Source organism: Perissodus microlepis, chromosome 15, assembly GCF_051167445.1.
Source record: "Perissodus microlepis isolate ML-2025 ecotype Zambia chromosome 15, ASM5116744v1, whole genome shotgun sequence".
NCBI classification, from domain to species: domain Eukaryota; kingdom Metazoa; phylum Chordata; class Actinopteri; order Cichliformes; family Cichlidae; genus Perissodus; species Perissodus microlepis.
Genome location: NC_140475.1, coordinates 34,728,961 through 34,873,139, shown reverse-complemented (window position 1 = coordinate 34,873,139; position 144,179 = coordinate 34,728,961). Strand labels below are relative to the sequence as shown.

Sequence of the window (144,179 nt, the reverse complement as noted above, 5' to 3'; positions counted from 1 at the left end):
TGATGCATGCTGGACAAATAAAGGGTTCAGGACACTTTGACATGCAGAGTAGATTAAAAGTTCGGATGAACAATGTTTAACGGTGAATTGAACTTCAAACCTTTTCCCTCGGCTTCTCCTTTTCTTCATTCTCAGCACCGCCTGTCACTTTTCTCACTATGCTGTGCTCGTACGCCGCTTCCCACTCTGTTCGCCTTACCTCACATCACACAGGCTTTACTCTTCTGCTGCACCTTTCCCGATATGCCAAAAAGCCAGAGATGTAGCAGTGAAAGCGGGGAGGGAGCGTTAGGCTCGGTGCCACCGCTGGGAAACACGTCCTGTCACGGTCTGTGTCAGTTCAGCTCAATTGAATTACTATCAGTGCTATCTGTTTACACTGGATTGCAATTGCTTTCCCAGTGTGGAAAAGGAACAAGGAGGGGGGTATTTATTTTTTGTGTGGTCTGCAACGTCTGTGTTCCAGATCTTTTTTTTTTTTTAAGTATTAAAACAGAACGAGATTTTAGGAAAGGGAGAGCAAAAGTAAAGAAAATAACAGGAGATCACCCAAAAATTATAAGAAACACAGGGAAGAATTTCACTTTTTGAGAAGTGATAAGAAAGATTTAATGAACCGGCAAGTTCTTGCTCTGTTTTTCAAGTCTTATTAAAAACATACCCCTGGATAATCTCCCATATCCCGTCTATTAAAAAAGCCGTGCTGGAGCAGCCACCAGAGAAAGTAGGGCCAATTGTTTCCAGTGTAAAGTCATTAGAACTCGTAATAAGTCTCAGGCAGATAATTCTGATTAATAATAATTTCCTTCTTAAGTCGTCCTTCCTGGTCAACACTGATGAAAGAATGAAACACTGAAATGATTGCTCTGGTTCTGATTCAGAATGATTATTTAAAACAAAAAAACAACAAAAATCCCCATATCCTTCTGGATATGATGTTTAAGAATAGAAACTGACCACCTTGGAAGAATGACAATAATATTGACTTCATTCTTTTTTTTTTTGACCTAGGTTGACTTTGAACAAATTCCTACACTTGATTGCATTTCTCTGTGGCATTGATCATGACTCACATGAAGCATGCTGCGGACGGGTTTCTGCTTCTAATTCCAGCCCAAAGCACCAGCAGCTGATGTTGGTGTAGTTTTGTTGCCCTGCATTTCTTTTTCCTTTTTTTAAACTGGCACCACAGACCATCGGCATGAGAATATGTTGGTCCCGGTAGGAAAAAGAAATGATTCAAGCATCTGACACGTGCAGTCAATTTGTTCAGAAAGCGGTTTAATAAAGATTTTGTTACAGAAAGAACAGTTGTGCTCAATGTGGATCATATGCTCCATTACAGAGCATTTACTCTTTGCTTCTACTTACTCTCCAGCTCGTGATCGAGCAACCCAGAGGTTGCAAATGTCCCCAATTAATTGAGTCAGTATGAAATGTAAGAGAATGCTGCCTGTTCACAAGGACCAGTAAAGAAATAAAACCCATTAGATTGAGTGTAATTGCCTTGGTTAGACACACCAAGAACCATATGAAAGGTTTCATTTCCCCTCATCCCCCTTCCTCCTCTTCAAGCCAATAAAGCCACTCAGCTGTTCTGTGAGAAGACATTATGTACCATTCTATAGACTAGTTACATTTAAGTACCTGTATTTCTGTGTCAGGATAATGGACCTTGGCATTGTGATGTATGAGATGTGTCTCATGCAGTGGCCGGGGTGGGAGAGAGAGATGGATGTGTGGGATGAAGTGGGTCCAGGCTTGGCTGACGATAGTATAGCAGAGATAAAAATAAACAGTCCCCTTCACAAGTGCAATAACAAGCATAACCCCAATCAAAGTTAATGATGTTTTATTAAATGGCATTTATTGAGAGGAGACAACAGCTGTGCTATCTCGCGTTTAGACGAGAGATGGTAAACAAGATGAGGAAATCGGTGGCATTTATAGGCTTACGTGCAGATTATGTCGCGAGTAGATGCGACTTTGAAGGGTCACTAAGAATTCGAGAGATGCTGAGCAGAAACAAAAAGTTCTTTTTTTGCCTGATAATGTTTTTTTTCACACTGCCACGGGGCTGCCAGTTGAGGTATCAGTTTCCTGCTGGGCATCAATCGTCAAGGGCAATTGAATTAAAAGCATCATTCATATTCAGTCTGAACAGTTATGTCTCATGAAAAATGAAAATGAACAACCCACTAACACCTTTTCGGGGCATATCTCTATGTGCATGTGCAGATAGATGCTCTAGCCACATGCTCTAGTATGTGACCAATTTCAGTGAGATTATGCAGGAAAATTGCAAATGAACCCATTCAGAGCAGGGAATTCAAACCAGAGTGCTTTGTTTGTATTATTACATTTTTCAGACTAAGTATGACTAAATGCCTCGTAGTCATTTGGCGCCAGTATGCTATAAATGTGCACCAGTTGTGTGTTCGGATCTCTTTTTCCCTATGTCTGCACATCTCCAAAGCAACTGGGGTGGTGTGATGGACCGAGCAGTGAAGGAAACTTAGGCACAGGTTAAAGTCCAAAAAAATGATTTTTTATTTAACCCAAAAAACATAATTGGTTAACTCATGCAAAAATAATCAAAATCTTGGGCCCATAAAAGAGGTCAAAATAACAAAACTCTACTCAAAGTTGACAACACAACTGATAACTCAAACAAACTGACCTAACTTAACGAGACAAAGGGGAAACTTAAATAGTGGCTGATCAGCCCACAAAAACAGGAGAAGGGGTAAAACACACAAAACCTAACTAAACCAAACATAATGAACTCCAATTCCCCCCATGGTCCTGAGTTATGGCATGAACCAATTTGTAGTCTTCCTTTAAAGCTCGCTCCGCCCCTTTTCCACCTCTTGGCTCCTTAATCAAGGGACTGGAACAGCTGCAACTAAGGTAACTCAGAAAACAAAAAATTAATCATACATAACAGTGTAAACTAAAATGTGCGCACTTATTTTAGAATGCAGTGTTATGTGGATATGTGAATTAACTCTAAACCAAAACCAGTTATTTATTGTCCTGTAAATTAATTCCTATATTTAAAGAAAGAAATGTGAATGCAATGTTACTTATAAGCCTCTACACTAACATGGTGGGTATTACCACTGTGTGGCTGTAAGTGCAGCCATCACACACTCCCCCTCTTCAGATCTCTCCCTGGGACAGCGAGAGAGACAGTCTGCAGTGCAGTTATCTTTGCCGGGGATGTGGTTGATGGTGAACCGGAATGGCTGGATTGCAAGTTACCATCGCGTGATCCTTCCATTTGTGTCCTTCATTCTCTCTATCCATTGAAGAGCCTTGTGGTCTGTTTCCAATATGAACTCCCGTCCGAGAAGATAATACCTAAAGGAGTCCAGGGCCCATTTGATGGCAAGTCCCTCCTTCTCGATGGTTGAGTATCGCACTTCCCTCGGAAACAGCTTGCGGCTGATGAAGGCCACTGGATGACGCTCTCCAGGCGGTCCCTGTAACAGAACAGCTCCCAATCCTCTCTCTGAGGCATCAGTCTGAAGAATGAAATTTCTCTCAAAATCAGGGTTGTGCAAGACTGGGCTCTTACTCAGAGATTGTCGTAGGTCCTGAAAAGCCATCTTAGCCTCCTATGTCCAGGTGATCTTGTTAGGACTTCGGGCACCAGTCAGATCCGTCAGAAGAGCTGCCCTGGTGGAGAAATGAGGGATAAACCGATGATAGAATCCTGCCATACCTAAAAATGATCTCAGCTGTTTTCTGGTCTCTGGCAAGGGACAGGATTCTATGGCGGTGACCTTATTGACTTGAGGTTTTATTACTCCATTTCCAATCACAAACCCAAGGTACTCAGTTTCAGCCTTGGCAATGGCACACTTAGCTGGATTAACAGTCAACCCTGCAGACTGAAGACGCCCCAATACCTTCTCCAGGTATTGCAGGTGTTCTTCCCAGGTAGAACTGAAAATCACTATATCATCAAGGTAGGCTGCAGCAAAATCAGACATGTCAGACAGTATCTGGTCCATCAGTCTCTGGAATGTTGCCGGGGCACCATGCAGTCCAAAGGGCATGACTTTAAACTGGAACAAGCCCCACGGGGTCCGGAAAGCAGTCAGCTCTTTTGAGCGCTTAGTCAGTGGTACCTGCCAATAACCCTTGCAGAGGTCTATTGTTGTCAGGTATCTGGCCTTCCCAAGGCGCTCAACCATGTCATCAATGCGGGGAGTTGGATATGAATCAAACTGTGATATTGCATTCAGGTACCTGAAGTCTATGCAGAAACGGATACTGCCATCCTTCTTTGGCACCAGGACCACCGGGTGGCACCACTCGCTCTTCGAGGCTTCAATGATTCCTAGTGACAACATCAGGTCGATCTCCTCTTTCAACGGGATCAGTAGACGCTCAGGTATCCTGTAACTCATTCTCCTTACAGAAGCTCCATCTTTCAACACAATGTCATGTTCCACAATGTCCGTTCTACCAGGATTTTCACTGAACACATCTAATTTACACAGGTTTCTCACCTGAGCCTGTTTTTCCTCAGGAAGATGGTTGAGATCCAGGTCCTGAGGAGTGGGTTTTGGCAGATACTGATCATCCACTTCCTCCTCCTCCGAAACCTCCCGGATCAGAAAGACATCTGCTTTTGGTCTCTCCACCCATTCCTTAAGCAGGTTAATGTGCAGTACTCTGCTGGAGCGGGGCTGATCTGGAATAGCGACCTTATAGGTTGTTTGTCCAAGTTTCTTTTGGATCTCATATGGCCCTTGCCACTTTGCTAACAGCTTACTGTCATCACTTGGAAGAAGCACCAGCACCTTCTCACCAGGACTGAAGGATCTTTGCCGAGCTGACTGGTCGTACCAGGCCTTCTGGTGCTGCTGTGCTTCTGCTTTGTGGGCTTGGGCCAGCTCCATCATCTTCTCCAACCGTTCCCGCATCTGGACAACATAAGAGACAACATTGACAGCCTGTGATCTTTCTTGGTCACCCTCCCAAGTCTCCCTTAGAAGAGACAAGGGGCCTCGTACCTCATGGCCATACAATAGTTCGAAAGGTGAAAAACCTGTGGAAGCCTGGGGTACTTCTCTATATGCAAAGAGGAGGTAGGGCAGCCACTGATCCCAGTCTGTACCAGTTTCATTGACAAATTTGCGTAACATTTGTTTCAGGGTCTGATTGAAGCGCTCTGTTAGGCCATCTGTCTGAGGGTGGTATGGCGTTGTCCTCAGGCTCTTAATCCCAAGGAGCTGGTACACCTGCTTCAACAAAGTGGACATAAAGTTAGTGCCACGGTCAGTAAGAATCTCACGAGGAAAACCAACCCTTGAGAAGAACTGTATGAGACAGAGGGCGACTGTGTTGGCTTTTATTGATCTCAAAGGAAAGACCTCTGGATATTTTGTAGCGTAATCTGTCACAACCAGCATGTAACGGTTGCCTGCCTTGCTTCTTTCTAGAGGACCAACAATGTCCATTCCTAGCCGTTCAAATGGAGTGCTGATAATTGGTAGAGACTGGAGAGGAGCTCTGGAGGGGATTTTAAGAGAAGACTTCTGGCACTGAGGGCAGCTTTTACAGAACAGTGTCACATCCGAGCGCACTCCAGGCCAATGAAAATATTTTCCTAATGCGGGCCATGGTTTTGTGCTTTCCCAAGTGGCCAGCCCATGGAATGGAGTGTCCCAAGGAGAGCACCACCTTCTGGACTGCTCTAGGAACCACCAACTGCAATGCTGAACCCTGCTGACGATACAGAATGCCATCTTTCAGCAGAAACTCCCCCCTGCTGTTCAAATCTTGCTTAGTTCCTTGGTTCCTCTCTGCAGCTTTCTGGAACAGAGATGTTAGAGATGGATCGTCATGTTGCATTTCAATAATATTAACAGGGATTTTAAAACCCAAAGGTAACTCAGGCTCTGTGCTAGGAGCTGCTCGAACAGCAGTATGTAGAAACTTCTCTTGCCTTCTCTGTCCACGTGACTTACGAGACTTCCCGGGTGCAGTCTCTATGTCCGCATCATAGAAGGGCAAGGCACGGAGTGGGTGTAGGGACTCCTCTTTCTTCTTAGCTTGAGCTCTTGTTACTGCAACATTGCATGTATGACTAGGATTCAGCAAGTCAAACAACACAGGCAGATCTCGACCCAGCACTACTGGAAATGGCAGATTCTCTGCAACACCAATATTTAGAATATACGTTTGTCCTTGTACCTTGATGTACAGATCTGCTGTTGGATATGACCTCTCATCTCCATGAATGCAGCGAACAGGGATTGTCTCCACATTATTAACTTTATTTGCAGGAACAAAGTCTCGGTGCACAAGAGTCTGAGTACTTCCTGAGTCAACAAGGGCCTTTAATGGTTTCCCATCAACCTCAACTAAGGTCATTTTGAAACCATTCTCAAACTCCACTTTAGGCTCCACACTTTGTCGGGGCACAAAACACATCTGAGTTATTTTTGTAGAATTCTTTGGGCACATAGGTTTTGTGTGGCCCTCCATCCCACACAAATAACAAATCACAGTCTTGGGTGGAGGTCTTGACGGCATATTGACAGACTGGCTCTTTGGAGGTTTACTCACCCCTGCTTTCTGGTAGTGAGGGACAGCTTTTGAACCATCTCTCATTTTCCATGCTGTGTGGCTCCATGGCTGTCCTTTTTTCCGTGCCGCCACAAACACATCAGCCAGCTCTGCAGCTGCCGCTGCAGAGTTTGGATTGCGTTCTTTAATCCATATCTGTAACTCAGGAGACAGCATTCTCAAGTATTGTTCTAAAATTAATATTTCACTAACCTCATGCACCGTTTTTCCTTTTGGCTTTACCCACTTCTCATATAACTCTTTCAGTCTTGCATATAGTTCTTTTGGATTCTCATCAGGTTTTACCTCCAGTGAACGGAATCTCAGTCTATATGTCTCAGGATTAATGTCATATTTTTGAAGAATAGCTGCTTTAACTTTGTCATAGTCTAGAGAGTCATCCATATCCATATGAACATACGCACCTCTTGCTTTGCCAGTGAGTAAAGGGATCAGATGAAAAACCCAGTCCATTTTTTGCCACCGGCAAACTACAGCCATGCGTTCAAATGTTGTTAAAAAATGTTCAATATCATCCTCTTCTGTCAATTTTTCCAGCCTGGGTTCATAAAAGCGAGACTGACCTGATTGAGGATGTATTTGCTCATTACTGGAGCCAGCACAGGGAGGATCCTCCTCTTCAAAGGACTCTACCTCTGGTTGTTTAGGTTCCTCCATTTGAGGCTCAGAGACCTCCATTTGAGGCTCAGGGACCGGGGAGGTACGAGCTTGCACTTCTACCTGCAACAGCTGAAACTGATGTTGCAGTGCTCTAAAGCGCTGTTCCTGGCGGATAAACTCCTCCCTTCTTCTTGCTTCCTGGGCCTCCTGCTGACCCATATGAGAATGAAGGATGGAAATCAGTTCTGACATTGTCGGCTCCTTACCTTGGCTCTCAGTAATATCCACCCCTCCAGAGGCTCCATTTTCCTCTCCTCCTTCTACTTGCTCTACCACTCCAACTGGCTGGTTTTGACAATCTCCTTTTGCTCCTCTGCCACTCCTTCCCATTCTGTGCATGGCTTGATAAGTGAAGAGGGGAAAAAAAAAAAAAAAAAAAAAAAGAGTAAAAAAATCCTGTGCCTTCAACTGCTGATCCCACTCCTGACACCACTTGTGATGGACCGAGCAGTGAAGGAAACTTAGGCACAGGTTAAAGTCCAAAAAAATGATTTTTTATTTAACCCAAAAAACATAATTGGTTAACTCATGCAAAAATAATCAAAATCTTGGGCCCATAAAAGAGGTCAAAATAACAAAACTCTACTCAAAGTTGACAACACAACTGATAACTCAAACAAACTGACCTAACTTAACGAGACAAAGGGGAAACTTAAATAGTGGCTGATCAGCCCACAAAAACAGGAGAAGGGGTAAAACACACAAAACCTAACTAAACCAAACATAATGAACTCCAATTCCCCCCATGGTCCTGAGTTATGGCATGAACCAATTTGTAGTCTTCCTTTAAAGCTCGCTCCGCCCCTTTTCCACCTCTTGGCTCCTTAATCAAGGGACTGGAACAGCTGCAACTAAGGTAACTCAGAAAACAAAAAATTAATCATACATAACAGTGTAAACTAAAATGTGCGCACTTATTTTAGAATGCAGTGTTATGTGGATATGTGAATTAACTCTAAACCAAAACCAGTTATTTATTGTCCTGTAAATTAATTCCTATATTTAAAGAAAGAAATGTGAATGCAATGTTACTTATAAGCCTCTACACTAACATGGTGGGTATTACCACTGTGTGGCTGTAAGTGCAGCCATCACAGGTGGCCTCTTGGCGGGGCACCCTGGTATGTGCAAGACGCTGGAGCCTGATGGGGACAAGGTAAAGAGCCGAGGATGACGAGGAGCAGTGGAAATAATTTCGGAGAGGAACTGGACCATTTTGTTTCTTGTGACATGTGGAGATAAATCCCCAGACCACTGTCACAGGCCCACGTGCTGTAAAACAAGCAGGTGGTGCTGGGTATTTTCTCATTGGTCAGAAGTAAGGATTTATTAAGGTGACTCAGCCACTCATAAACAGCTATTAGTGAGGGATTTTCTACAGCTCAGATTTGGCTCTGGGCTTAGCAAGCTGGAGGACCAAATGATGATGTGGCAAGAGGACAACTTTCCACCTATTACATCAGTGTCAAGACACTCTGTGATGACCTCTTTAGCAGGATGGTCTAAAATAACAAGGTCAAAAATAAACTCGACTCCTCTCAAACTTGTATCTTCCCTCGTTGGTGAGTCCCCATGATTGTGCCTCGAGGTCCTTGCCACGGACAGCCGCAAAAAATCTCAGACTTGGGAAGAATCCAACAATTTGATGTCAGCAGTTCACATCTTATCCTCTTACTCCTCAACCCCAAAGTGAGAGAAAAACAGTGTGAATTTTGCTACATCTACACTCTTGGCAACATCATGTTGAATAGCTTTCAATTCTGAAATACTCTACCTCTTCCATATCCCTTTACCTGTCAGTTTCTATTTTGCTTTTTAGACGTGAAGGCATATTATTTTCCACTTTAATGGCATGATCTTTCAGCAGTGACTGTCAACAGCTCAGAACATGATTTTCACTTCTAGAGTTGTTGTCCTTGCTTCAGTGGACAGAACAGTAACAAGCTCCATTGAAAATATGACGACAAAATAGGAGTAAAAGTGGGTTTTAAAGCTGTAAAAGAAAGTGAGAAAAAAGGAAAAGAGGAGAGAGTATTTAGGTTTCTCTTTGTGTAGTAGCACCGATTTTCCATTTTTGTTGACATGTATGAACAAAATTGATTGACATTTTTAACAAAGTCCCTTTGTCTTTAAATTTATTAACATGGTTTAGTCTCAAAATCACCATTTAATACTACTACTTTAAAGTTACGGTGTGTAACAGCAAGATGTCAGTAGATTTCAGTTCTGCTTTCATCCCCCTCCCAATTCAACTAACTATGGAGAGCGCTGTAGGACAAACATGTTTTAGTCGGCCAAGAGACATTACATTTAAAGTGTATCCCACAATGGCTGCGGCCTGCTGGCATATGTCTACTACTATTTGGAGTGGACCCAGATTGGCCCAAGAGTGTTTCCCTACCTGTGGAAGGCTGTCAGATCCAGCTGTTAATGCTGAATGAGAAGTGTCCACCTTTATTTACACTAGAAGAGGCTGAAAACTTTGTGAAAGGAGTCTCACTGAGTCAGAGAAGCTCACTCCTGACCAATGACAGCGATACTAACACTGAACTTTTCTGTTGGTGAGACAGAAAAGTTTTGCTGTTGTTAGTTAGCACTTTGACTACGCCGGAAAATATACCACCAGGGCCATTTTTTACAGGTATATAAACTGACCCAAAGTTACAATTAATGTTTTACCAGATCAATTATACGACAGCCTCATCCTGTATGCATTTTATGACTGTTTAACAAACTAGTCTAATGGGGAAGCTTAAGCTTATCCCAAGTACCAAAGCAGGAGACAGGGTACTTCCTATACAGGCTGAAAATCCATCCTATGGCTAACATAGAGGGATGGACACATTCACATCCTTATCTATGAGACATTTAGAATCAATAGTTAAGCTAAAATGCTGTGTTTGGACTGTGGAAGGAAACCTGAAAACATAGGCAGAAACCATGCTGCCCAGAACCTTCAGTGCATCATTGTGCTGCTAGTCCAATCAGCATATTAACAATAAAATAATTAGTATAAGAATAACTTTAGTAGGTTTGAACTACAGCAAATACAGCAGAAATATTGCTTATATTTAAATTACTAACTGTGGTAATTTTTTGTTTTGCAGCCTGTTGTTGTTAAGCCTTTATTCATTCACTTATTCCTGGATATCAAAACTGCAGCGCATGTCGGACAGTAAATATTCACATTGGACACGGAAAGCCAGTGCAGCAACTGTGGTTGACTGCTTCACACACAGATATGATGACATGATTTGTTGAGGAAAGGGAGTGCACTGCTTTGCATTGGGAAAATCTCCCAGACCACAGGAGCAAGATTCCATTCATTCTTGTTGAATGCTATTTATTTTTGTCACAAAGCTAAGATATATGGATTACAGTCATGAACTATTTCCTTTTCTGCAGTGGACCAGACCTTCTGTGTCTACATTGTCTACACATATTGCTAGTGTTGATGCTTCAGTGCAGAGATGTGAATTTTAGTGCTGTGCTTCCAAGTGTTTTTTGTGAGATTGAAGAACTGTGTTAGTTATGTGTTTGCTGACTTCGGAAAGAGTGCTCCTTCATTATAAGTACTCCAAGCAGAACACGCCAGAGGGAGAGGATTTCTGTTCTGGTGAACTGATCCAACTTCCAGTTACCCAACTAACAATGCTAATTAAGTGCAAGAAAGCTGTGATCCCAGCTCCAGCGCTAGTGCTTCTCCCCTCTACCACAGGGCCCCCAGGCTCTCTGACCATCAGGGGTGCACCTAAGAACTATGTGGGGCAATGGAGCATGTTGACTATGTGACATAGTCAACACGTAATGGGTCAATGTTTTTACCCAGCTCCACTTTGCCCCTTTATCAGCCTGCATCATCAAGGTCTGCTGGTCACACAAATTAAGAGGCAATTAAAGCATTGAAACATCAGAGAGATCAAAGCAAGGTACTGGAGCAAAAGCCACTCTGGAGGGCTAAGCAGTTTGATAAAGCAGCTATAGTCTGGCTTAATAGGAATCAGAACAATGAAAATGCATTGGTTCATGCATTTTGTTCTCCGTAATTTCTTCGTAATTTCCAAGTGAAACAAAAAGAGCATTGTTTTTAAAATGGGCTAGATGCTGTCTAAGCATGAAAGCAAAGTTGTCGGGATGTAGACAAACTTCTACAACAAATGGAAATTCACAAGTTGGTCTTTCAACTTGTTACAGATGAGATGTTAGAAAGAGAAAAAAAAGGTTGAACGGAATCCAGTCGACAGAATTTTACAGCTCAGAGCCACCACTGAGATTCCTGTATCGCAGCTAATTTCCACCAACATGACAGAGGAAAAACAAAAACAAACAACTGCTTTCATCATCTCTCACTTTTGTTTTTCCACTGCGGTAACTCGTGCCAAACTCGAACCAGTCAGACAGTTTCTTCTGTGAAATGCATTTCATGGATTAAAATGTAATTTGTTACAGTTAATGAAAATACGTTCAGCATGAACACAGGAATGCTTATTGAGTTGGGGTTTGGGAGGCTGGAACTGGCTACAAACAATGACATCCTACGGGTCCTTTGTAGAGAGTTTGTCTGATGTTTCAGACGGGCTCTGCCACTCATGGGAGAAAGACGATAGCATTGGCTAATTTAATTTCGATATGCGTGTCACAATATCTGCTTGAGTGCACGTGTCCTTGTTTACCATGGGTGCAAAGATGCATTTTAAAGACTCCACTTTGTGTATGCATGTGTGTTTGTGTGTACAGTGGTCCCTTGTTTGTCGCGGGAGTTATGTTCTAAAAATAACCTGCGATAAGTGAAACCCGCGAAGTACACAGCTTTATTTTTTACAATTAATATAGATGTTTTAAGGCTGTAAAACCCCTCACTACACACTACAGGCATGAACATTTTCACACTTTTTTCTCTTGTTTAAACACTCTCAAAGTTCAAACCTTCATAGAAAAATAAGTCAAGTATTATAGAATGAAACCAAAGATCAAACCCTGTTTTCAGGTCCAGAACAAGGGAATAGAGCAGCTGCGAGAGAATTCAACATTAATGAATCAATGGTACGGAAATGGAGGAAGCAAGAAGAATGAGTTGAGTAAAGTTTGGCTTATCTGACTGTTTTGTTTCACTTAATGTGCCTTATAATCCGGTGCGCCTTATGGTCCAAAAAATACGGTAACTCCTACCTTCCTTTAGCATGTCCAGAAGTCCAACTTTTTGTGCGATGGTTAGCATCTTCATCTGCCTTTTGGGTGCTACCACAGGTGCCTTTGATGGTTCAAAACATTTTGTCGACATTGTTGTGTTTGTTGGGGAGAAAACTCACAAACATGCAGTACAGCACTTCAGAGTCACACTGCTAGCGATCGAAGATTTACGTAAATTTGACAAGCTGAGCACATTCTGTACTATACAGGAGACACGGCACGAGATTGATTGACAATGATCTACAGCCAATCAGGACGCAGAATACAATGCACTGTAAAAAAAAGAAAAAAGAAAAAAAAGACTGAGGTCGCAAAACACTGAGACCGCAAAAGGTGAACCACGTTATTGCGAGGGACCACTGTACACAGCAAGGTTATTATCGTTAACGAAAACTAACGAAATAACGAAAACTAGAATTGAAAAAACATTTTCGTTAATGGAAATAAAAATAAAAACAAAAAAAGGAAAACTAACTAAAACTGTAATGAGTGTTCACAAAACTAACTAAAATTAACTGAATTTATAGCAAAAATGTGTTTAGTTTTCATTGATGTGTGCGTGTCATACAATAGTCAAGGGTGAAAATGAAGTTTAGTTTCCAGATTTTTTTCTTGCTGTGTCTCATTATGCCAGCAGGTGGCAGTACGTTAGTCGAGTCGTCTGTGTTGCTGCTCCGTCCACGCGCAGAATCATGTCAGGAAAAGTCAGGAGAAAGCGCCAGAGTCCAATTTGGGATTACTTTGAATATGACTGTGTTTTGGATAAAGCAAGTGTCTTGTAGTGGAAAGAGACAAATTATGAGGGACATTTCTAAAGGGAAAAAAATCCCACAAACCTTAAAGTGCACTTGAAAAGCTCACACAAGAAGGCTAACCTAGCTTACCTTGAGAAGGTAAGGGAGCACACTCAACCCTCATCCCCAGAAAACAGAAGCTAACCCCAGGCAAGGCAGCGTGATGCATCCCGAGATAACAGGACTGGGATATCTACATAACTGTGTGAGTCAATTGCCTTCAAAAAGTTTATCAATTCACTTGAACCAAAATTACGAACACCCGGTGCTGCAAGAGTTAATAGTCTCATTGGGGCCAAGATATACATTTTATAGTTGCCTGGTATCAATGGTTGTTCATCTGCCTTTATTTATTTATGTATTTATTTATTTATTTAAAGAACCCATAGGTGGAAATGTGAGTTGTCTGTCTCTGCGTGTTAGCCCTGCGACAGACAGGCGACCTGTCCAGGGTGCAGGGTATAGTAGATGGAATAGCAACATACCCAAGGATAAGCAGAAGAGCATGACTGATATGATGAAACTGGGATTTTGTTACACTTAATTATTGCAAACACAACTAAAACTATAACTGAAACTAATCAAAACTAAACTGAAACTAAGGATTTTCAAAAAAATAAAAACTAAACTAAACTAGCAAACAATTGGTAAAAACTAATTAAAACTGATATAAAATTGAAAATCTGAAGTCAAAACTAAATAAAAATAAAAACTAATGAAAATTGCAAAACTATTAAAACCCTGGTACACAGAATTGCACTTTTTTTTTTTCTTTAAGTTTTGGTCAAAAATCTGTTTTGCTAGTTTTGCTAACATCCTCCTATCCGCCCTCGTGTCTTGAGAAACTGACACAAACTGAACACAGTAAATTAGGAGATAATTGTAAGCCCTTACTTTGAATCTAAGCTCTGATATTCCACCCCACTGTGAGAAAGAAAACATCTGTGGAACAGCCACGCCTGTTGTGTTAGGAGCCTACGTGACCACATTTCTCAGCGTGCCATGTTACTTAGAAATATGTCAGAATGATCATGTGAATAGTGTCTCTGATATTTGTATATCTCTCTCAGCAAAATCACCCCAGGAGAAAACTTATCCCATGGGAATTAGTGCATCTATAGGAATGTGCTGTGAGTGGGTATATTTGTCTGTCCATGGGCACATTTGTTTGCATTAGTGCGTGTCTTCTTGCTGTTGGAAATGATTTGGGTGAATGGGCGAGCATTCGTGTAGATTCCCAAGCGTAACAATGCTTCCCACAAACCCCAGCAACATTAATATGTACATGGTATACAGTGTGTATACACACTCATTAGTCCTGCGCTGCCATCTGAGGAGCAATGTAAAAGGATAGGGGTTAGGTTATATCCACTGAGAGGGTGTGTGAGTGTGGCTGTCTGTGCGTTGGAGTTGGCTGAAAATGTTCTTGGCTCAGCTTGTGCAAATCTATCTGTCTGAGAGCATTTGTCTGTCTGAGTATCTCCTTGCATGTGTGGAAACATGCGTGAGTGAAGAAGCAACTTGTGGGATGTCTCGCCTTCCTGGCGAAGGGAGGGTTTTGCCTTAGTGCAGCGAGGAATGCACCCTAAACTCATCGGAATAATTTGTTTTATGGAAGAAAAAAAAGATTAACAGGCAATTTTTCCATACCGAGTGTCAAAGACCACAGCACAGACTCAGTATCCATTCATGTCAACTGACATACTACAAGGAATAATAGAATAAATACAAATCATGCTGCTTAACCCCTTAACACCTACTGTATCATATTTGATACATGTGTTTTTTTAGACTTCTATATCATCACTGTGATCCCCCCACCCTCCCCGAAAAACCCAAAGAAAAAATTGCACAATAAATTTTAAAGTAATAAATTGCACAAAAATACTGGATGTAGAAACATGGATATTCATATTTATTGTTTTTTTAAATAGCCATAAAGTAAAGTAAACACTCCATTTGTCGTGGTTCAGGGTTAAACCATTGTGGCAAACATTTCAGGCTACTTCTCCACATTTGCAGAATAAATAAATAAATAAGTAACACATCAGGTTAATCTGAAATTCAAATTGCAAATACTTGAAGCAGTTGAGGGAACTGTGGAAAAAAGAGCGTCTCAGTTGGTTATGGATAAGGAAATTGATTCCAGGGCCAGGTCAGCTCCCCAACCTCCTGGTGATACTTCATTGATTGGAATTTGACCGCGACTCTGGGGCTTGAACATAAATTAACACCTGCTGACGTGCAAACCTGTGCTCTGCATTAGGAGGGACTTGGCACATCCTAAGTAATGACAGGTCCTCAGCAGCCATCTTGCGATTCATAACACCAGACGGCAATGTATTAAATTTTCAAGTGGCAGCAGTGGGATGAAAGGTTTTTAAGTGTTACCGCTTTGGTCTTCAAATTGACTTATTGCCTGCTTAATGCTCAAATCTATGCCTGGTGTTTGACAACGTTAGTGTGAAGGGAAAATCTGATAAGCTGGCCACTCAGAACAAGAAATGCAATCTCTTCTCTACATTTGACCACTATAAAAATTTGAGCTGGGGGATCGATAAAGAAAACAGATGTTGATTAAGTTATAAATGGCACGGGTGAACTGACAGTCATGCTGTCATAAAATCCAGATTTCTTTTGATCTGCACGCACTGCCTGTCTATTTAGGAACAGGCGGGGAGATTCACGACTCGCGGTGACTTTTGTAAATGCACAGGGATGCTGACACAAACAACCCTGTCTGGTCGCAGGGCTTAAAATAAAGCTGTTAATAAAGACATCAGAGGTGATAGATCACCAAGGTTGAGTTGAAAGTGAGCAGTCGACGCAGGAGTCCTGTCTCCAGACTCGATTTTGCAGGGCAAGCTACGCACGAGGTGCTTGTTATGGCAAAGCAAGGCATCAAAAAGTGCAAAAGGATCCACCCTGACGTTACATTAGCATCCCAAACCTATCCATCTCCCTGACAGGTCACCGGCATCAAGTGCCAGGTAGTGTGACAATACCGACACTAGAGTGTGCCCACACACGCACATTGCCGGAGCCTGAAGATGCCCGCGTGTCTCACATCTGGAGGGAGGGCAACTTGATCTGTGTCCACAGCTTGGGGGGTCACAGCAGGAAGAACGAGTAATGGCCTTTTCACTTAAGCTGATCCCTCCTACGTGCCCCTGTGGCACTTGCATATGATGTCAAGATCATAAAACTTTAGAATGTACAGTTGGAGGGGTTGCAGGGCCCCCAGGTCGAGGCCCCCCGGTGGAGACGAGAACTGTTTGTATCCAATGCCGTGTCAACATATTTGTGTGCATGTTTGCGTCACATGTTTCTGGTACAAGTATTGCTGCATAAGCTTTAGCAGCCCAGATAATGGCAAATTTAGAAAAATAGTTATATATAGAGAGAGATGTGTGTGGGTATGTGTGTTTGTGTATGTGTGGCGGTGGAGACAGGAGGTCAGAAGCTGAGACTTTGCCCAGCGTCAGCTGACCATGTCCCCCCATTCATCCTTGTCATGCGGATGGCGTTGCAGGCATGTGTGACTATTTGACTTTCCTATGTAATGAAAATTCCACATGTAGCACATAAGACATGCTTGATGTTATCTGTCTTCACTGCTCACTGCTCATCCTGGTCTGACAGGCGCCTCGGATTGCACATTCACCAGTACAGACATACACAAATCCCCTGGAGGAAAAACACAACAAATGGATGGATATAGTGATATAGTGACAGGACGAACTCGTTTAAGCCGGTGGTTTCAAACCACTTTAAGACAACGGTAGTTTTTCATGGTACAACTCACTTTCAAAAACTAATAGTCACCAAAAAATGGTTTATATTGCTATCATGTGCTCATTCTGAAATAAAAGTGTTTTGCATCCTAAGGCTTTGCATTCACAAACACTGGCATCTTTGATATTTGTGAGATGCAGTCTTTTCAGAAATGATTTCAGAGATGTCAAATGCTTTTGTCAATATTTTTTCATTAATAGGTAATCAATCCAGTGGCAAGGAGATCGCTTCACTGCAAAGCGCCTTCCATTGAGCTGCAAATCAAACAAAGCAAACAACCAACAAGTGCATGAAAACCTAAAATTTAAAAAGTCTTGCTTTGTGCTTTGGCATTCAAACCCTCATACTTTTCCTCTATGCTTTCTTTCCTTTCTTGTCTTCACACTGTGTCAGCAGCGGACGGTGATGATGGGATGGGATGGATCTGTAATAGGTTGTCTCTGGCAGCACAATGGAAGGAGGGATCGTTGTTAACATTATAACACATTGATCGCTTCGACTCCATTTCCCAAGGCCCTGTCACACAGGAGCCATTACTCACAGCAGTCATCTCCGCCACCACAGCGCGTTCACACATAACCTCTTCCCATAGCTGACTTTGACAGCATGTCAACATGATTTTACGATGTTCATTTCTTATGACCCTTTTAAACCTTCCTGCTAATCAACAGTTTAGTCCTAAATTTCCTGATTCCATAATTCCTGCTTGAAGGGATGTAATATACAAACCAAGGCCTAAAGATGCGCTTTTTAGAAACGTCCTAACCGTGATTCATATTTGTGCACTAACTCGCATAACTGGCATGCCATTGGGTCAAAGCTTGAGAATTAATCAGTTAAGTCAGGTTATTAAGGAATCCAGCTGTACAAAACAACCATCCTCGTATTCACAACAATTTCCAATACCCTTGCAGTAATCAGCAAAATTGCTTGCCCACATGAATGTGCAGACCGATGTGACCAAAAAATCAAATCCAAATCATTAAAATGTCTCGAAAAGCCGAGCACAGCGTTGCCCCTGGTAATTGTGGGAACTGAAGAGCTGACTTTGCCAGCAGCCACAGTCTTCCAGCGTTAAGCCAATCTGCCGACCACCTGAACTGCCGCCTCACTCTGATCTCAAATAGCAGCGAATGCAACACAGCCCAGCGTGTGCAGGTGAACACACACACACACACAGACCCTGGCAAAGTCAGAGTAAGTGGAATATTCTTTCATTTGATGGAGAATTTTGTTATCTGGATTTTTAATTTTTACTTGCACTTATGTACCCCTTTCTTCTTCTTTTTTTTAAACAATGCTGTCTTTTTCTTGTTAGTTTTATTTTTACATTTGAAATATGAAGAATCTGCTATAAAAAATACCTTTAAAAAACTGTAAAAGAGCTTTGGTGGCGTCTTGGTTAGGGTATGCTTAATAAATGATTTAATATTTAAGTAAACTTCTTGTGTGAACTGCCTCCTTGTCACCTACTTTGAGCCAGTTTGTGACAGGTGGACATGGATTGAATCGCAGTTTCCAAATGGGCGACAGTTGTTGGCAGGCTGAAGGAAGTTAAATGATGTGTCCTCTATAAGATTCACCAGCTGGCTATGTAGAAGGTTATCAGCTGATCTTTTTTGGGTGGTTCAGTAGCTGTGTCCTTTGTAATGCAGCCGGCACATGTGCAAAATGCACGCCATAAGCTGGGGTCATGATAAGTCATCATAACTTGAAGAACTGTATTTTTAGGCAGCTCTGCACTCAAATATATGCAGCGGTAACCAGTTACTACAAACGTTATGGAGCTATATTGCCTCAAAATATGGAAGAAGTAAGTTAATAAGGCTAGATTATTTAATGTTGCACTTAAGTACCTTAGTGCCACTTTGCTTCCATTACTAAATGTTAATAGACAGTGATGGCACTGAAGTGTGTGCAATGTGCAATGAGTAAAACTGCCTCTTTCTTGGTAATGTTTAACTAATGATCTCTTTTTCACCTATTGCAAGCCTACTCATTACTGCCATTGTTATTGGTTTGCACCACAACATAAAAAATCTTAACATTATATCAAATGCTTTGAAAGTTCAGTCACAATTCTGCCTTTTGTGGTGCACCAGTCAGTGGGGAAAGCCTCTGCATAATTGCCAGTGTAAGTGCCTATAACAGGAGCTTTAACTGCTTGGTCTTTAATCGTAGCACTGTGAGGAGTGGAAATATTGGAATAGTGAAAGTAGAAAAGACAGATTTTCTGGGCTGCAGATGTCCCTCTGCTACGGGCTGTATGAGATAGAACTGACAGGCTTGAAATGTCCAAAGACAGTCTGCTTCAGAGGGACTGTCCAGCCCAATATCAAGGGCGGTGGATCTTCCCGGATGTTAATGAGTTACGATTGTTACCTAGCTACAGTCATGACCTTGTTTAAAGGCTAAACTGTGTGAGTGTGTGCACACTCACACAATTTGGCCTCTTTGAGAGTATGCATGTGTTTGTTATATAATGTAAAACAGAAACACATTTATTTCTTTTTTTTTTACTAAAGCCACATAGCCACATACCTCTGCTTCCATAACTACTGAAACCAAACATGTTCTCTATCCCACTGTTCCCATCACCTTCCAGAAAAAACGCCTATCTAGCCACCAGGATTGGATCCATCACAACTAGTGAATCCAATTGTCTTGCTCTTCACTGTCCTTGTCTATTTGATGACCTGCAGATGATTGGTGAGCAGAGCACCACAAGGTCATTTGAGATGCCTTCTTTACCACTCCACCATGACAGTGAAAACTTGTGTTTTGATCTTAAGACAAAAATCTGTCTTGCTTTTACTCCGGATCCCACGTGTTGATCGGTGGTACAGGAATGCCATCGCATACCATGCAATGTGAGGTCTGATACTTAAATATCAATTTCCCATGCATCAGCTGCAGGTTATCTGTCTCACTGTGTTATTCCACTGTGAAATTTTGCTTTGAATTTCTTTGTAGGTCACACTGCTGCCTCTTCTAGTTTATCTATTAAAAAACGTCACTATATAAGCACTAACATGCTCTTATGTGACTCAAAACGCACACTTTTAAGCATGATGACAAGACACAAGACATGAGTCTTCTGAAAATGTTTAGATAAGCCCACACTATTGTGCAAAAGTCTTGAGCCACACCCTTTTATTGTCCTTTTCAGTTGAGTTTTTGTAACTGACCATTTTCTTTCAAGCATAAAAAGGCACCTACCTGAAGAGATGAAGCCATGTTATGTCTACACATAACAGAAAACTTGATGGTCTCTGCCCTAGTAAAAGCAAAGACCTGACACAGGACCTAAAGCTCTCTCTGGCCCTTCATCAGAAATTGTTGGAAGGGTGGCTATCAAGAAGCCATTCTTATGAAAGAGAAACAGAGAAAACTCTAAGTTGTTCCAAATTGCACAAGATCTGGAGTAACAGTCAGCAGCAACAGGGTCTTTCTCATCATCAACATGTGCAAATTAGGTCAGGAGACACGTACGACAGTGAGGGTCTACAGCCTTCTGTAAAATACCGTAGAGGCTCTGTCATGGTTCAGGCGGCTTTTCAGTCAGTGGTGTTGGGGATCTTGTCAAAATCGATGGCCTCATGAACGCAGGAAAGTACTGTCAGATTTTGATCCATCATCGAATACTATCTGCAAAGTGTCTTGATTGCTGCTTCATTTTTCATCATGAATATGATCCCAAACATACCACCAACGCAGTAAAAGGACAGCACAGGTGGAAAAACACAAAATTGACCTCAAAATTACTGAAGCAGTGTTGGATCATCCGGACAGAGTACAGAACAAAAGGCAGCCAACATCCACAGAAGAGCTTTGAATATCCTTCAAGAAGCCTGCAGACCTGTTCCTGACGACAACGTGAAGAAATTACAACACAGTTTAAGAGAGTTCAGCTTGTGATGAAGAATAGAGGGAAGTCGCACCAAATACTGACTTTCAAGCTCGTTAGAATTGTACAAACTCTTTCTTTGTCTTATGTACTGTATTTCCATGTATGTTTATACATGTGTCAATAAATTCCTATATCTACTTCAAATTTTCCAAGCAGAATATAAAGAAATGAGACTCTTGCTTAGTACTGTGAATTTGTCTTGTTTTTAAGTGATTTTTTTCCTCCACCATGTAGTGTAAGTGTAAAAAGTACAGTAATTTCCCTTGTACACATAAAAACCTTTGATGTTTTTTGGAACTGGAATTCAAGCACTAGTTTACGCAGACATACCATAACTGAAGGCAAAAAGAAAGGAAATGCTTTCCCCACTGCTGAAAAAATCCGCTCTTCAAGGACATTCTTAGGACACGTTCCTGTTGATCAGGGTCCACAAAAGATGTGCATAAAAGGCTGAATGAGTAACCTCGAAGCAGTATTTTAACAGTAACCACAGAATGTCCTACTGAACAAATCACTGAATACATAAAAGAGTGAAAATATTGAGTGAAAAACCAAAAAAATCATATTAAGGGAATCATGGCCGTGGATGGCACGTGACTCATGGACTGAGAAGCGTATTTGGCATTTGAAAAAGTAGCATAAACTTATTATATGTATGTTTAACACAATGAATTGATTGTAAACAACAAACTGCTTACAAGACAGCCGGAAAACATTAGCATTCCTGGCTTGGAAAAGTTTTCATAACTACAGAAAATTAAGCATGCAGTGGGCTAAAATCTGATTACAATCTAAATGTTAAACTTCAGTTCACTACCATCCTGAAAGCTACGGAGCACCATGTAAATGTCTGTTCTGTCACTGGTTGAATAATTTAGTTCCCTGCTGCATTGTAATTCAACAGAGCATCTAATTTTCACCTGTTCCAAGGTGATTCATCACACTTCCCCACATTCACTCATTTGATTATGCCAACAATGTGCCCTGTCTGCTTTTCAGGTTTTTTGGCAAGCAGAGGCACAGACTCAGGATCTCTCAACAGTTATACATTAACTCTTCTTTTGCATTTTTCCAGTCCTCTTTGTTTTTATAATCTAACTTTTCCTCGCTTGTTTACACTGCTTGGATGCAAAATGATAGACTGAGGTCACAAACTTGGAGAGTTTATGAGACAAAAGGCGTCTTACATGCGGCCACGCTTTGTGGATGAGATTGGAGGTTTCGCTCTGAGATTCAGCACTCAAACTAAGAAAATTAAGGTCTCTTGTCATCTTCCACATTTCGTCCCTGTTTTCATTACCTCCTTTTGTTCCTGATTTTCTGTAAGGCCACCCTCTTGCTTTATGCCATCTCCATTCTCTCCACTTTTTTAAAGTCCCAGGTCTTCAGATGGAGGCCACTGCTGTCCTTGAGCAGGAGAAGGGTCAAGAAACTAATTTGTTGTATGATTTAGAAGCTACCCAGCCCAGTCTGTGGCTCCGACCCTATGCGATTCTTGGTGAATTTTAATCACAGGTGAAGGTATAGTTGGTTATTAGTGCCCGTTTGCACCTTACCTGAAGAGTAATCTGCGATAGCCTCGCTGCCTGCGCTGCCAGTCCTGGCTGCAACAAATAATCATGCTTGGGTGTGGTGAGTTAGATTCTAATGCATCTGTTAGTAGCTTCAGCTGAGAGTCACATGGCACGATGCGCAATATGGTGCAAACTGACATTAATGATAGACTGTCCGTGTCACTTCATGTACTGATTAATAGATATTAGTGTGTGATAGCCCATGTTTGCAGAACCATGGATATTTCCTAAGCAGCGTTTGGGAATCAATGTGCGTTTCTCGAAGTTGGGAGTCGGAAATCTGAAAAAAGAACTTGGCTCAGTTAAATGTTCTTATCACACTGTGCTCATCCCACTTATTAGGCTGTTTTGTCCATTTAGTATTTAACTTCTACAACAGTACTGAAATCATTATAGATGTTATTTAATGAAAATATAAAAATCAATCCTGCAGAATAACACATGGTCTTTCTTATGTCCCTCTCTGTTAGAGTCTGCTGTCAGCCTCACTAACAGTCTAACTCACCTGTTGATGAATTTGTGTTTATCAGTATTGTGTTACACTGAATTTGAAAAGTGTTTTATAGCAGAAAAAAAAAGCTAATGTCATATTCTGATTTTAAGTGCACTTTTTCCAAAACACCCTAACTCCTACTGAGACTAACCCATGAAGCTCATTTTTGAACTGTCATATTTCAGGCCTGCTTATCGAACAAATAGGCGGGGTGTGCATCAGAATTTAGCTGCCTATGCAGCTACCTTTGGAAAAAAGCTGAAACTGTGGTGGACCACTAGAGGGCTCCACTCACACCCAGTGTATAGGAAGTGTGTTCCTGTGTTTTGTGGCGCGATATGCGCAGTTGATGTTGGAGACGAATAAAGAAGGAGTGAGAACTGAGAGCTCTGTGTCGTTGATGCTTACCTCCACAAAACTATACTAATGGTCATAAAACCACGTCTTTATTTAATGAATACAGGGGTGTTGAAACTGGTCATTAAGGGTACTGGGGAAGCTCGTCAAATTTAATCTTTAAAGTTAGATCTTTGGATAGATAGTGTTGTTTTGTTAACTGAGGAAAACCTGATTCTGATGCCTGTAAGTATATAATCTTCCAAACAGCATTTGTCTGCTTGTAAATTGTTTAATTTGGTCTGGATACCTCTTCAGGGTGTACCCTAGTCTGAGTTTTGGGGGGTTTATTGGGGTTTTTATTGGGGTTTCATAATGAAATGCAAAATTAGCAATAGTTTTAGTGCCTCCTTCCACTGTATGACAGATGGCTGCTGATCCATCAAATGATCCTATATATTGTGCTCCTGAGGTCCGACAAACTTATCCGCTCTTCTCCCCATCCATCCATCCGGCCCTCCCTCCTTGCCTGAAATGCTCAGCATTGGGGTTGTGCTTGAGTGAAGCATTATAATAGCTCAAGGAAATGGCCCTTCTTGAGAAACTTTCAGAGAGCTGTCAAGGGAGAAGATTAATGCCTGGCCAGGCTCTCCAGGGGACTGGGACCCCCCCCTCACATTTCTCTCTTCCTTACCGATTTTTTCTTCCACCTCCTTCCTCCTCCCTTCTCATCACCCTCTCTCAGCCAACAATGGCATGTCCCTTGCAAACCAAAGATTTAACAGCAGAATCGCTCTAAATGTCATACAGATAATTATTTTGTTTAGTTGCTAAATTGTCGGTATTTTGCTATTTTCAGGGGGATCGCTTTGAAGACGAATGCAGAAGCCACTATCGATGTGCTCATTATTCCCTCCTAGATGACTTCGTATCGCTCAGGTTGACATGTTGGAGAACATAAACATGCAGCTGGCTGTCATTTTAAAGTCACAATTAGGTTGGAATTTGTCTTGCAGGCACCCAGATATTTCTGCAGGGAAAATCAATCTAATGCTCACCCTCCGAGTTAAAAGCATAGAAACTTTGCAATAAGCTACGGGGGAGTGAAATCCATCTACACACATGCGTTTGTCCGGCACTAGCCGCTCCTGTCATCAAAACTTCTCTGCCCCCAGTTGACGCTGATTACTTGAAGGCTTGTCTCTCTCTCTGGGTCTTTTTTTTCTTTTCTCTTTGTACCCCATCACTATCTCTGCCTCTCTTCCTTCTGCCTGTGCTCTGTACTTGACACAGTGGTCTGCTCTCCCCTCCCCTGTATCTGTCTGCCTTCGGTCCTCCTGTCTGTCTCTCATCATCCTTTCACCTATTTAAACTGATGCAATTGACATGCGTGTCTGGTCTGTTTGCAATGTGGCATTTTCAGTCTGACCTTAGCAATGATCACAGAAGACTGAGGTGGACTCTCCACTAAACTCCGTCCTCTGCTATTTTTGTTACCTTCAATAGTTCCATGTGTTCCCCCCTCCCTAATATAGATTAGAGTGCCCGGTTTGTTAGTATGTGTGCCACTCTGTGACTGAAAAATGAAAACAAAACCCCAGTACAAGACTCAACTTAGCTTTCAAGTTCTGTGATGTGTTGTCACTCCACATTCTTCGCAACCATATTCTCCATGTGTTTGACACTCGGAGCTTGTAAACTCCGGCCCATCCTGCTGCACAGCTGCTGAGAAGATGGCCAGCTTCTCAAACTGTTTCTCCTTCTCTAGTCCCCCTCCCCACCCATTCCGACCTCATCTTTCCCAGTTTTTCGAAAAAGTGAGTATCAGCGGGGTGCTCACATTCTCTGCTCTGCAGTAGAACCAGCCGTCCTCCTCGGGGACTTCTTGTTTGAACTTTTAGAATCAGAATTTGTAACGATATGAAGCAGAGAAGATGCAGCCATAACAGAGCAGCGCACATCAGACCGAGGCGACGAGGGGCCAGATCAAACGCGCACCTCGGGGAGCGACGCTGAATCTCAGAGCGAAACCTCAAATCTCATCCACAAAGCGTGGCCGCATGTAAGACGCCTTTTGTCTCATAAACTCTCCAAGTTTGTGACCTCAGTCTATCATTTGCATCCAAGCAGTGTAAACAAGCATGTTATTTGTGCAGCATTCCCTGGGCCACCCACCCATCTCTTCCACTGACAGCAAAGGAAGAATTAAACCCTTGGGGCAATCCACAGTTTTCTGCAGCAAACACTTTGAACAAAGACAGCAGACTGGAAACCCCTCCTAGCAGAATTTTATGAGCCAAGATATTTCATTTTTTTAACCCGATTCCAAATTGCTTTTGTACATTTGTGTTGGCACTGCTGCAGTGGCTGTGCAATAGAGATGACAAGGCTAATTACATAGCTCAGAAAACGTACACTGAGAAACTAAAGCAGTCTTGTTTTTTTGAACGTTGGACTGAAGCACACAGCCAGTGGCACTGACCCCAATATCACACCGTATTTATTCTTCTGACAGAAACCAGCACTACGGCGCTGATTTTATGCCACTAGAGTTTGTATGTATCACACTGCTGTTTTTAAGTTTTGCCAAGCCAAACTAATGACCTGAAACAAACAGTTCTGTATTCTTTAAAGAATGGACTGTCCCTATGATTAGACACAGGTGAAACTAGGCCAGCTCAGCTCTAAAGACAAAAACGGCCATATAAAGTGGTTAAAGTCCCGGCCTGCACATAAGCTGGATGGAAGTGAACTTGCCCAGGAAGAAAACGCCACGAAGACCCTTTAACATCGGGTCTATCGGAGATTATGGGGAATAAGAAAGGATTTTCTGTAAGTGCTCTGTGAAATCCCTTTTTGCTGTAGCTAGTAACTGTGCCAATATGTAACTATTTGTACAGAGCAGCACATTGTGCTAGAGTGTATCAGTTTTAGCATGTGTGTGTGTGTGTGTGGGAGTGGGGAGATGTCTGTGGGGAAAAAAAAGGAATAGCCCTCTAACAGCTTAAATCTTTGAAATGAGGTCAAGAGTAGGTTACGGAGGGTTGGCTTATAGTTCACCATTTTTTCTTTTTAAATTTCGCTTTGATTCAATAAATGCCAAGTTTACTTCTTAAAACACTTCATGCTTGGGATTTATTTAGGTTTGCAGATCAGTGCAGAGTTAAAAAATTCTCTGACCTGAAAAGCATTAATATGAATCTGAAAAAGTGCATTGAAGAAAAAAATGCTCACACTCTCAAACATGTGGTTTATAATTACAGCCAACACCATGTTAGACCTTTTTTTCTTGGAAATCGCCAGAGTGAGGCACTGTCATCTCAGCTCACGCTACAAAGACATACTGTATACAGTATATAGCAGTTTGACTGAGAGATCAAAGATAAGATCAGAGTCATCACTGTTTCAACAAACAGGTTTGTGCTTTGTTTTCAAATACCTTGAACATTTCAAATATATTGGACGATGTCATGGTTATTACCCACTGTAATCGCATTACATTTTTTTGGTAACACAGTAATGTTACGCGCTCCATCATTTTTACCAATTCAGGGTCACGGGGGCGCTGGAGACTTTCCCAGCTGCCATGAGGTGACAGACACAGTTCACCCTGGACAGTGAGCTTAGTTTGTCACAAGGCTAACACAGAGAGACAGACTACCATTCACACTCACATTCAAATATAAAAACCAGTTAATCTAACCCCAGTATTACTCTCTCTGGGTACTCTGACTGCAGAGGAAGTACCTGGAGGGAGTCTTCGCACAGAAAGTATGTCACATTTTACTGCAATTATATTGTTACTTGCAATACAATGGGTCTTCAGTTATCTGTTATGAATAGAAAGAAAACAAATCAAACTGTGTTCAGTAGAGAAACAACTGCATTATACTGCTACAGTACTGTTACCCTTGGCTAGCTAAGAACCCAGAACGATGGTAAAGCAGAGTGTATGCTGACCCCAGTTCAGCAGCCAGAGCCTGATCTTCAACAGGTGAAAAAAGCAGTGATGAGCAGTCAGGCATCCTCCGTTTCTACCTGTTTATGTTATAAACTATCGCCATGGCGACCACTTTGAAGTTTCTTTGCTTCGTGTTGTTGGTTTTGTGTTCATACGTAAATATGAAGAAAAAAAACTATGTGTGGCCTTATTAGGATAGGAATTTGTGTTGGTTTGTGTGACTGTAGTCTAAAGCCAAACACCCCCCTCTGCATTTCCAGTGAATTCTGAGTCTGCATGAGATGACACACTGGGACCCAACATAGCTCGGATAGTTTTCACTGTATCTTATCCCTCGTACACATCGAGCTTTACCTACAGCAGACGTCAACATTGACAGTCTCTCCACATTGGAAGTGATTAAGTGGCTTCAGCCAGCAGCTCCTCATCTTAAAGGTGAGTAAAGTGTTATTAGCAGTTGCTCCTCCTGACCTCCTTAACACAGCTGGGTCCCCCTTAACCAGTGAGGTCATGATGGGTCAAAGCATAGCTAACCATGTGACCGGGAAAGGTCTTGGAGAGGGGTCAAAAGGTCAAGTCCACTTCCAGAGAGGGCAGAGGATGGGGCGAGGAGGTGCCGGTTATAGTCAAGCTTTTGTGTTGCTTCACAAACAGGGAGCACAAGTTTGTTCAGTGCTACTTTTAAAAGTAGACTCTTAAATAAAATGTGTCTCCTTTCTTTTACCCCAGCATTGGAGTCATGGTTCATTATGAATATGGTTAGGCCCGTGCACGTGTGTGTCCTGCTTAATAAAGCATAGCCTCTGAAATTCAAGTCTCTTTTCCTCTGACTTCAAAGACAATTACTGGCAAGCATGCACATGAACTCACACAAGAACCTTTGTAAGTGTGTCAATAGGCACACATGAATTTTTCTGTCTCTTTTCTTCTTTGATCAACTTCTCAGTCCTCTGGTTTTTTCCATATCACTTTTTCCTCCACCTATTTCGCAGACACAACAAACCCAGACACACAATCAGTCTCACTTCCTCTCGTCACTCGCACAACATGCCACGTGGCTGTATTTCCTGATGTCTGCTATTTAATTAGTTATACATTTCCTGCTCACTCATCCTGAATTTCATAGATACTTTGGAGACTAAAAACTACGAAGTGAGCTGATGGATTTAAAGTTTGAGAGCACACTTTACTTTGATGCGATTAAAGTATTACAGTCATTGCAGTTGCAACATCCCTGACAGCAGGCATTCAGATTTTTTTCCATCAGAACTGAAAGGGTATGGTTTTACTTTGAAGCTACCTTTTTTTGTGCCACTTAACAAAAGCTAGAGTGCAAATATTTGTGTATCAGTTTGAATTCTTTTCAAATAAGGATTTGGCTGTCTCTAGCCATTTTGTCTCTGCCCTTAAAACAACAATAACAGCCAAAGCAAGATTGCATGTCTGTTTACTTACATAAGAATAAACTGTATCCCCTCAAATGGACCACCATCTTCATTTTCGGTTACAAGGATAACCCTGCATGCTCTGTAATGGTTGGGTTAGAGGTTTAGCTGGAAAACATCTAAAGTGTGTAGAATGCAGGTAACAGGTCATGATTAATGTCTTCATTTTACACATTAACTGTTTAACTCATAATAACTAAAACCAATGAATGCATTTCCCCCCAGACTTTTTGTTGTTGCTTATTCTGTGAAAACCAGGGAAACTTTCAGGGGCTGCAAGGAGACTGATTTCTCCCAAAACAATTGTTCCACTTTGTTGTTTCTTCACAGTGAAATCGGTCACAAAGTTTTGCAGATATGGTGAAACAGGTAAATGGTGTAATTTACAACACATAGACCTCCACGACCTCTTGGATGTGTTAACAATGGGTTTCCTTTTAAGCATCATCATGATAATACGTATACTGTTGGAATATAGTGAAAATCACTGCATTCTCATAAGATGATGGAACCACTTACTTTGCCAGAAGTGCAGTGCTGGTACGAACAAACATTACTCAGTGTTGTTATGTTACACTTTACCATTTGTGGGAAATGAATTGATGATAAGAAATTAAAACTTGGCTATGCACAACAGAGTTGAATGCATATTCTAAGCAAGACTTATTTAAAAATGCAGCCACACATACATGTTCACACATTCTTTTCTCACCTCCTGACTTCCAGCAGTCTCTGATGTTTTACTTTAGTCCCCCTGTCCACCCACTTAACACCCACTCACTAATCTCTTTGGCTTATTGATGCCAATCACTTAGTGTGGCTTCTGGCAGATAAAGCACCATGTAGCACATCTCCATTTACCTTCCCCTCTTATTTAACTGCTATCAGAAGACTTTTTTAAGGTCTGCTATGGCTAAAGCTATCGGATTATACGTCATCATTTTGACAGAGCAGTCCTTTCCTGGTAAACTTATCAGAAGGAAAGTGTTTTGTGTGCACCAATTTCCTGGGGTGGTTGTGTCGAGCATGAGAGTTAAGGAGGAATTCTGGGATCCATATTATCACTGGTCAAGCTGATGGTGCCATTGCTCCTCACGGGCTGTCCGGCTGGTGTGTTGTAAACGTTTAACTAGGGTATTACAATGAGGGGAGACCACACCTTTGAAATGCAAAGTGAACATAAACGGGACTTGAGAACCGTGATGTTTCCCTCTTTTTTTACCAGGAGAATGTTGGTCAGAATTTTATCAAGGATTAAATTCATGCTCGCTCTGTGTCATTTCAATTTTGGAGACTGTTTGCTCACAGTCTCGATAGCCCTGAGGTCTGGTGTGACTTTGAAGTGGTTTTGTTCCAGTCTTTTCTCTTTTTTTCTGCCCCAAGAAATTATGAAACGGCCATAGTTGGAGAATGAAATTACTGGGCTGTTGCATTCCCATTCATCATATTAAAGGAATTTAGTCATCCAGAAAAAAAGAACGAATAAAGAACACAGGGGGATCGAGTGGAATAATCCTTCAGCCCACTTAAGCTTGAATCATTTTTTTTCTTTAATTACATGTGAACCAGGTCACTTTTGACAGCCTGGTTAAAGCAAAAATGGCAATTGCCATGGTACAAAAGACCTTATTTCTGACCATACAAAATGTGTCTGGCATCTTTGGTTTTGGGGACACTACTAGGAACAAATGGTGAGGGGTTAGTGGTTTTATAATACCAGACAGCTTTGTGCTTTGAACCAGACTGTCTTAATAGACTAACAGCCACCCTAAAACACAATTTGACACATTCAGCAGGAAGTTTGAGCCACTTGGCCACCAGGATGTCCTGTGTGACTTGTTTTCAAAGGTGGTGACTAAGCTTCTTTAGACTTGGTGAGGGTGTGTCCATTGAAAAGACACCAAAACTGCTCAATTTCAGTAAGCTGAGGCAAAAACCACTGAAAGCCCCTATATCAAAACAACACCAACCCAATCAAGCCTATGAACATATATAAACACGAATAATGAATGCCTGCTTGCTGATTAAATGCATTTCCAATCCTCACATTTTGACTAAAAAGTAGCAGGTTTATGTGTTGAAAATCAAAATATGTAAATTTTTCATCCCTCAGTATACAAGACTGCAAGCGAAATGGTTTGCATTTCAATGACAAAATCCACACTGAACCTCCACTCAGACATTTAAATCCAAAGTTGGAATTTCAATTAGAAAATTTTCATTTCAGGTTCCTTAATCTCCCCCATCTTGCTGGCATCTTACTCTCTGATTGACACCCAGTCTTAGTGTCTGTGTTCCATTTAGTGGGATAAATGTGGATTTCCCTGACAACCACATAATTGAAGTGAAAGCTGTTTATTTTCATCATGGCATTGTAGCAAAAGAAGCCATTAGAAAGAGACGCAGACCAGTGTAAAACGCTGCTGCTGAGAAAAGAGCATGACTGAATCTAAGACCAGGGCCAAATGATGGTTACAATAAAGATATGTTTAGAGACAACATCACTGTTGTAATGTTTAACTTTAACTGATGCATAAAGAAAATATAGAGAAAACCTATATTGTATGATACACTGCTTTTTCCCATAAGACTTCATCAATATGTTGGGACAGGAGGCTCAGTAAAACACAGTGTAACGAGCCAGGTCCACGCTTCCAATAACAGGTCACTGCCAACTTCTTTTTCTTGACTCCAGAGAGCACTTCTTTACATAATGAAATGAACCTAAATTCTTTGCCAGGAAGTTACTTTTTGCATTTACATCAGTGCATTTACAATGGAAATTGTAATTTAATCAGCCATGCATTATTTATCTGCATTTTTCTAGGGCAACATATTGTAGAGTCGCTGATGTAGACAGAGAATGTGAGATAGGAAGATGCAGTCAGGTTAATAAGAACAGTCTCAGAAGAGGAAAAGAATTCCTGAAATAGTTTATTTTTCTAAAATTTTGGGCAGTGACAATCTGTCCATGTTCATATGATATATCTATCTATCTTTATAACTGTAAAAAGTTATAGATATAGGCCATCAATGTTAAATACTCATATAAATTGTCACTTAAGGTACACTGTGTCTAACTAAAATTATTTTAATAATGCCAAAGACTAAGAAAAAATACATACCTGTCTTAAGTATTATATTACTGTTTATTAGAAGGTCTGAGCTCATAGAAGTCCAAGAAAAGAGCACAACCGCTCAACACTGCACGACAAATTCATGATGCAAAGTGTGTTAAAATTGACTTCCAACCAGCAGACTTGAGTTTATTATGTTTTTTTTAACTGTAGGACCCCCCCCCAGTTCTGATTGACTGGTTGAAAAAGAAGTTTACATGAAGTGGTGACATTCAGTCTCATTATTGGGAATCTGGGCTCCTAGACTAAAGATAACCAAAGAAAATGATTTGTAACCTCTGCCATTTTTCTGACTCATTATTCTGAAACATGTCTTATCATTTTTACCAAGCAGTTAATTAATGTTAGACATTTACCATTAACACATTAGATAGACAGTTTCCTGGTTGCCAGGACATATTTTAATTTGTATTTGTCAAAATGCACTATCCAATGAAAGGATTAGTCGCAGTTAGCAGTTAGTCCAAACCAAATTTGTACCCATTATTTTTGTATAAGTGTCCTCAGGGTATCAGGGTGATCATTACAAAAATAAGAAACAAAACATTCTTAAAATATAAAGAACAACTGACCTATTACCCAGTGAAATTACAGGCCTCTTACTCGTCTCTCTAACAAGGGGAAAACATTCTGATTCATGCTAACAAATGGTGAAACTGTTCAGACTGGTTTCAGTTGGATAAACTGCATTTACTGAATCAAATTTCCAGGGATGAAAAATAGATATTTTAAATATAGACTGTTGATTTGCTCCCCGGGCGCTTCACTGAGTGAATGGGTTAAATGCAGAGAGGAATTTCCCCACAGGGATCAATAAAGTATACATTATATTATTATTATTATTATTATTATTATTATTATTATTATTAATAATAATAATAATAATAATAATAATAATAATAATAATAATAATAATACATTGTTATAGATAATTGTCAGTATAGTTGTTTTGCAGCTTCAATGGTGCTGTTCAACCATCTACAAAGAGATTTGAATATCAGATCCTCTCTCGAGTTCTCAAGATTACTTATATGAGAAAATAGGCCTGTAGAGTTAATAGTAGTGCTAGCTAGCTTGGTCAGCAATTTGCAAAGAAATAACTAAATAAAATCTATGCTAACACAAAATTACTTGTTTCTCAGTCTGTACATGTTTAAACTATAATTTTAACCTTGTTACAAATTACATTAAATTGAATAAACACAGACACACAAAGAAGGCATTTGCTATAGAAACCCAATGCTTTGAAGTAGAGAGCTGTAAACATACATGTTCAGTCTTTACCTTGCAAACTATTTGAGGATCTGCAGTTTTTTGTGTCTTCATTGTTGGCTTTGAGGTTTGTTTGTGACAACACAAACTCACTCAGCTGCTTTTTATAAGTCAAACCAAATATGATATTTCATTAGCAAGACCAGGCAAAAACAACATTGTTATTTCAATAAAATGTCAGCGACCAAAGTGGGCATAAAGTCACCTTTGCAAAATTATGGACACACTTCCCCTTCACAGCCCTCTCTCCTTTGTAAAATTGTATCCAGGCTCATGCACCAAGCACAAATTCAATCAAGAAACCAAGTGTGAAGTGAAAGGGGGGGGGACTATTCTTAGGCTACAAAAATTTAATTTGTTTTTGCTATTCCAGGGATGGGATCCCAAGCCCCTCTCCCGTACACACACCCCTCCCCAAGAGCACCTTTCAATTTGCCAGATTAGCACCACTGTTGTACCTCTGGCATGTCCCAGAGACAAGCAACGGCACAGCCCTTGAAAAACACCAGTGCTACCCCCACTTCTCACCTCCGTTGCTCCGACCAACCCCCCGTCTCCCCAATCTTATTAAACTAATTAACTCTTTCCCCCTCCACCAATATTATTCCATCTCATTTAGTTTCTTCTGCCACCCCCGACCCCATCTTTAATCACGTTTAAGGTAAATTTAATGCACCTCTACCAGGCTTGCTTGCTCTCAGGCATCATGTGAGTGACAGAGAAGAGCTTGCTATTAAGAATGTGTTTGTTCAAACTGTATCTCCTGAAAAGGAGACCAAAAATATTCAGTTTCCATGGCAATATGGACTTAGTCAAGCTTCAAGTAGCATACCATATGAGTGTCTTAGGCTGGACTTTTCCTCAAGCAAGGAAACTAGCAGCAGATACTACAGGCTGAACATTTTTTTATACAAAATCCATTTATTTTATTTTTTTCCCTCAAATTTCTATTTCTCAACCGTTAACTTGTACTTGGCTGATCATGTTAATATGTGTGAATATTTCAGTTGTAATGATGCATTGTTTTAGTGCAAAAAATAAAACATGGGCCAACAAAATTACTTCTAGATTTAACAGAAGCACCCAACAACAAGTACTTTTTAAACAATATATTTGTGACCCATACAAATGGTAACAAAATTATTTGTTGCTTAAATTTGATTTAGTTATTTTTTCACATAAGTGGTTTTAAATATTTCCTGTGATAACTGGTTTAATTCGTACAGGTATGCCAGTTCAGAACTGAAATAATGCACTCTTCCCAGTCAGATGCTGTATCAATAAAATCTACAAACTACACATGTAGATCTTAGAGAAGAATATTCATCTTGAAATGTGCTGCTCTCTGTGTATTTTATCCAAGCCAAATTATTACTACCCTTCTGCTTGGCTGTTTGAAGCGTTATCATATTTCCACCATAAATAAATCATAAACATCTTGAATTAGGCTTACTTTGACAAGTCTATCAATCACAACACATACCGTGGGCTCCGAAGTGAAATTTATAATAAACATATGTGGTCCAACTTTAATCTTCTCAGTCGTGATGTTTACACCAACACATAAACAGAGACCGGCAACCAAAATTCCCCTTCCTCGAAGCACACACCTCTCTGTAGGAAAGGATGCGACCTTTTGCTTTCAGGAAGGAACACTTTAGTGTGATGAGAGACATTTTATGACAGTGCTAGTCAAGGGAACCCAGAGCACCTTCTTTCAGAATAACATATCTTTTTGTTGTTGTTGTTTTCACATTGCCAGCCTTCAGTCAAGAAAGCCAGCAATTTGTAAAGAAATAAACTTCTAGCTAATGGTGCTCCTTACAAATGATCGGCTTTAACATGGCTGAAATTTTTCATGCTGTCTGGATTTCACCGCAGGTGGTAATGGGCAACCTACGTTCACTGAGCGTGCTGGTATTTGTACTGAAAATCATATTTTATCAGCCTTTGAAAACCTGTCCATACCAGAGCAACATTTCACACTAATTTCTTTAATAATACTGTGCTCAGGTAGGGCCCGGCCACACTGCAAACAAGATATCATATAAACAACCACAAGGAGAACATAATGGAGTTAATGCAAAGTGAAAAGGTTGAGATTAGCAAGTCGACTTAATGCTAGTCAAATCTATTTTGCTATCCGACCCCAGCAAATCGGCTTTCCCTCTGCCATTTTTCTTGCATTATTTTATGTTTCTGTTTTTATGTTTTAACCTAAGTGGATCTGACTGAATGGTTCAACATTATGAACAGTCTGACCTCTCTTTACCTCTCTTGCTAAATAAGAAAATTCTGCTGGTTCCTTCTGAGGTGCTTCTAGGAGATCAAAACATCTTGACGAGAATAAAGACAAAGCTTCACGCCTCCACATGACTGCAAGCCGTGAGTGGGTTGTGGCAGTTTAACTAAGATGAATTAGAAAGTGGGTGCTAGGCTGGTCACACATCCCTCTTTCTTTAACACCGACTCTGAACAAACTTCCTCCAGCACAGCGCCTTAAAAGCAATGCCGCACCCTGGAGCCACACATCTCTCACCAGGCATCAATCTGTGATTACAAAGTCCAGATCCTGTCTTTTCTTTATACACCCTAGAAAGCAGAACTCAAAGGGTTAGGAAAGGCAGGAAGTGACAGAGAAGGAAACAAGGAAGAGATGGAAGGATGAGCCCCTGTTGATGAGTGCTGGAGCGGCAGCTGAGAGAAGCCACATCGTCAATAGGGTGTGAAATTCCTGCTTAGATGGGACCTCCGTCTGGTACATAGCTGTGGGGACAAAGAGGGGAGGAAACGCGTCAGCCTGTCTGCCCACACTGTTCCCCTGATCCTTCCCATCATGCCCACAGAGAGAGGACGGTTTATCTGTGGTCACTGATGCCCAACCTATCTCCCCACTGACCTCTGTTGGCAGCCGGCGGGGAAACTGCCATAAAGGCCAATAAAGCTCTAGCTGAGGAGGTCCTGCTGTAAAGGTGTGTGGTCTTACAGAAACAGTAATATCGCCGCCTGGGACCAAAGGGCAACAAATGAAGAAAAAAAATGCATTGTGTGAATGAGCATTACAGCGCAAAGAATTCCAGGAGTGTTTTTGCCTCTGCACATCAGTGTTATTTCAGAGATGATGTAATGTGAAGAAATATGTCTTTTGATGAAAAAAAAAAATAGAAAAAAAGTTGGGCATAATAGACTCGGCTGTCAACACAAATCCACAGCTGTCACCACAATATGGCTTCAAAGCAGCCTGAATACATTGCATATTGTCACCATATTACAAAGATGTGACAATCTGGGCCTTTTAACAAGAGAGACCAAGGAATCAGGGTTTTTTTTTTTTTGCTCTGTGAGACGTGTATATAACAGGCTGATACAAAACTTATCGCGGAACACCTTGAAACTTTCATTAGCAGAAGAAATGACACGGTTACATCCTATTATCAGGGACCTCGACCTTTATTGGACTGGGGTCACACCACTCTACATCGTCTCACCTCAGACTCAGTGACACAATTCTCCAATAACAGCCCATTAATTAGTTGAGCACATTACACTGTTCAGAGGTGGGACAGTTCTTTGCCTGGAGCTGGCCACCTCGTCTCAGGCGGATAGACACATGCAAATCTGTTTGTTTCATCAAGTGTGAATTCAATTTGCAACGTTCTTTTTAATCTAGAGCACCTTTGCCCCCAGCGCATAGGAGACCACAAAGCTCCCGTTTGGTAAAGTTTTGATGAAAGGAAGAAGAAGGGCAAAAGGAGAAATACAGGAAGTCAAAAAGTGACAATGAAAGGCAAAGGTGGGCCTCTGTTAAGGAGGGAGGAAGACTCAAGGTCCTGTAACCTTGGAGAGAGTCTACAAGAAATGTTGACAGGATTTTTCTTTCCCCGTCACCACCCATGGGAAACATTTGAACATTCAAATAGAACAGCAGATAATGCCCAAGACAAAATGACAAATAATGACAGATAGTAGAAGACTGAGACGGGAGGGGGGAACAGAAAAGACTGACGTTATCAGCATTTCTGTATCGGCGCACAGTGTTTGTAGTCTGTTTTGTCAGGGTGTTTCTCATGCTTGTCTGTAGAATGTGTTCTGTTTCCCCGGTGGACGCAGCCAGCTGAGAAAACAGGGATTTGCTACAAAGACAGAGCATCACTTTTTTGCTGGAGTGGGTAAAAGAGGGTATCACGGTCCCATGTGAAAAGTTTTTTTTCCTGAAAGCATGAGAGGAGATGTGTGCTTGATTTGTTCACTGGCACATTTAAGAATGCTCACATATATACTTTAAAGCATGCTTTTATTATTACACTCCTCCCACAAACCACTTTTTTTCCTCTAATTTATCCAGTCATGTAATCCCATACTGTACTACTGTCACCCTATTTGTGTATACACATGATCAATATGCACAACTCATGCTCCAGACTGTTGTTTTGGTGATTTAGTGCGTTGGAATGTGTTTGGGAAGTGGAAAAAGAGGCAGATGAGGTTGTATCCTTGATGCTTCATTCTGGTCTGAGTAGGTGTAGGCCTGGATGTGTCATTGTGCGCCAGACAGTGTTGGCTATCAACACTGACTGCTGTCAAAGATGAGGCATGCAGCAGCACGATATAGTCTGTTATCACATGAATGTGAATCAGCCCCAAAAGCAACAGACTACAGATCAACAAGGCAACATTTTTCATTTTAGGAGGAGGGCAACGGGATGAGTAAAAGGCCCCCAGGGCCAAATGGAGATTTTGTCTGTATATCTATTTTTTTGTGACAGGCTGAAGGTTTGTCATGAGAGCGACTGTAGTTTATGCAAAATGATATCACGGCTTTTCATTATTCTTTTTTTTTAACAGTGTTTTAAGCTATTATCACGGGACTCTTCTTCTTCAGTTGGTTTTGGCAAAAAGACCACAACAACGTATTTTGAAACATGCTCTTTATTTCAAATTTAAATCCAGCTTGGCAAGTGCCACTACACAGACGACTACACTCTCCTTTGTGTTGCTGGGAACAAAGTACACCCAAAAAAACCTAAAAATAAAAAAGAAGCAACTTCTCTTTTTTTTCTTCTCTCCACTCCTTTTGACGAGGGAAGAAAGCAGGAGGAGTGGGAGGGGTGTAAGCTTGTTAGCAATATTTAGGGAAAAAAAATCAAACTTTTATTGGAAATGTCCAAAAACTGAAGCATCATAATCATGGATGAAGAAATGCTTATTCTGACTTTTCTCTTTCTTCTTCTTCTCTATCATCTCAAGCTTATGTGATAATTAGATGGTGTTTGAATTTCCACTTTAGCTGCTGTAGTTTTGGTTTCCTCTCTTACACGCTAATGATGATGAAGATGAAAATACATTCGGTACAGTTTCTTGTAAACAATATTAGTTTGGTTTTTATTCTTTAAATTAACAAGGAAAATAAAGGTTTCTCTTTTTTACACATCTTGAGCTCACTTTGGTCCTTCCTATTTTGCTTTGGGTGTGAATGTTTGGATAGGCATCCTTATCCTCCAGTGAGCAGTTATCTGCTTGAAAGCCCGGGCTGCATTCTTTTCTTTGGGCTTCTTAGCGAGAAAACTTAAATTGGATGAAAAAAAATCGTCTTTACTTTGTCTGTGTAAAATAAAACTTTTTTTTCTTTCAAATGAGAAGATGAAACACTGCAAAACCTTTGGGTTTTTTACTACTCTTTATTTTTACAATGGATATTCAGTGTGATGACCCCAATTTTTCCTCAGATTAACAGTGAAGCTCTGGGATCTGGCTTAGCTCCGTGTGGCAAACTGTTCAGATGACAAGTCCTCGCAGCCTAACGGGACGACTACTTGACACACACCACACCGCTGTACCGCAGCACCTCTGAGCGATGCAGTAATCCTACCGTATACCATTACACTGCACATAGACTAAACACAAAACCAGGTGAGAGAATGACAGAGTGGTGTGTGCATGTGAGTTCATAGCATGCGTGTTTGTGTGCCAGAGCGTGCTTTCTTTTGTTCGTGTGTGTGATGTCAGTGTGTGTACATCCACATGTGCATGTGTGGGCCTGCTTGGCCAGCTCAGCCTGTGTCTCCAACACTACACGTTTGTGGTGAACAACATTGGATGTGTGTGAGAGCCTGCTCGCAGAACATAATGCAGAACAGCCTTGCCTCCCACTCCAACTTGAAACAAAAAAAAAAAGTCACAGCCAGGAGGCCACTTTGAAATACCAGGTGCTCATTTGGCAAATCCAGGCAACTGGGGTGTTTACATTTCAGCGACTGAGAGGGGAAAAAGACCAGATGCCCCCCTTGAGCAGCTCAGCAGCAGCGTCCATAGAGGCATCACTCACCTCACCGTGGGTGACAGACCTCTGCGTGTGTGTGTGTGTGTGTGAGTCACAGAAGGAGAAATGGTATAGAGAGAGCAATGTGCAAAGTCATTAAACACCATATGACGACCTGCAGCAGAGAGACATAAAATAATGCAACAATGCTGAAAATTGGCCACTCTGGAGAAGTTTGTTTGTTTGAACAACACCCAATCACTGGCCTTGCAAAACACGTGCACATCCACATCCCCTACACACGTGGCTGTTCTTCGGACTGTTTCTTTTTCCCCTCCTGTTACCCTGCTTTTATTCTCTCTGGCTCTTGAATGGCTCTATTGTCCTCTGTCACTGTTGAAGCACTGTTTGCAAATAGCTCAAGTACTTCCTTATCAGTTAAAAAAGAAACAATGGGACATCAAAAAGCGAGCATGTAATGCTGGGATCCGGTGAATTGCAAGGCAATGAATCTCGTCCGCCACGCGCAGCACGTGCACGTGCAAATATGTGCGCACACAAACATGTGGCTACAGACCGTCTTGCCCTGGCTGGTGCTGCACACACTTTTATTGTTTCATTATGCCTACTATCAATTTACTAGCAGTAAATTTACTCTGTCTTGATAAAACATTGCCTGTCAATTTTCTTCACAGCACCTGCTCATAACAAATCACCGAGGCTCTCCTTCTGACTGATTGCTTCTTGGCAGAGCATTTTGTGTTGTCTGTTTGTATCAATGGCAGGCATAAGGCCGCTGAATGGTGGTTGTTGTGCGGGTAAGTGCTGCCAGTGACTGGTTTTTCATACATGTATCTGGGCTATAAAGACTGGTGGGATTGGAAATGTGGAGAAAGAAAGGCTCTGTCTGCACACATGTGTATTTCCACACATAAAAGAAGCGGAAGTTATGATATATTACATCAATTATATTCCTTCTAAATTAATTACTCTGTGCAATGCGAAACTAAATACCTTTATGCAGTCAGCTTCAAACATTTCCATACCTGGTAAAATGTTTTCTTGGAGAGTCATACTATCATATTGTGGAGAAAGAAAGTGTGCTTGTTTGGGTTAATGTCAACCTGTGTGTCATGTAAATGTCACTGGGGATTGGAAAGTGGTTGAACTTGGCCACCTCCTGTGTGTTGCTGTCTGTCAAATGCTTGCTGGGTACAGTCATGTGTGTGTGTGTGTGCAGGCACAACTGCATGCATTCATCCCTATTGCCATGTGCCATGTGCATACTGCGCAGGCTTGCTTGTACATGGGTGCATGTTCTTGAATTACATATCCGCATTACCAAATTACTTTCTCTGCGAGGCATCTTGCTTTACTCCTCGGTCTGCCCCATTGGTTGCCACAGCATGAATACAGAACGTGAGAGTAACACGCTACAGCATTATTCCAAGCATCATATTCACAACGAGCAGCAGTTTGCATTCAGCTTTTAGCTTTGAATTTATGTCCCATTTATCTTGCAGAAGCAAAGCAACTAAGAGCATAGAGCTTTAGAGCTGACTTTAGATTCTCAGGAGTTTTAAGAGGTTTATACCTTTTAAAAATAAAATATAAGAACATTCAGTCAGAGTCATCACCAGTCACTCTAAAATTAGGGGTTATAATAGTGATACCAGACAAAATACTATAGAGTGAAACCGATCCATCTATAACAGCAAAACGTGTTGTGACTCATAGGTGAGATGTTATGAACTCCAGCTGAGTAATGCTAGTTTTCCCAAATATTAATGATGTAATCAAGTGTAAGTGCACGGACAAGCCTTTACCCTGAGGCCAACGATGGAGCCGATGGAGGCCGGGACAACTGCAAAACAACTGCCGGGACATCTAAGGTTGGGTTTTTACATGTCATAACATCCTCTTTGAGGCGGTATTTACGCAAAAGCGGTAGCTTAGTTCGAAGAACATGTAACTTTATTGTCTTTGCAGAGAGAGAGAAAAAAAACTCGAGTTACCTGTGCATCTCTGAGCTCTGAGTTAGTGGGGGTTTTTATCTTTAAAATACAGAGAGCTGTTGTGGATAATATGTGTAATGTTTAACAGAGACAACCTGATATTCACATCCACTACGTGCTGAAAATGATGCCTTTTTTTGGGACCAGCCAAGCTATGAATGACTTTAGAACCCTTTTGGGAATTTTTTTACATTTCTAAACAATTCTGCCTCCCCCTCAGCTTTTTTTTTCCTTTTAAATTTTACTCTGGCTTTGCATAACTACTTCTTTTTAATGAAAAGACTACAGTTCAATATGCTAAATACAAATTTTCCGTGTTGTGAAGGCACTGAATAAATTTCACAGCTCCCAAATGCACTGGGACTGAGTATTTCCTCCCACTAAATGAAGCCATTTCCATATACAGCTGTTTGCTTCCATGTGACGATAATAATTAAGGCTATTAACCTGCAATTTTTCCTTGTTCCCAGTGTTTATGGCGGTCATGAAAGAGTTACCGCTGTGCTTTCTGTGTGTGCTCGGTAGTGGCCAAGGTGTATCATCTAGTGAGGAGGAAGAAGCAAATACACACATACACTATAAACATTAGACACTTAATGCCATGTCAGTGTATATGCAAAGGTATTAAGGTCTGAGCATGAATGCACAGACCACCACACACCCTCCCAAACTGACGTAATGAGGGCTTGACTTACAAATATTCACACAGACGCTACAGTATTCCACCATCTCGCCAGGTGCTCTTTTACTACATGCCTAAGAGCCAGCAGACCAAGCCAGTTGACCATCTGACTCCCTTTAGGCTCGCACTACCACCCTTACAAAGCAATTCGCTCTCATTTAGACATCTTTACCCTGCTTTCAGATGATTCACCAGAGCTCTCTTACACATACGAGCAAAGTCTTCGCAATTTACTCAGGGATACGGCTGACATTTCCTATCGGGTGCCCACATTTAGCAGTGGCGGTTAAGGCTCTCTGCTTCCCATTATGCATCCTTTGGGTTATGGTATGTCATATACAAGTGGTGTGATCATGCAGAGAGAGCGAGTGCAACCGGATGGGAGCCACATTGAATGGTAGCGAGAGCTAAACTGAAACCATGTGCTTTTGTGGTTAGAAGTTTTGTCATGACTAACTACCTCTGGGAGAGCAGACACAAAGCTGGACACAGAGGGGAAAAAAAAAATTTTTTTCACATGACTGACGGTAACTAGACAGGGACGATTTATTGTGATTTGATGCTCGTAAAAAGTTGACACCAAAAGCTACTGACCTCTGCTTCAGTCAACAAGCTAAAGTATTCGCTAAAAGAGAGGGCTGCAGCAGTTCCTATGCTATCACGGGCTTTGATGCGCTTTCAAATAGCGGAAATTTCCTCCAGGCCCGTTTAATGACTTCATTTTCAGGCTTTATTTCAGAGGAATTTTGATTGTGGCCTCTGATGACATACAGTAAGAGAACATCACACAGCATGTGCCACTGTTGCCAACCTTTCGGGTCATGGGCACGATGGATGATTGCGTTTTGCAGCTGGACATGCTAAAGTGTCAAGGGTCAAAGTGAAGACTGTGGGTATGGAGGAAAAATGGAGCCCGCTGGGGGAGACTCTGTGTTGACATTGTGTTTGGACACTTTGAACATTGTTATCTCAGACAGTGCGGGGCTACGGGCCAATCAATCATTCTGTTATTGGACCGGCTCTGGTGATTATTCATCCTGGACCTTTGATATCAGTCGATTTCAAACTGATCCCTCACGAGCTTCCTTTACTCACTCACTGTCTGGACTTTGTCCTTGGGAATTTGTCACGGCTGTATTTCCTCAGAACATTTAGGTAATAAAGTGAATCGAGTGTTCATTTTCAACCCAACGTGAGCGTAATCCACAGCTACGTTGGAAAGGTCCAGAATATTTATTCATCTAAAATGATTGTGTTGGCACAAGTTCCACTCAAGACAGTTCAAGCTCAGCCAAGGATGTAAGAAGACAGCATATTAATCTGTAATACACAGACAGACATGCCTCGGAAGCAGAGAGGGAATAGAACGCACTTTGAGAGGAATAAGCATTTACATTGTCAGTGATAGTAGCAACATCCAGAAGACATGTGTTGGAATTTTTCCACTGTCTTAATGGAAAAGCTTTGAAGCTGTTTCTCCTGGCCAGTGTACCTGCCTTGACCTCCTCCACCTGCTCTGGATACTCTGGATAGAGAAAATACTGTAACACAGAGAAAACACACGTGTGGGGGTATGAATTAAAAAAAAAGAATAGTTTTAGAGTAATGTGTTCGGCTAATCAAAGGCACACTTCTCGAATTCACCCCTATTATGTTTATTGTTGTGAGTGTTGTCTTGGTTACCCAGTTTTCTACATTTATTCTACAGTTTGGGGATTTGAATCTGCTGGTCATCGGGGTCTTTCTAAGTACAGTTGGCTTACTCTCCATATGTACACATAGGTTTTCTCTGGGTGAACATGAAGTTTGCGTGTAATAAAATGTGCTATATAAACACAATTTCCATTTTTGGTTTTAAAAAAGCCAGAAACAAATCCCTGACCCACATGAAGTAATGTTAAGCAATAATAAAGTTTTTTAAGCTACAGCAGACGATTAAGGTAGTCATGTCACAGGCTTCATATATACAAACTCACACACAGTTTGATTGTAAACACAACTACTCATTTAGTTGTTTCAGTGCTTTATTAGCTGCTTTTACAGCTGAGATTGGGATAGGTGTTTTTAGGGCAGAATGTCTTGATTAACAGTTAAATTTCATTATCAATTTTTCGAACCATGTCAAACAAGTTTGTGTTCTCTGTGCATTGCTGCCATAGTGCTGAAGGGTTATTTCTTTTGCTTTTTCTCTGCACAGCGTATAATTAGCATGCTCAGGCAGTTTGTCAGCCGTGTATGCGTGCGCCTGCATGGCGTCATGATCCCCATACGTGTATTTGACTGTGCCCATCTAAAGAGACTCTCCCTCTATCTAAATGCCTTCCTGTCGGTGTCTCTGTCAGCGTACAAACAGCAAAATCAGGATGACGGCAGTTTGAATCATAAATCTGCAGTCAGCTGAGACAGTGAAGCATATCTTTTCTCAGTTAGGTAAAGAAAGTGCCGAAAGGCGATAGATCACCAGAGACAGACAGTAGCTGATTGTGGCTGAGATTGGGCTCTCAGTCATGGTAAGGAAAGAGGAGAGAAGGTAGCAAAAAGGTGCCGATTTACAGACACAAGGATCTGGAACTGGTATCGAATGTGTGCTTGTCCTGGTGTGTGCAGAAGAGTGTGGATGATGGTGGTCTTCAGGGAGTTCAGTTGGGACTACGTTTGTGATCCTGTGTTAAGTGCTGGGTCAGTGGTGAAGGCCTGGAGGATTAGACCCCCACCCTCAAAACTCTTGTGAACAGCCCTCCAGTCTCCCACACACACACACACACACACACACGCACACACACGCACACACACACACACACAACTCCTCTCTTCCTGGATTCCAGCTTTGAGCTTTTGTGAGATTCTCCAGAGCCACCAACACAACCAAGTCCTCCTCCTCCACCAGTACTACCAGTACACTTTGGCTGTTCACACACACACACACACACACATACATCAAAAGACACTCTAACATAACCAACAGCTCACCATTCCCCTAATATTGCCGGAGTAAAGCGATCCTCTCACACTCACATCGCATTAGTGCTGCTATTAGACCAGACCCAGACATAAGAGCTACAGTGTGTGTGTATGTAGTGTGTGTCTGCATTAGTTTTATACATGCTAGAGGGGTGACCGTGCGTGTTTGTGCTTGCACCCATGCGTGTGATTTGTGAAGGAAGTGCATTGTGTATAATAAAAGGTCTTTTTTTCAATGCTTATGTGCGTCTGTGCAGAGCTGCTTTAAAACAGAAAGTAGAGACACTGTTACCCTGGCACAAGATGAGTGGGAGGAAGGATGGATGAGGTTAGTGAGGGTCTGGCGAGGGCTCAGTAGGTGTAAGCTTGAGAAATTTCCATATGGCAGTAAAATGTCTGCCACTTTACTTACTGAGTTTCTAATGTGTGCCAGGTGCTGTTGTGACGCTCTCAGGACTTAGTGGACTGTTTCCCTCTTTGTTTGTGGAGAGTATGTCTGTATATGTATTTGTTTGAGGTTATATTTGGGAAGATAATGGACATGAAATTTCCCACTCGTGGGACTAATAAAGGTATCTTATCTTATCTTATCTTAACAATTTCAATTTTCAAACATTGAAAAACTGCGAAGTATCCTGCTATTATCCTGTCCTCAATATATATATATATATATATATATATATATATATATCATAATAATAATATATGGTAAATGGCCTGTATTTGTATAGCACTTTACTTAGTCCCTATGGACCCCAAAGCGCTTTACACTACATTCAGTCATCCACCCATTCACACACTGGTGATGGCAAGCTACATTGTAGCCACAGCTGCCCTGGGGTGCACTGACAGAGGCGAGGCTGCCGGACACTGGCGCCACCGGGCCCTCTGACCACCACCAGTAGGCAACGGGTGAAGTGTATATATATATACATATATTAATGTGGAAAAAAACACCCCCTCCTCCAAAGTCTGTTGGTTTATATCAAGACTATATTTATGGTTTGACACATTTATCTTTATCTTTTTACATTGCCAAACACGAGGGTTCTCTAAAACTTGCCCTGGCACTCTTTTGCTTATCGTAGACCACGATTTGTGCTCTGTGATCATCAGAAAGAGAGAAAATCAACAGTGAAAATTAGTACTTGTAAAATTCTTTAAAAATAAATGCAGCTAAACATTCATAATTTTGAAGTTATAATTGTGTTTTTCTTTCCTTTACAAAGTTGCTCCTCATTTCCTGCAAAGAGAAGTTAGAAGCACATAAAAGTAACAAAGGTGGTAGTCATGAACTTGTGTGCTTCAAGTTGCCCATTAATAGCGAGCAGGCAGGAGAGTCTGGGCTTCAGTGGCTTTTGGCAATGAAAAGTCTTCTTTGAAGCCACCGCAGATCCTTCTACCCACGTTGCTAAACTTGTAAAATGATTTTCCTTTCAAATGGACTATGTCATTGTGAGGTATACGGGAATTCTTATTGGAAATGGACAAATTTTGTGTCAGTGAGCCCTAACCCATAATATAGGGAACTTTAAATGCCAAAGAAATTTTACTGCACAGAAATATGGAATATTTTCTTGCAAAGGTAAGTCTGACAGTACATGCTGGTTTAAAATTAACTTTCATATAGAGAGCATGAAGAGCATTTATTTTGCTTTGTGTGGATATGTGGATCCCTATATGCTGAGTTGCTGTGTTACCAAAAGAGGAGAAACAAAAAATTATTAATAACTATCTGAAGGAAATATTGCAAAAGTCTCATATAGAGTTTTATTACTGTCTTACATGGAGTAAATGTAAGAGAGTATTCATACATAAATCCAACCCCTTTGTGAACTTTTTGTAATCTCATATAAACAACATTTTTCTCATAATTCCTGAAAAAAAAAACAGAAAAACTGAAAATCAAAATTAAAAAAGTTAAACTTGAATTCATTTTTACATGTTAGAACAATTCATTGAATAAATTATACATTAAAAACAAAGTTACATTAAACAACAAAAGTAAAAGAGTGCTATGCTAACAGTGGTGTAAACTGCTGTTGTTTAGGTTTACAAGCTAAAATCTAAATTTTGAGAAAATATCTAACTTCTAATTTCACAGAATATTGCATAATGATAAATGCTTAATTACCAAATAATTAAAATAAAATGTATTAGCTTTTAATGTATTCAACTGCTTGTTGATGACAACAGCAAACCTAAATTCCACAAATTCCAAAATATGTGGAAAATGAAGTCTTTAAATAAATAAATATACAAATAAATAGCAACAATCCCATCGACACTGGCGACCTAACACACGCAGGAAAACATTGTCTCGTCTGTCTGACTGCAGTTCTCAGGATATGGCACACAATTGCTTTACAACTCTACACTAATGATGACAAACCCCTCATTTAGCTTCACTTTGGCTTCATTGTGTAGCAGCAAAGGCGCTATTAGTTCCGAGTAGAATAAACCAGTGTAAGCAAGATCACTCCCTTATCTCCAAAGACACGAGAGAAAACAGCGTGGTAACAACACTGTAGTTACGCTATTTAATCGCCCACTACATAACTGTTCAGTGGAGAACATTCTCTAACATCTCTGGTATCATATAATTATTACTAAGCATAAAATAACAAACAAGACACAGTTTTACTCACCTCTAAAGTAAGTACCAGTTTCCTATAATTAATCAATAAATCACAGTTTTTGTGCAAATGACCAAATGGCTATTTCCGTTAATTCAAAGTGCTGTAATGACCCCTAAAACTGACAAATGGTGCATAAAGGAAATCATTTCCCTGTGAGACAAAAAGCGACCTCACTTCCGACTGGAACGTAAACTTATTTCAAACCCCTCTGTTTACTGGTGTTTTGAGAATAAAACAACATGGTAGCAGCATGACAGAACGGCTGTAGATTCAGGGAGCTTGAGGAGAAAGCCTGGAAAAGCCCGCTCGTGACAGATGCCCTCTGCTTAACTTATCCAGGGAAGAGGAAAAGTAAATAGCTCCATGGTCCCGAAGGAAACAAAAACCGCTGCTGGCAACATTTTGCCCGACCAATTGAGTTAAATGTCTCATTGAATTATAAAAACAGAGAAGCGATTTACATACGGGGACTGTTCAATGTTCAGCTCAAGTTAAGGGCTTCGTTTCTTTATAAGTTTTTCCATTTTTGTTATTATTTTAAATCTCAAAGAAAAGTCCGATGCCGACGTTTCCTAAATCGAAAATTGGAGAAAAACTTTTATCACCTTCATTTGCCTTTCCGACTTGAATATAATCACTAAATCGCTTTTTATTTATGTGTGTACTCTTTCAAATAAAAACCAAGATGTAATGTCCAAGGCACCGAATTTGAAAACAGGCGAGGTCCTTTTTAATATATCTGAGAAAAAAACAGTTAAAGTCCGACGGAAATTCCCCGGAATGTTTAAGTGCTCTGGAGTCAAATAATTGAGGAGAAAGAAGTTTTAATCAGACCCTATTCATCGAAACGGAAGCGACCCGCAAGGGGGCGCTGTGTGTCCATGCTTTTACATGCGCTCTAAGCCAAGTCAGTGACCCGCTGCAGAAAAAAGTAAACGAGAATTAAAAAAAAACATCAAGTTAACAAAGCTGCCATTGTATAAGACTGTTAAAGCTTCTTATAAGTAGTCACTACACAGTTAAACATCTGGCAGAGAAGCAGAGAAACCGTCTCCTGTGTTTGCTTTATTGTGGATGTGGCACAAACAGAGGCTGCTCCGGAGATAAGTGCAGAAAAATGTAGCGATGCATTCTTATTTGGAGCAGACATAGATTTTTATTTTAGATGTGGAAAGTAAATGATTGTCAAGGTAGAGTTTTTCAGTGCAGCTGCTTCAGCCGTAACCCCTCCTCTTGGTCCCCCCTAGGTCTCTCTCTCGCTCGCTCGCTCGCTCTCTCCCTCTCTCTCCTCTCCTTATTCATCCACCGCCTTGTGCTTCATTCCAGTGCACAAGCCGAGCGAAACAAGACGGTTTACGCGGCAGCCAAAGCCGATAAATTCGCTCAGGGAATAAATATCTATAAACCGCGGCTCTCTCCTTATAGGAATACCACTTGACGCACGTGAGCGTGCACGTATGGGACTATACAGCATGATCCTGACAGCACTGCCGCTATCTCTGCCTCTGCTCTGACTATAGAGAAAGTGCTTGGATCTCTCGGAGAAGGTTTGCATTTCCATTTTTTCTTTCTTTTTTGTTACCGAGTATCATCCAAACGCTGCTGGAAATATTCTCCGGATGGTGACCACGGGCTGGACTACCTGTTTTCAGTGCATTCGCTCAATGCGAGGGGAAGGGACCGTGAGACTTGCGCCTGTTGTCTTTTCCCTGGTTTAATAAGGCACTTTGGAAATCACTGAAAAGGGGAGAAGGGCTGAAATATTTTATATCAAAGGCGATATTTGATCTGAACTCTCACCTCTATGTGTTTTGGTGAATGGAGGTAACTCTGGTCCTGGAGGTTTGACACAGCGGGGACCGGGACGGGACTGTGTGCGTGGAGCGTCGGATCACCCAGGATTGTATTCCTTCCTCACTCTCTCTGCCGTGGGTCTATTTACATGTCCGACCTGACCGCTTTATGACAATGGATTACTTTCTGCTTTTATGCAGCCTCTTGCTGCCTGTGGTGTCTGCCGTGGAAGGTAAGAAATTTTAACTGTTCTGGAGGTTTCATATTGCAGCTTTCCTGAAGCCTAATATTTCTCCACACCAAGCGAGTCCGCACCCGTGCCTCTTAAAGGCTGGGCACTGCACCCTAAAGCTCATGTAGCCGTACCCAAAAAATCATGATTCCATTTCTACCCCCCGAATTAATTTCATTTTGGAAGTGACCAGCCGTGGCTGATTTCGTTCTTTCTTTTTTAAGCATCTCTAATGAAATTACTGACTTTACAGGATTCAATTGTTGTGCGTCCACGAAAGCTCATCCATTTCAATGATCGTTGTGTATTCTTTTTTGGAGCACAGGATTGTGAGGGCTGCCAGTGCTTTCTTTGTCATTTAAGGACATTAGCTCCACACTGTATCTCACTGGGGAGTCGCGGCTTTCCCCCCACGCACACACAGCACTTTCCCCAGGTCAACTGCGTGCATTTTAAGGGATTGCTTCGGTGTGTGGCCTTCTGACATCTGGACTATGCGTATATTTATGTGCGCTTCAAAAGAAGGGGAGGGGATTGAATCATAACCCACATTTTGAATATTTTTTTTTATTAATCTGAAATATCTGAAACGCGACGTGTGATTTGGTAAAGTCATTTTTATAACTGATGAGTTGTCTCTTCTCTCATCTTTACAGTAATTATTATTTTAGTTTTATCAGATGTTTTTATTTTATTTATTGTTTTTATTAACGTGATATGAATTTGGTAATCCTCAGTTATATATTTTTATCAGTTTCCTCTGACAGCTCATCTGTCTTAGCTCTGTGTGGATGTTTGCAGTGCGTAAAATCAATGAGAAATTCCATCTGTCGTTTTTCCCAGCGATGTAAACGACTGTCCCGCTCTTCTATTACGTCTTCCCCGTACTTTGTTTCACTCTGCGATGTTTGGGAATTTAAAAAAATGGACTAGTCGAAATAAGGTTGAAAGAGGCCTAAAGCTTGAGAGTATGAATGTCGGAGCCCAGGCGAGGCTCCCGGTTGGCTTGTGATGCCAGTAGGAAAGTAGGACAGTGGGCCACTGGCTCAGCAAACGCGTCTCGATCTCAGCTTATTTCTCCACCTGTCCACATAACGTCTGAAGTTTTTGTTTTTTCACTCTCAGAAACTGAAAAAAGGTTGTTGCTGATGGATATTTTTTCCCCAAGGTACATTTTACTTTCTGCCGATTTGTCACCAATTGTTTGAAATACAAGTGGCGCACCAGCTTTACACTACGAATAAACTAGCCTGCTGTAGATACACAGGGCCTTTGATTAAAAAAAAAAACTGACAGCAGGCTGCACGGAAAAATGAATTTAATTTAATTTATTTAATTATTTAACTGCAGTGGAAAGTCGCTTTGTCTGCTAAACTAATACAAACACAAATTATTCTAAATGAAGATTGTTTTACAGCCTGCCACCTCTGAGATGGCTCTCAATCCATGTTGTCCACAATTTAAGAAATTCTTATATCCCACACTTTCTTGAACTCTTCAGAACCAATTATTCTGATTTCCACGTAGTAATATTTGCTCGGTCAGGACCTAGAGTCAAAACTCAGTTAATAAGAGTGACTTTAGTAACAGTATGGTTACCGGTTATGATGTATTTTGTTTGGTTTTATTCATTTATTTAATTAATTCTACACAAAAGAAGACCAAAGTAGGCTGTGATTTAAAAAAAAAATAAATATTTTCACTGAAAATCTTTTATTAGAATAATCAAATTCTAATATCTATTTCCATTTTTTTTTTTTTTTAAAAAAAAGTCCCATATATCTTTTTTTCTTCTTCTAAGGAACCTTGAATGCCTCTTAGTGGCCCCTGTACCTCACCGGACCCCAGTGAGGAACCACTGACTTAAAACATATGGCTTTGAATGGATGAGTGGATTCCTGTCGTGCAAAAGTTGTGGGGTAAAGAGGTAGACACCGGGAGTGAGCCGGGAAAGGGAGACAGAGCGCTTGGCCTTAACACAAGCAGAAAGTTTTCCTTCGCACTGCTTGAAGTTGATGTATTTTGTTAGAACAATCTATTCCCTACCTAAGTGATGCCATAAACTCTGCTCTACTGACCTGGCTGGGGGTTTACCTAAGCTTGTAATACAGCCGGATGATTTATGGCTGCTGCTAGGACTTCTTTCTGGGATATATGGGTTTATGGCGAGTTAGGGAGCAACAAGCGGCCCGGGGGGGTAACGTTTGCCCAGGCTCACTGTGCGCCTCTCCGGTCCCGGGGTCACACTACCCGCGGAAAAGGCTGTTAATTATTTCATGTTTTCTTTTTGACCCTTTGGTTTTACATTTGATATTTTAAAAAGCCATGTAGGATAAAAGTCACTCCCAAGGTCTTCAACAGTGTAAATTCAGTTTATTTGTAATCGTGTAATTATGGGACAGTTAAACCCAGGGTTTCTGAGTTCTCCGTGGCAACATCAGCGCAAAACATTAATTTGACTCCTCATTCAGCATACCTCATTTAACTGATTGGGTGTTTGATGTGGCGCACATCAGGCACGTAAAAGCATGACGGTTGTTTTCTTGCTGGATTTGATACTTCTGGTAATTTTCTTAATGTGGCTGTACACGAAACCTTAACATAAGAGTTGTTTATGCTATTGAATTTTATGTAATCTTTGTTATGGGTTGGACTACTCAGATGGGTTAAGTGTCTTAATTGTATCTCAGTTAAATAAGAGATGAAACCATTAACCTGTGTTTATGTCGAGGTTGATTGATGCCCTGGCGTTTTGGGTCGTCCTCGGTGGATGCTACCGTGGCCTTGAACTTTGGGGTGCTTAGCAGTGTTTTTAGGAGACAAATTGTGTCGATAATTGTGCTATTTAGTGCGCAGACGTTTTGGGAGAATGAAGGCACAAAAAGTATGAACGGGCTTCCTGGTGATATTCGGGACAGGCAAAACACCCCGCTAATACTGTACAAGTGTCTTAAGAGCAGGCCAGATTTTTTCTTATTCTTTCTTATTATATTTTTCTCTAAACTCAAACACTGGACCCACTGGAACTAATGTTTTACTAAATTTACTAAATTTTTATTAGCTGAAGCCACATAAACAGCGACAGAGAGTTCCCCAGTCTTTTTTTTCTATTTATGGCTGTGTGTTTCGACGACTGATTACGCACAAGCAAGGGCTTTGTAGCGCACATGTTTATGTTTTTATGTGGGTGAGATCACACCTCCACGGGAGCTTTCCTGTGCCTGTTTGCAGTTGGCACATTTCTCATCAAACTCTCTCCCGTGATTTATTCTCGCTCTTTTTTTCCAGCAGGGGAGTCCCCCCTAGTCCTCATAAACATTTTTATGTATATATATTTAATTATCATTTCCAGGTGGTGATTAATATATTAACAACACATGCATAAAAAATATGCGTAAACTCTGTCCATACTGTAAACGCTTGAGTCTTATCGAACTTGATTTCTTTCTCCTCCTTTGGTCATGTGACTGCTTGATTGATATTTCTCACTTTACCCGTGTACAGATTTCAGGTGACCACATCTTGCTGAAACGCAACTAACCTTCGTAATAAAGAGAGTAATTGGGCCATTCTGGCCGGGACTAGCTGTCCCAAGGCCTACATACACCGGGCTTTATTTAAGGGCGCAGGGTCAGTCTGTGTGGCCTGAGCGGGACTTCCAGTGAAGCAGCTAAGTCAAACTTTTCCTCCGGAGCTCGTCTACATAACATTCAAAAGCAAATTTACTGAACAAATCTGTTTAAGGTCACTATTGAAGTAACAAAAGGACATATTAGTGACCCTATGGTGCCTATCACAGAGACCATTGAAGGGCTAAGTGGATGTGGCGCTAAAGAGGCGTGAAAGTGAATTTGCAAAATAAAAGCGTCAGTTCTGCTAATCAATCATTCTACAAGGGGACAAGATCTATCTATCTTAATGCGATTATGAAAGATATATAAGATGAATAAAACATAGACGCACAGATGGACACCCTCAACACAGGGAATGCGTAAAGTCTCAATTAATGCGGTCTTATTGATCTAGCCATTCGCCCTTGCTCAGCCTTTCAAAACCACAGATTCAGATTTGATTCGGAACACTGGCTAAAGGTAATAAACAACGCATAAGGATAATTATCGATATCTCCTGAATCAATTGGCCCGATGAAGGAAGACTGTATGTTGTGAAATACACTCCAAAATGCAATTCAAATAGTAGCCGTGCTATTGCTACTACTATTACTACTAATAATAATAATTATAATTTATTATATATAAGTATACATTAAATATATAATTTATTATTATTGTTATTGTAATCTATCTATCTATCTATCTATCTATCTATCTATCTATCTATCTATCTATCTATCTATCTATCTATTATTTTGGGGCTCTGTCTCTCATTGGTAATGTTCTCTTCAGAATTGCATGCTGCACGGCATGATGATCTCATCCTATTTACATTTTTCAATGTTTTGAACAACAAACAAAAGAAATGATAAAGTCATAAGAGGCAGTTATGCCAGTCAATCAGCCAACAGGGATCCCAGACCGTCTGCAGGTCGTATGCTAGGCTGGAGCCGCGTTGAACAGATGCATTCTGACATAGGTTCAGGCGCTCGGGAAGAAATGGCGCGTGGATGACGACATGTAGGGAGTTGGGATATGATGGTACAGGGGAGCAGTCTGGTGGTTTTCAGGGTGTGGGGTTGGATTTGGATCAGCAACCCAGAGGGCAACAGAGCTGACAGACTTTACAGATGCAGCGGGCCTGCAGGAGCACTCATGCACACCGAAGGAGGGTTCATGGCTCTGATGGCGGCATGGAAAGATTCACCGAGCTGGAATTTCACATGCAGACAAGCGGCAGCCATGTCAGGCCTGCATGAGCCTTCATACACCAGGAAGTGAATGAACGAGGATTACTAGTCAAAATAAGGCAGCAAGGATGCAAATAGGGATATAGTCAAAACAGGATATTTTTTCTGAGGAACTACAGTGAAGAACAATTAATGAATATGAACCTCAATGTGACACAACAGAGTGTGACCAAGTAAATTTTCTTAGGGCTTTAGAACATGGAGGCAGGCAGCAGCTTAGCTTCAGCTTCAACAAAACTTTACCATTTCAGACTTATAAGTAAAACAATTACAGAAATATAATAGTTTCTCTAGGTTGTGACTACTTTGCCTTAAAATATAGTTACAATAATCCCAGTAAGCAGTGTTTATCATATCAGCGACTATGTTTATATCCACCTCAGATTCACCAAATATTTATATTGGACATGTACACGGCACTGTTAATGAATGACAGTGCCATTAGTCGAGTTTATATAACATTCTTGTGATTACAAGAATGTTATATAGACACATGCACTATTAAGTGAAGTAAAGCACGTAAAATATTTTACCGCACAGAAACCATGACGAATATAATCACACGAATAAACGCGTGTATGAGGTTTAACTGGGTTTATCCTACTCACATTACTGCCGTGAGGACTTGTTGTTACGTTAATGTAAACAAGCACTTGTAAGTATTCAGAATTGATGGTAGTTTTACAAGAGGTTGTTCCAGATCTTTTTTTTATGCCAAACAAAATGTGTGCGTACAGTTTTTGTGTATGGATTTCCTTGCATATGGCACTGTGCGCGCAGTCTTTCCTGGTCTCCAACAGAGTGGCCTTGTGGGATGGCAGGTCTTTGACACTCAGTGTGGAGAGCAAGCAGGGGAGGGTGAATGTGTCTGGGCCAGCCCACCACACAGACACACTGCTGCTGTCTATATTTAGCCAAGCAGAACACGAGAGAAAGGAAAAGAGACACACACAGACACAGGGAACGAAAAGGAGAGCAAGGAGAGATTTTTCACTTATGGGCGAGGGGCAAGATGGGCTGTTGATCTACGCGAGAGGAGTGTATTTGGGAGATTACAGGGGTTGGGGAGGGTCTGTGTGTGCACTGCTGGAGGTACAGTTTGTCCATGTGTGCAGTCTCAACTAACTTCTTTGTTTTTTAAGAAATGTTTTGACTGCATTGAGAGATGGAGGCACTCAAGCTCAACGTCCAGCAATGCTGATGTTTTTTTGAATGAGAACCTAGTTTTTAAAAACAACTGTCAAACATTAAAAATAAGATCTCTATTATATTTATATTATTTCAAACTTTTATATAACCTGATGACTTTTGTCCTGCAAACTCCCTGCATATTAACCTTTTAATGTGTAAGCTGATGGTTGATTCATTGATTCAGTTTTAAATATATAAAACTAAAGCGCCAAATCACAACAACAGTTTTCTCAAGGTGCTTTGACTCTGCAGCAGTACAGAGAAAACCCTATAAATCAGATGAGGAAGCACATGAGTGGGATATTCCCCCCGCTGTGTTTAACTGACTTATGGTAATGACTTGAATACTGTTAGAAAAACGTTAACTTAATAATAATAATGGCTTTCTGAGATGACATTTTATAGGCTCTGTCTGCTACTCAAATGACCATATGTCAGAATGTTCATATTATAGGTGAGTTAGTATCTGCTGTGCTTTCCACCCACACTCAGCCCACGTCTTGTGATCCCTATCGAGAGGTCATGAGGGGGTCTTTTTGTATGATTTTGATGTGGGGCTCTCTGCCTAAGGCTAGTCTTGTTCAGTAGCTGAACAATCAAAGCCCAGAGCTTGTCCTATTCCAGTGGGGAAAACAAAGTATATCATAAAAGAGGATGTGCATATTTATAAAGAAACTTTGGCAACTTTTCTAAGGCTCACATGTAAAAACTCACAAGCAGAGCAGATTTAGGGCACAGTGGGTGACTGATGTGTGCATGACTCCATTTTGTCCCATATGGCTAATCTGTAGATGAGTGGTGTTTGCATTTAAGACTCAGTCTGCTTATGAGAGATGACAAATAGTAAACATGAAAAGCTAACGTGCCTCTTGCCTCTCACAGAGTCGAAAAAGACCGGGTCAGCGGGAGGTTTGAAAGGTGGAGTTTAAAGGAGCGGACTTCTCCTCGCAGCAGTTTGATCCACCTCAGGGCATCCTCCTACCATTTCTTTACGAGCTACAGGCTCTTGTAACAAATTTTTGCCAATGGAGCAGAAAAGAGATCTTTGATATTTGTCTTTGAAAATGGCTAGTTACATCTGTCAGGAGAGTGGACACAGCTGTAAAACAGCGTGCCTTCAGGGGGAATAAAGGCCACATTACCTGGTTTCAGCCTTTGCTGGCCTTGTTAAATGTAAGAAGGAAACAGAGATGCAGGAAGCGGGGAGGGAGATTTCTTTGTTGAGTTTAACCATAGCTGGGTGGTTAATGGTAAGACATTTTGTGGCAGACAGCCTAGCTCCAGGCCCTTATTCCTTTTCAAGAGCAGGGAAACAGCTTTTGCTAATTTTCAAATAGCCATCCTGAGCAAGCCTATGTGTGATGATAGGCACTGCTTCAAAGGAACAGCTGTAGTCAGAACTGATGTGATGGGCTCAAATGTCCACTGTAATTAACCATAATGCATGTGTGAGAACAGGAGTGTATATTTTACTTGGTAAGAGGTCTGTGCAGGAGTGCTCCTGCTCACACTGAGTACAGTGTTGCAGTAGAACTCTATTACAAGTTATTGTGCCCCACTTCTCATCCTGGGTGTCAAAAACACTAACCGCCCACACTTCATCTACACTTCAGAAGACCCAGGAAGACTCCCCACCTCTATTAAATATTTCTCCCCTTTTTTTCTCTCGTCTTCTGGAGAATGGCGGCGGGTTTAACTAGACCCCTGCTCTCTTATCAACAGCTCATCCAATTCACTCTGAACATCTTAAACACGCTCTCCAGCACGGCTCGCACAGGGTGGGTGAAGCCAACACATTTGGGTGACAGAAGCAGCAATAACATGTGACCCGATGTCCATATTTGTACATAATCTCCACAGTTCCACACTGCAGCTTCCCTTCAGACACTGCCGGCTGTGGGGAGCATTTACTTAACCTCGGCTCACAGTGAAACAGAGTTTCAGTGACACCGTGACTTTTATGTTCCAAGTGAGTGCAATATTTAGAGGACGCTGAAGAAAAGGTAAAATAAAATAAAAAAAAGCCACAACGACTGTTGTTTCATGAGGGCAATCTTACAAATGTAGAGGTGTCACTTTTGGCATGTTGTTACTCAGATTGCCCTAACACCTGCCCATTTGGTAGAAGTGTAGATCACATATGGCTATAAAGTGATGTTTGTTGCTGAAACAGAGGCCACCCTGTGGTTTTGATATCAGCTTCAGTCATCTCACAAAGTTGGTGTTTCACTGTTAAAGAAACTTGTTTATTCCGGTTTCTTTTTTTCTCACAGTAAGACGAGCTTAATTGGTTTTTCTTGTATTGCACACAGGAACTGATTTCATTGCATCCACGTATTATCTGTGAGTAAGTCCTGCAAACTGATATCACTGCAAAATCAAATGGAGATGAAAGTTGAAATATGCCATACAATGAGTACAACATATAGAGGATGCTGAAGCAAATGTAAAATAAATAAATAAATAAAATAATCAAACGAACAAAAAAGCCTCAGTGACTGTTATAAAAATAAACATTTCAGGGCAATCTTGCAAATGTGGAGGTGTCGCTGCTGCCATGTTGTTACTGAGCTTGTCCTAACACCTCTGCACTTGGTAGAAGTGTAGATGACATAGAGCTATAAACGATGCTTGTTGCTGTGGATGTGGCATAAGAAGGAAACAGAGGCCACCCTGTGGCTTTGATATCAGCTTCACTCATCTCACAAAGCTGGTGTTTCACTGTTAGAAGAAAGTTTATTTCTAAGTTTGCTAATTTGGGACAATTTGAAACACTTTTCTGTGTCTTTGAACCACCGTGCCTGTTTGTCATGGTGCTTGCCGACTGTGACTTTAACAGGGATTTGACAAGTGCTGTGAAACACTAATTGCAATGAGCCAGATGAAAGCACCACACAATATAGGCTGACCCCCTCCCTCTGTGCCAAGTCAGGCCATAAACAGCTTCCCCTTCCCCTCTTACACCTTATGGAAATCCCTTGTGACCTTTCTCTCTCTCACACACACACACACACACACATTGAACACACGAGCGGTGACAGTTTCTTAATCACGCGGCTGGACACACATGTGCACATAAACCCCACAAAATCTTGAACCTTACGCCTGCTTCTTAGGGTCAGAGCCCACATCTACATTCATGTAGTTGTATGTGAACTAAATGAAAGAGAAGGGATTAAAAAGAATTAAGCTAAAAATTATACACGATATTCAGCGTTCATCTTACCGTTAGCGGGAATCACAGTTTAGCACAGTGGATTCTGTTGATGCTGAAATGGAATAGCAGATAGAAGGTAGCAATGATGCATAAACTAGCCCACACTCCTCTGGAGTTTGAGCCTCTAACTTGGCTAGGGGAGCAATGTGTTTGGTGAGTCCAACTCTCACCACGCTCCACTCCCCCACTGAGTCAAAGTCAGAAAGGTTATAATTTTTTTTCCAAGCCCCTCAAAGTTTAAGCAGTTTGTGTGTGTGTGTACAAGGCCATGCAGAGAAAGGAGAGGCAGGCCAGAAGAGAGGGTTCAGAGGGTTTTCATTTTCAAAACCCACTTAGTTCTGTTTATTGGGCTGCCAGGTCATTTCAAAAGGTGTTGAGCGAAGCAACTATGCAGACCAGAGGTTGTTGGGAGCCAAGGTCGCCTCAACTGAGTTTGGGGAGGGGGAGGATGGCCGAGGATGGTAGTGGACAGGTAGGTAGCAGAAGACCGGGAGGAAGGAGTGTGACGAGCTGAGCTTCAGAGGAGGAGTAGTATCTGAGAGATCCATTTGAGCACAACAAAGATCATCCCATCATTTGGAATTCTGCCACTCATCATCATCATCATCAAAGCTTTCACTACACAATACTATGGTATTTCCTCTCAGGTAGAAGATTACACCAGGGAAGATCCACTGCTTCCCATTAGCGCCTTTCAATAACTCTGCACCTTGAACACATGCACATAGTCCCACTTGAAGGAACCAGCCTTTAACAGGCGTGCTCGTGATTTTTTTAATGAATGTTGCAAACGACCAGTAGTAATCAACTGAAGCATTGTACGACAATTTCGAAATGCATTCACGGAAATTATCAGAATGGGGGTCGAAAACACATGAAAAAAATTAGGTCAATAATATATAAGGGAAGAAGCTCCATCCACCCATCCATCCATCCATCCATTTTCTTCCCCTTATCCAGTTCAGGGTCACAGTTGAGCTTGTGCCTATCCCAGCTGTCACTGGGCAAAAGGCGACAACTCCGTAGACGGGTTGTTAATCCATCAGAAGGTTTCTAAACATCTGGTTGAAACTGGCATTGATGGCCTGTACACTTTATTTAGCCTTACTTATATTCTAGATTGTTCCATGTTCATTGTTATCCTACCATACAGCTTGTCTTCTTTCTTCTAAGCAATTTAGAGAATAAAACCATAAGTTTTAAGGCCTTTCAGCTTAAAGGCATGATCTCTGAGTTACACTGTTATTTAGTCCTTTTTTCTTTATTTCATGCTTTTTTTTCTGTGGTTCTTCCCTCTGCCCCTTTTCAGTTACCTCTTCTGTGACTGCAGCTTATCACACTTGCAGTAGGCCCTAATTACAGTATTATTTTCCTCCGCCTGTTATCTCACGGCCTTGTGATATCAAAATCCCAACAGCGACAGTAAGCAGCTGGGAGACAGTTGCTATTTACTACTCGGAGACCCATTGTTGTTGCCTACTGTGTGATAAGGTCTTGATTGTCAAGATGACTTCCCCCATTGTCTGTAGGGAGAGAAAGATACAGTGGAAAGGTGTGGTGAATGTACACCACCTCTGCTCGTTCCACCGACTGAAACAGTCCTGTATGTCACAAAAACCAAATGGTGTTCCATATACAGAAAATAGAAACAAAAAAAAGGTTCAAAGCCTAACGCTTACATGACAGCTTGTCGCTTTTCGTGACACACTGCTTTTTTTCTTCTTCCACAAAACACATTCTTCGCCTGTCAGCTTTAACAATATAAAAGATTAGGACAGAAAGAACGACTGCAAAAAAAAGGAAAAAAGAAAGACAATAGCATCTCACTTGGCTGTAACTTAATATGTTGCTTTAGGTGGCAGAGGGTTTCTAAGTGTGAGTTGCAGGAGGTGTCTGGGGTTTAAATACCAAGGCAAACAGCTTAAGAGTGTGAAAACAATTGGCAAAGACATGAAAGTGTGAGCAAGAACACACACACAGGGGTCAGATAACCTCTGGCCAGATGGGTATGGTCAAGTGAACACAGGAGAAAGGTTGTCGGGTGGGGGGTTGCGCTGTTTATGGCACCGATGTCAGAAAAAGGGACTCAAAAGCATGACCCTGTGTGCCAAATTTGGCCTCTGTAAATCCCCCAGGGTGCAGGAACTAAAAGGGTGGTGATGATTGTGGATTCAATTTGGCTTGCTATCAATCAATGCCACCAAGATAGACAGGATTGCTGCCGATAGCCCGTCCTTGCAACCAGATTGGGTTTGTGCCTCTTGGGATTCACGCCCTTTTTTCACGCTTTGTTAATTAAGCGCCCAAGCTGCCCCTGCACTTACTTATTTATGAATCTTGGCTTCGACCGGTACTGGAAACCACTTGGTCTCCCCTAATTAGTCTCTCACTAATGGCCAGGCTTCCAGACAATTTCAAACCGCTGACCCCCATTTTGTTTATGCACACACCAAACCATACGACCTTGACGTTACACAACCCATGTTTTCTGGTGTTGTGTTTCTGTGGTGCTGAATAAAGTGCCCCACATGGGATAATGAGGCGACACTTAAAAAAAATCAATTTCCTTCTCCATCTGTCTAAGTAATTCCTCACCTGTTCATTAACCCAAGAATAGAGTACTCTGGATGTGTTGAGCCTTGACAAGAAGAGAACCTGACGAAAGAAAACAAGAAGCTTCATGCTGGTGAAATATTAACACTTTCCCAGTACACTCAGGGAAAGAGGGGCTTAACTCTGGCATGATTAATTGTCATTATTAATTATTATTGTCTTGGGTTGTTGCAAACAGCACGCTGCTGACTTTATATCGCCTTATTGATCAAAGTAAGCCAACGGCATGACATCACTTCTCTAAACACCATCGTGCAATTACTTTAACTACTTACTTTTAACTCGGCGAACACCCGAGCATTTTTCCCTTCGGTTTTAATGGCACAGTCACTGTTCAGGGTCAGCAGGCTCATCCACTGTGGCCTTGTGTGGTGTGGTTTGCATCACATAAACACTGGTCCCAAGTCAAATTTACTGGCGAGCAGTCCTGGAGATTCATTTGTATTCTTCCCTCTTTGGCTGGTTCAGGGTCAGGCATGATGACTAATCAGGTCAGGACTGATCCACACCCTGCGGTCGGAGCACTACCAACCCCACCTAGCTCACTTGGACCACCAAGTGTATTTGTGCTGAAGGTAGAGGGAACACACACAAGCTGGATGGAAACGAGCTGATATTTTTGGTGCATCTCATTTCCCATGTCTCCAGTTGTGGAGAAAAACAAACTTTTACCTCGTTCTTGTTTATTCCCTTCAGATTTTATCGCCAAAGGCCACAACAGAACTGAACCCAGCCGAACACATGCGCTAATGGGTGAGCTTAGGCATAAACAGTGGGATTGTTATTTTTTTTAACTAGCTAACTTTGCCATAGGCTGTGTTATAAGTATAACAATAATGCAGGTGGGAATGTGAGGGAAACTTTTGGGTTAGTTATGAAAAAAGTTAACTGTTGCTTGACTTGGACAGCCCAGGTGAGAAACAAGCTTTCTGTTGTTTGTGTGCATCTGAAAGCAATTACATTCACACATTTGTGTGTTTAAAGAAGCACAGGGAAAAGTAATAATTTAATTTAATCTGTTGCTCTCCTTATTATGTGGTAATTAATCTAACCTTAACAATAACCCATACCGCTACCCTAACTTTACCCTAACCTTAAAAGACGTCCTCACCTCAACGTTAACAACGTCAGTTATAACGACTTTGATTTTTGGGCGCATAACAGCGACGCATTCCCAAAATATGAGTAACTATTAAACCACAGTGACGCACATGCATGTTAGACTGAGACCCATTTTTTCGATACAGGAAAAACAGTGTGTGCGAGCTCTGTGTGCTGTGTGTCAGCACATTAATAAATGGGTTCCTGGTGGCCTTGTGACTAGAACTTCTGTGTGTATGTGTAGGTGGTGGTAGTGTGGGGTAATTGGTGACACCGTGCTCCCTCCAAACTGCCAGGTTTAGTTACACATCAATGAAGGGTGAATAATACATTAGCTAGGGTAGTGCATGTCCCTCCTACACATCCCAAGAGAAGAGGGGGTGGGGGCAAGGTAGGCAGATGACAAAATGAAAAATATCTTAAATTGGGGTGAAAAAAAGCTAGAAAAGGTATTTAACCCTAAGCTCTCCATCCCCTGACGTATCTCATTTGTCATCTACACATCTTCAGCCAGACCATTTAAGCTCAGCTTGCCTTGAACATACCTATTTTAGCTAGTGTCCTTACCTTACCTTCCTTGTCCTGTTGTACAGTCAGTCTTTTTCTTTTGCATTGGAGCTGCTTTCAGAAGAAAGAGGAGACGAGCCGTAAGCAAGCTTGGGATCAGTCGGGCTTGCTTGTAGTGTGTCACGGTGCTTGAGTGTTGATGCAAGTGGTTCTGTTGTCATGTTACAGTGATTTAGGGAGAATCCAAAATCTTGTTGTGCCTTTGTTGACCTGCTCTGTGTGTCTGCAATTTGGGACTTCTGTATTTGCCATTCTGTCTCTTTCTGCGCTAGTGTATATGCCTATAAATGTGTGTGTTACTAAGTGCAATATGATTTATTCCTTCTTTCTCTGGTGTTGCTGTCTGGGCTCCTCTGTGTGTCATGCCAATGCACAGAGGTCTTTATGTAATTGAAGAGCGCCTCTGAAAGCCCCCCGCCATATGGACCCCAACAGCCTTGGATGGCAGTCTGTCTGTCCATCCCTCAATTTCTTTTAATTGCCCAGCGCCAGGATTCTGTGCTGTGACTGTCTATTGAGTGGTTCCTCAATAGGTTAAATACATTAATATGTAATAAGGTTTGGGACCTCGACAATCCCAGACCATGAGATTGACCAGATAATGCTGAGCGGGGCTGAGGACAAGGAGTGCAAATACTAAAAGTTTTAGTCTGGCTTTAACTTTTCCTACCCTATTAACTCAACTTAAGCTATCCTTTTTGATTATTAGTATTATAGATAATCGGACATACGTTTTTATGATTTGTCATAAAACAATGCTGCTAGTAGTAAACATATGAATCTGAATCAAATACATCGTGGTGGAAGTAGAACAATATTTCGCACCACTTGCAATATAAATGTTAAGGTTCTTTGTCTGTACTAGTTTTAAGGTTAAAGTCACAGATTTTCGTATACTTTGATTTATGATTATACTTTGACTCATACATGAAATAAAATGATTAAAAGTCATTACTATTCAAACCAGCTCTCCTACTCTGAGCCTTCTGCTAATTTCCATGGCATCAGACTTTGATATATAGTTAGTTAGTTTTTTTTTCTGTTGCTATATTTACAGGAGGACGCTTGGCTAATATGTAACTGTAACATTATGAAAGGTTGAGCGGATATTAACACTGACACGGCTGTGTTTTTTCAGATGGCTCATTACTGGTGCTTTTAGCTGCTAAAGAGGCAAAGTCCATTTGCGCGGAAGAGGTCTAACAAGTCAAGTTATTACAGTGGCCAAGTGTGAGATTAATTAACTTAGTGGCGATTAAGAATAAGGGGCCAGAAAGAATCTCAGTGGCAGCAAGGCGGGAGGGAGTGAGACGGAGACAGAGACAAAGAGAGAGCTTTCCACCCCAAAACATATGAATGTGACTAATCTCACAGATAGCTATTTGTAAGAATGTCCTTAAATAATAACAATCGCCCTCTCCTTTACCTTTTACGCTAAGTTATAGGTGCCAAGAAACAAACAAACACATGTATATCCACTATCACAATCTTCCCAAAGTGACATAAAGTCTTGATTCTGAAATAAATGCGTAAAGCCTTTTCAGCAAAAAGTCTGCTGTTGTTTGCCATCAGAGATCAGTAACAGTTGTGATATAAAGAATGTCCAGAATGAAGTTGTCTCACGCAGGAGAGCAATGCCGTCGTCCCGACTTTGCAAAGGTGAAGCATGAATTGCTGTGACACTGGCTAGTTTGTGATATCCATCAAACCAAGCCTGTCTCGCAGAAGTGCGTAAAATGACTGCCCGCCTTATCTTGAAAAATTGCTCAAATTACAAAGAAGTTGCTGCCTTCTGTGCTACCAGCATTTTATTTGATTGTAATATCTACTGACTGTAACATAAGAGATTTCGAGGTGTTTTTGGCCACATGTGTGTATTTCTGCAAGACCAGGTGGAGCAGGAGGGAAGAATGGGAAAGAAAGAGAGTGGCAGCGATACGTGTAAAGACGAGGGAATGGTGATGGGAAAAAAAGACAAAGCTGGAAGAAGAGAAAGGATTTGTGAGGGGGAGAAAAGGGACAAAACAATGCAGCTGACCTACCCAGTTTACCTTGCCCAGTGTTGTATATCCTTTGCGTGAGTGCATGTGGGTCATTGTTTCTGTTTTTATTTCCAGTGCTGTGTGATACATTAGAGCTTCCTGATTTTTTGTTTTTTTTGTCGTAAGGAACCACTCCCGAGCTAGTGTTTGAGGGTACAAAGAAAAAGAGAGAAGAGAAAGCGTATACTTTTGTGCGATCTTTGTGTTTATGAATTTGTGTGGTTGTTACAGAAAGGGTGTGTGTGTGTGTGTGTGTGTGTGTGTGAGATTGTGCCACGGCAGGTTGCAGGTTGCATTCCTGGCATTAACTGCCCTAACCTCTCTTTTGTTTCTGGTATCTTCAACCTGAATGGCTAATGACTGGGCTACCTGGTAAACTTTAACAAAGCATATGCATACTGATGACAGAGGCTCCCACAAGCCAGTGTCTTCATGTCACCTGGTTCCGTCATCCTTCAAAAAAAAAGTTGTGGTGAGGGATGATAGGGTATAATTACTCATCTTTTAAAATTCCCCATTCGCCATTATTCATCTTTTCCATTTTCATTTTTATTCACAGGTAAATCAGGGCATACCTGGCAAATTAACATGACTGGCGGTGATAACTGACTTGATAATTATCTAGCAACGTCTTCATAAATCATCAGCGGGTGCTCGATGAGCCGAAAGACAGCCTTTGGTTAGACTAGCTGGAAATCCCTGCTAATAGGGTAGTCCCCGGCTCTATTTTGGTTTTGTTATTTTGTTTATCCTGTCTGCGAAAGTTTCCGAGGAGAAGCAGAAAAGAAACAAGCAAACCTCAAAAGCCGGTTGGTTTCGACCGCCGCAGTGTTTTTTAAACTGTTTTAAAGTAATTGGAAGCCACTGGCATGTGGAAAATGCGAACCGCTTTGGGGCTTTGCCCCTTACTGCAGACACACAGGCAGCTGTTCCGGGTGTAACAGGAAGTAGCCATCTTTAATTAGATTCAACACAATCACTACATGCTGCGCAGGAAAGTGCAGTGTAAGGTGACCTGATATGTTGGCAGATGACTGCATTAGCAACGACTGTATTAACAGAAACAACGATAGAGGGACACAGTGTGTGTGTGCTTGTGTGTCTGTCAGAGAGTTAGTGAGAGAGAGAGAGGCCATGTATTTGTGAGAGAGACTCAGTGGCTGTTGATACAGAATGGCAAAGCTGGCTGCTAAGCCCTTTTCTTGTGGTGCTCAGCCATTCAAAAAGCCACGGCTTTTATTCAAAGCCCGGTTCCAACTCTTTCTAGGCTACACCCCCAGTGAACAAACAGGATTTGTGTGTGTGTATGTGTGCATTTGTGTGCATGTGTATAAGTCTTAATAACATGTCTCATTTTCTGTTTGTATGTGTTGCTGATAATGTGTATGCATTAGCATTATGTAAGTGTATGGTTTGTGTTCCCCTGTGTTTGAGTTTGTTGAGTCAGCCACTGCTGACACACAAAATTGCCTGAAAACTGCTATTAAGAGCTGTGAGGGAACTGCTCGCACACAATCCGACTGCACAGGCAGCACAATAGCCCATCTCCTATTGAACAAAAGGTGTGTGCATGTGTGCACGCTCTTGTGTATGTTTATGCTTCCAGCACCCCCGTGACAGTCAGATAATCAACAGCTTCCACCTATACAAGCAAATGCACATTCATTCATACAGGTGTATTTCAAACACTCTGCTCTGCACCAATGAAATGCTTCCCCTCAAATCCACACATAGATTCCCCAAGGGCACGTTGCTGCTATCGCTGTTTGGTATTTGGCTTCGGAAACCGGGCTGCTATCATCTGTACAGACTGATACCAGGGCAGCTATCAAGCTGTTATGAATGGATGCCTTGGTTAGCAAAGGGCAGCGGAGCAGAGGAAGGCCAGGGAGGAGAGAGCAGAACAGAGAAGTACAGCAGTGAAGTACTAGACAATGGCTCCCTGGGCAGCAGTAGGGCAATGAGCCCATCAGGCTGCATGTTAAACACAGACACTCAAGGCAGGCACACAAACATACAGAAGACACTGCAGTTGTGTACATGCACACAGTCACATACTGTCTCTGAAGGCGACAGCGTGTTAGCATGCCAGCGACACAGTGGCAAAGAAAGACGTGCCGGGGCTGTGGGGAATACAAGAGAGCGTGCAGCAGCTCTCCATCCTCTCCTCTCCGTCCGCCCCCCACCCCCTTTGTTACCTTACTGGCCCCTCTTTGCCTTTCATTCCCATCTTTTTCCTCTTTGCACCCCCTCGCTTTGTCTGTACTTTGAATATCTCTTCCTTTCTCTGCATTCCCATCCCTCTCTCCCTCCTCCTTCCTTCCCCCAGTTTTCCCTGACTCCTGCCTCCCTCCTTTCCTCATTCTCTCTGTCTGATTTTTGCTGAATTCTATTAAGACTTTTAAGCAATGCCAGTATGAATGAATGTGCATTGAGTTATTTTTTTGTAATCAAAAACGGCCACACCCAAAGCTGTTCCCTCCAATTCTGCTTCCTCACTCCACCTAATTCTCCTTTGCATATCTCACATAAAACAGTGTTCAGTAGTTCTTTTCTTTGTACTTTGTGTGGAGGTCTGGGAGGTGCTAAGAATTCAATACACATCTTCTTTTTTTCTCTTTAATTTTCCACTGATCATCCCTCCTTTGCTCCCTTTTGTATCTGGCATATATGTTCCAACATTTCAGTATTGCTGCAAAAACTACTACTTTTTGCTTTGATCTGGGGTGAATTACAGTTTTTGAACAAATGTTGTGGTGCTGAGGGATTGATTAAGATCAAATATAAGACTGAACTGATGGCTGAGAAAGCCCCAGATATGCTATGCTAAGTGTGGCCTGGATGGGAAGTAGCAGAGAGCCCTGACTCTCGCCTGTCACAGTTAGCCTAGACCACTAATGCCCAAAATCCCCCAGAGCTTCAGCTCACAGATAGACACACATAGGCAGGTAGTGCAAAAAGATGAATGTCTGATTTTTATACCTAAACCGAAAAAAAAGAAGTTTTATTTATGTATATATATATATATTAGGGGTGCAACGATACTCGTATTGATATTGAACCGTTCGATACAGTGCTTTCGGTTCGGTACGCATATTTATCGAACACTACAAACTGTTTTTATTTATTTTATCAACTTTTCTTCTGACGATGCTGTCTGTGTTGAGCGCTCAGTGGATCTGCGTTCGACTACTCCGCCTAGGCTGCACTGTCGATTGCAGCGCAAGCTAGCAAGACAGAAGCTAAGCCTCAACGCTACCCGAAATTGAACCTCCCCCACTCTCATTCAGATGTGGCGTTTGGGACTATCTTGGTTTTCATGTAAAGTATGACCCTGAAGGTAAGCGCGTCATGGACAAAAGTAAAACAGTATGTCGGATATGCCACGCAATGCTCAATTGGTGGGAACTAGTGCGTTAGCGCAGTTAGCTTGTTAACGTGTTGACGCCGTCCAGCCCCACGCACGGGGCGATCCGCGGTAACTCGTTAAGGGAGATTTGCCACATTATGGCGTTAATGTCATTTTAACGAGATTAACGCTGACAGCACTAGTGGGAACACAACGAATATGACTGCACATTTACGCCGACATCATCCTAGTGCAAAGACAAGTGGAAGCAGACAAAAACAACAAGCACGCATGCTACAAACTTTACCCGAGTCATTTAGACAGCCGTTAGCACATGATTCTCCTTATGGGGACCTGATATGTTTATTTTGCTGCTGAGAGTATACCCCAGAAGAAGCGTATAGTATAGCTTTTATTTTGGAAAGAGCCATTTCTCTGTAATAAACTCTCTTTTCCAAAGATAAGTGATTTCTCGATCAGATAGATTTTTTTTTATTATTACTTTGTTGTTTCAGCAACATTACATTTAAAAACTGTGTTTTTGAGTTAAAATATATATTTATCATTTTAATAAATGACAAATTAAAAAGGCATGAATATTTTTTTGTATCGAAAAAATATCGAACCGTGACACCAAAGTAACGAACCGAACCGTGAATTTTGTGTATCGTTGCACCCCAGTATATATATATATATATATATATACATACATATATATATATATATATATATATATATATATATATATATATATATATATATATATATATATATATATATATAATAAACAGCGGATTATATATATATAATCCGCTGTTTATTTTATACAATTCAAAATATTGTGTTAAATTATTTGTAAAATAATGATTTTATGCTGTACTGTTTGCAGAACTGCACAACAGCTGCCGAGGTGCCCTTGAGCAAGGCTTTGAACCCTTTTGCAAAAAGGAAGCCTTGGTGAAAAAAATCTGTGTATTACACAGTAAAAGTTTAAAAATAAGTGAAAGATAATTGAGGTGCACATGCTAGAAGATCTGTATCTGTATCAAAAGAAGTCTTTTTATAGAATTTTGACATGCGTTGCTACTCGTGTTCATGCACACGAGTATGCAGTGTATTTGTTTTACAGTCTAGTAAATCAATCTAATTCGGGTTGCAGTTGTGCTATATAGCGTTTTGAATATGAATCGTATACCAGGTATTGCTGCCTCCTCAGAGGGATTGTGGGGTAAACACTAAATGAAATCAACAGCTGTAGCGACGCACGCACACTCCATCATACACAACCACGCAGATGCAAAAAGACAAATTACTCCGCTCCAGCGGCCTCACTCGCATAAACACAACGAAAAGCGTACATCCAAATTCCCACAGAGTTTGATAAGGAGAGCCACATTTCCATATGCACGCCTTTGAGGTAAAAGCAAACCTGCTACTCGCTAACTTGTATTTTTAAGTTGCAGCCGGCTGAGTCATTTGCCAGGAAATCTGATGATGGCATCTAAGCGTCTCATGCAGAGGCACACGCTGTGCAGTTCACCCAGTGCTCGCATTCATTCAGCCATCTAATTCAGGACTAGAGGGCTCTGCTTAAACACTGTTAATTGTCAGCATTTGATTTTTAACCGTATTTGAGGTTGTTTTTTTTTAAGTTTTAGAGTTAAATATAAAATGTTGTAAAATCTAGAAGGAGAGTGGGGCGCTTAATTTCCAGGAAGGGCTCTAAGCAAAAAAATTACTTCATCTATGGTAAAGTTTGAGGCAATAGTTTCCATGTTGGGTGATGTAAACACCAATCATTTCTACAGAAATCTGGTTTTGCGCCCATTTCCTGCTGGTTTTTAAACAAAGCCAGACCTGATGCCCTTAAAGTAATCATTTGCAAACGAAGCACACGCCTTTCCAGAGTAGGTTGTAAATGATAAATATTACACCAAACCTTAAAAATGATGATTACAACAAAACATTACTGAAGCCTTAATTATCTATTTGCCTCTTGACATTTTTGCCAAAGTACGTGATAGTTTAACTGTAAATGTAAAAAGTGCTGTTCTGTTTCAGCTGATCTGAGCATGGTACATGATGTAATGTTTGCTTTTCAATAATGAGTAAGAAAAATCACAGAGAGCTATATTCAGATTTCAAAAGACAAGGCCAGACATCTCCGTGTGGTAAATCCGCAGTGGCTGGAATGACTCCTCCGCGGGAATATTTCAGTAGGGGATGAATTCGAGTAAGTTTTGTGTCACACAGGATGCATCGCTGTAAAAACACTATAAAAAAACACCCTGAAAACTGCGCAATTGCCTCTGCAGTGTTGTGGAAGCTTGTATCTGCTCATATACTGCTTCATACACTAGTATATGAATATGACTAGGCAGTGTTTATATTCAGTGGCGAGGCAGAGCGAGAGGAAGAAAGCAATAAGCGGATGTTATGAAACAAAAGCAGTATGGGAAATGGAAGTTGTAAGCATAAGCTACAAAGCCAAGTAATGTGATATGTGATCTTATTGTGACTACATTCATATTTTCAGAACAATAAAAAGAATAATTGATCAGGTCGAGGCGCCGTAACAAAGCCGAGGTCGCTCTCCTAATGAAATGCTGATACACTCACTATGAAGGACCTCCATTAAATCTTAGCAGCATTGGATTTTGAAGGCAATCCGAAGTGCTTGTGTCAGCCAATAAAACAAGCGCTAATGACTCACCCCCAACTGTGAATGTGCGTGTTTGAGTGGGTACGTATTATGTTGTCAGTACTGCTGATGAAGGTGCTGCGACTTATTCAAAAGCAGGCAAAACACAGAGCCATCCAATAAAACCACGGCACAGTGTCGGCTCCTGCGAGTGCTGGGTCTCAGGCTCGGGTTGGTTAAGGTGAGGAGAGGGGGATTTCACGCATTCCCAGAAAACCAGTTATATTAACAGTTAACTGGGTTGTGTAGTAATTAACTCAGTCAGAATGCCACATAACTATGCAGTAAGCTAAACAGAAATTCTGTGAGTCAAACTAAGCCCCGACGTACACACATGCACTTATTCACTCAGACACGCACACGTACTGACAAACATGTGTTCCCACCCGTAAAGGCACACCTGGTTTTGTAGACAGCTGCCCTGAGGGCTACCTGTTCGTCAGATCCTCTGCGGTTAGTAATTAGAAGTAAAAGGGGGGAGGGAGGGGTGAAGAGAGGGAAGGAGACAGATGAGAGAAGGACAGAAGGAATGAGTGAGTGAGAGAGAGAAAGACAGCGAAGGAGGGGTGGGTGGGCTAAGACAAAGAAGCCGGTTCCACTGACAGGACAGGAACTAGATGAGACTTCTGACGAGGCTATACCCCTCCTCAGTTTGAAGCAGGCACACGCGCGCGCGCACACACACACACACACACACTCTCTCTCTCACACATAGGCCTATGTATTGGCTCAGCTTCGCTAGCTTGCATCCTCCTTGCTGCAATCAAAGCTCTTTCTTTTTCCATTTCAACCACTTTGCTCAGCTCTGCTCTCTAAAAGCATCTCACAGCAAAAAGAAAAAAAAAAGCTGTTTGTTTTTTGTTTATTTATCACAAAATTGTCGACAGGTAAGAGATGCTTGACAGACATTGCCTCCGGAGACAAGGTGGGCTGAGCAGACAGACGTTCAAACCCCCCCCCCCCCCCCCCCCCCCAACGCACAAAAAAAGGTATTCAGCCTTGAGATATCCCTTGATGAGGGGAAGGTAACCGAGGGCAAGGTCGCAGCCACGTATTCATAGAGCAAAGATTTAATTTAATTTGACGTTTCCAGTGATGGAAAAAACTATATTTAATAAATAAATAAGAGAAAGCAGAAAGCGACAGAGAGGTAAAGACAACTTACTCATGAAGCTTCAGCAGCATTCCCTGTTAGCATACAGGCAGGACACACCTCTTTTGTGACAGCCATTGTGTGATGACTGACTGCAGTAGTAGGATGAAGTATGTGTGTGTGTCTGTGTGTGTATTTGTGCTAATGGGAGGTGGGGGGGTTGTTGTCATGGGAGGCGAGTCCCTTCAGGAATTCCACAGAGGAATCAACTCCTTGGCTTGTCCATGTTGCAGCAACCAATTACCGTGACTGTGTGTGTGTTGTGTGTTGTGTGTGTGTGCGTGTGTGCGTGCGTGCGTGTGCACAGGGGGAGTGGGGGTGTGGGGATGCTGAAGGGGAGGTCTGGCTATAAAATGGAGGGGACTTCTCCTAATCATCGCCCTCTGGCCTCGCACAAAGGCAAAAAAGACTGCTCGGACGATTTGAATTTGAATAGCATCTCTCCTCCCGCTTTCCTTTTTTTCCTGCCCCGCTTCCTCTTTCTCTGCCTCAGCCTCGCACTGGATGACAAAAGTGGAGCCAACAAAGATAGCGCACAAAGCAATCAGGCTAATAGCGCTAATAAGTTGAGTGTGGGGTCCTCGCTCTCAGTGTTGACACTTTCCACTGTTTCAGTGGCTAAACAGAGGCTCAAGTGTTTGGCAACCAGACGGCATAGTATTTTAATGGAGTGGCTACCCCATGCCAGGTTGCCATGTGCTTGGTCTCTTCGACTGCAAAAAAAAAAGATACAAAAAAAACAACAACAAAAGCAACTCAGAGGAGAGGTGGGGAGAAGATAATTAACTACTGAAGAAGCCCCGAGCAAAGGGTTATGGGAAGGGAGTCATTAGGGTTTGGAGTTGAGTTTATTTTTACGTTATCAAAATCTTGCTTTCATCACGTTTCATTAACAAACAAGTTAGTGGTAATTTCTAAGGTGAAGCCGTTTTGTTTTGCACTAATAGCAGAGAACTTAGTCGGCTTGATTGTCAAGGTGGGAAAAGAACATTTCATTAAAAATATTAGTTTGGTGACTGCTGTCTGAATTTTGGAGAATCACACATACCAAAGACATCCACACTCAGAAGCTCAAAGCAAGACCTGAGCTAAATCACTCACCTGTGTGCTCCCTGTGACCTGCAGCCTTCACCCTGAAAACGACTGCGCATTCCTCCCTCTCAATAATAGCCTTTCTTCTCTTTTCCTGCTTTTCTCCTTCTCTTTTTTCTTTCTTTTAAGAAGTCTGCTTGTTTGAACAAAGAAATATTTTAAGAGGCTTGTAACTCTGTGTATGCATGTGCATGTGTGCGTGCTCGTACTTTGGATGCGGCCATAAGGACGAACGCTTCAGTGCCCTCCCCTGTTATTAGGCCTGCCCTGTCATTACAGGATTAGAGTGTAGGGGTTTGGCTTTGCATGCGTGTCTGTATGCATGTATGTGTGTGTGTGTGTGTGTGTGTGTGTGTGTGTGTGTGCATTTATTTGCCAGAGTGCGATCTCTCCAAGCCTGTTTGTATTCCTACAATTTTTCTCACACAGTCAGAGGACACAGAGAAAACAAATGTCACAGCCGTTTTTTTCCCCCCATGGTTTTTATGATAATCCCCGGTGCATTTGACCTCTACCATAAATAACACTTTACTAAAGCAATCCTTAGGTTACTCAAACAGTGACTCGCTAATTGAAAAGTCTTTGTGAGCAACAGGGGGTTGAAAAACACCCCCCTGAACAGCGCACGTCACATTCATCACTGTGCAGCAAGAACACAGGAGCACGGCTGCAGATATTGGCGTCGAAGGCAGAGAAAAGAGAAGGAGATTTTAACAATTTTTTTAGTTGAAGTAGGAGAGAAAAGTGGGACAAATAGAAGAAACATAACAAACTGGGAGAGTTGGTTGAGAAAGAGATTTGAAAAAAGGAGAAAGTGTGAGAAAAGTGAAGCCTTGTGCCTCTCTGTTTGTGACCCATCGATGCCTCGCTCTCACCACGTGTGTGATTTACAGCAGCCAATTTGCATGTTCGTTTGCCTGATTTCCTTTGTTTGCTCCCTTCAATTTTCCCCTATCTCAATTTACAAGATTTGAAAGAGTAAAATGAAATGCATAGAGGGCAAACCAGTGCACTCAGTGTGTTTAGAAATCATCTCAGAGTCTAATTGAGATTTGTTTTTTTCTTAACCGACTTGTCCGTCTGGTTTTCTTTCCATTTATTTTTCTTTTGTCTCACTCGGGCCCTTAAGTCGTGCTGCCATTATAGTCTTCTAAGCTTTCAGGGCTTGTTTCCTTTACAGAATACCTTTTGCTCTATAATCTGGTTCCTTCTGCCTCATTCTTGTCCTTTATTATCTGTACGAGTCTGCTTTGCACACTTTATTAGATTTTTTTGTCCGTGTATTAGATGATTTTAAGATGCTTGGACTTTCCGTGCAGGCTTTATTCTTGCAATGTGCTTGTAATGCCAGGTGTGTTATTTCAAATCACAGCAATATAGTGGACAGAGCATGGCAGGCACCCATACACACACACACACACACATCCTGACACACATACACTGACAGAGAGGGAGCGGCCGGGTTAGGTCAGGGTCATTCACCACTTTTGCTCTGGCCCATTGACTCAGGATTGGTGCTCCACTTTGGGCACAATGCAGGACTTTGCACCAAATACACACACATACAATTGTCCTGTGACACAGACTTGCAAGCACACAGTTATGCACGCACACAAAACACAACCCCCGGCCAGATCAAACAATGCAGATGCAGCGAGAAAGGAGGGGTTCAGCGATGAGTGTGCGGTCTCGAATCATCTGCTGTCCCAACCACTGAGTCAGGCTGGACAGGTGTGTCTGTTTGCGCTTTGCATATCTCTCTCTCTTTCACTTCACGTCCCTTCTGCTTCATCCCCGCATCCCCCTCCTTCCCCCCCCCGTTCGTCTTTGCGTTTTGCCGTGCTGTCATTTTCAGCGAGGCCAGCTCTAATGACAAGCGAGCGCATCAAACACAAGGCCGACTTGTAATAATAAATACCAGGCGGCAAACATATATAATTTTCACCTCACCGGCTTACCTACCTCCACGGCTGTCAGTAACAGGTCCCAAATCACACACTGTCACAGTATGAGTCACAGGAAGTCCTGCAGCTAGTGAGTGCTGGCACATTCTCTGAGAAAACACAAGCAGGCCCTCAGTTGCTCACATGTGGCTACATCTGGTTACAAAGGGAGCTCTTAGTAAACACCACATTCATGAGTTCCCTGCTTTAACACTGGAAACACATTGAGAATATTGCAAACCCGCTAAGCAAAAGGAATCACTTATGATAAAGGCTTTGATTTGGCTCATGGTGACAGTTTTAGACCTTTTTCAGTCAAAGTCTGAGGGGGTGAAAATGAGTGGGACTTCCCCATTGTAAGAGCATAACACTTGGACAAAGTTAGATATAATTCACCAGGGGCTTGAAGTTCTTTTTGTTTGCCTGAATGTAGCAGTTGCTTGATGTGTGGTAAAAATCCTTGAGTTATAGTATTGCACTTATACCTAGGACCTATTTACAATTAGTTAGCAAGCCAAAAAAAAGAAGCCTGCAAAGACTTGGAAAATCTCAAACTTCCTTTGATGACCAAGCACTCGCTGGCTGCACCGTTTCATCATCTTTCACTATCTTGTAGAACAGCACAGCGGTTGAGATAATAACGGTGGCTGCACATCATGCCTTGAGCGCCAGGTAGTAAAAGACTCGACATTTATAGTCTTCCTTCCCCGCTCTCGCAAAGCTCCCATCTCTGCCAGCAGAAACAAGAAAGTGGAAAGTGGAGAGCAAAAACGGTTTTGCAGGGGAGATCTCTGTCCACCACAACTTGCGCGAGCCATTTGCTGATGTTTTTGTGTGTGAAATCCTCCGTGTGTGGCATATAGATACGTCTAAGAATGCTCTAAACTGAAGTGCCTTCAAGTATTGACGCAAAACGAATCCTATTGAAGTTTACCGACCTCTGTTCCACTCGAGAGCTCCTCTTTTGTGACACCGAAATTTATTGCTCCTGCTCTCCATTCAAGTATTCTGTTGGGTTGTATATCTTGAGTTTTACAACTGTGTCTATATCTTATCAAGTGTGTGTCTGTGTGTCACGTGTTCTGTGGGAAGCGGAACTGTTTCGCAGTGAGAGCTTTGTTTAAGGGAAACACCTAATTGGGACTAATTAGCTTAATGAGGAGCATCAGTAAAATATCACACAATACCTCACTGATCACCTATCTGGACCTTTGTCTGTCTCGTGTTTCATCTATAATACATTCACTCACACACACCCACACATACTCACTTGCACATAAAGTACTTCTTTGTCTAAATCAATTCAGTTAGTTGTGAGCTTGTGTGTCCTTTATTCACACAGTTTTCTGAAAGCAGCTCTGGTCAGAGCCTCGTATCTGCTCCTTGGATCATTTTGCAAGTTTTATGAGATTGTTGTAAAACAACTGAAAGTTCTACTGATCTCTTTTTTTCTTCCTTGTTTGATTGTGTTGTTTTCTTTCTGCTTCCGTTTTTCAGAGACGTTGATGGACACAAAGTGGGCCACGACAGAACTGGCTTGGACTGCACATCCTGAGACTGGGGTGAGTTTACTGGGCATAGTGTGCATTGTGTTGTGTTAATAATGAGCAATACTCCAGGCTATGTTTTACCATTTGATGCAATTAAAATATTTTAGGCAGCAAAACAAATGATGCACTGACATCTAATTCACCTGACTGACACCTGATTGACTCCCTCCTGCCTCCTCTTGAAAAATGCAAAAAAAAAAAAAAAGCATTGGTGTTGTCATGAAGTTCCCTTTTAAACGCTGATAAATGTCTCAGCACCCAAATCTACCTCACACAAAGTGTCCATGACAGCCTCACATGGCTTTCCCATGTGGTCTCCACAATGGGGCAAAAAGAGCCTCGACCCCTCCTCGGCTATACTTCAAAGACTGCCAGCACTCCTCCCTTGCCTTTGTGTGGTCCTCTGACTTGGCCCTTGTGTTTTGAACGATGGGCCCCTTTTTTTAGTATATTTTTGCTCTTACCACAACACACTTGTCGGAGGATTCTTCCCCAGCTGTTCGAAGTCACCCACCCTCCTCATGCTCCTTTTCGCCTAGCCATTAAACATTAACTGTGCCAGACACACACTAGCCACCTCAGCTGTAAACAATCAGGAGGACAAACCCTCTCACAGCCTGGCATGTCCCATTTCTGTTCCCCCTTCCCTCCAAACACACACACACCTCTTCATCCTGTTACGCTACAATGCAGTGGTGATGCTCCCACGAGGTCCAGGCAGACATGGTTTAGGAACCTAAAAAACATGCCTCTCTGTTTCTCTTCCAACCAAACCTGCAACAGATGCTCCTTCTCAGTCGATGTACATACAGTGGCTGCCCTTTTGCAATCCAGATTTCCCACATTACCTGCCAAAAGGGTGGAGATGAATTTGTCCCCTTTTTTTTTTGGGTGGGTGTGTGTTTGCAGCAGAATGTGCCACAGACAGCATTTGTTGTCCCTGAGTTATTTTTCCACCCTTTGTGTGTTTGTGTGCGCGTTTTCCCTCCTTTTATTTTTTCCCTCCCTCCCTCACTTTCGCTCTCAGTCCCTCGCTCTCGCAAAATCATTCGTCCGTGTTGCCTTGTTCCTTTCTTCACGCAGACTTTTATTGTATACATGTTTGTTTGCTCTCGCAGTCTTGCGGTGGGAACGACCCAACCTGTTTTTGTTGTGTGTGATGAGTGTTTAAGAGAAACCGATGCCGTGGATAAGAGGACAAACAAAGCAGCCTGCGGGGAAAGGGACGAGAGAGAAAGAGAGAGAGAGAGAGAGACAGGGTTTCAGGAAAATCCAGAGCAATGTCCGTGCGTCAAGAAGGAAAGAGTGTATGAGACAAGAAAATCAGTTCCTCAAAAAGCAAATCTAACACTACACATTCTCTCAGTCATGCCAAGCACGAATCATATCGTCTCCATCTTTTTAAACAACATTGCAAAACACATGCAAATGAAGCTACAAACATAAAGCTACACAGAAGCTGTGTTTGTAAGCGCTGATAATCGTAAGGAAGTGTCTTTACATGCTCCAACACTAGGTTGTTGTGTTTTACACACATTCTTTTATATTCTTTCACGTCTATGGTATGTGCATTTCTCAGTCTGTCTGCATCTGTCTTTATAGCCTGTAGCATCTCTGTATGAGGCATGCATGCGTGCAGCTCAGCACCAGTTTGGTGATGCGTTTGGATTTCCAGCATTCATTATGTCTCCATGTGTGACGTGTGAATATTTGTCTATAAATCATGCCGTTTATGTTCCAAACCAGATGGGCAAAGAAGAAGGGGGAATTCCGCTGAGTAGCTCTTTCAGACCCGGAATGATACCCACAGGGCTTTCCCTAAGCATACGCTGACAACAATATATGAAGTTAGCGAGCCTACAGAGATAATAAGTATTGTCGGTATATGACTGTCTCCTTCACAAGACCACCTTCCCTGCACGAAACGTGTCATAAACAAGCTGGAACAGTATTAAATTAGCCTTAGTGGGATTATTGAACCGGCTAAACAAACAACAAAATAAAAACACACTAATTGGTTGCATTGAGCTTGTTGGAACTTTCAGCATTTCAGGCAATGCCTAAAGCTAATAATAATAGTTTATTCATGTTGCCATGAAGTTTTCTTAGAGTAAATGTTCTCTTTTAATTCATCCAAGGTCGAAGGATGAAAAAAGATGATAAAACTGGCAAAAAAAACAGCTTTAAATGATGATTTTGAGAATTATTGTTGCACCAAAATGTGCAATGTGTAAGGCCCGTGCATTGCTGTCTGGAGGTGAAAGTTAAAGGTTTGATTGGAAAGGACAAAGAGAAAACAGAGAGGCTCGCCAATCTTGCATAACAATTCATCTTGTTGAAAATCGATGCCAAGAAACTTGACCCTTTTTTGCACAACATGCTTAATTCATTCAGGCTTGGTAAGCAGGCTCTGAGATTGTTTGCCCACTGGTGCATGTCTGACGGGGGGTTGGTTGACCCCTTTCTAACTGCACGCATACACAAACAGACCCACACCTATACGTATATATATACTCTCAAACAAACACAGAGTGAGCACAAACTTGGCCAGACAAGCTCGCATGAGCAAATTTATACAAACGCACAGCCACAAAACACTTGGCCGCATTGCTCTTTTGCGCAGGGTGATTTATTACACTAAACTAAATACCCATTGACACTTCATGCTTTTAGCCATTCCATTGACCTGGCTGGTGATTATCGATTCCCTCTGGTCGCTTCCTCCTTCTCTCCCGCTCTTGTGGGGCCATCATTTTAATGCCACAGCCAAACTACACCCATTCTTCCCCCTTTGTCCCTTATGGCCTCCACGGTCTTGGATGAATAGCCTTGTCTCCACCACATCCATATCACAGCCTTAATTAAGATGCTTCAAGCTCAGAAGGAAACGACTGGCTCTGAAGAGGAAAAGCGGTATCTATTTACCCGAGTGTTGAGGAAGGCAAATGCTTTGAGGTACAATCCAGCCCCAAGAACATAACTGTAGAGATTTAATTTTACTATAGATATCTCATATAGCAATGTCACAGGTTCAGGTAGCGAGTTCACCAGTTACGCTAAATATGCACTATGCATTTGGTGTATAGTTTTAGCAGTCATCTCAAGGCGCTTGAGGATATTGCAAGGTAACGACCCTACAGTAATAAAGAGAAAACCCCCAAAATCAAACAAATTCTGAGCAAGCACTTGGCAACAGTAGGAAGGAAAAACTAGCTTTTAGCAGGAAAAAACGTCTGGTAGAAGCAGACTCAAGAAGTGACAACAATCTGTCACGACTGGTACACAGTGTAAGAGCGCAAGAGATTAATAATGATCAATACCTAAATGCAAAGTGGTGTGTTAGCTTTTGACTGCCCTGTGACTTATTGGTAAATAGACTCGTTTATATATAGTCATTCAAAGCACTTTATAGAACTTGCCCCATCCATACATCACTTTTTTCAATGTCTCACATTCTCACACATTCACACTCCAGTGAATGCATCAGAGCAACTTAGGATTCAGGATCTTGCCCAAGGATACTTTGGCATGCAGACTGGTGCAGCCGGCAATCAAACCACCAACCTTCTGATTAGTAGGTGACCCGCTCTACCTCGTAAGCTACAGCCACCCATTATTCCCTTCTCTAGTATTATTTTCCTCCCCTGTTCCCTCTACATTAAATGCTCTAAAGCACTGGCACGTCTTTTGCATAGCCCTGTTAACTACTGTTGTATTTAAACGTGTCTAAAAATACTTTGACTCAAATGTTTGTCTGATAAAAGAAAGGGGAGCAGATCCCTCAGCGTGCGCACACACGCACGCAAACACACACGCACACACTTAGATATATTATACACACAGGAATTGCTGTTTGAAGTGAAATGATTTAATCGCGGTGTCCTCATTCGAGATTGAAAAAAAGAAGAAGAAGAAAAAAAGACATAACATTAACGCGTCTCACAGCAAAGCTTTTACAGTCTGGTTTGCTTGCACTCATTTAATGAAGCTGGTAATCAAAGTTTAGAAAATTTAATCCCATTTTATCCCGAGTAATTCACCCCCTGGGTACTGTAGTAGCATTGAAAGATGTAGAGTGTAAAAACAGAAAAGCATGAAGGTTAACTGGCGCCTTTTCCCCGCTTTTATTAGAGGACGTTGCAGTCATTGCTCGGTAATTGAAGTGTAATTGGTTGTGAAGCAGTGTGGCTGGTTCTTCCAAACAGATATGAGGTAAACATGCTTTGGTGGCTCTGTGGCAAGGAGGTGACAGGTTCCTGTAATTGTGATGAATTTGCAGTCCTTGTGCCTGGCTTTTTGCCACACTAATCAGGAATGAAAGGTGCATCATGGCAAAAGCAAGGGAATGGAAGTAAAAGAAATACAGCTAAACTGAAAAAATCCAATTCTCGCTCCCTCATGACTTGTGTCCTGGTACTTTAATCACTTGCTTTTTATGCCACTTGATTTAATGTAGCTCATCTAGGTTCGATGGAAGATGCCCAGCAGCTACTCAATATCTATCAGACATTTACAGCTGCTAATTTTTCATGTTCTTCATCTGATTTCTTTTCAGTGGGAAGAGGTCAGTGGCTACGACGATGCCATGAACCCCATCCGGACGTATCAAGTCTGCAATGTGCGTGAGCTCAACCAAAATAACTGGCTACGTAGCGACTTCATCCCGCGAAAAGATGTACTGCGCGTGTATGTGGAGATGAAATTCACAGTGCGTGACTGCAACAGCATTCCCAACATCCCTGGTTCCTGCAAAGAAACATTTAACCTCTTCTACTATGAGTCTGACTCGGATTCAGCTACGGCTACCAGCCCTTTCTGGATGGAGAACCCTTATGTGAAGGTTGACACCATCGCCCCAGATGAGAGTTTTTCCATGCTCGAGTCTGGACGGGTAAACACGAAAGTCAGAAGTTTTGGCCCGCTGTCCAAAGCTGGCTTCTACTTGGCCTTCCAGGATCTCGGTGCTTGCATGTCACTCATCTCAGTCAGAGTGTTTTATAAGAAGTGCTCCACCACAATCGCCAACTTCGCCGTATTTCCCGAAACGGCAACGGGGGCTGAAGCGACATCGCTGGTGATAGCCCCAGGAACTTGTGTCCCCAATGCCTTGGAGGTGTCTGTGCCGCTGAAGCTTTATTGCAACGGAGATGGGGAGTGGATGGTTCCTGTAGGAGCCTGTACCTGCATGGCTGGTTTTGAACCGGCCATGAAGGACACCCAGTGTCAAGGTGAGTATTTTCACAATATATAATTTAGGTCAGTTTATGACGTGTTGTGGCGGATTAAGTGGATTAGACATTCTTCAAAGGTTGCTCAAGGTTCAAACCCACAACAGAATAGTGTGCTACTTCATCTTATGTTACAGTCCTCAGATTTCAGGATGGAGCCTTCTTACGAAGATCATATGAGAAGACGTTTACGTTTACATTTTGGGAACATGGAATGGTATTAGACTAGTGGTCCTAGTCTTCACAAAGACTTGACTGCTGTGGAAAAAAAACACACTGATTGCCTGAGAGATTAATTGGACATTATTTTGGCTACAGGATACACTGTTTTATGCTGGATTGTTCACTCAACACATCGTAATGAATAATTTATTTTATCTTGTTTTCTTTTGACATGTTAATCCAGTGATTACAAGCTATAATAATACAGACTAGCAGGGCTACGCACTCCCGTGACCTCAGCTTTGCCTTGAGGTTGGTTGCAAAATGAATGCGCAGTGTGTTGTCTCTTTATGAAAGCGAGTGGCTAATGGCTTCAGGTCTGATGGAAAACATGACAGGTTCACAGAGGTGAAAGAGAAAGGTAAATTTAAACAGCAAGGTCCCGACTGAAATGGAGTGCAGGTGACAGCATGAGAATAATGAAGGATAAATGGAAAAATTTGTGCATGTGTGTACGTGGGCGTAAAATTAGGCCTGGGCGTGCAGAAAGTGTGTGAAGAGTGAAAGAGCGATCTGGTGAGGTTATTGATCACGTGAATGCAAGGTGCCCCGTGCGTGGGCTTCGATTTCGGGGGTGATCCCTGCTTGTCTGAGTCCTTCTTCCTATAATAGAAGAAAGCAATGACGCTGCACAGGCCTTGTATTTTGTACCCACTCCACTCCAGGAGTGGGTGGATACTGAATATGCGCTCACCTTTAGAAGGAGAGTGTTTGCACGAGACAAAGGGGAGAGTGTAGTATATCTAAAGTGAACGTGGTTAAAAACTCATTTGTTTGTTTCTGGCACCTCAAGGTTGAAGCTCTGGTGACTGGCCGCTGATAAAATGCTCTCTAATCACTAGAAACCACAAGGGATAAATCTCGCTTTCTTGTTCTCGTTAGGTCCTCTCTCCTTTTCCTTCCTCTCCTTCTATATTATTCCATGCTCATTTCTCATCACCCTTTTTCCGTGCTTTTTCTGTCCTCCTAGCATACAGTATCTCTTGCAGCTCTTTATTTCTCTCTGCGCCAGTCTTTACTTCTCCAATTCCTTCCTAATCTGAAGGCCGTCGTGCTCATTAATAAGCCACTAGAGTTACAGTAAGGATGTCAGTATTAATATTAATCGATGAGCCTTTTTTGCCTTCCCACTCATTAGCTGCACATTTTTTACCCCCAATATTCTTTACTTTTTCATGCCTCAGACTTTCCAATTTCAGCATACATTTTAATCAGTTCCTTAAGCTCTATGTTCTGCATGAGAGGATAAGACACAGGGGAGCGAGGAAGAGGGGAGGTGGGGGTCCTACAGGATTAGCATTTTCTATGCCTCCACCTCTTCCACCTCTCCCTCCCTTTTCGCTCTACCCCCTTGTCTGTCTTTCTTCCTCATTCTTTAATGGTTCCTCTAAGGGAAAATAGATAAAAGGAACAGGATGACCCCTTTACTCGCTGGAAGTGATTGATCAGCACTTTCAACCTTTTGGTGTAAAAAAAGAGGCTTCCTTTAACGGGAATGCTTCTTCAACATCTTTGCTAACAGTTAAAAATATTTTTTTTCTTGCCCTGTGAGCTCAGAATTAGCTTGCAATTTGCTCTGTGTTAGGTGAAAAAATATGAACAAACTTGTTTATAGAAACTGTTTAGACACCTAAATTCAAGGTCAGTTCTTTATCTGTTTATCAAACCATACTTCCTGTTAGCCAGCAGTGTGGATAACTCTGACAAATTGGTGGGAGAACAAATATACTCAGTGCTAATGTACACGGTGCAGCCAGCTGGTGGTTTTGAGCTAATATTGAACTTTCAGAAGCAGGAAAACAGCAGGAGCAGTAAGTGGTCTGCTGTAAATTTGACCTCTGACCTCAGTCGTTTTCAAAGGGGAGCATAAATCCAACATGGAATCTGTGACGATAATTATCATTCGGGGGGGACAAACATTGCAGTTTGTCCTTGACGTTGACGAGCTAATGCGCTAGTGGGTCAGCTAATCAACTGGCCCTTGTAAACTTTGCCTCCCTTACCTGCTCCTGCCTCTCTTTTTTTATTAGGCATGGCGGCAAACTCATTCATCTTTTAACAAGACAGTTTATGAAAGATATGGAGCCTGCCAAAGCGTCCTGAATCACAATGTTGCCGTTACAGTTTCCCTGCACGTCTGTAACTTATCACACGAGTTATAAACGTCCAAACAGCAGCTATAAATGGAGATATGGCATTTTCTAATCCTAGCAGTGTTTTCATGTGACTGACTTGCCTTCAAGAACCAGTTTAGGTAAAGTTATGCTGAAAGTAGTTTCCTGTATAGAAGTAGTCTCAGTAGAAATACAGAGAAAAAACAATTAAAAAAAAAAAGAAACTTTGACATGTTCTCTGTCTGTATACAAAGATTTATGTTTGCACGTTTGCATTTCCTGATTCCCTCACTTTGCAAATTCTGAATACATCGTCCACTAAGTAAATGTTATTTGTACATTCAACAATAATTAATCAATATAACATAAACACACCAGTCAGATTTTCATGTTTTTGACACTGCGTTTTTAGGAGACCTGGGATGCCAATGTTACCTCTAAAGCACTTCTGTTGCTTCTGTTGTTTAAGTGTGCTGTAGGCTATAAATAAAATGACCATGGCAGTCAACTCAAACCGACATGTTTGAGGTATAGTTTTTTCTTCACTTCCAAAAACATAATTTATGTAACACAATTCAGTGGGCTACATACTGAAATTAGAAACAATCCTGTCAAGTTAGTATCAATCCTATTGTGCTAGTATCGATCCGAGACTACTACAAATACTATAGTACTTTTGCCACTAAAAATGAGTAGAATTACAGGCTATTGGCATGTATTGGCAAAAGTAAATTTTGTGTTTTCATTCCAGAGTAAGACACTTTCTAATATGATAGTGGTAAAATCAGTTTGTTTGTGTTTTTTTTAAGTTGTTGGTCATGCTTTCTTCATCATTCCCTCTTTTGCCATCAGCTTGCAGCCCTGGCACCTTCAAGTCCAAACAGGGGGACAGTTTGTGCTTGCCCTGCCCAGCCAACAGCCGTGCCAGCTCAGGAGCAGCCAGTGTTTGCTCCTGTCGAAACGGTTATTACCGTGCAGACACAGATTCTCCCGACTCCCCCTGCACTAGTAAGTAATGCTTCCTTCAGCCATCTGTATAACTCAGTATGTTTTAATGCTGACAACCTTACATCTAGTCTATTTTTCCCATCAGAACTGGGCCAAATGTGTTGTAATCATAAAGTTAAAGTTATTGTGTATTAAACGTCTTTGGATATTTCCATCAACTGCTGATAAAAGCTCCTAGCACAATGCTCCTGCCACGCCACACAGACAGCAAACAAGTCTGCTTGCTTTCCCAGCGTTATCCACAACTTTATCATCCAACCCCTCCCCTTCCCACCAACCTGCACTCACAACGTCTCTGCCCCACTACGGCCGGAAAGTGAAACCCACTTGTTTTTTTGTGAGCTTTATAATTTTTTTTTTTTACTGTTGGCTCTATTAAAAGCAAACAGACACCGAGGGGTGAATTTATTCAGAAGTGAAGAAAGAAGATCCTTTTTTCTGTTGCTGGGGTGTGGGGCTGATTCTCCCACAGTGCAGTGAGAGATAAGACTCCGGTAATTGGATAAGAATTGCCAAGACTCTGCCAATAGTTTGTCTTGCTCATTGCCCCCAAGCATTCTGTACACACAGACACACAGTGGAAATAAGCATGCAATTCAAATTTGAACTCCTGTCCTCTTTTTTTCTTTTTTTTAATGAAGAACTGCTGGAACAGTCTCTTGTTACAGTGAAAGAAAAGAAAATGGTGTAGTTAATGCATAAGAAATGTACTAATACCGCAGCGCAGTTATGGAATAATGAATGCATGTGTGTGTAATCATATATAAACTGTGCTTTCCAGTATGAATCTTTTGTCTATTGTCCTGATGACTCTGTGCTGTCACCAGGACAAATTTCTTTACACCCATTGTGCACGGAGATTGAATGCATTCTCATTGCGACCTATTTTCTTCATCCCATCCTTCCTTTTGCAGCCGTTCCGTCTGCCCCACGCAGCGTCATCTCCAGCGTCAACGAAACCTCGCTCGTGCTGGAGTGGAGCGAGCCTCGTGACCTGGGCGGCCGCGATGATGTCCTCTACAACGTCATCTGTAAGAAGTGCCTCCCCGACCGGGGAATGTGTTCGCGCTGCGACGACAACGTGGACATCTCACCGCGCCACCTGGGATTGACCCAGCGGCGTGTGGCGGTCCGGAACCTGCAAGCCCACACACAGTACAGCTTTGAGATCCAGGCGGTCAACGGCGTTTCCAACAAGAGCCCCTATACGCCCCAGTTCTCCGCCGTGAACATCACCACAAATCAGGCCGGTAGGTGCAGCTTCAGCACTGTGGCTACCTGGCAAAGATCAGCATTGATGTTTCGGGCGATGCCAACTTTCAAAGGCTGGGAAAAGACACAAAAGGATGTCAGAGAATACGCTCTGCACCTAAAAAGCAGAGATCAATTTCTTGTATGTATGTGGGAGTGTGCTACATATTTTTCCTTTGAACAGGGATTGAGAAGGAGGACATTCTTCTGAATGAGCTTAGAAAGGGACCTTTTTTTCACACGCCCACAGCATGCTCTGTGCTAACACCACTGCAAATAGCAATAGCGAGGCAGTGTATATTCAAAGTGTGGAACCTTTAGTATTCTGGCTGCCCACTGGTTCCAACCCACCGATCCTTCAGCTCTCAGCAAAAACAGTAACTAGGCCAATGTAGCAATCAGAGCTGAGATGATTTTTTTAAACCCATCTGGTATATATAGATATACAGAGTAATAGAACCCGCTATCGATAAGTCAAGTGATGAAAATAAATCAATAAATGGAGGGAGACTGTAGACCAGGGACGTCAGAATAATTGCATATTGTGCATTGGACCAGTAAAACTCCACCTGTCAGTGAAAAAGGATAAGTATCCTAAGATACCTTAATATAAGAAAAAGAAGTGCAGTTTCAACAGTATGTCTCAGTTTTTCCACATGATAAAGAAAAGCTGCTGTAGTAAATGAAAGAAAGCTTTCAGCATTATTCTTTGGGCTAAAATTATAAGAAATAAATGTTTTAAATCACAGAAAAAAATCTGAAAGCTTTAGAAAGTTTCCATTAATTCACATTTTTTGTGGACATACTGTAAAAGAACAGGAACTCTTCTTTTTTTAAATGGTTTGTCTATTACTTAACTACTTTGGTGCAATATGAACGGTCTTTATCAGAAGGAAAAACTCCAAATACATTTAAAGTCCAGAATGTACGCCCTCCTTAAATTGGAGTCTTTGGCCATCAAGCCTTATGTTTGACACTACAGCTGGGGGACTATTATGATCATTTTTTCAGTTACCTAGGAAATCTCACTATTCTCACTGATGTACTTTTACTCACCCTAGTTTTTTTTTTACTTGTAAATTGAACTCTTTGCTGCTGTGTTAAGTTTGCTCTTTCGGCTAGCCTAGTAAACACCAAGGATTATTCCTTGGCTCCTCTTCCCCCATCCTTTTTCCTTCTCTCCATGGCCTTGTCCTCCTCACCTTTGACCTTGTGTGCCTACTCCTAAAAGATTCTTTAGGAAGGCCTTCTTTTTGTGGGTCTGGAACCCAAAGGCCCCACCAGCCCCACATGAGGGCCTCATTGTTTCATGGGGAGGTTTGGCGCTGGGCTGACAGGGACAAGTGTCCACCCTTGGGTGCTTGGGGTCAGGTGGGTGCGGAGGGAGCCGTGAAGAGAAAGAACAGGGCAAGAGAGCATCATCTGTGATCAGATTATCCATTTGTGTAGTCCCAAGACCATCCCTGCATGTGCAGTCACCTTTTAAGAATCAAAATAAATACTGGGTTGGTGATAAGCCTCTGGGGCCACCTCCATGGTTACTCCCAACGTCTCCTCCTGGAGGAGGGCCCCTAATCCCTTGGCTAGAGTAACCAGGGGATCTGCCTAGGAAGCATTGTCTTCTGGGGGAATAAGAGAGACAAGGAGAAATGGAATAGATGGGACTTACAAGGAAGGGAAAAACTCAGGAAAGGGGAGGTGCAGACACCAGAAAGAAAGACAGAGCAATAGAAGGTTGTCTGGTCTCCAAGACAAGCAGCGAGGTTAGAAAGGAAATGGAATGGGGACGATGAAAGAATGTAAAAATGGGATGTAAAAGTTTTTAACAAAGCCAGCGAAAATTGGTGTGTGGTATGGGGGAATGAGAAACACTGATCCAGGGATTTTCCTAAAGTGAGTGCGGTACAGTATTGAATAATATTATTGTGCAACACTTGACTTCCTTCACTTCACTTTCCTTATTGACCAAAAGTGATTATCAACACATCTGTCTTGGTTAGACAGGACATCTTGTGAAGAAGTCATAAAACTCTGGAGGAAGGGGGAGTGGATGGAGGGCTGTAGCAGTGAAAGACAAGCAAAAGAGTTGAAAAGTCCACTGAAAAAGCAGGAAGTGTATTATTTATATTCAAGTAAAGGTAATAGTGGAGAAAGAGCGGCATGGGCTTACTGTTAATGCGGCATGTGTAAACTAAGCATGGGAAACTCCAGTGATTACATGTTTCATAAAATAATTAGATTGTATGGTGTGTGCACATTTTTGTATTTGTATATTATATTCATGCACAGCACTTAAAGAACAAGATCTTTTTCTACAGCCGAGAAAAAAAAGGAAAGCACAGCTCCTCTCAAACATTTCAACCAGATTGTGGAGTAACAGCTCAGCAGCAGTGAAGCAAGTGCACAGACACATACGTGCAAAACTCTGTATGTGCGGCTGTTCCTTAGCTCGCCTGCCGTTAATATATGACAGAGGGAACTGCATGGACCTTATCCATCAGTTTCTAAAGTTTGATTCTCTTGCTACAGGAGAATTAGACATAACCTCTCCTTCCCCTAGGACTCTGGGAGGGAGAATTTGAGCATTAGTCGGGAATGGCTCTGCATACTAACTAGTGGCCAAAGCTTTTCACAAAGCTCACAGCTAAGACTTTGTATTTGGGCTTCTGTGGACAGACAAAGGGCACAGAACTTCAAAAGACATAACACGAAAAACAATAAATAAAGCGGATTTCCCTTTATTTATTTTTCCCCTGTGAAGCTCCCTCTGCAGTGCCCACAGTTCACCTGATGGCGGCCACAGCGAGCACCATGAGCCTGTCCTGGCTGCCTCCAGAGAAACCCAACGGAATCATTCTGGATTATGAGATTAAGTACCATGAGAAGGTAAGCGCCGATGTTAGAGAACGCCTGTAATTCAATCCAATTTCAGTGACTCGCATGGTTTCTGTATCATCTGTGTTTCTGTAAATGTGGAAAACAATGGCTCTGCTGATAAACACATGTTGGCCGTGAGGCTTCCTTTTCTTCTTATTCCACTCTTTCCATCTCTTTCTATCCTTCCAATCCCTTCCCTGTTGTACTCTTCCCTTTTCTTCTTTTCCCTCCCATCCTCTGTCAATCCATGCCTTAAAAAGTTTCTAAAACCCCAGAAAGTTTAGAGTTTTCCTTAGGGAAAGAGTGCAGTCACTCACTATATGCTGTCTTCTGCTGTCAGATTAACATACCAGCTATGATATGGCTCTCCTTTTCTCTCTCTCTCTCTCTTGGTCTTGTCTTTTTTTATATATTTTTGTCAACCTACATCAAAACCTTTAGAGAAGGAACAATGAGGAGCAGGGGTGCGTTGTTTAATCCCTGTATTTGTATGTGCAGGATCAGGGTGAGGCCATTGCCCATACCATGACTGCCCAACGGAGCAACGCCCGCATTGAAGGTCTTAAGGCTGGTACGCCTTACGTGGTGCAGGTCCGCGCTCGAACAGTCGCTGGTTACGGTCGCTACAGCAGCCCAGCCGACTTCAGCACCAACCTCCAAAGTATGTTACACCCCGCCTGCGTTACTACCCGGGGATGTACTGGGATATGTCTGTACAAATAGTGCAATGCAAAGCTTATAGATGTGTTGGATTTTTTCAAGAGTTTATAGTGTAAGAAGCCAATATGCGAGAAACGAAAAAAACTGAAATTCTTGTAACGGACTTATGATTTGATGAAAATGTACCTCCTGTCAGCCAGTCTGTGTATCAGCCATACCCTTCCTCTACTTTATAAAGGATGTGCAGATTCTCCTGCATACAGATTAATAAACCTTATACTGGTGTACTGAGCTGGATTGCAGCTAGTTTGGTCGATGCTTGCGGCAACTGACTAACTAACTGATCACCTTCTCTCTTTAATCTTGTAAAGCTGACCCCCCAAAGTCGCTGCAGGAGCAGCTGCCGCTCATCGTTGGATCAGCCACCGCCACCTTAGTCTTCATCATTGCAGTTGTGGTCATCGCTATTGTCTGCCTGAGGTGAGAATCCCGCTACTAAAACAGCAAGGCTTACAGAAGCATTGGTGCCAAACTGTTGTTTTTCCCGTCAATTTGAAAAAAACAAAACAAAACACTGAGATAGCTTCAAATGTCAGCTTTGTTTGCTTGTCCTCCAAACTGCCCCGGAACAGTCTCAGCGGATTGCTTTGCCACCTGTGAGCCCACTGAATGCCAGATTAGCCTTCTGAATCTGTGAATAGTAAACAGCTTTGGCCAAAATGCTACTTTGCTCAGTGGAAACAGCATGGTGGAGCAGCTGTTGGGCCTGATAGGCCTGCCCTCACGGCCCAGCACTCAGAATCAACTGTGCGTTTGCCCGACCACAAAGAACCCAGATGCGCCCCTGTCTGCTGAGCCCAATTGACTGGGAAGCTGCAAATGGCTGCTCTTACCTTTCAGAAAGTCTGACACTACATCAGCTGGGTCTAACCGCACTCGTTTATCCTTTATACCATTCATTTGTCAAGCAGAAAATGCCGTGCGAGGGTGTCTATATGTGTGAGAGGCTGGCATCCACTGCTGACTGGTGCCCACTTGGGTTCTCTCCGCAAGCCAGTTCAGGCAGCTGCTGACAAGCGTGGGCATCGGTCATGCTAGACTGAATAATAATCTCCCTGGATCCCCCTCCTTTTCTTTCTCCCTCCTGCCTCTTCGCTCTCCCTAATTTTCACACCGCTACATTGTGTGTCTCTCTCTCTCAGGGTCTTGGCTTAGCCACTGCTCTGACTGCTACAGAAGAAGGGAGAAAAATAGAAATGATACAAAATACACAGCTTCGGCATATACCAGAAGAAAATTAGAATTTAAAATAAAATGCAAATTACCATCGGGTATTTTTTGCCCCGGTTACTGGTTAGACAACAAAGGAAGCACATTAACATGTGATTTCAACAACCCAGCTCCGTATCCGAGCCCACACCCCATCCCCGCTGGGTGTGAAAGGGACAGATGCATGGAGGTGAAGCTGGAGGAACTGAGTGGCTATAAGAGGACAAGAGTAAATAAATTCATAAAAACAGAAAAGGGAGACTGAAAACCAGAGAGCAAGATCCATGAGGAGAAAAATACGATTGAGATTGAATTGAAATGTGCAGTGTGATGTCTGCGGGGCGAGGAAAGCGAGACAGCTGAGCTTGCTGTTTGAGTCCGCTTTTGTCTCGGCTGCTCATTTTTGGAGGGGTGGGGGGGTACCGAGAGTGAATGGCTTTCACTTGCCGCTTCAGACAATAGTATGATATCCTTTTGTTTACACTTGCGCTACAGTCCCCGAGTATGAATCATTTTTACCACTAGGCATTGATACAATCTTTATCAGCGTATCCCTTGCTTCCAGCGCACAAAAAGACTACACATATTTACCATGCCACATCACAGTGCGACTGCTTCTCACACTACAACTAGGCGTTATTAGGGATCTGTTTTCTCCCCGTGCCTTTGTTCCTCAGCAGTGTTTGTGTCCCACTGTGCGGGGACCACGTGACTCAGTTTGTGTTTTCCTCTTTCTCAACAGAAAGCAGAGAAACGGTTCAGAGTCAGAGTACACAGAGAAACTGCAGCAGTACAGTAAGTCTCTCCGCTAAGCTCGCTTACCTGTTCCAACGGCAGCATGTCTGTGCTTCTCGCTGTCGTCAGAAGTGATCAGACAGATATCACATTGAATATTTATTGCTTGGCAACGGAGATTCACTTTCCTGTTCTTGCCACTGAATCCCCAATAGTAACGCCGGGAATGAAGGTCTACATTGACCCCTTCACCTACGAGGACCCCAATGAGGCAGTGCGCGAGTTTGCCAAGGAGATCGATGTGTCCTGCGTGAAGATCGAGGAGGTCATTGGCGCAGGTAACCCACCAAAGCTCCTGAGCTACAGGGGGAAGACTGCTAGTCACCTCCAGGCCATACCATTAGAGGACTTCACACCAAGCGGTACTTTCACTCAATTCATCGCTAGCCCTCTTCTTGCTCGCCTCCCTACCGCACACCGTCACCTCTTAGGAACGTTTTTGTGTTTTTTGTTTTTTTAGCCTTCCAGATGTCCAGCACTGTGTTAGTGTGACTCACAGTTGTAGCACCCCCCACGTTTACCACGCCGTGTGCGTTTAGACTAGTTTTAATACCCATTGTATGGTAGATTATTATTTCACCCATGTCCTAAAAGGCAAAAATTACCCCAATCCTGCACTGGGAGCAATGCAATAAATATGGCACAAGAGTTATTGATAACTGATTAAATTTTTGGAAAAGCACAACCCCATACAGACAGGATTTATTTCTCTAGGGGAGAGTTTAATCCCATCTGATTGCATGTATTTTCCAGTATACGCTACAAACCTGTTTTTTTGCACACTTATTGAACTTTTGTGTGCACAGATAAACACTGAGCGTTAAGGTTTTGAGTTTCAGCAGCTGCCATCATTGAAATAATGCAGGATGTTGTAATTCTAGTGGTAATTATATCTGGCTACTGGCAGGAATGCTGTAGGATACCTTATCTACCTCTTAAAGTGGGCTTGTTTTCTACTTCTTTCATACCTCATTGCACTACTCTGCACTTCAAAACTGATGCAAAGGAAATTGAAATTTTAAAAGAAGGAAGACTGAAGGTAATGTGAAAATGTGCTGTAGTTGCTGTAGCTCACAAACTTGTGTATGTTGTGAAATATCGAGAGATTTACTGGCCAGCGATTGCCTTAATGAGCACTGTGTGAACCTGCGAGGGCTTGATTGTAATGGATATGTACTTTAGAGGACTTAAAGTCCAGCTCTTTGGCTCTGTGTCTGCTTTTGTGTGTGTAAGCTTGGGGAATTCCTGTCTCTAAGAGCCATGGCTAATATTTATCTGTTGTACTTTTCTAGAGGTTTAAATCTGTCTGGTTGGGGTGTAAAATATATTAAATTGCTCCAAGTCCAGGATTGGCTGCCTGTAACCCTGCCCACTTTTTTATATCCGGAGAACCTCTTAATTAAAAAGAGGATTTTTACTGGATCGTTATGTTTGACCTTTTTTTCCCTGGTACTCACACCCTATCCACTATGTGGTTGTAACCCCCTTGTTTTAAAAACCCTCCCTCACATGATGTTGTAGACAGTGAAATATTTTATGTCTTTGATATATTTGACAGTTATATCTCTGCCTAAAAGCTACAGGACTGTGCCATGTGAGGTTCAGATATTTTAGCATATGTTTCTGAGCCAAAAAAGGAAGACGTTGTGATGGCAGAGATGGGAATCGCTTGCCACTGCTTCTGCTACTACCATTACTACTACTACTACTACTACTACTACGACAGCTCTTCTACTGCTGAGGCAACTTCTTGAAACCCTCGCTCCCCAGCATTCGCCTTTAAAGTGACAAACCCTCAACCCCTGTCTTCCCTGTCCCCTTCCTCTCCTCTCCCCCTTCCTCAATCCATCCCTCCATGCCCCTCAACCCTTTGCCCCCGCCTTCCCTGACCTCCCCCACTTTGTTACCTTTGCACCTGTGTTGACACGCATCACTTTCATCACCTGATTTTTCTTGGCTTCTTGCACACGCTTGGTGTAGAGTGTAAACATAAAGCGTCCACAACCCCCAAGCTTCTGTCTCCACCCATCTCTTCCTCCTGTGCTCACTTCTCCCGCCCCTCTGAAGCTTAGCACCCCCCCCACCCACCCACCCACCCACCCCCACAAACCCTTGACCCCCTTTTCCCCGTAATCACCCTAAGTCTGGCCTATAATGTCACCCAACTTTACCCTAAAAATGTTATGCTTTTTTTTTTCCAGTCCTGTGTCATTTCACATTGTGCCATTATGCCTTTCACTCACCATTTGTTTTTCTTTTAGTATGTAAGTTAACAGTATAAAGTCACTGTATGCCTCCCCTTATATCACAATCCCTTAAGACTGGCCTAGAGTCTTGGCTTCTCTTGCAGTCCCACTCCCCCCTTGTCCCACCCTGCCCCCAGCTACCCTTCCCTGGCTCCTTGGTTCTAACCAGTTAACTGTCCCCTCTTCCCTCTTTCCCCCCACTCTCCTCCACTCTTCCGTCATGCCTCTCTTCCCTCCCTCTCTCTCTCTCTGTCTGTCTTTCCATCTCTCCTCTTTTGCTGTTTTTCTGGCTGTCTCACCTGGGCTCTCGCAGGAGAGTTTGGGGAGGTGTGTCGCGGTCGCCTAAAGCTGCCCGGGCGCCGGGAGATCATCGTAGCCATCAAGACTCTCAAGGTGGGCTACACCGACAGGCAGAGGCGAGACTTCCTATCTGAAGCTTCCATCATGGGCCAGTTCGACCACCCCAACATTATCCGCCTGGAAGGTGTGGTCACCAAAAGTCGTCCGGTGATGATTGTGACCGAGTTTATGGAGAATGGAGCACTGGACTCTTTTCTGAGGGTGAGAAAAAACTAATTAAAAAAACAAGCACACACCAGAATAGCCTTAAAATTAGTTACTCTGTATAAAATGTGATTTTATGAGTGATGCAACACTACTGGGTAAATAAGCCCATCCAAAGCCGCTGGATTTTTGTTTGCAGTTATCTCACTGTCTTTGCAACCTTAAAAGGTCTTCTTAAGTGCAGCTGCAGAGCTCACTATGGATATCTTACAAATCCTGTATTCTGGCAGTTGGTGACATTTACAGAGCTTAGTCTCCAATGAATCTCTGCCTCAAAGTCACATCATACACTGTCTGCCAGAGAAAAGAGGGGGGGCTGATACAGAGATAATGGAGAATGGAAGAATATAGAATGGGCAGGTAGAAAAGAGAAAGACATTACGGCGTGAGATGATGAGAGATTAAAGATATAGGTAAGAGGACATAAAAAAAGTGTAGAAGACACTGAATATAGAGAGCTAAACCATGAAATAACCATGAGCTAAACCATGAAAGAAGAGGCACACAGGCTGTTTTCTCCTTTGAAAATGGATCCTTGATCTGCAATGCAGTTCATACGTGTCACTCTCTCCTCCTTTGCTAGCTCAATGATGGGCAGTTCACAGTGATCCAGCTGGTAGGCATGCTCCGTGGGATCGCAGCAGGCATGAAGTACCTGTCAGACATGAACTACGTGCACAGAGACTTGGCTGCCCGTAACATCTTGGTTAACAGTAATCTGGTGTGTAAGGTATCTGACTTCGGCCTGTCTCGTTTCCTTGAGGATGACCCTACAGATCCAACCTACACCAGCTCACTGGTGAGTTAGTGGATATATTACACTTGACTGCTTTTTGTGTTTGTCTGTATACCTGTGTTTAAAAATGCTACATATGTTGTTCCAACATCAACCCATTATTGTTGTTTTCTTTTAATCATCGTGTCCAATAAATGCCCGGTCTGTTCCCACAAGATCAGAGGTTTTTCTTGTCACTGTGGCACAGACAAGTGGACAAATTAAGAACAGTTAAGGGTATAGAAGTCTATATTAAAGGGTGTGGAATGATCCAGTTAATGACATTAATGAATACGTGAAATTTAAAGATCACAAGAGTACCTCCAATCGCACGCAGGTGTTACACATGATTTGTTTTAAATTCCCAGAAACGTTACAAAATCGGTTGCTGACAAATTGCTGGAGTCTCTAATATTCTTCAACTGGCAAAGCAGTTTGGGATTTATGTCTAAAAGGGTATACTGAGGATAATAGACTTATGAATATGAACGATGGTATAAAGACAGCTTTGTTTTTTTCTTCTCAGCTCTGATTCAGCCCGATATGAAAGACGCTGACCATTTTTTACATCCATGTATAGTAAAGCAAAGAAGGAGAAAAAGCACAGAGCAATGTCAGGAGGCGTGCAGAAGGTCAATTCTCCTTATGGCAGGAAGCAGTTGTGTTCATTTTTGTGCTCTTTACTCCAAGAGACACTCCTAGTATGAGTCAGCAACTGTCTATCGGGTACATAGTTGAATGAAAAGGATTAACAATGACACTGAAAAATGCACTGTGCTGCACATTTCATATCCTTAAAGTTTCACCTCTCTGCACGTGTCATTTGTCTGTAAACGTCTGACTAACCTTGTTTGAATGCGGTGTTTGGGTTCTATGGCATGCACCCATCTGTTGTGCATCAACGTTTCCCTTGGATAGTTTTTTTCTCACCCTCTCTTTCCCTCTTGTATGTGTGTGACTCTGTGTTTGCGCTCCATCTCTCCAGTATTTCATGCTCACCTACTCATTCGCATATCCACAGGGAGGGAAGATCCCCATTCGCTGGACCGCTCCAGAGGCAATCGCCTACAGGAAGTTCACCTCTGCCAGCGACGTCTGGAGCTACGGCATCGTCATGTGGGAAGTTATGTCGTATGGCGAGCGGCCGTACTGGGACATGAGCAATCAAGATGTAAGATCACAAGAGAATTTATGCTTATATATAAGAAACCACCTTCTTCTTCCATTTATGTGGAAGAGCCATTCTTTTTCTCACCACACATCCACCCACAGCTCCAACTTTTGCTTGCCCTTGTTTCTGTGAATAACCAAAGCCATTTTTTCCTTCTTTATCCCCGGTTTTTATAATTCCCACCATTCACTCTGTTCTGCCGTGCTGTTTTCCATCGACCGCCTCTCTCGCATCGTCCGCCCTCCCTCTGCGCTACACTCTGTGATTAGAAGTGATTGGGATTTCTCTGTTGTCCTTCCCCAGGTGATAAATGCCGTGGAGCAGGACTATCGACTGCCCCCACCCATGGACTGCCCGACGGCTCTGCACCAGCTCATGTTGGACTGCTGGGTGAAAGAAAGGAACCTACGACCTAAATTCACCCAGATCGTGGCCACTTTGGATAAGCTTATTCGCAATGCTGCCAGTCTCAAAGTAGTCACCAACAGCACACAGTCCTCGGGGTAAGCCTTAATATAAAAAGCACATTGGTCACGTTAAAGTCAAAATTAGTATGAAGGCCATGTCAAGTGGAGCTTTGCAGTAAATGCTTGTTTATGCTGAGGAACGTGTTATCATAGAAGGGGACTTTAAATGTGATGGTGTTTTTCTAAATGCCCCTGAGGGCTCTTGTTAAGTGTAATGCTCTGTGTATTAATAATGCATAATTATGGTCATAGCATAAATGGATATTAGCAATGACTACCTTTCCCGAGTCATATGGCGGATTAGGCTTGCTTGGCTTTTGCGGTGTAATATAATAACAAGAACCTTCAGTCAATTAAGTTTATTGATTTAAGGAACTCAGTCACTAAAGAGAGTGCTGGTCAGGCAATTTCATTAGCACCAAGGGTAGAGAACTCTGCAAGTATTGCTAAGTTTAAATAGTGGATATGAATGTTCCTGAATCATCTGCAACAGGCTTCTTTTTTATTGTTCCGATATCATCTCATTCAACTCTTTAGTTTGCACAAGCTCAGGGTAAGCTGTTATACAAATCCAAATTACTATTGCTCAATTCGAGCCTTAAAGCAGCTTCATCGCCAGCTGGGAGCTCGACGTGTCACATCTACATTTAGCTGAACTATCTTTCCGTCCAATTGGTTTCTTGGAAAGAATTTGGAGGAACGAGTTGGCGCAAAGCTGATGGGGCTGACCTACCTATCTGTCTCTGCATCGGGGTCTTTCTGTCTTGAGGGAGGGACAGAGACAATCCTGGGTTGTGCTCAAGGGGGAAACCAGGGTCTCGGTTGGCCACAGGAGCGACGCTCTTAGAAGATTAAGCTTGCGGTTAATTAGCCCGATTAAGGCGATGCAAAAAAGAGATGAGAGTGCCTTTTAATTAGCCACTAACGAGATTTTAAATGGGCCAGCAGAGAGGTGGCCTCCTGCCGATAGACCTAACAAGGGAGGAGTAAAAGATGTTACAGTCGTCCTGGTCGGCACTGAAGGGTGGCTGGAGGTTAGCTAACGCTGTCTGACATTAAAGACTTTGACTGCGGGAGTTGCACATGCCTGACCTGACTGAATATTTGCCCGCGTGAGCTTCGGTGATTTCTATCCTTTGCTGCAGCTGAATCGGTCAGAACAAGCAAAGAAAGAAACATCAAACATCATAAAACAATGACTGCATAAAAGGCCAAACCACTGACTAATGCAGCAGCCATTTTTTTATGACATGAAGTTCGGCTCGTAGTGGTCTCACTAGCTAGCTCACAGCATTATCCAGCCTTCCTGCTGCGTTGTGCTTGTGGCTAACATGTGGCCAGCATAAGTCTGGACCCCTTTTGAAGTCAATTTTATGGGAGGACCAACAATACTCCATTAAGAGAAGCCAGAGTCGTGCGTTAACGACAGCCCGAGGGCTTGGATGCCCAAGCACAGGCCTTATTAAAAATCACTCCATCTACACCACTCAATGGAGCCTCTGTATCACTGTTATTAACTCCCCTCCTCCTCCTCCGTGTGCTTTCTCCTTCCCCTCTCGTTCTCTCTCCATTCCTTTTAATTGTTAATGAATCTAATGCCATCAAAAAGGATGACAGGGATCAACGGAGCGGAGAGGAGTGGAGACAGTGGTGCTCTTTCTTGTTTTTTCCCTTCACATCCCAGGACATTCTCTCCACCTCCACCTCCTCTGTCGTTCATCTGCTGCGCTTCGCTCTGAGTTGTTGCGCCGTTTTATTAAAACTCCCAAGGTGGCCTCTCTATCTGCAGAGTTGATCAGCGCAGGAGGTTAGGTTCTTTTTTTTTTCCCTAAAAAGCCCTTTTGGGGCTGTCAACAGGTGCGCAGCAACACGCAGAGCGCCCTCCGACACGTTTTCAAGACGTTTGAGGGAAGCGTTGCGCAACTAATCACATTCATGCGCTGTCAAACACACATGAACTATGAGTTTGTGAGTCATTTCTTCCAGAGTCCCCAACATTGCAAGTCGGCGCTAATGCGAAACTGCGCACACATGTGAGTGACATCTGTGTTTACATTTCAGTGTTTTTCCCTCTTTTCCTGAAAGCAATTTTTAAAAAATATTTCCACCTTTGCGGACTCGTGTTGCACACAGTGTATCATTTTATGCATTGGTAATTATGCACTGAAAGGCATATGGCTCCCAGCCCGTCGTTTAAGCTCGTGTTCTCACAGCCGGACGAAATTTGATTTGAACTGACCTGCAAAACCGCAAAGAGTCCAATCTTTCCAGATCAGATTTAAAGCACGTTTGTAGATGGTTTAATAGTGCGACTCAGTACAACCACAGAGATTGAATTTCAAGTTGTTGTTGATCTTTTTTTTTTCCTCCTCTCATCAGTCCCCAAACAATACACCCGACATCTCTTTGCAACAAAAAGAACGAGAAGCAAAACACAAAGACAGAGCTTTTCAGATATTTCCAGGTTTTCATTTCTTGAGGTTTTCATAAAGAAGGCACTTTTCTGCATTGTTATTAACATTATCACCATCACCGATGCTGCCAGGCAGATGCATTCCTGACTAAAACAATCTCCACTTGGTTTCTTTAACACTTGTTGCTGGTTTAAGCTAGATTTGAAGCTCTGTGTGTGAATACACGTGACCTCCCCTCACCAGCTGTTGCGCCAACATCCACCACCCAAGCCTCCAGCCAGTCTCTCCACAGTCACAACTTGCTCCTCACCCACCCTGTACATTCCCTGGGTCCCCGCCCCGCCCCTCCACTCGCCCCTGCACACAACTCAGTACAGAGGAGAGGAGAGGAGGAGGGGGGGGAGAACAGAGGAGGAGAGAAATGGAGAGGTGGCGCTCAGCGGGGGGCGTTTGGGGGTGAGGTTGGCCGGTAGAGGCACACAGAGTGACGACCTTAACCCTCTCTCTCTCTCTGTTTCTCTTTCTCTCTCCTCCCTCCCTTCCCCCCCTGTCCCCTAATGTAGGGTTTCTCAGCCCTTGCTTGACCGCTGTGTGCCAGACTATACCACTTTCACCACTGTGGGGGACTGGCTGGATGCCATCAAGATGAGCCGCTACCGTGACAACTTTGTCAACGCAGGATTTGCTTCCTTTGACCTGGTGGCCCAGATGACAGCAGAGTGAGTGGAGCTACTCAGGTCTACAACGCCTGAGCAGGACTGAGATTCAGAGTCAAATTAAAAACACTTAAATATGATGATGAGATGCGGAAAACAGGTCTCTGAACCAACTCAGATATCACAGAATAAGAAAAAGAATACATTTATATTTGTTTTCCAGTAGGTATGCTCACATACTTTGATATATGCTGAACACTAGTTTAATAATTGAAGATGTCAGAGATGACAAAGTGATTATATTTGGTTGATCAGAAGTTGGTAACTCAGAAACTGATACTTTGTCGCCTGTTTTAGAAGCAAACAAATCACCGTTACACGATTGCACAGCACCGCAGCCTACAATTTTTAAGCTAACTCCTGCGGCTGTTTCCTTTACTGCAATTTGGTTCAGCTTTGATCATGTTTACAAACAGGAAATGATGCAATGGAAACCATGGAAATTGCAGGCCAGTGATGATTAAATAAATGAATTAGGATTATAATGATAAATAAATCATTCTCATTAGGTGCATAATAGGCAGTGGAGGTGGGAGTAATTTGTTTCAATTTGGCTAGGCTGACAGGTGTGGTGTACTGTGGCTCTCTGTTGCCCTTAATGGCCAGTAATTCCTCTAATGGTGCCCATTTATTATCATTTCATCCTCTGTCACTGTGCTGATGGGGTTGGCAAAATATGGGGGGTGGGGGAGAATTTGTTTGTGTGAAGTTGTGGCGACTCGAATGTGACGAGAGGACAGATGTGCGCTGCGGATTTGTGTACCTGCGATTATGTACATATCTGGTTAAGCGATAGACTTCACTGTATACCTTTGTTTTTGAAGCAGAGACACTCATAAAGTGAGAAAGCATGTTGTCTGTAGGTTATATTAGATCAGAAGGGACAGGACGCGTACAGAGGCAGAGCACTCGTGGTCAGCTGGTCAGCTGATGGTCTGCTCTCTCCTCAGCTATTATCTGGAGAAGTCAAGCAAGTGTATGTATAGACATATTTATACTAGTATGAAATTACTGACATTGAAATGATAGCATCACACAGCTGATGCAGATTTGAGAGGATATTTGAGAGCAGTGAACACATCATGTTCAAGAAACTAGTTTGAGATGACTTGAGGTTTGTGACATGATTACCTTGTGCATGAAGTAGTCCATCCCACTGTGATCAGTCAGCTATACTCAGGCAGACTGTTGTGTTTAAATTATGCTCGAGGCCCAAAGCCTGACAAGAAAATATCCTTCGCACCATTACACCACAACCAGTCTGAATCATCGACATAAGGCCGGATGGATCCATGTTTTCATGTTGTTTTAAGTTCTGACCCTTCGAAATGTCGCAGCAGAAACTGAGACTCATTACCCAGGCACCTGCTATGGTCCAGTTTTACTTAACCTCTGCCTACTGTAGCCCCTGTTTCCTGTTCTTAGGGGTGACACCCAGTGTGGTCTTCTGTTTCAAGGTTCAACTTGTTGTGCATTTGGAGATGCTCTTCTGCATACTTTTGTTGTAACGAGTAGGTATTTGAGTAACTGATGCCTTCCCATCAGCTCGATGCACTCTGACATGCAGGAGGCATTTTTAACTCAGAGAACAGCCACTCGCTGGAAAAATTCTCTTTTTTAAACCATCCTCTGTAAATCCTAAAGATGGCTGTACGGGGAAAATCTCAGCAGATCAGCAGTTTCCAGCCCGTCTGACTTTGCCACGTTCAAAGTCACTTGACAACCGAGCTTTGCAATGGAGACGCTCTGTTTGAACTGCAGCAGGTTGACTCGACCATATGCACACGTCTAAATGCATTGAGTTGCTGCCACATGATTGGGTGGTTGAAAGGTGGACCTACCTGCTGAAAGTAGCATGTAGTTATACAGAGAAAGGCTGTTGTTGATGAAGAAAACCTTTTGCTTCCGTGTTCCCGTGTTTTTTTTCTCGCCAAGTGACAGACGGGTATAGACTCTGTGAAGTCTGCCACCTGCCAGACAGTAGCAAAGTTTGCACTTTAATCATTAACTGTCATTACTGCTGCTCGACTCACATCCTCTTGCCCACCTGCTGGGTAACAAAGGTATCATGCATTAAGACTAACACTCAGATGAGTGCTCCCATTTTGTTACCTCACTCTCAGAATCCATTTTATGGTCCATCGCCAAGGTGAGGCCTATGTTGCGTTCCCACCTGGTCGAGTATGTGTTCACTTGTGGTGAACAGTGAAATTTGCACTTCAGCTTCATGTGATGTTTTCCTTCTTTTATTTATTTTCTTTTCTTTTCTTTTGTTTTCACGACTGAGCCACCTGTTCTCATTTTTCCTTTTTTTTTTTTGTTTCCTTTTTGTTCTTCGCTCACAGGGACCTGCTGCGGATAGGGGTTACATTGGCTGGCCATCAGAAGAAAATTCTTGGTAGCATTCAGGACATGAGACTACAGATGAACCAAACACTTCCTGTCCAGGTGTGAGTGAGAAGACACGCAAACCGATGCAGTCGAAGGACAGCCAGATGGAAAAAGGGGGAGAAACTGTGCCAGAGATTGCCACTGGAAAACCCTAGCTGCCTGACCCATCTCTGCCAATTAGACACTACGAAACTGGCTTGCAGTGCCTCTGAATACTTTTTCTTTCTTTATTTCATTACCACTTACATTTCCTGTTTCTGCATTTTTTGTTAGTTTTCTGTTTTTTCTCCCCTCATCCAATCGGAGCTTGTGTGTTTTTGAAAGAGGAGAAATAGTAAACCCCCGTATATCCTTACGCGTGCTTCACCAGCTCTGGAGTGAGTTGATGTTTGCATGCATGTGCATTGTAGTGGAGTTGGCCTTAGTCCTGTCACTTAAATGTCACACTCTTATCCTCACACAAGAGCCCCTCCCCTTGATTCCTGTTCCCAGCTCTGCTGGATGATCTATGTAGGAAAGAAGGAAGACCCTTGTATAAAAAAAAAAAGTGAAAACGTTTTTACATATAACGAAAATCTAAGCAAAAAAAAAAAGTGTTTCAGACCACGGGAGAGCGAGAGGACAGTTTCCTTGTTTTGTTTTTTCCTTGCTAGAAGTTGTTTTATTGTGCACGTGTGTTGTTCTCCATCTTCATATTGAAGGTGTGTTATCTAAAAGGGCACTTGCTGGAAAAGGGTGGGGTGGTGGAGGAGGGCAATACGATGGGCTGCAGTCTAAAGGTCGAAGGAGTGACGGAGGTCAATAAAGGTCAAAGGGAGGCGGCCATATTTCTGGACACCTGTTATGGTTGCTGGATCCTCGGTAGCTCAGAGACGACCTCTTCACTCTGACCTGAAGTGACTCAGGATAGTTTCCCGGTGTGGGAACACCTGCTCATCAACTGCATTTTACACCTGGTATTTTGCTTTTCTACTTTCCTTTGTCTGCACCATATTTTCTGTTTGTCAGATTTTTTTATTTTAATGTTTTTCTTTCTTGATCATATTTTGGGAGATTTGTGGTTTCAAAACGACTGGTCAGACTGAAGTACCCCCACTGGATACGCGGTGACGACTGGGGGGGAGACGAGGACTGTGGCAACAAAATAGAAAGACCCTTTTGGCCTTTTTGTGTGCATTTTTGTATGTGTGCGTGTGTGCATGTGGGTTTGTATGTGTGATCAAGTGCGACTGGATGTGCGGGTGTGGCGAGTTGCACACAAATATACTGTACAATACGGCTTCCGCTATTTGCCACCATGGAGAATTTACGCATGAACTGAACTGTGATAAGGAGCAAATATATCTGAAACACTTATGCTATATTCTGTGGACAACTGTTAAAAACATTCTTTTTTTTATTGAATCCAAAAAAATGGACTTTGGACGTAAACATATATATATATGAAATTATATATATATATATATATATGCATCATGCAGAAACTGAAGACAAACCATGATGGACACTTTAATTTCTACTTTCTATTGTGTGGGTTTTAGAAATAATCAGAATCCTTGTTTTAATTTCTTGGCGTCCTGCCCTATGTATTTATTTGTACCTCACCCACCAACCCACACACCCCTCCCCAACACCCAGAAGGACTTTAGGCCGTTTGGGGACTTGGAACAATCAGAAGGAAGAGAAACTCCCAAGAGGATTCACCTATTGAATTGATGATTATTAAAACAAGAGAAATTGCATAATAATTGGATATTGTATTTTTGTTGTTGTTCTAAACAGCCTGTACATGTTTTGTAACGAAAAATAAGATAAATAACAAGAGAAAAAAATGGTGTTTTGACAAAACGGACGTGCTGTTGTGAAATGTTTGATTTTGAGCGAAGAAAAGGACAAAGGAAGAAGAGGGAAAGTCAGGAAGTAGGGTGGAAGAGTTGAACACCATTTGTCTGGGTTTCCTCTGAATGGTCAACTCACTGTAGGTGTGTTAAAGTTTTTGTGTGCCATTTAAACTCGATATTAAGCTTCCCTGAATCCATTCTCATTTGCAACATGAAGAGCGTTTGTGAAGCTGTACTTAATCGTCTTCCAGGCACATTATTTTCACTCCTGAAAGTCACTTAAATGCAGACCAACACATCTTACCAAGGACTGTTATTATTAGGGAGCAGGTCCAGAGGCATTGTTGTGTCAGACTAGTCATTTCCACCCCAAGAGGTGGAACTCCATCATGTGACCTGCACTTTCCTACAAAACGATACTCACGTGAGAGACATCAGAGGAGAACCCTGCTGGTCACTGTTGGTTAAAATAATGCAGGTGGCCCATCAGGTCTCACAAGGATATAAGCATGCGGATGACACAGACATCCAGGGCAAGATGACCCATCATTAGAGCTCTTCATTCCCTCTGTGGCCTGTAATCATCCTGTTTCAGCTCATGCCGCTAGTGCACGATTAGTACAGTGCAGGATCAACAGCCCAGACACGCAGTCAAAATCTGCAGCTCCTTTCATTGTAACTGAAAGCCACAATTCTGAGACTCTACCATCTGCACTCCTCACAGAGAGGTATTTCAAGTTAGCTGAATAGGGATCCACAAGGTACATCACCGGTGTGACCTTCCAGAGGTGATCAGCACATTATGACAATATTATTCCGTAGATATGTAAGGACAGCATGATGTTAGTGACCGTGGAGCGTGCCAACCCCTCATAAGTTCTTTCAAATGAAGAGGACGTTATGCAAAGCACACAATGCGTTCCCACATTTGCGTGTTCTCATTCCACATACATGTGTTGTCACTACTGCTAGTACACTCTATTAAGGGCTTACTAACATGTAACAGTTGTAGGAGAAACTCAAATAGGAATTCTGCAGTTAAGTCAGACTTCATTGAGGTCGCCAAGGCATATTTGACATGATGGCTCACAACCAGGCGTGTCAGTCCCAGCGACAACATTTGCTAACATGAGTAGAATCTGTAGGCAGGCTTTAATTTTTTTCCACAAGTATATTGTTTCCTCTTATGATGCAAAACACTGTTTTGTTGGAAAAGAGCGACAGACATTGAGATATGACAGAAGCAGAAATAACAGACTCATAGTCTCACTTTTTTCATTTGTCAAAGTTTCTTACCATACACTTCCTTCACTGGGCTCAGTCACTCAGCTTAACCCCACTGTTGTCAACTTGGATGCGGTGCCAAATGAGACACAGCTGACGGGCAAAAAAAGCTAGAAAACAGGGAATAAAGGGGCTCAACGAAATCAGAAGGCAGACATGCCTAATCATGAAAAATGACAGTTCTGGAGCTCGCATGAACTCTTGATGAGGTGCACATGGTGTTCCGGACCCTGGAGCTGGGTTCACCAAAGTTAACCGGCCATGAGTGATGAGCTCAAATGGCAGCGTTGCACATATTTAAAAGATTAAACCGTCACCACATCAACGCAAACAATTAATCTTTAAGTGTATTTTTCACACATTTGGGAGAGTGTTTCGTATTTAACATCACTGAGAGGAAATGGCTTTCTCTCCTGTGTTCTTTGTTCATTTATCAGACTTTATGATGCTGAAATTGAGATAAACTGGTACTTTTAGTCTGTGTGAGCATGTGTGTGTGTGTTTGTGTGTGAGACCATATGTTAGAAAAGTATTGCCGTTTTCATCATCAGAGATCGGGCTTTGTCCGCTATCTCCTTGTGTGCCACATGGATTTAAACTATCCAGACATTCCTGCCTTTCTTTACATTTTACATCATCCACCACAGCACATTCACCCGCCCTCTCCCAACCCCGCCCCTACCGCCGCCCCTCACTTATATATCTTTAGCTTTTTTTTCTTCAGTTGTGTTTTAAATAAATATATACAGTACTGTCTTTTCTTCTGTCTTCTCTTCTCACTACGCATATGTCTTCTCGCCACTTTTAAAAACCCTCGTAAAAGTAAGCGACATGTTTCAGAGAGTACTGTACATGTTTAGTGAAATGGGGGTAGGAGGTGGGGGTGAATGAAGAACTGATAGACTCAATTGTTGATTCCTCTTTGAAAAGGATTGAGATGTATTTAATGATGCAGACATAAACAAGAAATTACTAAAAGGTGATGATGCATTCTTGTAGAAATATTTTTAAAAGACCCTTTTGCATTAAATTATTTAAGAAATTAAGCCTCTGTGTTGTGTTTTGAATTGATAATTTATGCCTGTGGACTTGGACGTGTATCATGTTCTTATTTTATGCCATGCCAGTTCGTAATCACTCACATGTTTTGCAGTCAAATTATTGCCCGATACAAACATTTAATGTTACTGTGACAAACCCAGGGCTTTAAAGTAATGACAATAGCATGTCTTCTTGGGTAAAACAACATCAAAGCCTTCATCAGGACAGAAAAAAAACATATTAATAAATAAAAATTACAAAAATAAAAGACAAATCAGGTTCAGCTAAACCAGGGGTAGGCAACTCCAGGCCTCGAGTGCCGGTGTCCTGCAGGTTTTAGATGTGTCCTTGATCCTTGCAGCTGATTCAGATGGCTAAATTCCCTCCTCAACATGTCATGAAGTTCTCCAGAGGCCTGGGAATGAACTAATCATTTGATTCAGGTGTGCTGACCCAGGGTGATATCTAAAACCTGCAGGACACTGGCACTCGGGGCCTGGAGCTGCCTACCCCTGAGCTAAGATCCCACTCTGTGGGCAATTTAGAATAACCAGTTAACTTAACCCCACTAATTCCATGTCTTGGGACTGTGGGAGGAGCCAGAGTGCTCAGAGAGAACCCACGCAAACTGCACACAGAAAGTCCTCGGCCAAGTGGTGGAATTGAACTCAAGACCTTCATGCTGTGAGGCAACAAGGTAACTCATCGTACCGCGTGCTGCCTTCTTAACTCCAACTGAAGCAATAAGGCTTAAGAATGTTTCAGACAGGCTTAAGCTGCATTACTGCTCTTCCCACAGAAAAAAACCAAACCAAACCTGAAGATAACAAAACCTTTAAGACACTAATAAATAGAAACTGATCTATGGAAGACGTTACCTGGAGTTCATCTGTTTCTGCTGCACCTGTAGTTCCATGATGGCATTTACAAAGCCAGTTGGTCTGTAACGTGCCTGAGTATAAAAAAGGAACGTCTTAGAGAGACAGAGATTCCAGAAATAAAGATGGGCAGAGGTTCACCAGTCTTGCAAAAAACTGCACCTACCCAATGAATAAAATGAATATCTCCTCATCTACAGTTCATAATATTGTTTCTAAAAATACAGAATCTGGAGAAACCTCTGTGCACAGGAAATCAATACTGAATGCCCTTAATTTCGAGTCCCTCAGACACAGCTGCATCAAAGCGAATCAAATGATTCTGTCATAGAAATCACTGTCTGGGAACACAGTTCACTGTGCTATCCACAACGCTTGCTGAAAGCTCTATCGTGCAAAGCAGCCATATGTGAACATGATCGAGAAATGCTGCTGTCTTTTCAGGGCCAAAGCTCATTTAAAATGGACTGAGACAAATTGGAAAACTGTTCTGTGGTCAGCGGAGTTGAAATTTGAAATTCTTTGTCAAAAACATGGACGCCATTTCCACCAGATTAAAGAGAAGAGAGACCATCCGGCTTGTTATCAGCCCTCAGTTCAAAGCCTACGTTTCAACTGAGGGCTGATGGTGTGAGAGTACATCAGCGCCTGTTGAACTGGCAGCTCGCACATCTGGAAAGACACTGAAAGGTAAACACAGGTTTTGGAGCAACATATGCTCCCATCTAGACGATGTTTCTCAGGGAGGGCCTTGCATATTTAAACAAGACAATGCTAAACCACATCCTGCATCTATTACAGTAGCATGGCTTCACAGTAGAAGGGCGGTTAAACTGGTCTGCCTGGAGTCCAGACCTTTCACCAACTGAAAACATCTGACCGATCATGAACAGAAAAATATAGCAGCAGAGACCCGGGACTGTTGAGCAGCTAGAATCCTTATTAGATCAATTTTAAAATCCTTTCTATAAAACATGGGTGTACCAGATGTTATGTTTTTATCTAGATTTTATTTACCTAACATATAACCAGTGTTGGGTAAGTTACTTTAAATTAGTAACTTAGTTACATTACTAGTTACTTCCATCAAAAGTAACTCAGTTACTTCAAGTTACTCGTTACTTTCAAAGTAACTAGTTACTAGGGAAAGTAACTTTGGTTTTACTCAGACTTCTCTTGTTAATGTGTTGCTAACTGGATACCCAGCAAGAGTGCCAGTCTTCTAGCTTGCTTACTTGCCACAAGTGCACTGTGCCACCTACTAAAGGAAAAAATAATGTGCATATTTCCACGAGAGAAATCCCACGCCTGGACCATCGTTGACCACCGCCATGATTCTAGCCTACGTTACAGCATCATGTGCGCTTTTTACATCCAACACAAAAACTGCAGTCGTGGTGCTTTTGATTGTACTCAGAACTCAGAAATTCTGCCTTCCGAATAGGAAGATGTAGGTAACACCAGACTGCAGATGAGTTGCATACAGGGCTGGACTGGGACAAAAAATCAGCCCAGGCATTTTGACTAGAGACCGGCCCACCATTATAGCAAAAATCATAAAGCCTTTGAATGAAAACAAACACTGTTGTGACAGTGATGTACACTGTCTTGATGGTATATACAGGGAGTGCAGAATTATTAGGCAAGTTGTATTTTTGAGGAATAATTTTATTATTGAACAACAACCATGTTCTCAATGAACCCAAAAAACTCATTAATATCAAAGCTGAATGTTTTTGGAAGTAGTTTTTAGTTTGTTTTTAGTTTTAGCTATTTTAGGGGGATATCTGTGTGTGCAGGTGACTATTACTGTGCACAATTATTAGGCAACTTAACAAAAAACAAATATATACCCATTTCAATTATTTATTTTCACCAGTGAAACCAATATAACATCTCCACATTCACAAATATACATTTCTGACATTCAAAAACAAAACAAAAACAAATCAGCGACCAATATAGCCACCTTTCTTTGCAAGGACACTCAAAAGCCTGCCATCCATGGATTCTGTCAGTGTTTTGATCTGTTCACCATCAACATTGCGTGCAGCAGCAACCACAGCCTCCCAGACACTGTTCAGAGAGGTGTACTGTTTTCCCTCCTTGTAAATCTCACATTTGATGATGGACCACAGGTTCTCAATGGGGTTCAGATCAGGTGAACAAGGAGGCCATGTCATTAGTTTTTCTTCTTTTATACCCTTTCTTGCCAGCCACACTGTGGAGTACTTGGACGCGTGTGATGGAGCATTGTCCTGCATGAAAATCATGTTTTTCTTGAAGGATGCAGACTTCTTCCTGTACCACTGCTTGAAGAAGGTGTCTTCCAGAAACTGGCAGTAGGACTGGGAGTTGAGCTTGACTCTATCCTCAACCCGAAAAGGCCCCACAAGCTCATCTTTGATGATACCAGCCCAAACCAGTACTCCACCTCCACCTTGCTGGCGTCTGAGTCGGACTGGAGCTCTCTGCCCTTTACCAATCCAGCCACGGGCCCATCCATCTGGCCCATCAAGACTCACTCTCATTTCATCAGTCCATAAAACCTTAGAAAAATCAGTCTTGAGATATTTCTTGGCCCAGTCTTGACGTTTCAGCTTGTGTGTCTTGTTCAGTGGTGGTCGTCTTTCAGCCTTTCTTACCTTGGCCATGTCTCTGAGTATTGCACACCTTGTGCTTTTGGGCACTCCAGTGATGTTGCAGCTCTGAAATATGGCCAAACTGGTGGCAAGTGGCATCTTGGCAGCTGCACGCTTGACTTTTCTCAGTTCATGGGCAGTTATTTTGCGCCTTGGTTTTTCCACACGCTTCTTGCGACCCTGTTGACTATTTTGAATGAAACGCTTGATTGTTCGATGATCACGCTTCAGAAGCTTTGCAATTTTGAGACTGCTGCATCCCTCTGCAAGATATCTCACTATTTTTGACTTTTCTGAGCCTGTCAAGTCCTTCTTTTGACCCATTTTGCCAAAGGAAAGGAAGTTGCCTAATAATTATGCACACCTGATATAGGGTGTTAATGTCATTAGACCACACCCCTTCTCATTACAGAGATGCACATCACCTAATATGCTTAATTGGTAGTAGGCTTTCGAGCCTATACAGCTTGGAGTAAGACAACATGCATGAAGAGGATGAAGTGGACAAAATACTCATTTGCTTAATAATTCTGCACTCCCTGTATGTATCAATCTATCAATCGTTTGTTGTAAGATTCAGATAATTATTTATTAAAAGCTAGACATTTTAAATGAGAATAAGAAAGTATTTCTTTGTGCCCCCCTTTCCCTGTTAATGCCCTACCTGCCCCCCTGGCAAAACGTTGCTAGACCCGCCCCTGCACAGTTACCAGCTGTCAGCTACATAGAAAAGGATCCTGGTGTTATTTGTCTCTCAGAAACAGTTCATAACTTCCCTTCAACTCATTCATGTCACCTAAAAGGTAAACCTGTTTCTCCATCACCTGTTCAGCTCTGATGATTCAGTAAGGACATCTCCTGGTTTCATCTTCATGTTTCCCACTCACCAGATAGCCAAACCGATATCATGACCAGCAGCTTTACAGCTGTGGCTCCAGCAAACATCAGCTGATACTAGAAAGTAATATTAAATAAATTCTAACAACAGCTGATCAAACGTGCTGCTGTTTAACGTGACATCCGGTGGTTTCCTCTTTCTGGCGCAAAGTGGACGATAAATAAACAAGAGGGAAAAGCCGATCAGCTGATCATTGATCAGTTTCATGATTAAAGTAGCAACAGGAGAGGGAGGGGAGAGAATGAGAGAAGAAGAGGCAGCTGTGCAGCAAAGACACAGAATAACTCCAGCTTTGTGTCTTTTTCATTGTAGCTGAAGTCCGGGACAAACTGTTCCTTTTCACCTAAATACGAAACGCGTAATAATTTCTCTGAATATGAGACGATTCCGTTTTTTAGGGAACAGTTGGCAACTCTAATAATTAACCGTATGAACAAAATAAAGTTCAACATCAGTAACATAGCACCCACCCAGCTGTATAGAAACCCCGTCATGCTAGCTAGCACGCAGTACGAAAAAGTCAGCACAACGAAAATAAACTCCAACTAAACTTGGTTTATATCTGACCCAGATAGATTGCAGGTCATAACTTCTTACCTGAAGTTCAGTTCACCTGACACTCGGACGGGCGGCCGCTTCGGGTCTCTCCTCCTGCCTCCCCTTTCTCTCATCCACCTGCTGGCCTCCACCACTTGCTAATGTTACTGAATCTGTGGAAGCTCCGCGATAGCCACCACACGAAGTAACGAATAACGAGCCTATCTAAATCCCAGTAACGAGTAACGCGTTCCTGATTTTGGCATAATAACTAGTTACCGTGCTCGTTACCACAATAATAACGTAGTTACTGTAACGCGTTACTTAATAACGCGTTAGTCCCAACACTGCATATAACTGGATGTAAGCTGTAAAATGAAGATATTTTTTCTTTTCTTTTAAAATTCTACAACTGCATAGATTATCCAAATATACAAAATAATGACATTTCTGGTGTATAAAAAACTATTTTGGTTATGTAAGTTTTCTTTTTAGAGGATGGGTTGGTATTTCTTTTTTTTCAGTTTCAGCTTTTAGATCGGTTGTAACGAACCATAATAAGCTTGGTCACAATCAAATCAAAAAGTTATGTCAATAACCGACAACTTTAAAGCTCCCCATATTTTCTTTCAAGCTCACTAATTAATATGAACTCAACTCCTCTCTGCAGGCACTGAGCAACAATTTTGTTTTCCAGCAGAAAGGCGGAGACGCTCAGATCATAGATTCTACCTCATTTGCCCCTTGCCTCGTCCCTTGGCTCCCCTCTCCTTCGTTTCCTCTTCCAATTAAACGCAGAGCCTTGGATCAGTCCTCCTCGGTGTCTGGGTAAATCAGATATTTTCCAAATGCTCCACCTGTAGTAGATGTGCTCAGAGAAGTTTGAACATAGAAATATTTGAAATGCGTTGAAGCGAAATTATGTTTTTAGCCTTTTTACAGATTGATTTCAGTTATTGTAAATAAAGTAAAAGATTCACAGGACAATTCTTGATTTTTTTTAATCAGACACATATCATTCTATTGCTCCTTTTTATTTGTTTTCTTAACACACTTAACCACCTTAGCAGAGAACTCTAAAAACCTGACTAGCTGCTAGCATAGATTTTGAGCTAGCCCTCGAAGCTAGTGCTCTATCAGTACTCGATCTGTAGTATAATCTGTCAGTCTGAAGTAAATATGGACAAATGCCAAGATGAACTAGAGCACTGTATACTTTCCTACGCCTATTGACATTGTGTCACGTTACTCCAAGCTGGAGAATATTGATTGTCGGCAGTCTAGTTTCATCAAAATGTGTCACGGGGGACACATTTTGCAGGAGAGAATTATTAAGACGTCAATAAAGATTAATTTCTTATCCCAGCTCGGTCACTAAGGCAGCATTAGCATAAATATTGCTATGCATTAACATGTCTTAGGCACATGTCGGTCAGGAAGAGAATCAATGGAAAACACGGATCATACAGCGGCAGGGAAAAAAGGAGAAATCCGCTCCCTCTTCCCCTCAGAGTCTGTCTGTCCCTTTATTCTCGCCTAGTCCCTGCAGACTACCTCCCATCACCCCCCACCCCCCCTCATGGGCTCCCCACTAACACCCGCACAGCCCATTCTCTGTCTACTTTTTTCATCCTCTCCCATAATCCTTCTCTTTCACTTCAGCTTGGCACAGCTAATTGGTCACGTCTGTACTATGACATGGGGACCTGACATAATTGCTGGACAAATAGCGAGGCGTTTAGCTTCAGACCTGTCTCAACTAAGCTGTACACAGACACCAGCCGACTGGAAAGCCCAATTACCACTCCAGTCCCACAACTTGCTAATTGGCAAATACTCCCAACAAAAGAATATGTGTATGCCTCTGTGCACGCGTTTGTCTGCAGCCGGCATTTCCTCTCTTGAATTAAGGGCCTTTGAAACAGAATAAAATGAGAAAGAACTCAACTGCACAAAAAAACTAAAAAGCAGTATGCATGATGCGTCACTGAAGAGTCATGCAGCGATTATCCTTAAAGTGTCAGTTATGTTTTGTCATACATTACATGCCTTGTTGCTGCTGTATTATCTTGTTGTCTGTTATGACAGTGCTAATTACATGCGTTGCTGTTTGGTTAGATTAGGTCAGTCCATCTTAACATTCCAACAAAAGCACTCACTTCCATGTTTTCTGCTAACCCAGTCTGATATTTTAATAAATCCAGAATTTTAAGATTTTTGTTCCTTTCATGTGTCCTGACAATGAATCGATATATTACCGTGCATAAACAAAAGGGGAAGAAAAAACAGATCATTTTCTGAAAAATTGTGTCATGCTGTTTTGCATAAAAAGTAGGAATGCATCATCTCGACTGTACAAAGAAAACCGTAAACTCCTCACTTTGTCTAATGCTCCCAAAACCTTCAGACCATTGCTTCCTTTCAAAGAGACATCACAAAGGATTATCCCACTGCAAAACCCCTGAAATATCTGACCACCCGTTCACATCGCCCCCTTCCCCAAAAGAAAAAAAAGGGGGGACCCATCCTCTTCTCCCCTAGAACAAGCATCCTATTGTTGGGTGTTTGGGTGCAGCTGCATGGGCTTTCTGTCTGATGGGATGAGTATGTCTGCCAGGGAAACAATATTCAACAGGACTGCGCCCAGGGACCAGGGGGTGACCTGAAGTTCACGGTCACAGGACTGGACGGCTGTGGGAATGTGTCACATGTGAGAGGTACGGCAGCCTTCAGGTACACCAGCGCCACTGAGCAATCGCATGAAAAGGCCGCTGCATGGAGATAAGATGTCCTCATGGCTGCAAAGCCTGAATTTACTGTAAACAGATCATGATACTAGCCCCACGCAGTGCAAGCTTAGACTGAGAGAGGACTGGACTCTAGAATCCAGCTAACATTGTGTCATCATCACAGTTTTATCAGGCAGCATTGCACTCGTGTGCCTTTGGAGGAGCTTAATTCAGTGCAGTGTTTACAAAACCCTCAAAACAGTTTTTATCGATTTGAATTTTAAAGTGAAGAACTGTATGCTCGGTTACTGGAGTCAACTTTTATGACGGGGCGCCGGCGACAAACATTTAAGACGTGCTTTTCATCAGCTAATTGCGACCTGCCTGAATGAGCCTTTTGTTGTCTCTCTCTACTTATTATCTAAAATAAAATCACTCCTTTGTAAAAAAAAAAATTAATTGTTATCTTTTTAGCTGACAAAATCAAGAAACAGTGCAGCCGCTTTATTGATGATCTGGCACACCAACTAATACGTTGCGCTGCTTTTATGAAAGACGGTCGTGACATTGCAAAGTCGAGGTCATTTTTCCTCTCCATTGGTGTCTCCATAGGCATGAAGGAAAGGGCCTTGTTCCTGCCTGACATCTCATTAACTGCTCGTGGATATTTATCAGTCTTAATCAGAGCTGTGGCAGGTCCGGTGTGATTACTTCCTGGGTGTGAAAGCAATCACACCTCGTCCTCCCCACTGTCCTTGATTTATGGAGGGAAAAAACAGCCCGGCATGGTCGAGGAAGTCTGAAAGGACTACGTCAAGAGAAGATGCAGTTGAAAAAAAAGAGCATATTTCCCACCTCCTGCCTTATCGCTTCTATTTGCAAATACACCGCGCAAGATGGAATATATCAGAATCCAGGCTTGGCAGCCATGACAGACTATTTGTTTTTCTTTCTTAAAATTTCACGGGGGGAAAAAAACCAGTTGTTTGCGCATCTGCAACATAAATAACCACGATTTATAGAACAGCCAAGATTTCACATCTCACAGTGTGCTGAATACATAACCATGCCCATCTTTTACAGGTATTTTCAGAATAACTTTAACAACCATTTTGCCCATCAGATCATTTATTTTGTATGTGATATTTCCTTTTTGTTTTTCATGGCTTGCGTTATCTATAGAATCCACTCGCATTTTCAAATTAAACTTGAGCGCAGAAACAACCAATATTTAATCTTGATTTCCGATGTGGAGCTGGGAAAATGTTCTTACCTGAAAACAGCAATATTAATAAATCAGAAAATGATTAAATAAGAGAACAGAGTGAATTGAAAACCTCGGGTTGACACTGCCTTTTATAATTCATGTAATTCTTTTTTATTCATTCAAGATATATAACTTTGTCGGGTCACACAATGTGTTTTTTAACCCCTTGAACACCTGAGTGCTTTCTGTCTTGTTTCAGGCCTGCTTATAGAACAAAATGACTGGTTGCGCATGCAGCTACCCTTGGAAAATCCCAGAAATTAATCTAATGATGTAAAAACCATATTTTATACATGTGTATGTACATTAAGGGTACTGGGGAGGTCAGCAAATTGGCGATCATAGGGGAAAGATTTCACCCGAGACAGAGGCAAACAGATGCATCACAGGAGGAGGGAAGAATAGTCCTTCCATGCAACATGTGGCTTCAACATAAAGGGACAGCGCAAGGTAAAATACAGAAATGCTTTTTTCAAATAAAGCATTTTGGCAGTCAAAAAACTCCCTGGTAGAATAAACTGCAAACATGCAGAATAAAATTAATTTCTCGTTCACACACAAACTGTGTCTGCCATCAGGTGTCCGGTCTTACTCCTTGACCTCACTAAGGACCTCTAACAAGGCCGGCGTGGACCAGTCTAATGTCAGGTGGCAGGGACACAAAGGTGAGCCAATGGGGGGTGTTGGATAATTCTCGCAGCTGCGAGTTGTTTCTATGAGGAACAAAGTGTCAACTCATTAGGAACTTGGATTCATCTTTCTGGCTCACCAGTGACCTATAAACAGTACGAGTTACAATGAGTTGTCACGGAACAAAGGCGAGGGTTTAGAAAATGTAAGGCAAGCGCAGCGGGGCGAAGTTTTCTCTGTTTGGTAAAATAATATGATTCGCGAAAAAGTGAAACTGACAGATTTCACAGATTAAGAGACTTGCCGGTTTTTTTCCTGCTATATTTATTGGTGTTGCTTGGTGACGCCGCTCCACACACCAGTCAGTCGCAGCAGAGAATTCCGATTGGTCAAAAACGAACGTTACGCGATTCCGCCCGCAGCCAGACGCTGTCGCCGCGGTGGACGGGGGGTCACGGAAAGGCCAAATCGTGATGCATGTTGGGTAAAAGTGTGCCCTCTTTTTCCACGAAGGAGGAGGAGCAGTTGTGGAAGTAAAAATGTAGGACAGCTGGCAAACAGAGAGGCCGTCATTCTGTTAAACTAGACACAGATTTAAATAAACTAATCAGACATTAATGCTCTGAGGATAGTTGTTGCCGTCGTGCCACACCAGCGAGCGCTGTGTTTAATAGCCGTATTGAGACAAGCCTAAACACACAGTACTCACATATCGCTCATTAACCAAGATTTGCATCAAGCCTAATTTAGCAGAGTGCACTATCAGGGTGCAAATGGTGCCCAATAAAGAACAATAAAGGCTTTCGATAGCGGCGTAGTTAGCGTTGGCAATTACCTCTCATTACATTCTAGATCATTAGAGCCGTCATATTAAACACATGGAAAATGTGAAATAAAAGCTATACTCCACACATCAAAGACTTCCCATAAACTCAGTTTCCATAATAAGATTAAAATGAACTGATTTGTGAAGCTGCATTTTAGAGCGCTGTGTTGCAACTGTTTGAGAAGGGGAAGAATTTTTCAGATGCACTTTTAACAGCAGTGACATCCTGTTTGTTCTGCACATCTGTTCTACCCTTAATCCTTCTCCCCTTAATCCTACGCTTGATTCTCTCAATATATCGGTGTACAATTACAGAGCATGCTTTAAGTACAAAGCTAGTGATTTACAGCTTTTGCAGTGGCGTCGTGTGATAGCATAAATGGGTTCAGTTGGTAAAATGTTACTGTAAATGTCAAATTTGGCATTTTGAATATGATTGGTTCCCTCTGTGAGCATTTTAGCTGAAGTCTATCAGTTGTAATCTGAGTGTTTTCACATGGCTCTACCTGTGCTTGACTCGTGACTACTGTACATATCAATCTGTGACTGAAACTGAGCGCCGTTGCCTGCTGTTCATTACTGCTTTCATGTTTTCGTACTGAGCTGAAAGAGTATGTGCGGCTTTGCTATGTTGTTGACATATGAACGCCATCCCTGCCTGACGGGAGCAGAAAAAAGGATTAGCAGCAGGTTTAAAAAAAAAAATCTAGACATGCTTGACAACAACAATACAAGCATACCTCCTACCACACATGCTCCACTAGTCCCGTGTGATGTGATAAAAACCATCACATAGGCTGAGAGGCATGGCAGACAGTTGGGAGACATGCACAGACACAGCACAATCCAATAGATATCACTTGTCTCAGCGCACTATGCACCACTGAGTTGAGACGAGGCCGCACCTGCACCTTACAAAATGGCTTCAATGCGACAAACACAAATTTAACGTGACACATTATTCGATCTGTTTTATTTCCAAGGAAGGCGGCTAAGAAAGTGTAACATTAAATGACTTACTTTGATTTGATTTTCTGCCTTACACTCACATGTAACGTTTGACTGTATCATATTTACAGAGCTGTCTTTGTAGTAAAGTGCGTAAAAATAAACATCCACTCTACACACTAACATTACTTACATGTAGCTCCCGTTTCCTTTTTTTAAACTGTTGTATATTCTTAGTGTGCCACTTTAGATGGCTCAGTTTTTCTGTTCTTGGGCATTGAAAATCAGTTAATAACAAAATTCTCTTGATGTTAAAGGGTAGATTTTCTAAACGGGCCAGAATAGTGTGTGAGCGCTCCAAGGTGTCGTTAGTTTTTTAAAAAGCTGTGCTGTTTTCTAAAAACAGGTGCAGTTGGTTAATTTCAATTGCAAAAAATAAGACTTGTTTTGCATGTTGCAAATGTTAATGTTTGCACGCCATCTTTTCTTGTGCTTATCTTAGCTACTATAGGGCGACAGGCAAAGTCGACCCTGGACAGGTTACCAGTCTGTCCCAGTGCTAACATAACCATTCACACTCACATTCACACCTATGGGCAATTTAGAATCACCAATTAATCTAAACCCACTAACCGCACATCTTTGGAGCTGGAGTACCCAGAGAGAACCCACGTAGATATGGGTAGAAAATAAAATTTGATCTAAATATTCTCTTTACTGTATTTTACGCCTTGAAAAATGAACTCCCACCTCATAGACACAATCCTGTCACTACATTATCCACATAAGTGTCAACAGTACCTTTTTTTTACTCCAAAACACAGGCCTTGAGACTGGTCAATGACCCCTGCCATCCTCCTGTCGCTAGGGAAAAATGTGTATTCCCCTACAGTTTGGTGTGTTTGCTGCAGATTGCTGTCTGTCTGTGAGTGAAATCTGTCGCAAAGAAGGTTCTGTCGCAAAGACCTCCTGTGGCTGCTTTGGTCAGCAGCAGATTGTCACAGTCAGATGTAGTTTGCATGGAAGATGATGACTTATATGTAGACTCTTGGTAAATATCCGCCTTCAAAGTAGTGAAACTTGAAAATGCGTGATGCACACTGGAAAGTACAATTTGTGCCCTGCTGGCTGCAGCTGACAAATTTCAAACGAAGCAACTTTTACTTTGTTTCTGGCTTGTGTCACTTTTCTCACACAGTCAACGTCTTGCAAGCACACTACTGGCAATTATGGCAACCTTCTAGGGACCAAAGAAAATGCATGGACACTGATAGTACAACATTGCTAGCTAAAACACAGCTGCCAGGAGGTTGTTGACCAGTCTGACTGAGGTCCTGGGTCACTGATGCCATTTTATCTGTAATCCATTAACTGATGAAAGATAACCCTATTTTTGTGCTACTGTAACGATAATGTAATGAAATGCTAACTCGATTCAGACTTTAAGAGGCAAAACGACATGTTGCACACCTTCTTGTTACAGTTTCTAAATTGGTTTGAACTGCCAGCTCTGGTCAAAAGCTCAATTCTCCCGCTGTTAACTTGCTGCCGTGTGTGGTTGAGATAATGTGGCTGTAGTTACTGACTGAGACAATTTTTTCCTCCGGACATACACGCGCTCACTGGACTAGTGATTATTGCCAGACTTAATTTCCTCTGCCAGAGAACATTCTCTCTATACACACATACACACACAAGCACTGTCCATCTTCTCCTTCCTCTCTCTCTCTCTAACACACACGCACACACACACAGACACACAGACAAATGTTACATGCATGCACTGTCAAGCATTCCTCTACACATCGCTCACCTTAAACACAAAGATACTGAGGTTTCTCCCAGAGCACCTGGAGAACACTGGAGGAGAAATGAATCGATTGATGATGGTGGAGTAACTGCGATTATGGTTATATGTCTTTGTTATGGCATACTGAAAAGAAGAAAGAAAAAAAAACAATACAGCTGGACTGTAAGAGGGGTGTTAATTTCTCTCTACTGTTCCCTTTTGTTGCGTCGTCTTTGATCTCCTACGCCTTCGCTCCCATCATCCATCTGATGCGCTCCTTTTTAATCCTCGTCACCATCTGCCCGCCTGCTCCGAGTGTCAAAGAGAGGTCATGTTCATGAAATCAGGTTCAGTTCTAGTGAGAAAGTATAAACCTACTGTAGGTTTAATACAATGTGAGCGAACAGTTCAGCCCGTGGGAAGCACATTGGCCACGTTACTCCCGCTGCTGTCTGTACTTCTCGTTCCACCCACCACTTCAATGCAGTATGACAGCATGATTCCTACATTTACCAAGTAATATCCTATATGTCCCTCTTTGCGTTTAGATGGTTTGCTGAAGCACAAAACAGAAGGTTATTTCAACATAGTCCATCTAACATACCTAATCAAATATGTTCAATGAGGTCTGCCATCTGAGTTGCAGTGAACAATAAATGGCCAACAACCAAAGAAAATACCAGCTAAAAGACCTCACATTTGCCTCAAGGTAGTGAGTACAGGCATATAACTACTGTATCTGTATTACATGGAGGTTTTTTTGAAGGGCTGAGATGAGGCACACACATATATATGTATATCACACTGGCAGTGAAGAGACTGCCAGTGTGATGAATGGCTTTCAATCAGACAAAAAAATGGGTTCGCACACCTGTTGAAAAGAGTTTAGTCAGATAGGGCTTGTTCAGAAGAAAGGGTATTTGGATTATAAAATTCATTACAAACTGATGAGATGGAATGGCACTTGAAATATGTCTTTGAGGTAATTTGTATTCACCTGAGATGAGTGAAAGTTAAATTTCATTTGTGTTTGAAAGTTGTTGAGGTGAATGAGCACTTTGGTGAAATACCATCAATCTGTAGAATTTAAAAGTGGTCGACTGAAGTTATATCAGCATTTATTTTATTACATCACACTGCATTTACTCTTGACTGTTATTTTCTAGCCAGCCAACAGTGGATTAAATAAGCAGCAGTTTAGAAAGATATCAACGTTAGTGGTTTACTGGTACATTATGCATTGATGGTTTTGCTAGCTTTAAATCACATACCAGTCATTTGCATCTTTTACTGTTACGGGTGACTGCACTCTATAATGTCCAAGTACCACAAAAAGGAAGGTCACAGCAACAGATCTGCAAAGTAATCTTCCAGATCTCTGTGACACAACTTATAGCTTTTCATCATTTTCATTTTGCTCGAGTTAAAAACGTGTGTAGCAGGTTACACATCTGTAACAGCTAGGGATGGGAACTGTGAGAATGAGATAGGGATAAGAATTTAGTGATTGTGATTTCCGGAAAGAAGCCACGCAGGCATCACTTATTGATTTGATTCTCTTATCGGTTCTTATTGGGTTTTCGTTGACTCCGAAAGTGACTGGCATTGCTAAGCAACATATCAAAGACATTAAATTGATGCAAATTAATTGCAAGCTGTGGGTCAAATGGTTGGAGGTATTTCCACTCTTTGTTGTGATCAGTGTTGGGGTCGTTACTCAAAAAGTAATTATAACACATATTACACATAATGCTTTCCTTAAAAGTATTGCAGCATGTCACTCGCCAACAGCACAAAGCAAAGATGAAAACCAGCACAAAGAGATTTCAAAGTGATCGCCACGGTGATTGTACTTTAGGAATATGAACAGGTAGAAGCAGAGGCTGCAGCCTGACTGCTCATCGGTTTGTTACCTGATGAAGTTCATGGTCTGGGTCGGCATCTGGGTCAGCATTCACTCAGCTTTAGTCACTCTAGGTTCTTGGCTAGCTTAGCATTAGCATGTAGATGCTTGCTAAGAGCTGGAGTTGTGTTAGCAGAATAATGCAGCTGTTTCTGTCCTGGATGCAGTTTCCGCTTTGCTATCTCTCATCTTTTTGTCCTATAAAAATGAAATTTATGTCCATATCCATGCTGTAGACTGCACAACTTCCTCCTGCAAACAAACTGAAATTAGCAGATTGTAATGCAAGTCCAAGTGGAACTAATAATTGGGATCAATTGACAAGCAGGCTAACAACTCCAGTTGGGAGCCTGAGTCTCGATTCCCATCCCTTGTAATAGCTGTCAGGTTTCCTGATGTCTGTGAGTGTCTTTTGCATATAAACAAAGCTATGTGGTCATAGTTATGTTTGGATCAACGTGAACCAGATAGACAAGAATGTGTTTGTGTTTTCTTGGTCTTGCACCACATTGTCACAACATGTGTATGATGTTGATTTAATTCGGTCAAATAGCCAGAAAGTCAAAATTATACGAGAATAAACAAACGGAAAAAAATCAAAGCAAATACATGATTTGATAAGAGAAACTAAACGGCAGAATTCACTGTCACGCTCTTGCTATTGCTGTAAGTGTCCATTTCATGCTATGGAAGAAGCACTGTTAAACCAGTCCAAAGCCGGTTATCCTGACAAGGACAGGTATGCTTGCTGGTGGACTGCAAGGGAAGCAATCCCACTCCTTCTGCAGCCACCACTTAATGCATGCCCAACTATACGACACAGAGTCAGCACTGTGATATGCTTTTTCCTGCCCTTAGACAGAGGGATGGAGCCATCATTTCTGTATTACTTAACACTTTATCATTTTGTTGAAATTTAAAGCTTTTCTTAAAGTTTGAAAATTTATTGTATACGTTTACAGGCATTACATGGATATGATATAACGATGTACAGCAATGTTAATGTAGTGCTTTCAGAAAAGGTTAAAAAAAGCTTTCTATGTACTCCTGAATTCCTGTCATTGACTGTAGTGGCGTAAAACTTAGCACAAGTTGTTTAAAGCCTGATTGCATTAAATATTAAAATACATAGTCATTGTGTGATTACAGATTATAAATTAATGTAAAAGATGTAAATATTATTTAGTATTGTACATAAAAGATTTTTAAAAAAGGAGACTGACCTGCTTCACTTTAGATGTAGAAATAACAGTTATTAACAGCTATTCAAATAGCCTCCCACTTTGGGACACACAGCAAAACACACACCAAGTAAGAGGCTAAGAGACAGAGGCAGGCAACTCGAGTAACATGGCACAGACTCACGTTGCAAATTTAATGATTTCAGACTTATTTTGACTTACTGCACTGATAGAAGCCTTGAACCGACCTAGACTTCAGACAGATGACAGAAAGTGCCTGACATTTTAAAATGTAAATATTTGCGTGATTCTTAATATTGAAAGTCAGAACACCAGATTGGATTGTGGCAGCTAAGTGTTAACATTTGGATTAACCCTTTAAGACCTACCATAGAACCAAGTCCGCCAGAGCTTATATTATATTTTTACATGGTGTGGTGCCATTTTTGGGAGCATTTCAAGTTGCTATACATCAATAAAACAATTATAGCCCAGATTTTAATAATATGTATTCATTAAGTGCATAGTAATTACATAAATTGCAAAAAAGTGCAATAAACTACAAAAAAATTGAAAATCGTTTTTGCTTTTTTAACATATATTTCTAGTTAGAGAAATTTAAGAGGCTTATCTCTCAAAACTGTAAATACAAAAAAGTTGCACAAAATAGTTTCCTACCACAGGAAATTTATTTTGAGTGTCTTCATAGTTTTATTTTTGAAATACACCACTTTTTATACACTGCAGGAAAAACGAAAATAAATATTATACTGCAAATTTGCAAAAAAGCAGCATATGCATCAAAATAAACTATTTCCAGCAGTGCAATATGAGTCCTAAGCATCCCAGAAACGACACCGAAAGTCATAAAGTCAAAGATAACTTTTAAAAACACCAGTATAGGCCCTGAGGCCCTGATGGTAAAAAAAAACTACATTTTGTTTTTTTTTACATTATTGTACTATTCTTAGTTAGCGTATTGTCTGTCTTGTCTTAATGTTGGTTTATGTTGGTTTATAATGGAGCACTGTAACAAAAAAAAAAAAAAAAAATTTCCCCCAGGGATCAATAAAGTATTCTGATTCTGATTTCCGCGAAAATGACGTCACTTCCGGTTTCGGGCAGGTAATGGCGGACATGCAAAAGTTCACGCTGACGTCTATTCCAACGTAGGAAGTGTTATGAACAGCTGATCGGATCGGCAAAGCATGTTTCTGGAATATTATGTTTTTGTTGCTGCAAGCGCTTTTTATGCAGTTTTTGCAAAGCTTTATGTGGAAGGAAACTGTGACCTAGGACAAGCTGATGGCATAAGATGTAAGTACAAGTCCTCCGGTTTCATATGCAAAAAAAATTATTGTGCTAGCTTACGTGGTTGCAGAGCTACAGGGATTTAAAAATAGTTACGCAAAACAGAGCGTGCCCGCTCCGACCGGCTCTAAATACTGTGAGCAACAGAAGTGAGAAGACGGTAAACTTGAGTCTTATCAAAATATTTTTTACACATTAAACAAATCACTCAAAGAATTCATGTAAATTCATGTCAGCAATATGAAGTTGTTTTATGTCTGGTTACATAGTTACGTATGTGTTGCAATCTAAGTTATTTTAGAACACATGGCATTGAACATGCTAGCCAGTAAATACTATCTTTAATAACCTCAGTAACTTTTTCCTTTTCATATTTCTACTTCATGTTAATTACACAATACTGATACAGATCTTTTTTGTTGCCTCTTTCAGTCTTATTTAATATAAACCACTTCGAACTGCGATCTACCACAGAGTGAGCTGGACACTACCTGATGAAGGTAACATAATCACATCTTCTGCAACAAGCAGATGAGATCCTAAGGCCACCACCAAAGTGGAAATTTACCAGAATTTGCTTCCACCTAGAAACAGATTCTGTGACAAATGGCAGCCCTGGAGGAGTCCAACACCCACCAGGACCGAGTGAGACTTATTACCAGGAATACAGACAAACCTCTTACTGCAGCTGTACAGGGGACCAAATAACCTGTAATGACGGGCCAGATACCCTATGTTCCCAAAGCACCCTCCACCGGATCCCCAGAGGGATGCAGTCGAAGTTTGTCTCCAGGTCAACAGAACACATGTAGAGGAAGAGATGGTCTTGTTGTTCATGAGTGAAAGATGAACAAAGCGGGACATTTACCTGAAAGAATTAGATCATGAATACAAGTGGTTGAAATTAGCTTCCTTCAAACAATTGCTGGGCTTTGCCTTAGTGATAAGGTGAGATGCTGGGCCATTTAAGAGGGACTAAGTAGAGTCAACACTCCTCCACAATGGAAGGAGCCAGCTAAGTTGGCTGGAGCATCTGACTAGGATGCGTCCTGGCTGAGGTATTTCTAGCATGTCCTACAAGGAGAAGGCCCCCAGGGAAGACCCAGGATATGTTGGAGAGATTACATCTTTCGACTATCTTGGGAAGGCCTTCAAAAGAGCTGGAGAAGGTGGCAGAGGAGAAGGAAGTCTAGAATTCTCTCCTTAGACTGCTGCCCTCAATAAGCAGTAGAAAATGGATGGATGGATGGATGATTACAGATGTGATGGATAACATTTTAAACTGCTGAATCCCTATATTAGATGGAGCAGGCTACCATATTTAGAAATCCTCACCCAGTGTGTCTGCAAGGTTGTGGCAGGTGGAAAATTATGAGATAGGATAATTAATAATTATCCTATCTCAAATTGTTGTCTTGACTGAACCAGTGAGGGCTGGGGGTAGTGGTGGTGAAATCCCAACGTCATAGCCAAATCACATACTGCTAGAGGTCAGCACTGAGTGGGGGACAGGTTATGCCCTTTCACCCTTGGGTGTTCTGCTATGTGGAACTGTAGCCCTATCTGGTCCAGATAATAGTACTTTACTGCATTACTCCAAGAAATGACCCAAGGTTGAATATCAAAGCCACAAAGGCCTCATTTCAGTTAGTTTCTCACATGTGAGCAGGTTTATTTGATAATTTGAGAGGGTTTGTTCCTTTTTATGCTTTGGTGGTTACAATTTAAGGTGATAAATCAATACAGTAGAAAAGTAATTCAAAAGAATAAATCAATGATTTTCATAACGACAGCGTAATACATAATCTACAAATATTCTACCTTTAAACCTCAATTCCATGTGCAACTCAATATTGTTTCATTCGCTTCCCCTCAAAGACTGGCACATTATCCAAAGCCATTACCAACCTCTTTCCAATTCAAGCTTACTTTGCCCCAAAGTGGAATAAAACACGATTAATGATTTCAATTACTCTGACCCTGCTTGCCGTTTACAGTGCCTGAAGTCTGGGTGAGAGAGCTGCGCTGCATAAAAGCTGATGGTGAAGGACATTTACTAGGGGAGTGATTCAGTGAGGAGGCTGGCAGTTTGTGCTGGCTCATCAGAGGGGGAACAGAACTTCTCTTTGTGCTGGAGGCTCCCCATTGCTCAGCATGGAAACCACATTGTTGAATCACACTGCTGATGCTGCTGGTCTGCCAGTCTTGCTTTCTTTCTTTCTTTCTTTTCTTTTTCAGTCTCAGCATGGGATACCTGAGATTTGACAGATTGGTCTCATGATAAACAACAAAAACTGTTTAAAATATAAAATATATACATACTGTATTGTGGGGAACTAGGAATATATTTAGACTGAAGTATCATGCCACAGTGCTGGCGATCGGTTCAGGGTGTACCCCGTCTGAGCTGAATAAATGCTAAAGAAAATGTATCACAGAGGTGAGGATGGGTGATTGATGTGACCACTTGAATGCAAGAACATGGACTTCTTAACCTACAGCCTTGTGCGCAGCAATATAATTCCAAGTTTCTGCTTCTAGCAGGAACAATGAACAGCAAAATATTCAGGAGAATTTAATTCATTGTCACTTATTCTTTATTTTCATTTAACACACTAATTGTTGTTATCCTCCTTAAGAGAAAATGTTTGGGATAATCCTTACATGGCAGCAACACAAGCAAAAGCTCACAAAATAAACACAAAAAACATTTTATATTCTACCAGGAATGAATGCTTCTCGAATTAATACATCGAGTGACCAAAACACCAATTGTATGCTTTTCAACTGCTTTTAAAAAAACGCAATTCTGCTTTTCATCTGCAGGCTGTGAAAGCAAGAATAAGCTGGCTTTGCCCATTTGCCATGAAAAAAAAAGAAACTTTACAGAGTTACAGCGTCCAAGGTCGATTTAATAGATTATCTATTTTATGGGAATATGTTGTCACAAATCTAGGTTTTGTAGTTTAAAAAAATCAGTAATTTTTTTAAAAAGTTTGAAACATAGTGAACTATTTGCTGCATGAAGCATTCAGCGTATGATAAGATAAAGCGATGTGACGGTAGAAGGAATGTGACACTTTCAATTGAGAGGAGAGAGACGACAAAAAGGGGGTTTCTTGCCCAAGGTCTAAAGATTCCCTTTAACAATAAACTTAGCTCTGGATGGGTTTTTTTCCCCAAATTACCTGAACTCCTTTAAAGGTTTTTAGGGAATGTAGTACCTGATAACAGAACGTAACCACTGGGATTGCCATCAGACCTCAACTACATTTTAATCTATCCAGCGCTAGTAACACAGTAAAAATGTAGCTGCCAAATCCAACTAATATGCCGCCTACATGCATCAGTAATTCTCTGGTGTTGCTCTGCTTTAGGGGCACAGGCAAGGACAACATTTGGCACAATGTTGCGTGCTTGCAAACTCAGTTGTAGTCAACAGAAAGGGACACAAAGGTCAAATTCTTTGTGTGTAGACTACGGCTACAGAGAACAACTTTTGATGCCGATGTCCTGTACTAATCACTGGAACATTTCCGCATCTCGGGTCAGCTTAGCATATACACACCATGTGTAGAATACCCAAGTACGCCTTATTGGGGAAAAATTACAATAAGCCTCTTCCAAATGCATACGAATACTGTATCTTTCGCTTTGACAAATGTAGTGAACTCTGAGCTCGGGAAAAACGGAGCCGAGTAACTGCAAAAGCACCTTTAAAATCTTCCTGGTACGCCCTGCGACCCTGATTCTGTCAGAACACTGGGTGTCAAAGGAGACAGTGACCCAGCTCAGTTGTCATGTTCATAGAATCCAAGCTTGTCATTCGGTGTGGTGTTAAGTATCATGTACTGAGCAATTATTACGACAAGAAAGAAGCATGTGTCTCTCTTCAAGCTACACTTCAAAGCACTCCAGTCGCCTTTGAAGTCATAGCGTGCCAATGCCTAGGTGCAACAGCTAGAAAGCAATCCCATTTGTATATAATTCCTCCTTTTCATATCCCCACCGCTGAGCAAATAGGAGGGGAAGAAAAGATAGAAATACAAAACAAAACATGTTAAGTGGATTCCTTCATCGCCTGTAATCTCTGCTCGCTGTTGAAATGCCTCTGGAACTCGGCGGTGAGCTCGGACAGTAACAATGTCCTTTTCAGCGGGCGATGAAAGAGCTTCAAGTCATTCCCTATTCTCTGTGGGGCTTTGGGCCCCTTATCCACTTATTCAAATCAGTATAAACGGCAGTGTGTCATATTAGCAAGCTGAGAAAAAGAACTGAAAAATGCTTTGATATGTGTGGAAACAAAAGTGAAAAAGACTAGCAGAGAGGGCAGAGTGAGCACACAGGCCCAATGCACTGATCCTAGCTGGGCTGCTTTGTGACATTCCTGCACCGGCAGAGGTTACAGGCAGCCAGTGTGTGTCTGGCAGACTTTTACGTTCAGCTCTTCACACTCGGACACCTCCCACCACATATAGGGAAAGGAATTCTGGAGTGTCTATCAGGCAGACTGGGCCCCAGATTGACACAGTCAACTTGGAGTGACAGATGATGTGAGGAAAGGGAGAGGGTGGAGGCTCTGGGAGTAGCATGAGGAGGCTGCAAATGTCAGCACCATATCCATCATCCCTACATATTAGTGAATGCAAGAACTATGGAGAATAATTGTTAATTAGCTGGGGCATGAACTAGCCTTGAAAGAAACCCAGAACATTCCAAGGTCTTCCCACCCTCTCTTTTGCTTTTATGCTCCCCTCCACCCCCCCAGCACTTCCCCAGTGGTCCTATCTCTCCTTTTACAGAAGGGAGGATAGCCGTGACCCTTTCTCACCCAGCCGTCCCATTTTATCATTTGAAAAGACAAAAGAAGAGGGTAGAGGGACTGGAGGTAGGAGAGGGTACTGGGGGGAAAAAGGCCATTCAGAGTTCTGAGAATGTTGCTAAACAGGATTAGATTTAGTTGGAAGAGAGGTAAACAGTAGCATGCTGCATGGGGGGCCAGTAGGAGTTTGCTTGAATGGGGCTGGGTGCCGAAGACAATGGTTAGATTAGCCATCTGTGGGGCTTCTGGTGCCCGGCGTCATTAACCGGCTTAGGGCCTCACAGTAACACCAGACACCCTCTTCCCCTCCATGCATTAAGCATCGAGGCTTGTGAGCCTTGTGTGTGCATTTGTCGGGATGGCTGGGTGACAGAATGAGCTAGCTGTGACATGGTGATGTCTGAAGAAGCTCATAATTGCATATATAAACACGCATGCACACATCCACACATGAATAAGTGCACTAATGTGTGTTTCTGCACATTTGCTTGAATGCATAAGCCCAGTGCACCCCACCAACCAGTCCCTACCCACCCATTCCTGCACCCCTGGTCCCCAGTTCAGGGGAGCAGAGTTTGACATTTGCTTTGTCTCCTTTTTTTTTTGTCTCCTGAGTAGATCGGTGCCTATTTGCATATCACTGCAGTTCAGTTGGAGGACACACATGGCTATCACCCGAACCTTTTTCAAGTATCTTTTCTACAGAACAGAGAGGAGAGATAGAGAAGCACAACATCTAGTGTCTTCATATATGGTGTTTAAGTTGCTTTTATAGCCACATAAGCAAATATGATGAGCACTCGCTTTCCCAAAAGTGAGGCTGAACATTCCTTGCAGCTCGCACTGTGCATTCTCTGTCACTGTCATTTAATTATTGATTACTGAGCCCTGTTTCCTGCTTGATTCATTGTTTTTTTTATCACTGTCTTTTTAGATTAATTGTGTATGGGTTTACTGCAACATCACACCAGCGGGAAATTGAAACACTTTGAGAAAATAAGATGAAAAACTGATTATATAATAATAAGTTAACTTGTCACAGTGACTGTAAATCAGTGTAAAACCTCCTCCCCAGCTCCCGTTGAGTGTTTACACCAATATAAACGTATGGCTCACTGTATGGAGTGTGAATGCATGCGGTGTGAAATAACAGTGGCACAATTGCAATGATAATCTGAATTGGGTTCATTAAAATGCTTGTTATGCAACATGTCATCATGTCATGGAAATGAAAGTAAAAGCTTGATCTATTTGAACCTACTGTACCCGATTAAGGTGATCATTGAAATCTCACCTTTTACAGTTATTCAAATATCCTCATGATTTTTTATGCACACAGTCTGCACCAATGGAGCCTTTTTCCTTGATGATATCAAGATTTCTTTCATGTCGTGTTAGCTGTTCAAGATGCCGTGTTAAATAATTTTCATTAAATTCAATAAATCTGATTTACTTAATAAGAAAATTACTTATAGCTGAAGATTACATAATAGGTTCAAGGCTGGTTGGGCTGGATCTCTCTGCACTCTCCCTTTATGCTTAGCAACAAGATAACTAGGTGTGTATGTGTGTCTTGCTTTGTAAGTGCCATTGTCAGCTCACCTTGTAATCGTCCCTGACATCTTCATTCTCAATAGCAGAAAATGTTGGCCTAAATAGCAGGCCGATAATCGACTCTTTTTGGTGTGACTGTAACAGAAGCACAGGAACTGGCAGATTATGTAAGACTGCAGGAGGGTGTTATAGCTACTAAAACTACACTAAAGAAAAGCTAATGACTAAAAGCATGAAATAAAAACAATAACTACCCTTTGAGGGAAAAAATGGCAGAAATTGTATTTCTGTAATTCCAAAATGAAAGAAAAAAAAATACACAAAAAAAAAAGTGAAAAATCTTTAGTTTTGGGCTTTGTTGATTTGTTTTACATGGTCAGCAAAGCCTGTCAGAAGAAAGTGTTGATGCTTTTTATTCACTGAGAGCGGGATAAATTATGGTTGGGTGTTGTTTTGCTTTAATTTGTTACTGTTCTTATGTTCTTAAATTATAAATCTATCAAATACCACCCACACCATGATAACAGAAGCTAACTAGAATAGACTAGAATAACCACTTTATTGTCACTCAGAGCACACACGCGCTGGACTGCACAATCTAAATCTAAATCTAAAGGGTATTAAAATATACAAAAGATTTGAATATATATACACATAAGAATGCAATAGAGTTTTGTCTATATAGATTATTATTAGTAACTAGTTAAATTCATTGTAACAAAGCAAACCATACAGCAGCTGTGGTTAGGACACATAGGTGTAGTCGATCATGGCCATAATCACAAGATCCCAAACCTTTCGGGATTTGCTTACCTGGATGATTGAGCATGCATCAAGACATAATCACAATCATTTTAATATTATATTATCATATCATATTGAGGGCACACATAAAAAAAATTATTTAAAGTCACTGGTATTTGTCCATTATCATAGATCATGTATACTGTTATTCCCCTCCTGCATTTTAAGCGCCGCACATGAGGCCATTCTTATGACACTTAGGCTCCATGAAACCAGTCCCCTCCCCCCCAGTAGGCCATTAACTACATGATTTGCTTCTGTTCATTTTAAACTGGAGGGGATCTGTTTGCTTTGGACTGATTAGCACCATTGTCTCGATTAGACTTCCTGATGGAGCCACGCAAACTCAAGTGGCACTTTATGATGACGCCCATGTGCAAACGAGATCCCGATTAATGGATCATAGAATTGTTCATTAGCACTCCACCTGCCAGAGCAGAGCTTGAAAAATGCAAATTGGTTGTTGTTTTTTCTCCCCTCCCCCAATAACCTTTCAAGTGCTGTTTGAAGTGCAGATAGGCTATTAGTAACATTTGGGTGTGAGTAACTGGTTTAGGGTGAAGGTTCAGCTCAAATCCACTTCCACAGAAAAGCGCTTATTCCGGTGGAAAAAAAAAAATACAGGAAAGGGGAAAAAAGGAGCTCTTCGTTCCGTGATTCTGGGAATTTATTTCAACAGATACTCAGTTCAGATGAATGTATTCAGATGTTCCTCAGAAGAATCCAATCAAATTATTGGACATCTGTCTTCCACTACATCTGTCTATTTCTATTACACTTTCTTCTACACTCTTCCGAGTATAAGCTAAAGTATAAGCATATGCATCAAGGATATTTAGGAATGTCACCGACGAGAACCTGTCCTGCATTATCTTCACTAAGGTCTCAACTTCAAGGGATTTCAAGTGATGTAAATTTATTAAAAAAAAAAAAAAAAAACTTATAAGAATTTTATCAGGTACATATTATTGACATGTATAGGTAAACCATAACACGGAAATATGCAATCATGTCGTGACATCATATTTGGCTATATGGATGCACATTTAGTTAGAAGACAATCTTGTATAATGATTTTTAACTATACCCTTTATGGGGGTGGATAGTGTGTGGTGCTGTACTTATTATTTAGACAATGCATGGTTTACCAATCATACATAGATGTAAAAGCATTCTCTGCGTATAAATGTGCAATGGGTCCCATATTTGTCTTCTGTTTATTTATATAAGCAACATCTGTATTTCTCAGTGTGATTATATTATCAGTTTGCCAACAGCACGGACAGACCAAACAAAACTGCAGCATGGGCACGTTCTACAGCTAATGGAATATTTGCTATTTGCTATTATAACCACTAAGTTTCTTGTTATATATGAAGTGGTGAAAATCATCAATTTGTTGATTCTGTTAAACAGCGAAAAGGTTATTACATGTTTTTGTGATGCTGTTGCAAGTCAGACACTTTCCAGATGGTATTGCATGGTGGATGAAAATCTGTTGATACTTTATAATTCATATTTCCATCAATTCTGACAAGATCCCCAAAACATTTTTGAATATGCGTTCTTCTAAATGTCTGCTATTAACAAAGTGTCTAAAGATGCAATTTAAAATTGTTTGTTTGCTAAGTTGTGTTATGTTTTGTCTTACCCCTTTTTTCATCCCTTGGGTTAGATATGAAACAAGACTTGTGCAGAGTAGTTTATACACACATTTTTTCTACTCTTGAATATATTGAATGCCAGTGAGAGAGGATGACAATGAAATGGTAATCTCAGACACACAATTCTAGCTGTGAGTATAAAAGCCCCAGCCACCTGCCAAATCTTTTGTTTGCAAGGGACAGCCAATTAGAAGAAAGCTGTCTTAAAAGGTTGGGATGGGAGATAAAACTGCTTGCTTCAGACTGTGCATCAGCTGAGGTGTTGCACCAGGCTGCACTCAATATAACATTAATGAGGATTATGTTGAACTGTGATTTATAAAAAGTTATTCTGGTGGAGTCTTCAAAAAAGGCAGTTGGAAATAAGCAAAACAGTTTTTTGGAATTCTCTCTCCAGCAATATTCTCATGGAGTTCCTTCAGGTAGTATTCCTTTCCAACTAGCAGTGATGGAAGAGGCTTTCTGGGGATTGTGGAGATTAGGTGTCCTCCTAGATTAGGGCTGATGGGGCGCCATGGCTCATCCCTTTAGTCCTCTTGGTATTTACACAGTACTTGGCTTACCCACAGGTGGCTAATATGCCATGAGCCTTCACCTCTTATATGGCTTGTGTACATATGTGTGTGTGGGTGTGTGTGTGTGTGTGTGTGGAGAGAAAAAAGAGAGTGATAGATAGGAAAGTGTTGACTGGCTCCTGGATAATCAATCAAACAAACAGAAAAAGAAGTGTGTATACACAGGTGCGTTCAGAGTCCCGTATCACACAAAGGAATGCACATTCACAAATACACTTCCATACACACTCACAAAAGCAGGCAGAGCTCTTTGATTGCTTGTATTCACCATATCCAGAGGCTTCGTGAGTTTCTCTGATTGTATCCAGGTGGTCCGAACACTCCAAGTCCAACTGTCAAATTAATTTTCTCAGCTTCAAGTCACAAATCATACGTTTGATTAAATATAAAGAATTACAGCAAACATAAATGGATTTTGTCTTTTTCCTGTCCAGCACTGAGTGCTCTGTTTCCTGGGAAATTTAGAGACTAGATTCCTAAAGACAACACTCACAAGTTTTACAGTACTGTGCAAGTCTTGAGCCACCCTTTTTAATTTTTGTCTTTGACAGACTTTCTGAAGTTTTTCATTTTTTACTCATTCAGTCCAGTCTTTGTACCTGACATTTTCAGCCACTTAACAATAACCAATGAGTCATTCAAGCACACAAAGGCACCTACGTCACGGGATGAACCACTATTGTGTTTATACTTAACAGACACCTTAGCAAAGAATATATTTTATATTTTATATTTGGGCACATTGTTACCACTTTCCTGCCCATCCAAAAAGACACATAATTAGTTCCAATTTCTTAGGTTGAAATGCCAACAAAAATGCCAAATATAACACAGTTGTCATACTTTTTTATGCTTGTCACAGTTTATCAGGCATAAAATAGTCTTGTTGCACCAAAAAGATGAGTTGGAAAGAACTATAACCCAAAACATATCAGAGTATCTCAGAATGGTGTCCTAGAAAAACTGAGGAAACTGGAATAGTGAAGGGCAAAAGGAAGTGACAGCCCCCCCAAAAAAGAAACTATGTACAGCAGATAAACAGTATCTGAAAGTCCAGCAAAGACCTGACACAGGGCCTGAGAGATGCACCCGGCACATCAGCTGATCCATCTACTGTTCCTTGAGACCTCATCAGAAATGATCTCAGTTGAAGGGCGGCTGTGAAGAAGCCATTCTTAATGAAAGGAAACAGGGAGAAAAGGCCAAGGTATGCTAAATTACACAAAAGCTGGACTGAACAACAGTGACAACAGGTCCTTTGGAGTGATGAATCCAAATGTACATTTTTTGCTTCAAATTGTCATCAGTATGTACGGAGGAGGTGAGGATAGAGGTACAACAGTGAGTGTATGTTCAGGACACATTTCAGCCAGTGGTGTTGGGATCTTGTCAAAACTGACTGAATTATGAACGCAGAAAAGTACCATCAGATTTTGATCCATCATGCCATACCATCTGGAAAGCATCTGATTGGCAATAGCTTCATTTTTCAGCTTGACAATGATCCCAAACACACTGTCAATGCAGAAAAAGCAAACAACTGAACACTATCAGTCATGGATTTGCTCCCCCCAGAGCCTGGACTTCAACATTATTGAATCAGTGTGGGATCATCTGGACAGCAAATGGAACAAAACTATGAACGTCCTTCCAGAGGCCTGAAGAACTATTCTTGGAGTCTATTTAAAGAAATTGCAAGAAGCTTGTCTAAGAGAGTTCAGGCTATGTTGAAGAACAAAGGTAGTATTGGAAGTTTTTTGCCTTATATGCTATATTTTCATGTATGCTAAATACATGGAATACTAAATACAAGAAAAATATAAATAAATAATGAGTGGCTCAATACTTTTGCACAATACTGTGTACAGTACTTGGTAAATTATGTTCTCTGTTTTTAATAGTTAAGCTAAAGCAGCTTCTCCAACTCAAGTCTGTTCCTCTCTGCTATTCTATTCATCCTAAAGCCCCATAACCTCAATATGCTTCTTTTTATTGGTTGGATCTTTTGGTCTATTTGTCTAAAGTGTGACTACTACCCTTTGGTACATGTTACTCAAAGTAATTATGTGTGCATGTGTAGTTCATGTGTCTGCGTGCATATAACTCCGTGCAAAGCAACCACCTGTTTGAAATAGTTACTATTGTGCAGTAATTAGTTGTTGGTGTTGTTGGTTCAGAGCCTCTTGGGAAGTTGGTCATACATGCAGCTAATTTTATCATGCGTGCTTTTGTCAAGGAAAAAAGTATTGTTATTCATCATCTTGAGTAAATGTACCTTCTGGTTCACTTGGCATTGTAATTCCCTAAAAAGTTAGGCTACTAAGACTGCAAATGGGATAAAAAACAACGAGAATGAAAAACTATAGCTGTGTTCAAAGAAAAAGAGTGCACATGGGAATTTCATCAGATATTTCAAATTCATACTCGACTATTTTTCTGAAAGGGGAGAGTGTGGTTATACAGGTGTGGGGAGCAAGGTGTCTACAAGTAGACGTCCACATAAAACCTCCAGGCAGCTTGGCACATGTGAGATTTGTTTTTCACTATAACGGGAAGTCAAGAAAAGTCAGCTGTTTGAGGACAATAATACCTTTAGATGACATGTTTTTTTAATGAGTTTTGGAGACTTCGGCGTCATTGGTGAGATTTTTGAAAAACTTCAATAAGTTGCAGAATAAATTTTAAAGACATTTTAAAAAATGCCAGATGTAGGAAATAAAAATGAAAAGTCATAATAATTAACATATTTGTCCGATGGTTCAATAAACTCTGCATTTTCAAAAAATTACAAATTGTTTGCAGTTATTTCATGGTACGGGCTTTAAAGGGTTAATTTTATGCAGCGTCCACCATTCCTCAGAAAGAGACTTTCAGTTTAAATGGTACAGACTCTACAGCAGTGCAGTTCAGTGAGTAGGAGTGAATAGAGTGGGTTTGTATTGTTGTGGGATCAAGTCCAGCTTATAGCCACTGTTATGTTTCCACAGTCTTCCATTTTGTTCTGTTCTCTACGTTAAAAACATTGGAGGGCCAAGTTTGCCAGGCTCCACTGAAATGTCTGTGATATATACTTTCCTAAAATGGATTATGGACAAATGTAATCCTAAAGATCTATGTTAAAAAAAATTTAAAAACTAAAGGAACTAAAGAAAGGCATTTCTGTGCACTTAGTACATCTCAGATCTTCAACACAACTCCTACTCTGACCGCTCTACAGTGGTTGGTTGTTTTATTGATAGTGGATGATTTGATGGTGTTTTCTGAGAAGAACCATCTACTTCTAAATGTGAATAACACCAGTGAGATGGTGATCGACTTCAAAAGGACGAGAATGGCTACGTGACCCATGTGTAGGATGTTGATGTGGTGTTCTTGGTGTTCCATGTTCTTGGGCATATATTCATTGATAACATGCTGAACTGGAAGACCAAAACACAGGCTGTACATTATGGGGAGAGCAGGGACTATTTCCTAAGGAAACTGACATCCTTTAGTGTGTGCAGCAAAATGACGGAGGTTTTCTCTCACTCAGTCATGGCGAGCGCAGTGTGCACTGCTGTAGTCTGCTGGGTGATACCAGCGGACTGAATAAAGTAATGACGAGGATGGCTCTATGACACGACTGGCTTTAAACTGGACTCTTTGTCAAGCTGTGGTGGAGAGGAGGGTCACAGAACAAACCATAATCCATCTTGGATAATCCTGACCACCCTCTGCACCACTTACCGGACAGGAAGAAGAGCAGCATCTCTAACAGAGTGATTCAACTTCAGTGCCACAAATACAGAAGCAGGAAACCTTTCATACCACATGTTATTATCCTTTAGAATATATTTGTCTGACAGAGACGCATAATATATTCTTCTTATTATATTATTATTTTCATTATCATTTTAATTGGTGTAACAAAAGAATTTCCCATATAATTTTCAGTCTAAATTTGAATTCTAATAAATGTATTCAGCTTGAATCGGGCAAATAGGACATGAGCAGATAAAAAGAAGGAAAATTTGAAACAATAACCGGAACCCTTAAATCAATTGTAATGGCTCAGCATGGGAGGAAAGAGTCACAACTCACAATAATTTCTATTCAGAGCTCTGGTAGATTTTCCTAATGTACAGGCTGTGATCAGCTGACCTGCTGCTCTGAGGTTTACTGCTCTTTGTGTCCGAAGCTGTTTCATGAATTAGAACCTGACTACAGCACACGCTTTTACCTCCTTCATCGCTTTTTATGTGACATCCGCTGGTGATTAACATGCAAACAGGACTGCCTTTCATGCATTACTGATTAAGCTCAAGTCAGTTCGATATTTGAAGGCCTGCAGAAACAAAATAATAACTCCCCTCAAATGCGTTAAACCAAAAGTAACAAGCATGTTTTTTAAAATGTGAGGAGTAGAAAGTACAGATATTTGTTTAAAGACATAGGGAGTACAAGTAAAAATAACTACTTAAGTACAGTAGTTACAGTAACAAAGTATTTCTACTTTGCTACTTTCCATCTCTGCTGATCAGGGATGATCAGGCCAGTATGGCCATATGGTCTGACTTTGTGAATGAGAATGGGCTAGACCACCCTAAACTCTTTTCCCAGGTTCAGTAACCCTGATTCAGTGATTATCCTTCATTTAATCACTTTTACTAAGCACCACTGCCCACCGGGGGGACACCACACAAAGACCTGATTTGAAGATGCTCTTCTAGCAAAGTCAGTCAGGACGTAACAAGGAAGTCGATGTTATTCTCTTCCCCCTTTCTGTGCTGTTGAGTGCTGTTATGTATTCATGCAGCAATTCTGATAATTATTCTTTAAATTGTTTTCTGAGGTGTTTCTTAAATTAATTTGCAGGGAATCATTGTATCACCTGGGCCTTCATGACCAAAGTGTCATTAATTACTTCAGTTAAGCATGAACACTCGGTCCCAAGCTGCAACAAAGACGAAGGTGTATCAGCATAGCTTGATAAAGCCCCAGTCGTGGTTAGAGCTGCTGTAGAAATAAACCACAGGTACATCTTCAAGCTCCATAGTGCTACAAATTTGACTTTATGCTTGTATTTAATTGCTTCATTATTATATTGTGATTATTATGGTGTAGTGGTTAAGGCAAGCCTCAAGCTCCTGGTTCGATTCCAGCTGGAGACACAAATCCCCTTCAGGGTTGCTCAGAAATTATATCTGGCGTAAAACTCAGCCAAATCAAACACGTGGATCTACCCACTGTGCTGATCCGTTTGGCAAGCAAACAGCTGGAAGTAGCTATTTGACAACAAAAAGTATGTGGTAAGAAAACTGATCACTTACCAATGACTGTGCAGGTACACTGCTGCAGTGGAGGGACATGTTTCATCCAAGTCAAAGAGCACTATTAGTGAAACGCTATGTCCCATATTTGCTGGAGGAATAAACAGTAACCTACAGTTTCCCTACTCTGAATAACTGTAACGACACAATCTTTGAAGACCTAAAAGAAAACGTTTTTTTCATATAGGCGGATAAACACACATAACACTTAAAACAAGCTCTAACCCCAAATGTGCACTCTCACATAAATAAACACAAACACTCAGTCATCCAGTCATATGCAGTCTGTGCGAGCGGAGCTGTGATGCTGATGCTCTATATCATGATCAAAGAGTGTAACATCTACAAGAACTCTGTGTGGAGGATGTGGGTTTGCATTCCTGCTATCACATTTCTTCAGTTCATTAAGAGATGTGACAGCAGTTCATGTAATAATAAGTGCATTACTATGGTGGGTTTCAGTTTAAGGTGATAAACTTATTAAAAAGGAAATGAAAGTGTCTTGATTAAAGCACTATTACATTTTCTGCCTTTTGCTTCACACCTTACTCTAGAAAAGTATTGGTTCCCTCTGCTCTTCATAGCTTTGCTATTTCTTGTTAGAATGTGTAGATAAGTTGCTTTAAAAACACATTTTATTTGCTGTAGTAACACTGTTTAGCTTTAAGGTAGCCAAATTGGATAGGTTAATGCATGAAATTGGTAACTGGGAGAGAAATGTGTTGAAGTAAGTGTGTGACACAGTGCTGCACTGCTGCATGCAATTCTGAGATAGTGTTTGTAACCATGGTGCATTCAGTGACTTTAGCTAACAGCATAGCGCTTGTGCTCTAATTTATACAAGAGAAACCCTGTGAAAGTTTCTTCAGAAAATATTTGTATTTTATATTTAACATATTACATGCATATATTTGATTTTTATATATTTAATTTTTGCAAAGTAACTTTAAACTAATATATTTACTTTTGCTTCACAACCATAAATCTGATGCCAATAGGACACGTGATGGTTCTAAGGTCTTATTGAATTTCAAATAACAGACATGGATACATGTATTTAGCCCTACATTAGATTGGCAGCCTGTTCAGGGTGTACCCCACCTCATGCCCTAAGGTAGGTGGGAGGCCCCAGACCCCCTGCGATGCTGATAAGGATGAGCAGAAGAGGGTGGATGGATGCATGGATTAATGGATGGATGCATGGATGGATTAATGGATGGATGGATGCATGGATTAATGGATGGATGCATGGATGGATTAATGGATCGATGGACACAAGTACTGAGACCCACCTCTTAATTTTTGAATTCATGAGCTCTAAAGAGCTTGCTGAATTCAAGTGTTATACTTTAATAGCATGCCATGAATGCAACAAATCAGTTTGTGGAATGTCTTACCTCCTACACATTCCACAATCAACTGTAAGTGGGATTATTACAAAGAATAAAAGTCCAGGAACCACAGCAACTCAGCCAGTAGCTTAACGTTACTCCTTCACATTAACATCAGCACAAAAACTATGTACCAGGAGCTTCATGGCATGGGTTTCCATGCTCCTATAGGTGTAATGCATAAATGCCCCAGTACTTTCACCCATTTAGTGTGGACGCATCAGACACCACATAAAGTTTGACAGTTGGCTGCAGTTTTGTCAGTGTGAGTGTGATCAGTTTGCATATTTTACAGCTGCTGTGCCAGAAAACAAATCATTAGGTGCTCTTTTCCTGCCTGATAAAATAAGTAAGCTCGTGTTCCATATAAATCAAACCAAGATTGACTTTTATATCTTTGACAGCTTGAAGTCTTTAGCTCTCTTTGCATGTCAGTGACACATGTTGTGAGTTGATGTACTAGATTTAAATAAGTAGTGTTATATTTGGCTGGGGTGATGTTCTATCTACAAGCCTAAGCAATCATAGGAAGAATAATGATAGTAATCACTATTAGACCCCATGGAGATACTTGTTTACAGTTATTAGTCAATACACTACTCTGTTCTGCATGATACTCATTAATAATGCGCATGTGTGTGTGTGTTAGTGAACAGGAGCGATTAAACGTTTACTACATGACAATTTTGGTTTAACCCTCATCCTACAGATTGTGGATAGTGACCAAAAGAATGAAATCATAGATACAAGCAGCAAAAATTAGCTTCCTCTGAAGGATTTCTGGGCTCTACATTAAAAATTGGGTGAGGAGCTCAGTCACTGAGTAGGGCCGCTACTCCTCCACATCAATGGAGCCAGTTGACGTGATTCGGTCATGTGACCAGGATGCCTGCTGGGTGAGGTGTTTAGAGCATGACCTACATGGAGGAGGCCCGGATCTCTGGGCTGCCTGGTTGTGTGTCTGTTTTAACTATTTTATACGGAAGTCAAAATGACCTTAATTGGGTTCATCCTGCAAATCCAACACAAATCATTTTTATTTAAAATGAAATCATACCACGGTTAAAGGATGATAAATACGATTTGTGTTATTGTAGCTGAGATAAAAGCTGCACGTTCTGTTTAAGAAAAGTTTGGATTTTTATTGCACAAAATATGCACATTAATTGCAACTTTGCAAAAATAAAATCTTTAGATGAGATTAATTATATCTCTAATAATGTATTAGAGAGAAAAAGTTTTTGCTACTTTTATTTTGTTATTGTTTTCCGCAGTAAATTATTCTTTGAGTGACCCCGTTTGGTCGTCCACATGTGTTAAATATATCGGTAGTCTGAGGGTTAAAGTTTTGACAGTTTATATGTTGTTTCACTTGATTTTAACATGCGTATAAATGCATCTGCATCTGGGTTATATCTGCATGTGTGTGAAGGCAGCGCTTAGGTGACTTTTTGCTGCTCTCTTTCAGCTCACTATCCATCTACAGCGAAGTCATCCATCAATCTGTCAACTCCCCAGCCCACCGTATCACCTTTCCTCTTCCCTCTTGCATTCTTCTCATCCTTCCTTTTTATCTCACACCTCTCTCTTTCCCGCCTTATCCTACTTTATCCTTGTCACCTACTCACAGTCCAGCTTACGGTATTTTCATACCTTAGACAAGAAAGCAGGCATGTGTGCGAAGCAATTTTGAGCCAGGGCTCAATCCCAGTTCATCATATAGGAATGTTTTGGTGATGACCCTGAACGTCAAATTTTAACATGTTGAGTAACCTTCAACAATAATGTGAACGGACACAACTTATACTATAAACTTCTTCTAAGTTTTGGTGCTGAAACATAACCAGTGTGTTAAAACAAAGTTAACAACAACTGAAATAAAAAAAACTGCATAAACCTAAATAAACAAACAAATACAGTCTTGTGATTTATGCAACCACTGCTTCTTTTACCTCTTCATTTGAATTCTGAATGTGTTTTAATCCACACTATACTCCAGACGTGTGATTGGCACTGACAGCTTTATTTATTTTTCTGGCATGTATCCATCCATCCACTTTCCATTGCTTATCCAGGTCCAGGTCACAGGAGCACTAGTCGAAACAGAGATGCCCAGATCTCGCTCTCCCCAGCAACCTCCTTCAACTCCTGAGGAGGCATTTCCAGCCCAGCTAATAGATATAATCCTTCCAGTGCATCCTGGGTCTGTCCAAGGGCATCTTCGCAGTATGACATGCCTGAATACCTCACCTAGGAGTAGGGATGGGTACTGGAATCCGGTGCCATTATGGCACCAGGTTCTGACATAAACGGTAGTAACCAGACTGAAAAGCAGCGCACATTTCGGTGCTTTATTTTTTTTTCCTGAGATGTCATACACTTTGGATTCCAGCCAATCACTTTACCTTTGCGAGCGTAGTAGGCGGGCCCAGGTACGTACGTTCTTTTAGAGCAAAGCTACAGATTAAAAATGCCCAAAGCGAAGCGGTCAAAGTCTGGCTGTACTTCACAGCAAAAGATGCAAACTCAGCAGCCTGCAACAAGTGCTTTAAGGTGATACTGTGCAAAGGAGGTAACTCCTCGAATCTGATGAAACATCTGGTATAGCATTTTGTTAAAAGCCGAGAAATGCGCCGTATTTGATAGCTTGCTGCGAGACCTCACATCGAGCACATCTACTGCACGTGGGTTGCCTGTTATCTGACCTGGAGTTAGCAACATCCCCCAAAAACACGAAGAATAGAGTCCTGGCCCCTAGCCCTGCCAGTGTAGCAGAAATGATGATGGATGATGATGGCAGCAGCAGCCGTTCTTCTCTGCGTGAGTAGCTTAATGTTGTTCGTGTGTAATTTACGCTGAGTAGGCTAACCACGTTATTACATTAATGCATGTAAGGTGAACTAGCAAACACCGTCGTAGTTACATGCGGCTGTCTTCTTGTTTGATGGCAGGTACTCCCTTCACCCTGGCCAAAAAGGCTAAAATGACCAAAGAAAAAGTGGAAAACAGCTAAACATGAGAGGTTTTTGGACAAAGTTTGTTTTTTTCC

General features: G+C 41.7%; 1 protein-coding gene across 9 annotated transcripts; it reads left to right on the top strand.

The window, feature by feature from the left end:
- Nucleotides 1-49,009: 49,009 nt before the first annotated feature.
- ephb3b (eph receptor B3b) lies at nucleotides 49,010-107,477 on the top strand. Of its 9 annotated transcripts, none has more exons than XM_084952149.1 (16): nucleotides 49,011-49,755; nucleotides 77,086-77,150; nucleotides 81,694-82,366; nucleotides 85,555-85,710; nucleotides 86,625-86,960; nucleotides 89,723-89,847; nucleotides 90,337-90,499; nucleotides 90,870-90,978; nucleotides 92,510-92,562; nucleotides 92,718-92,924; nucleotides 95,122-95,369; nucleotides 95,956-96,171; nucleotides 97,133-97,318; nucleotides 97,622-97,821; nucleotides 100,763-100,918; nucleotides 103,261-107,477. In XM_084952149.1, the coding sequence occupies exons 1-16, from the start codon at nucleotides 49,692-49,694 to the stop codon at nucleotides 103,367-103,369; spliced, it is 3,066 nt and encodes a 1,021-aa protein (XP_084808275.1). In that variant the 5' UTR covers nucleotides 49,011-49,691; the 3' UTR covers nucleotides 103,370-107,477. The 9 variants fall into 9 exon arrangements, with proteins under 9 accessions (XP_084808281.1, XP_084808275.1, XP_084808274.1 ...); XM_084952148.1 differs by having other exon boundaries at nucleotides 92,706-92,924; XM_084952152.1 differs by having other exon boundaries at nucleotides 49,012-49,755; nucleotides 92,718-92,840.
- Nucleotides 107,478-144,179: the final 36,702 nt, after the last annotated feature.

Excerpts from the sequence above, each read along its gene's own strand:
- ephb3b (XM_084952148.1), top strand. The coding sequence starts at position 49,692 with ATGACAATGGATTACTTTCTGCTTTTATGCAGCCTCTTGCTGCCTGTG. Across the intron at positions 96,172-97,132 it reads CAACCTACACCAGCTCACTG|TATTTCATGCTCACCTACTC; the intron begins GTGAGTTAGTGG and ends CCATCTCTCCAG. Across the intron at positions 97,319-97,621 it reads GGGACATGAGCAATCAAGAT|GTGATAAATGCCGTGGAGCA; the intron begins GTAAGATCACAA and ends GTCCTTCCCCAG.